General features: G+C 34.4%; 2 protein-coding genes across 4 annotated transcripts; both read left to right on the top strand.

The window, feature by feature from the left end:
• The first annotated feature begins 2,567 nt into the window (after nt 1–2,567).
• LOC127833345 (uncharacterized) lies at nt 2,568–8,155 on the top strand. Its single transcript, XM_052358536.1, has 4 exons — nt 2,568–3,910; nt 4,487–4,517; nt 5,721–5,780; nt 6,080–8,155. Exons 1-4 carry the CDS (start codon nt 3,902–3,904, stop codon nt 6,460–6,462), a joined length of 483 nt encoding a protein of 160 aa, XP_052214496.1. The 5' UTR covers nt 2,568–3,901; the 3' UTR covers nt 6,463–8,155.
• Nucleotides 8,156–36,368: 28,213 nt separating this feature from the next.
• Nucleotides 36,369–103,580, top strand: LOC127833343 (uncharacterized). 3 transcript variants are annotated; one of them, XM_052358528.1, is made up of 5 exons: nt 36,369–36,510; nt 45,439–46,795; nt 97,881–97,911; nt 98,473–98,532; nt 98,833–103,580. In XM_052358528.1, the coding sequence occupies exons 2-5, from the start codon at nt 45,554–45,556 to the stop codon at nt 99,207–99,209; spliced, it is 1,710 nt and encodes a 569-aa protein (XP_052214488.1). In that variant the 5' UTR covers nt 36,369–36,510; nt 45,439–45,553; the 3' UTR covers nt 99,210–103,580. The 3 variants fall into 3 exon arrangements, with proteins under 3 accessions (XP_052214488.1, XP_052214489.1, XP_052214487.1); XM_052358529.1 differs by lacking the exons at nt 97,881–97,911; nt 98,473–98,532; nt 98,833–103,580 and adding exons at nt 47,377–47,407; nt 47,927–47,986; nt 48,284–51,083; XM_052358527.1 differs by lacking the exons at nt 36,369–36,510; nt 45,439–46,795 and adding exons at nt 93,471–93,639; nt 95,950–97,303.
• Nucleotides 103,581–103,962: the final 382 nt, after the last annotated feature.

Here is a 103,962-nt window from a genome sequence, read left to right as displayed (position 1 = left end):
AAGTTTAAACCTTCTCATTTAAACTCGATTGCATAGAAAGCCTAAGACTTATTTGAAACGTTTTCGAGTCTGTTTCCTGGGAGTATAACCAGTAATTGGTGTCTATGGGGGTAACATCAAGAACGTTCCCACAATGTGGATCGAATATGTGACCTCCCGATCTCTAGCGGACACCATATCCGCTACAACACTACAACGTAATGCATGTTAGTAAAGTGTCGTCCCAGTTTAACTTGTGCAGTACGCCTAAACAGAAACTGTAACTAAGATGCGACTTTCTTAAAACGAAAAATACAATAACACTGTGCGGACTTCATAAATAGCCTGGTGTTGATAGAGCGATGCTCATATGTTTTATCAAATTGGCATTTACTTTAAACCTGTTTATTGCTCGATTGCATAGAAAACCTAATGCTTATTTGAAACGCTCTCGAGTCCATTTCCTATGACTATAACCAGTACTTGGTTTCTATGGGGGAGATCTTAAGAACGCTTCCACATTGAGGATCGAATCCGTGACCTCCCGATCGCTAGGCGGACACCATACACAATGCACCACTGCGACCTCAATGCGACCTTAATTGGCATTTAAAATCGCAGTTTATAACATTTGGCATTTAAAATTGATTGCTATATTTTCTTTGTTTTCGGACATGGAGTTTTTATTTTGCACAATAAGCCTTGCATTTTTTTAATGGAAATCTGTGTGTTTCGTGTCTGGGGTCTGGTAACGGTCCTGCTTGACAGCCCATAGGTCGATGATTTGAGCACTCTCTTTACAACGCACAGGTCACGGGTTTAAGTCTACACTTTTCATCAGAGCTTCAAAATCGCTAATAACTTAAAACCAACGGCGGTGCACTAGGTTTACATCATGCTGTAGCAGTCATAGCGTCGCCTCTGAAAACGCATCTTATGTAATGTCTTAAACTACCCCACTTATTTGTGCACGCTTTTCATTGAATACATATTCTTTGACATATGGCCTTATAACATAAGATTCAGTTGCGCCATTTTGCAAGTTTTACAATTATATTTTTTGGAATTTGCTTAAGGAAAGTATGAAAAAGCTGAACGAGCGAGCTTTATGTAATCGACTTCAGTTATGTGTTAAGCATATTAGCATCATTCCGAACGAATGACCATTTTTGTCCATCCCCAAATGGCAAATAATAATGTGCCCTTCGTATTCTGAACAAACATTCGCTCACTAATGTAATACTAGGCTATAAGTATATCGATGATTATTTTAGACTTCCTAGTTCGTTTTACAATACCACGCTTTCGGTTTCAAAAGAAGAGAGTTTCATCCAATAACTTTACCCCCATTCTGAATCACGTATACGGTATATAGCCGTATGAAATGTTAAAAACAAGGTCGTATGTTTTCTGAGCACGGCTGCTTTATTTTCTTACGAGTAAATCATTCGTTCTTATCGGACGAACTATTTTTTCTCAACGAACAATTAGCCTTTTCCCCCATATTGGACACTGTTATCAGAAAAGTGACTCGTCGTTATATCAATTGATTCGTAGAATAAATATTCGTACACATTAATTTGCAGACATGCTATAAAGATAAACCGCAGCTTCCTAGTTGATATGACTCACTATATTTGTTGTGTTAATTTGTGTTGTCTTAACGAAGTCTAAGTCACATAGTATATGCATTATAAATTTAAAAAAAAGAGATGTGTTTGTCAGAAACACAATGCACCCTATTGCGCCGCTTTGAAGCCATATATTTGATCTTTGACCTTGAAGGATGACATTGACCTTGACCATTCACCACCCAAAATGTGCAGCTCCATGAGATACACATGCATGCCAAATTGAAGTTGCTATCTTCAATAATGAAAAAGTTATTGCAAAACTTTAACCATGGTTAAAGTTTTGGGACACACACAATCAATGAATGAATGACAGACAGACAGACGGACAGGCCAAAAACAATATGCCCCCGATCTTTCGATCCGGGGGCATAAAAACGCGAGCGCTCTGAGGGATAAACGCACACGCAAACAAATAAGTCTGTCTAAAACTGTCTACTATGATGACACGCTTGTTTGTTTGAGTTTAAATCTATGCTGACACATATAGAAACTCTATTTTAGGATAAAAATCTTCATATAAACCTTAATCACTTCAATTCCAGAAAGCTTCGTGGACTCAATCTGGATTTAACATTATGACAAAATAAACTTTAAAAACAAGTTTATTACAGATACCAGAAGCAAACATCCAATTAAAATAATTCCGTCGGCACTAGAAATTTATTTGTTACTGTGTCTGGTGTTATTTCAGGTTCGCCTGAGTGAAGCTTGTGGCCGCAATTCTGAATTGTAATTGAAGACAAACCTATATGGGCTGAGGAATTCAAACAAAAGCAATAGCTACTAATTGTATTAACCATTCAACCAGTATTAACCAGCACCATTCAACGTGAGTGTGTGTGTTGCATCCTGAAAGGTGTTTCCAAAATACAACTATGATGGATTCAACGTACTACCATCTCTCAGCGACGCGTTGTTCATCACATACAGCGTGGCGATAACATAATTTATTTGATCTCCTTCAATGGCAAAAACCGTTGTCCCTAGCAGATATTTTAATAACCAATATTCAGGGAGACCTAAAATGAGTTGCAAAGATATCAACGGTACCAAACGACGCCGATATGAAAGCAGTACATCAGAGGCTTCTCGCATGTCTACTAATACACAAATGACAGATCTCTCCTTAGGATCTTCTCAAGACGACAATAACGTCTTAATGACAGACGCGAAAGTGTCATCTCCGACACAAACAACGCTAAATTGTTTGAGTTACCAATAGTGGATAGGCAAAGTAATATGAACAATGACGCACGAGCAAAAAGGATTGCTATGCGGAAAACATATGGACAGCAGGGTAGTTTTTTCTAATGATGAAACTGATGGGCCAAGTGAAGAAACTCGAGACCATGATTATCCGTTTGAGAACGGACATCGTGAATTCATAACTAAACCCAAACCCCTATATCCAAGACAGAGGTATGCTAGTTATACCGAAGGGAGCATCAACACAGACCATCACCCGGATGAGGAACCGCTATTGCACCATAGTGTGACGGTCCCGTATCAGATGCAACCACACGAGTGCACATGTTGCGAGAGACAGCAACAATTAGCTCAACAACAATATGTGCGACAATACGACCAACAGCAAACATACACAAAGTCTCCAAGTGTGAGATCCCTACCAGACAGTTACATTCACAATGTTCGAATGAACAATCAAATGAATCCCCAAAGAAGGAATTCCGGTGTCCCGATAGACACGGTTGTCACTTTGAAAGAGACGGGTGATGGAACATATCTTCACCCGGTGTGTCGAATGCCAAACGTCCGCTCTCCAAGGAGTCATTCTTTTGATATATTGGACACTATCCCTAGCGGTGACAGTGCTGGTTCAACTTTAGAAAATAGACCATTGCCTCTAAGGCCTGTTGTTGACCCCTCTGATCAGCGTCTTAGGTGTCGCTTACTACGAACCTGTAAAAGAAAATACCCAAGCGCTTGTATTGCCTTCAGTCTCTAGCAAGGGGTCATCTGACTCCAGCAGGTCTAGGAAATGTTTGAGCTGTAACAAGTTCCTTCTCCTGGTAATTCTGAACGCTTTGTTGATCCTGGTGATCATATCTGCAGTGCCTTTCTATTTATTTGTGGTGGTTGGCGGTCAACCGATACAAGAAGGGCCACAACAAACGTCTTTACAATTCCAACAACAGCATAGGAGCCAGAATTGTATCCAATGCAGCGTCCTCACAAGGTTTTATAACATCGAAGACATTAAAACGGAATGGGCAACCGAAAACGGAACTTTGTGTTGTCTGAAGGCAGAGATCAGCATTGTGGAATTCATGTTTAAGGTAGGTTTTAGTCAAATAACAGATAGAGCCACTCGAATGAGTGATGGAGGTGTAGTGATACGTGCAATGTTTGTACTATAATCACCTGCGTATTTTGGAACATTTAGAGAACCAGCTATTGGTAAAGTCAGTTATGAACTAATGTGCACTTTGCAAGAAGACTTTCCTTTTTCTATAAATCTGGTATCAAATAAGATTACACTAAGTATGCATCATCTTCACTAAACGAATGTCACAATTTTTTTAAAAGGAAGCAAATTTTACATTATGTTGAAATCTAGTAATACATTATTGTTTCTATGAACAACGGCTTCGGTAAGATCCCAATATGATATTTCACAGAAAATGTGCTATAAGAATAATTGAACATGGTAAACGCACCTAAATCTCATCGTAGTTCAATCACTTACTTCTTTAAGATAGACGATGATTAGTTTATTTTACACGTTTATTTACAAATTGAATCACTTTGTCAATATCAAAGCATTCACATTGTATGCCTTTTAATTTACCTAAAGCTTAATATTTAAATGCCTGTTTTGTGTTATAGACATGGTTTTGCTTTTTCTGTTTTAGACGAGAATGCTGCAGACATCTGACGTTACAGGTATGTATGCATGTTACTTCTGTGCGTTTTTAACCTTAACTGTTGAAGTTTGTAATACAACAGCGTTATCCAAATTTACAATATTTATCGATAACCTACATAGCACATTTTGCCAACAATTTAAAGTTGATTATTTGTTATTGACAAATCGACACTATTTGACATAATTGTAGATCTTTTCGAATCGTCGGGTTATTTTTGTAATGAGTATGCTATTAACCGTTCTGTTTACAACAGTTAAATAAAAAAAATGCGGCATCGTTTATCTTTTGTACTTCTATATAGTCAACTTCTAGTTAATTAATTGTGAGTCTTCATTGTCAAAAAGGGTTTCCATCCTTTGTTAAATCGTGTTCGTCCAGGGAACATTCGGCACTGTTCTGTTGCTTATTCACTTCATATTAACCCATTTATGCCCAGTGAACTCTCCCATCCTTCTAAATTGGATCAATTTATTTCTAAAATTAGGGGTGTCAAGTATATTTATTTCTATATTTAGAATATTCCATAAAGAAATTCATTTAAGCAAACAGCGCAGACCCAGATGAGACGCCGCATTATGCGGCGTCTCATCTGGGTCTACGCTGTTTGCAATGTCCTATTTTCAGGACGCTAGGCATAAATGGGTTAAAGTTCCATTTCACGTACATTGTCTTAATTGCATCTGGGTTTTTTAATTGACCGTTAAAGAAGTCAAACAACTATTTTCTAAGTTGGTAAAACATTACAGAATTTTCCATATTTAAAAAAGTACAATCCATTGATTTAGCTGTTGTTAACTCTTTTCAATGACGAAATTAGGATTTCTTCACATAATTAGTTTCTTATATTATTATGATCTGCACGGCCATTTTTGTTTTATTTCAATTACACATATTATGAACAGTTAAACAATAGATATATTTGAGTTTCGCTCTGTGAAAAGGGGGTTTAATCCATGTGCTCAAAGTGTCATCCCAAATCAGCCTGTGCAGTCCGCATGGGATAATCAGAGACGACACTTTCCGCTTGTATGATATTTTTGGTTTAAAGAAAGTCTCTTCTTAGCAAAAATCTAGTTTAGACAGAAAGTGTCGTCCCTGATTAGCATGTGCGGACTGCACATGCTAATCTGGGACGACACTTTCCGCATATGCATTTAATCCCATTCTCACATAGCAATACATATTTGTAAGTGTTTTTATTTCTTTTCTGTCTTGACAGTTCCGGATGACGAGAATAATCACGGTCGTCCAATTATTCAACTCCAGTCAAGGGACTTAGGTAAAGCGAAATAGAAGTGTCACTTTTGTAGCTCCCCATACACGCTCTGTATTCTTCATGGCATAATGTTGTTTTTTTTCTTTTAAATATCTCATATATTGAAGAGTAAGTTAGTGTTGCATTTTCAAATATCTCATAAATAAAATACTAGGTAGGTGTTGAATGCAATTAAGTATAATAAACCAATCACAGTTTTGTTAATAAAGCTGTGGTTTTCGTCATCTTGTTCTCAGTTCGTACACTATTATTTAGTATAAATCAAGCAGCAAACTTCTTAATAGTATCCATTGTTCTAATAGAGGGCAGGTTTGTACGCTGGCATGCTGAGAATGGAGATCAGACCTTCAGGCGACCAGGCTTAAGATTACTCGACGATCGTAAGATAAAGTTTGAGAAAGATGGATACTTTTTCGTCTCGACCAAACTCGCGTTCAACGCCAGCGATCAGGGTATTATCCGGGCGCAATTTACTGTCATGGTCAAAGAAGAAACAGACAAATACTTTAAGCCATTTTGTGAACAAAACGAAACGCTGTCCAACCAATATGGGGGAAGGTACGTTAGCGATTGCAACTTTGTACACCATTTTACCAGCGGTAGTCTTATATACGTACAACTTGATCATGTTGAAGGGATGCAGAAAAATGACGGAAAAATCATGATATTCTATCTAGGCTTATAGTCCTCGCCGGTGGGATTAATAGTGACATAACTTGAAGCTGTCAACATGCGTATTTAAGGGTGTGTTTTTTTTACAGCCACGTTCAATGTTTAATGCACTGTATACGAACACAAGGCCTGTAGGACCTGCAATAAGGTGTTGATGTATGCAATACAAATATTGTCCCGTTGGATTGGTCTCGGAAAATAACACTTTAAATATCTACATAGTAAAGACCACACAATTGTAGGTGTACGTTAGCCTTACCGAAAAGAAGAATTAATTTCAAAAGGCAATTTTGATAGCTATTGTTGTGCCATTTCTCAGGATATGCATCTATGACGCTGTTGCGCATAAAGTTCATAAAGGGAGTCAAACATTGTGTGTGAGGTAAGAGCAGGCAAAGCACTAGCCAGTGTACATGTTCCACACAGTGACTGTTTGGTTTCTTAAGTGGTAACAGGTGTTACCATGTTGCCATGGCCACTGCCCTATTCGGCATTTAGATAATGGCGCATCCGTTGTTTAAATAAAATGGCAAAATTAAAGTGGAAACTTTGCACATACATGGATTTACTTGGATTTAAAATTGTCGGTATTTTTAAACATATGTTGTTGTCCATTCTAACGTGAACAATGTCAAATTTGTCTCAAAGACGTGATTGTGTGTAAATATGTAATATATATTATGATAAAATGCATAAGCGAACAAGTTTCAATGGAAAAGTGTGTATATGTTATGTTATATTTATATAAATTTATTATATTTTTCAATTGAAATATTGTTATATTCATGTATATTTCGGATGAAATGATGGTTAAGTATTAATTTAAGTAATTGCTCCAATATCCTATAGTTGTTTGCCCAAATATTGCAGTAAAAGGATGACAAATTATAAATTGAAGAAAAACATAATAAAGCATTTTTTTAATTGTGTTAATGCAAACAGTGATGGGTCAATATTGCTGCTTAATATTTGTCAGATTATGCTCTTAAATGCAGTTGCTCAAAACAAACACATACTTTTTGTACTCATCATTTTTTTTAATCAAGTCAGCTGTAAATTTGCTCAAATGTAGATGTTCACGTATACAACTTTACCTTTCAACACTCGCTCACCAGTCAGTTTGTGTTATATGTTAAGAAAAAACGTCCAGATATCGTCATTTAGTGCATGTTAAAATGTTTTGTACTGCTTATCTGACAGTTAATTTAGACAATTAGTGCTAAAAATGATTTAATGTATATCTGTATATGTAAATGTTAACCCATTTATGCCTAGCGTCTAGAAAAAAAGGCCTTGGCAAACAGCGTAGACCCAGATGAGACGCCGCATGATGCGGCGTCTCATCAGGGTCTGCGCTGTTTGCTTAAATGAATTTATGTAAGAAATATTCTAAATATTGAAATAAATATACTAGACATCCCTAATTTTGGAAATAAATTGATCCAGACTAGAAGGATTGGAGAGTCCACTAGGCATGAATGGGTTAATGTATATCTGTATATGTAAATGTTCACAATGAAACCCAACAAGTGGGTTAAATATTGTAGTGATCTCATGTACTGTTTACGGCAGTGACGTTTATTTGCATAATCTGCAAGGTGTGATGTTATGCAACATAATACGATTTCGCCTTTAAGAAAGATTGGTTGTGTCTGTATTGTATACGCATATACATTATTAGACATATATCATAAATGTGTAGAGTTTGAAGGACTTATTTATTATTGACCAAGCTTTATTTTTTTTGGTCATAAAGTGAAGCGCATATGCTGTTCACGTACTACTATATATATTGCGAAAATACATGTTAGCTAAAAGGATAATAGTAAATGAAATTACTTTTATTAAACATTAATGATATGTATTAACATTATATTTATTATATAATTATGTTTAATACCATATATATAATTATATTTATATTCAATATAAACAATTGCCCGCTGCATTTATCTTAAATCACTAAAAAGTGTAAGTAAAGAGTATATGAGCTGTGCTCTGTGAAAAGGGGGTTGAACGCGTGTGCGTAAAGTGTCGTCCCAGATAAGCCTGTGCAGTCTGCACGAGCTAACCAGGGACGAAACTTTCTGCTTAAACTGGATATTTGCTAAGAAGAGACTATCTGTAAACAAAAAATATCATAAAAGCAATGGATACTGTAAACACAACTACATCATTGGTTATAACGTGAATATCCTCGAAAGTTACACTCGACTAACACCTCATTGGCCTCGCTCTGGAAAAACGGGGTTTAATGCATATGCGTCAAGTGACGTCCCAGATTAGCATGTGCTGTCCATAGAGGCTATTAGTTACGCCACTTTCCGCTTTAATTCTATCGTTAGTTTAAATGATTTATCTTCGTTATAATTAATCAAGTTTTGGCGGAAAGTTACGCACATGCATTAAGCCCAGTTTTTCCAGAGCGATGCCCTAATGTGAGGATGAAAACATTCATGCTATTGGCTGGTATTTAAAACTTACTTTAAAACCACAAGTTGATTTACATAAACTAACAACTCACCATGAAGTGTACATTCGTATGCCGTTGAAACGAGCTCCTCACATATGAATGCCATAAACATAAAATTCTATTGTATTTCGTGTCATTTTCTTTTACAATTTTGTATTTATATAATCATAAATGTATTTATATAATCATAAACTGTTTGCATAAAAACGACATAACGATCAAATAGATACATTTTAAGCAAGATTAATGCTTATATAATTCGGTTGTGTATTTCCTTTTAAGATTGCGTAAGTTATAACTTACATTTTTTATTATTATATTCATGCGTTTTGCTATTGTGCTATTGTTTGTTGTTATCATGTGTCACATAATTGTATATGTACAAACTATTCATTATTGTTTGAAAACACACACTCGTTACCTGTTAAAAAGTTGTTGCATATGTTACGATTAAAACAATACACATAAAATCGTGTTTGTTCTAACTTCAACAAAAGCGTCGCTGTCTAGAGTCATATGTTAACAAAATGACAAACATGCTTTGTCATAGCTCTTTCGGCAGTACATAAACAGTAAGTCTTAAATCTATCAGAACAATATAGTAATCTTTAAGTTTTTACTTTATGACTTCTCAATACGAAATGGCATAATGACAAACGCAATCAAATGTAAACATACATAGCATTTGTATTTACAAATGACTTTACGAGCCGCGTTATGTGAAAATGGTTCTTTCGCCGTATGCTTCAATCATAGCTCCAGACTGGCTTTTGCATTAGCAAGCCACGCAGACTTTCGTGGACATGGCTACGCTGACATAAGACACACTTTCGCATGACGCGGCTCATAATGTTGTAATACCATGTCGTGTGAGTGGCAGAAGATACACTTTCGCATGACACGGCTCATAATGTTGTAAGACCATGTCGTGTTAGTTGCATAAGACACACTTTCGCATGACGCGGCTTATAATGTTTTAAGACCATGTCGTGTTAATGGCAAAAGACACACTTTCGTATGACGCGGCTCATTATGTTGTAAAACCATGTCGTGTTAATGACATAAGACACACTTTCGTATGACGCGGCTCATAATGTTGTAAGACCATGTCGTGTTAATGACATAAGACACACTTTCGTATGACGCGGCTCATAATGTTTCAAGACCATGTCGTGTTAGTTGCATAAGACACACTTTCGCATGACGCGGCTCATAATGTTTTAAGACCATGTCGTGTTAGTTGCATAAGACACACTTTCGCATGACGCGGCTCATAATGTTTTAAGACCATGTCGTGTTAGTGGCATAAGACACACTTTCGTATGACGCGGCTCATAATGTTGTAAAACCATGTCGTGTTAATGACATAAGACACACTAGCGTATGACGCGGCTCATAATGTTGTGAGACCATGTCGTGTTAATGACATAAGACACACTTTCGTATGACGCGGCTCATAGATTGCAAGACCATGTCCTGTTCATGACATACGAATAGTCTATCGCTGTTACAAATGAACTAGGGTGTACATTTTACGCGATGGGTCAACATGGCAACAAACTAACCGTAAGAACGAAAACTTAGTACGTGTCAATCAGAAAAGGAATATCTATTTCATAATTAATGTTTTCAATGATGACCAATCTCAGTGTATCATTAGGGAAAATATGTTTTCCACTTGATTTGCAAACAATTCTAATTAAACTATTAAATACAAAATTATCGCGTGCCAGCAGTCCATTTAATGTAATTTTCGAATATTATGTTACGAAAATGTTACATACGACCATCTAATAGTTGACTATCCTTCGCAATTACGTCAAATGTTGTCCGAATTTGAGCTACGTTCTTGGGAAACTTGCCTTAACCCACGTGCATAAGGTGTCGTCCAACAATATCATGTGCAGTCCGCGCAAGCTCATAAAGGGCAAACTTTCTGATTTTATGGGGTTTTAAAAAAGGAAGTCTCTTCTAAACGAAAATCCAGTTTAGGCGGGAAGTTTCGTCCCTGATTAGCTTGTGCGAACTGCGTGCGAGATGGGGTAACATACAATAATAGCATTTGCAACGATAGACATCAGTTTGACGTAATTTGCACGAGCCATGTGTTGAAGTCGTTCAAACTTCTAACAAGTATATAGTTAAAGGCATTTGCAGACTTTTTAGTGATTTTTCTGAGCTTATTTTAAATGATTAACATACACAACCTTGCCCTGAGAACGCTATTCATACTCATCTCCGCGCCTCTTCGAAATTCAATGTAAAAATATTATGAAACTAAATGATGATTCATATATGAGTTACTTGACACCGTAAGTGTAACATAAATTGACAGTATTAATGTGTTATCCGCTTTAATACTATGCGATTAACGGTCCTATCATGTCCTTCGACATTGCAGTCAAATAGCGATAAATCAAACGTGTTTACTTGGCTTAGCTTATGTCACCGCGCATTTAGGCAGTACAAGGGTATTCACCTTCCTGGATAGTGTGCAGCAGTGGCAGGGGTTTAACCCATTTATGCCTAGTGGACTGTCCTAAATGGGATCAATTTATTTCCAAAATTAGGGAGGTCTAGTATATTTATTTCTATATTTAGAATATTTCTTACAGAAATTCATTTAAGCAAACAGCGCAGACCCTGATGAGACGCCGCATCATGCGGCGTCTCATCTGGGTCTGCGCTGTTTGCCAAGGCATTTTTTTCTAGACGCTAGGCATAAATGGATTAACCAGGGACCATAATAATAATTCCATCAACCATAACATTTACGTGCATTAGTGATAGTGTGCTTTGTTGTTGTTAGTTAAGTTTAAAATTAATTATATAAGCTCGATTGCATTATAAGTACTTATAAGTACTTACTACTTATTTGAAACGCTCTCTGGTCTATTTTCTGAGCCTAAAACAGTAATTGGTGTCTTTATGGGAGATCTAAAGAACGCTCCCACAGTGGGGATCGAATCCGTGACCTCCCGGTCGCTAGGCGGACACCATTTGTGTTGCTGTTGTAGTTATATCATGTTGGCGCTATAGTGCATTAGTTTATGGGGCATTTGATTATAACTTCACGCAGGTAAAATTTACTTTTACTTTAAGAGAAATGTCACGAATGTCAACCTTAAGCCTCCAGCCGCGCTTAAACCAGGTGAAGGGATTGATATGGTGAGGCAGTGAGACGAACACCTGCAAACAGGATATGAGCCGGGCTCTGTGAAAAAGTGGTTGAATGCATGTGCGTAAAGTGTCGTCCCAGATGAGCCTGTACAGTCTGCACAGGCTTATCAGGCATGGCACTTAACGCCTAAATTTGATTTTTGCTAAGAAGAGACTTTCGTGAAACGAAACATATCATAAAAGCGGAAAGTGTCGTCCCTGATTTGCCTGCGCGGACCTCACAGACTAATCTGGGACGACACTTTACGCACATAAATTCAACCCCTTTTTCACAGAGCACGGCCCATATGTATTAACCCGCTACATTTTTGCGAAAAACCGACGTACAAACCAGCAGAGGTTCGTTCTTTGGCTTTGGTTTCCATTTCTCTGTCATATTCGACGATATGTTGATACCGAGTGCACGAGTGCTATTCATTTTTTCGATGGATTACACAGTTCACTTTCGCTCTCAAATAATTTTGAAGTCATTTTATTATACTGAAAATAAAAAAATCACACATAGTTGCTTTGTTCAAAGAAAATATGCTGTATTTAATTATTATGATATCATATTGGATATTAATTTTTGTTAAAGCTTAAATTGATGGCGTCTTTGTTTCACTTAGTTGCTATCTACAAGTGTATTTTACCATTTTGTATCACAAGGTAAGATACGTTTACAATCAAAATAAACTCTAGTAAAATTATGTAACGAAACGGCAAATTGCCTTATAGATATTTGAAATGCAGTGGGGTTACTATGAATATCGTCCGGATATGTTCACTAATATCAGAGGAGGTAATCACGTGATATTCAAGACAGCGACGTGATGGCGAGACGAGTATTTTTTGCCCTTTTTTACCCTTTATTACATGTATTAAGTAATAAAGGGTATAAAACGGCGAAATATACATGTTCTGGCATATTGCGTGATTAACCCCTCTGTATATACACTTTAAGATATGATTATCATCCGGGTAGTTTGATATTTATAATCTTCTTCGCTAGAAATGAATACTAAATTGACCAGTCAACAGCATTTGTAAACATGTTGGTGGGTATTTATATGTTTTGCTAATAACTCCGCTCAATAAACAACACATTTTTTACGTGCAGTTATTGAATGTAACACGACAGTATCAATGACTTTACAGATATGTGATTCAACTAAATATTATTTAGGCAACCTATAACATTATGACAGTTTCTTAGCAAGACTTATTTGAAAAAGGTGAAGTATGTGTATTTATTTTTCACTTTGCATTATTTTTGTAGAATAAGTTATCAAAAAACTTCGAAATTAATGGTTGATTTTATTGAGCTAGCAAAACAAAACTGGTGTGTTTTTATTGTACATGATCTTGTCTGGTCAACTATGATCGTCGATCATTGTTACAATATTTGAAAATTCAAATCTTTATTTCGCATTATAACACAGTGAATTTGCATGTTTTATTGACTTTGGAACAGTTCCTGAATGTCAAAACACAGTTCAAAGAGTATATAATATTTACTTCTCAACAAACGGAATAGTGCACCAATCCAATCCTATTCTTCGTGTTTGATGACAAAACAACATCATACTTAAATCGTGGTGTTCTTATCAATGAATGTGTTAATATCAAGATAATATATTTTGTGTATAATGACGTAATGCCCTCACTTGCGAAAGTACAAATAGTTCATAATTTCTAAATCAGACACGCTATTTGGTATTCCTCATATTTCCTGAAACCTGGCCTGTACCAGAAACAAGGTCGTACACGCTCAGAAGCCAATGTGAAATCTGTGAAGCTGGCAGTTTCAAATGCAAGCAGCGACATTCGGGGAATGTTCAAGTTATTTCGGGCATCACCATCTAGACTTGTACTTTATGTTTTTAACAAAATAAAACATGATTTATCAAGCAACATTTAATCAACGACGCGCTTACCTAAATTGCATTTTTAAACTATACAAACGCAACAAAATGCACTTCTAGTCTCGTATCTTCGTTCAATTCATCGTAATTTCATGAAGTAACATAAACACTCAAAATCAACGAAAATTTCGAACACTATTTCGAAAAAATTAATTAATACATACAAAAGCAATGCTCCTTATAGCAATCTTCAACATTTCAACGCTGGATGTGGTCTAATAATATAGATTTAACGAGAAACAAAATGCTCGTTTTTATTTATTTTTTTGTGTGGCACAATATTCTCCATTTTAATTTCCAGCAACGATATCTTTTCATACGACACACGAACACTAACATGTTACATGAACATGTGTTGAATATATTGTCCCATAAAAAAAGCTATTTGTATCTTGTTAAATCTATGTTACAAGAACACATCTATCGTTGAAAGTTTGGCTATTGCTATAAGGAACATTTATTTTGCATGTGTTTATTTCCTTTTTCCTTTTTTGAAATATGGTACGAACTTTTCGTTTATATTGTGTGCTTTTAAAGGGGCCTTTTCACAGATTTTGGCATTTTTTAACTTATTCATTAAATGCTTTATATTGATAAATGTAAACATTGGATCGTAAAAGCTCCAGTAAAAAATCAAGAATAAAATTAAAAAAAGGAAAAGAACATTGCCCGGAGCAGGTTTCGAACCAGTGACCCCTGGAGTCCTGCCAGAGTCCTGAAGTAAAAACGCTCTAGCCTACTGAGCTATTCCGCCGAGTACACATGCTTAACGTATTTTATACCTTATATAAACAATCTTCGTAGTTTCACAAAATTTAACGACAAAAACAGAACTCTCCAAATTATTCAATCGTTTCGCGTTGCAACGCTTTATAATTTTTAGGTTTTAAAATCGTCAAAAGATGCATATGATGGCTATATTAGACCATGGTAAATGTTCAGTATTACTGTTTCCTCACAAATATCATAACTAAAACGAAAATGTGCGAATCTGAAACAACTTTTTTCAATTTTGTCAATTTACCAAAGCGTGAAAAGATCCCTTTAAAACCACCAGACACAAATGGGTCATATCGCATGTTAATCATTCTGCCAAAAATACGATTTATGAAATTGACATTCTGGTCAGAGAGTTTCATTGTTTTCCTATTGATGTTTCAAATTATGCAAGACAAGCAAATTATCCGAAATATGAATAAGATTCATCGATGCTTATATATTTAATGTCATTTTTTCTGTCAAAACTAACAATTCAGGATTTGTATCGAAAGAATTCAGATAGTCAAGCTGAAACTGGATTTTTTTTAAATAACTACAACAATAATAGCCGTGAAACCACCAACCCGATATCATTTCCTGTTACTTGTATTAGACATTGGTCTGATTTGATTTTTGGTCGAGTTGACTTATTTGATAAAAGTGTGCTTTACTGTTTGGTTTTAGGGGCAATGTATGATACATTTTACTGCTTCGATAAAGTGGCCGGGGTCCTTGTATAAAGACATTTGTCTGCTTTGATATATGGTCCTGGAACCTTGTATGAAGCATCTATCTGGTTTATACAGTCTTGGGACATTTTATGCGATGTTTGTCTGCCTTAGTGTAGGGTCCAGGAACCTTTTATGAGATATGTTCGTGTTTGTATATGAACCTTGTATGAGGGATATCTCTGATATGGTGGTTGATCCAGTGACATTGCATGTTACATGTATATCTGATTTGATCGTGCTGTGGACTTGTATTGAACATTTGTCTGCAATTAATAAGAACTATTTCTGCTTTTATATGTTGTATTTGGGACCTGAATTAGACATTAGCTTTCTTCAATAGTCGGTCCTGAAGTTTGTATTTGTAAATAAACAGCATTTTTGAGTTGTAATGCACAGAAATGAAACCACCAGGTCTTCAACAAATACTGCGTATCTTTGCAATCAAACGTGGTATCTTTGTCTATAGAAAGCATACGTAAGAATAGTTAATCAGCAACGTTTATTCGTGTAAAAAAAAGCTACATTCTTGCGTACTGTTTCAAATCCAAAAGGCGTTATGCGATATAAACAGCTTGATAAAGATTCTTTCTGAACTAATGCAGACCGGGATATCAAGGATTAAACGTAAGTACTTTTTAGGTAGGGCAGTATATTCACACGCATCAGATGAGCGTGAGATGAACATAATCCCCAACAAAAAATACCGTTAAGCGTATGTGTATTATTTAATTAATATCACACGTGTAGGTTATAATGGACTTTACTGAAATATTTTGTATAAAAACACTTTGTTAAATTACAACTTCTTTGCTTGATTTTGTTTCAAAGACACATGCAAACATTTGTAAGCATTGAAGGAATTGAACAACTATCAATACAATGCAACGAATATAACGCTGCGTTGACAGTCGTGACGGTTTATATTATACATATCTTAGAGTCAAGAAGTATTTTAGAAAACATGCGCGTTTGTTTGTAAACAATGCCCTAAACACCAGAGGGGATAAGCTAAGCGTTATGTTCTGAAATCATGAAAACAATTTGCTACTTAGTGACCTTATCAGGCTTTTTAAATCTCGTTTTCGTTAGAATTATTTGTCTGTGCTTTATGTATACTAATATAATATTATACAGTCAAAATAAACAAGCAACTCTCAAGCACAATAGCCAAAAGCACGAAAGAATATCCATTAGTTGATCTTCCATGTATCGATATTTCTCGACCATTTTCGATACCAAGAATTAAGAAACGCGTGTTTTTTTAATTCAGATTAGAGAACAGAACATCAAAATACGTTTTAACGTGTATCTTTATGTCAATTATCATCAGTATGCTATAAGGTCCTGTTATGAAAGGAACAATATATATTTTTCTATACGATACATTTATGTGTTCTAATTGTATGGTAGGATTTCAGGTATTCGTGAATCTATTATGTACATTTACTGTTATTATCCCCACGCTTTTCGGAGAACAAGTGGGAATTATGTGGTCCGCCGTTCGTCCTTCCTGGCCACTATCTCCTACTTCACTATTAGCTCTACAACCTTGAAACTTGCACACATGGTAGCTATGAGCATATGTGCGATGGTGCACTTTTTGAAATTTTCATCCAACCCCTGGGTCAAAAGTTATGGGGGTTGAGGTGGGGCCCGGTCAGAGATTTTCCTGCGACCGCGATTCGCAAAAGGCTCATAACTACTGTGCCCCTTCAGATATCGCTTTCATATTTGGTATGCAGGTGTAAACACATTTAAATGCGCATACAACTTTTCACCCCTGTGATCTTGACCTTGAACTTTAGGTTAGCGTTCAGGTTTCCAAATCCGCGACCTCTATTCGAAAAAGACAAATAACTACTGTGTCCCTTCAGATATTGCTTTCATATTTGGTATCCATGTGTATCTAGACAACACCTATCCATGCGCATAAAATTGTTGACTCCTGTGACCTTGACCTTGAACTTGAGGCCAGCGTTCAGGTTTCGATATCTGCGACCGCGATTCGAAAAAGGCTCATACCTACTGTGTCTCTTTAAATATTGCTTTCATATTTGGTATGCAAGTGTATCTGGACATCACATTTGCATGAGCATAATTTTTTTTTACCACTGTGACCTTGACCTTGAACTTCAGATCAGCTTTCAGTTTTCAAAATTTGCGACCGCGATTTCAAAAAGGCTCATACATACTGTGTCCCTTCAGATATAGCGTTCATTTAGTACACATGTGTATTCGGACAACACCTTTTCATGCGCATTAAATTTTTGAACTTGGGGTCCGTGTTCAGGTTTCGAAATCTGCGAATTGGATTTAAAAAAAAGCTCATAACGTCTGTGTACCTTCAGATATTGCTTTCATTTTTGTTACGCATGTGTATCTGGACAGGACCTTTCCATGCGCATAAAATTTTTGACACCTGTGACCTTGACCTTGAACTTAGGGTCCGCGTTTAGATTTTGAAATCTATTTTCTGGTTATCTCAGCCGTCTGTACGTCCGTCCTGGCCACTATCTCCTCCTACACAATTAGCACTAGAACCTTGAAACTTGCACACATGGGAGCTATGAGCATATGTGCGACAGTACACTTTTTGGAATTTTGATCTGACCCCTGGATCAAAAGTTATGGGGGTTGGAATGGGGCCGGGTCAGAGATTTTCACTCATTGTTTTAGGTTATTTTACATTAACTTCTTAATTTCTACACGGATTTACTACAAATTGATACTGAACATCTCTTATGACAATACGGTTAATCTCAACTATGCATGGTCCCTTTACCAACCCTGGGGCGCCCCTGCGTCAAACATGCGGCGTTGGGATACGCGTCGGCCTCTGTCGCGCCATTTCTAGTTTGTCTATGTTTTGACATAATAAAAGTAAACATATTACCAAATCGCATGAACTAATTGATAGTATTATCTTTCCGCATTAGTGAATGTTTTCGCAAAATGTGAGTTAACATGGGTTTAGTATTAGTTCGTCCAATATAGTTATATAATGTATCATTGACTGTCGTCGCTAACTGAAATTTATTGAATTGTTCAGTTCGAAAGCTATTCTTATCATGTTCCATGAACTACAGGACGATTTAATAAGCTTACTTTCGGAAGACATTAGGGTTCATCCACGCGAAAACGCTTGCAGCTGCTACCGCAAATATTACCGACGTGAATGCAAATGTTGTATGAAGTATTGTCCGTTAGACTTATATCAGAACAATTTCTGCAAAAATTCGGGTATTTGTAGTTTGGGAGTCAAAACAGTATGGGATTAAAGAGACCTTTTTACGTTTTGGTAAATTTACTCACAAAAATGTTTTAATTCGCAAATATTTGTTGTAGTTATGAAATTTGTTAGAAAACAGTAATACTGAACATTTACCATGCTCTAAAATATTTATTATAGGCATCTTTTGACGATTTAAAAAACCTGGAAATTATAAAGCTTTGCAACGCGAAACGACTGAATAATTTGGAGAGTTCTGTTGTTGTCGTTTTATTTTGTGACACTACGAGGATTGCTTATAGAAAGTAAAAAAACATCATTTATTGTATGAGCACGGATGGCCGAATGGTAAAAGCGTTAGACTTTTACTCCAGTGGTCAGTGGTACGAGCCCAGTTCAGAGTTACTAGTTTTATTTCTTTAGTTGTATTTTTTTTCACTGGAGCTTTTTAGATCCGATGTTTACATTTATTAATGTAAAGCATTTAACGACAAACTGAAATATCTGCGAAAATCTGTGAAAAAGTCACTTTAAGCACGAATTTCGAATAGATGAGTGGTGACTTCATGTCGTATGCTGTTTGAAACTCTGCAGTAAAAAATGTTGCATTTACAGCATTTTTTCATAATAAAAGGTATATTTTGTTGACTGTACAACTAAGCATATGCATGCACTATTCCTTTGTTGTAAGTCCATTCTTAACTATTGTCAGAAAATCATTATTTACTATTGTCAGCAAATTGATTGGAGTTTGCGGCGCAACGTTGTATCTAAGCGTGCATTGGCTTATACATCTGAAGCAATCTCATGCTGTTATATGCAAAAACATAATTTGTTTACAGTGGTTATCTATAGCAACTTGCATGTGTGCCCTACGTTACTGTATAGATATATTTTATTCTTAAAATGTGATACCTGTTTTTTTAAGTTTTTCGAGTTTTTCTTTGAAAGACAAAAGTGTATGCTCCCTTTTAGTTCGCTGACAGACGCAAGGGTTTCACTCAATAAATCAGCAAGTAATATAGTTCAAATACAATATCTATATGAATCATCGAGCATTGTACGCATTTAGAACGCTCGTTGATATTCTTATTCCAGAATAATAAAAAACTACACATGGATCATTTTGATATTAGAGCAATTAACATGGGACGCATGTTTACACCTTATAATCTCTGCATGCCCATTCTTATTTATGAGCCGTGCTCTGTCAAAAGGGGTTTAATGCATGTGCGTAAAGTGTCGTCCAATATCTAATGCTAATCAGGGAAGATACTTTCTGCCTAAACTTGATTTTTGATAAGAAGAGACTTTCTTGAAACAAAAAAATATCTTAAAAGCGGAAAAGGTTCTTCCCTGATTAGCCTGTGCGGACTGCACATGCTAATCCGGGACGACGCTTTACGCACATGCATTAAACCCCTTTTCACAGAGCACGGCCCATTTGTAAACGCTTTTCATGACCAATCATTTATAAGGTTACAAGCTTTAAACATATTGCAATGGCTAAGTTTAACAACGAACTCGTGAGATCTTTTCTGTGTTCGTTTATTTCTTGTAACAGATATAGGATTTTGTATTAAAAGCCAACATTATAGTTTCAATTTACAAATTAATACTACGAAGCGATGTATGGTATTCCAGTGAAAAATGACATTTTCGGGGTGAAAATATAAATGCAAAAAATAACGTCAACCATATAAACGTAAGTAACGATAAAATGACATGTTAATTGTTGGCGCCAAAGCGAATACAAGTTGACTTAATAAAGGGAAACCCAATAAATAAAGCAATCCATTTTCACAGAGTGTATTTATGTTTTGAAAGAAGGTTTAATATCGTTGACGTTGTGAATGCCAATGTCGCATAATGTGGCATATTGAATAACATATCCATGTTCATCATATTGGATTACATATCCATGTTCACCATATGGGATTACATATCCATGTTCACCATATTAGATTACATATCCATGTTCACCATATTGGATTACATATCCATGTTCATCATATTGGATTACATATCGATGTTCACCATATTTGATTACATATCCATGTTCACCATATTGGATTACATATCCATGTTCACCATCTTAGATTACATATCCATTTTCACCATATTGGATTACATATCCATGTTCACCATATTGGATTACATATCCATGTTCATCATATTGGATTACATATCGATGTTCACCATATTTGATTACATATCCATGTTCACCATATTGGATTACATATCCATGTTCACCATATTAGATTACATATCCATGGTCACCATATTTGATTACATATCCATGTTCACCATATTGGATTACATATCCATGTTCACCATATTAGATTACATATCCATGTTCACCATATTGGATTACATATCCATGTTCATCATATTGGATAACATATCGATGTTCACCATATTGGATTACATATCCATGTTCACCATATTGGATTACATATCCATGTTCACCATATTAGATTACATATCCATGTTCACCATATTGGATTACATATCCATGCTCATCATATTGGATTACATATCCATGTTCATCATATTGGATTACATATCGATGTTCACCATATTGGATTACATATCCATGTTCACCATATTGGATTACATATCCATGTTCATCATATTGGATTACATATCCATGTTCACCATATTGGATTACATATCCATGGTCACCATATTGGATTACATATCCATGTTCACCATATTGGATTACATATCGATGTTCACCATATTGGATTACATATCCATGTTCATCATATTGGATTACATATCGATGTTCACCATATTGGATTACATATCCATGTCCACCATATTGGATTACATATCCATGTTCACAGGCGCTAAATTTGAAGTTTATTTTTAATTTGTATGGTTTAAGTTCCTTATATAGAAAATATGTAATATATCAGGCGAGGCTTAGAATAATATAACGGCGAGGCTTGCCGAGCCGTTATTTTATTCGTGCCGAGCCTGATATATTACAAAACGATAGGGCAGTAACCTGTTTTTCTGTTTATCATACCACACTTTCCTAAAAATCTGCAAAACAGTCCATTTTTGATATTTAAAATGTACGCTGATTTTGCTGATCCGGCTTTTACACGTTGACATACATGTAGCAACGGCGTTCTAAAAGACGACACGAATAATCGCTTAGTTTAAACATCGCAGTGTTTTCACTACGAATGGGAAGAGTACACCCGCTTTAATTATAAACGTCTTGAATTGGATATCAGGAATGGATAGCAACGACAAATTTAATCGAAGAACACACATCACCGAATAGTTTGGAGACGCCATTTTGGAGATGTGTATTGAAATTGACATTTTATGATAGTGTCAACATTGACATAAGCGCGTTAAATCGTTTGTTTAAATAGTTGAATATTAGCATTCAGTTACCATTTGTCTTGACTTTATGTGCAACACTAACACTTGCGAGTGCAACGACTATATCGATATTTAAGACTAATTGTCCCATTGATGACGTCATTTAACTTTTGTAGTGCGGGCTGTGGTGATTTTTAAAAAATAAACGTTTTTGTGATTCATGACTTTAAACTAGAATAAAATATGTACGTTCTTGGTATCAAATTGTTTGTTTTGTTGAACCTGATTCATGTTGATAGAAATAGTTGACTTTATTGCAAATCCCACGTTACTCCAAACTTTGACTGATATAAAAACTTCCTGTTGACCATGATATATAAAATATATCAGGCAACGTTATATCAGGCAGATATCAATGCGTAGGTTTGATAAATAGATCAGATCAGGTGCGCATTAAATTAAATATCTTCTTTATAGGGATGCTACCTTGCATCTTCATAAGCGTTTTCATGAGATACTCAATATGCCAAAACGGTCCATCATTAAATTACAGCTAATTAACATACCGTTCGCTTAATATGGTGGATATGTGTTGTATAAAATGTCAACATAATATATTCCATTGTTTTTGTTTTAATTAGTCAAATGTTCATGTAAATTTGGGTCTCGTTAATTCGCATTTAGTTTCTTCTCGTTTGTTAAGAATGTTTTATCAAGTAGACACTTGCGGTAAGTTTTGCAAAATATGTTTGTATATATATATATATATCTAGATTTATGTTTGGGAATCAATGTCAGCTTTTATATGTCAGGATAAGAATAAACGTTGAATAGTTTCTGCTCATTTTAAAAATGAACGTAACATATTTTTATTAAGATATCGTATATATTTTGCCGCTTTTTGGCGTAAAATGAGTACCCATTTTTACGCTTTATGTATCTTTAATCTGTGTTCTGTTTTAACTCACGGACTTCATAACACAGAAGACGGCCCGACATATATTTTTAACGCTTATACAACAGCATGTCGCCCTAATACTTAAATATACAACGTATTTTCTGTCACGGGAATAGGTATACCAACGTCACATTATATAACATATAATAGTCAATTAGGAATACAAAAATTCTTTTTAAACAAACTCGATAGCAAACACGCGTAAGATAATCGAGGAAGTAACGAAATGAATCCAACAGAAAAATTCAGGATTGTATTTCTTATAACTATAGCTTCTTTGATATATTATTTTACTTGAAATTACATTTTTTCACATGAAACTATTAACTTCTGAAATGTCCTTATACATATCGAAACTACAACGTCATCGTCGCACAAGGATGCAGTGTACTAGGTACACAGTTGGCGTAATCAGACAATGTGGCGCCGGGAGACAAACTCGTCTTTTATATCGTGAACTATCCCACGGATTTCAATCAATACGTCTTAGTTGACATTTTCAGAAAAAAAAATCCTGGTGCATAAGCATTAAATAGTTGTGCATGTGTGTATATTGCAGCGATGAGAGTTCTACGGCAACCTTTAATATGTGATTTAAGCTCATCTTCCCACAGTAACCATTTTTTCCAGCAGCAAATACTACATACATAATAATTGTTTGAACTTTGAAATATTGACAGACAAATTGATTATTATTCACCATAACACGTCATTACTAGGAAAACAAATTTACCAAACTCAGTTCATTAACTGTGTTTATCATACACACGTTATTTCTCAGTATGTAAGTTCCCACTTTGTTGACCATACACTTGTTATTTTTAACTGTGTTTACTGTGGACACGGTATTTCCCACGATGTTTACCATACAAGCGTCAATTTCATTTGTGTTTATCGTACAAACGTTATTAGCCATTGCGTTTACCATACAAACGTTATTTTCCATTGTGCGTACAATACAAACGTTATTTTCCATTATGTTTACCGTACAACGTAACTTTTCATTGTGTTTACTATACACACGTTAATTTCTATTATGTTTACCATACACACGTTATTTTCAATTGCATTTACCATACAAACGTTATTTCCTATTAGGTTTACCATACATAAGCCTTTTTCCATTTTAATAAGGATGCTCAATGACGTACTGAAACAGTGTATATATCTATACAGCATCATTATTATACAAAGAAAAATTAAATACCGAATGCAAGCTTATTTCGCAAAATGAAAACTTATCATGGAATGCAAAACAAAGTTAATGGTCAGCATTGAAAATTAGGGTACGTCGGGCAGGTTTGTGCAAGCAAACAACTTGATGACCTGTGTGCGTTGCACTCGCAACATCATACGCGGTCATCCACGCGTCATTGATTTTTAAAACAAGCTTTAAATTAGTAAAGATCAACACACATACTATCAAACTAATCATTAAAATAAGCCATGCTGTGTGAAATGGAGTTTGATGCATGTGCGTGAAGTTTCGTCCCAGATTAGCCTGCGCAGTCCACACAGGCTAATCAGGGACGACACTTTCCGCCTAAACTTCATTTTGCTAAGAAAAAATTGTCTTTAAACAGAAATTACCATGAAAGCGGAAAGTGTCGTCTCTGATTAGCATATGCAGACTGCACATGCAAATAATCTTTGACGACTTTTTACGCAAATGCATTAAACCCCATTTTCACAGAGCGCGGCTCATACATTTTCCAACAAATTAATGTCATTTTCTCATACAACTAACGCACTAGCCAAAACAGACAATTTTTAGTTTCCGTACATTCTTTGATAATGCAAGACTAAGCCCAATAAGGAATTTCAATCACCCGAGGTCAAAGGATCAGGCTTTCAGTATCATATGTGCGAAACTTTGGAATAGTTATCCGACCAGTGTGCCTGATATTGGCAAACTTCAGTTTTCAAGGCTGCAATCAAGATAAAATTAACTAAAAGCAAAACGCTTAGCACTTCTATAGTTCATTTAAGTACTGTTTGGCTTAAACCAAGATTGACACTCAAACACCTTTGCGGTTCTACAATGTCCACACTTCTTCGAAATTCAATCCAAACTTAATATAAAACACGATAATGATTCATATCTGGCAAACATCGTACATTTGACATAATTTGACAGTATAAATATTCTTTGCGGTTTTATACTTTGGCAGCTTTCCAATATCGTTAAAACAATCTTGGTTTATTCGGCTTTTCATGTTTCATCCCGTGAGATATTTATAAACATAAACGGGGTATTCTCCTTCTTGGGTTAAAACTTGTTCCTGGTTGCAGCACTGGCATGGTTCAAGCAGGGACATTGGTAATACATATATGTATTGTTTTTAATATGTTTTGACATAACGGTATTGAACGTTGCTGTTGTTGTAGGTATCAATACCATAGCCACCACTAAAACGTATTTGAATCCGACATTTGTGAGTTCGTATTGGTTAAAGTGTAGATCCACAAATATATAAAAACACGAAATAAAAAAATGGCCAATAAAATCCCTATGTATATAACACATCCATACAAGATACTTTTCAACTTATTATTATCGATGTTTTGTCGTTTCTTATTTAATAGGAATTATTTCCTTTTTCCATTCGAATACATGTACTGTTCATTTTAATATCAAGTGCAAACGTATACACACCGATTTTTCTCTGAAGTAAATTCACCCAGTCGATGCATTTGCATGAACATAGTCGGATCCCAATAGCAGTGCATTCCCACATTAACTGAAGAATGCATCCACAATTACGCAAACAGTATATTTCTCTCAAATAAATCATACACAATGTAACTAACTTAAAGGTTATTAGGTACATTACTTTTTAGGGATTAAGGGGTATGGCGCTGTTATCAAACTTCAACATCAAAATGCAGATGACACATGTGGTCGGATTTGGCAAGGAAATGACTAAGACAAGATTCTGAAAGAATGATATGCGTTGACTGCACTGTCGCGTTTTTTCTGAAAACAAATTAAGCAGAATTTACTTCAGTTGCCTTCAATCTGTTCTATTGATGTTAGTTAATACAGAATAATGGCTAAAATCACTGGGTAACAAAACGCTATGTTTGATATTGGTTGTTTGTTTTTGTTGATTTAAACGTTTTTTGAATAGGAATTTTATTTTCAAAAGTTCGAACCATAAATTTCCCCTAATTATAGGTGCAGCATTAGTTCGTTGGAAAAAATATAGGGAAAAAACAATCCGCATTTATTATCAGAACCAATATGTTCGAACCAATAACAATCTTACATTATATGTAAACAAATCCTTTAAACTTAAAAACGTGTTTAATCTTTATTGTGATTATACTTAGACAATCAGAACACATTCGTTTTATACTTAGACAATTAGAACACATTCGTACATAACCATTTTATGTAGATTTTTCATGATAACAAGGATAGACCTCTCGCTTATATTTTGTTTGTTAATAAAAATGTACTATACTTTTATACAACTTACTAGTTACTTGACCACTCGTTTGTTATATACATTACATTTATGTGCATGGACAATTGTAAATTGTATAAACAATAAACTGTTATAAAACTGTTTATCAGAAAAGAAAATTATGTTGCCCTCCGTCAGTAGTTTGTTGAAGGCGACTGACCGTTTACCTATACAATACGGGACTGTTCATTTTACACGACATTAAAAATAAACAATCATGCAGCAGTCGGGCCAACGCATCGGAACAACCAATGCAAGGCGTGAGGTTTAAACCTTTACCGCTTTGATATGTATTTTGACGGGTGTGTAGTCCCTTAGAAAATTAAATTTAATAAAAGACCTTTCTTACTAGATTCAAATTTTAAAGGCTTCAAGTCCTACCCTTAGATACTGATCAGCAGCAATCAGCATAAAACCTGAATAGACTGTGAGTTACTCGCAGGATGTACTGGTTTTATGCTGTTTGCACATAGCCATTTTCACTTTGCCTCTGAGTGTGAAAGGGTTAAACCAGTTGATAGACAAACAACATCTTGTTTGGTACTGACAATAAGAGGAATAAGCGATTTCACAAAATGTCAAAAAAGTAATAATACGAAATTATTCAAACCTTGCGTGTTTTAACACTTTATAATTGTACAATATTGCATATGATTATAACTTCTTACCAGAATATATGTTCAGCTTTTTCCTACGTCATTGGTATTTTTGCGACCTGATGTGAAGTGTTTTTAATTGTGTGACGATGAGAACTACTTCCGACGCTGCCCGAAGATAACCTCGCGTTCGCCCGTAAATGTTCGGATATCGTCGCGGTAAATTCACATAAAATATGTTGTAAGACACAAAAATAAAAATCGTTAAATCTATGTAACCAGACCAAATCTTGCGTTCAAATTTCGGCTATTCCTATAGGGAACTCTGATGTTTTATATGATAACTTTATTTTTTGAAATATTTTACGAAATATTCATTGATTATGAGTATTTATGGGACTTTATATCGAATTAATATTATAATTTGTTTCATCGCATCTTAAGGGATTTAAAAATAGAAGCCAAGAACATATACAATTAAGGAATTAGAACAATACGTAAAAATCAACTGTGTCATTGCTATTGAATGCAGAAAATAATTTATATTAAGAATTCTGCAAATATGCAATCAATCCAAACATCAGAGTTTAAATCAAGAAGCTTTCAAGTAATGCGAACAGTAGTTTGCAAGTCTGTGCAAAATTGCACAACATACGCGCGCTTCGACATGGTTCGGCAACGCGTTACCATCTTGAAATATTTATTTTCAGTTTTCTTTGTTGTTGTTTACCCATTTGTGCCTAGCGTCTCGCAAAAGGCCTTGGCAAACAGCGTAGCTCCAGATGAGACGCCGCATGATGCGGCTTCTCATCCGGGTCTGCGCTGTTTGCTTAAAGGAATTTCTGTAAGAAATATTATAAATATAGAAATAAATATGAAAGACATCTTTAATTTTGGAAATAATTTGATCCAATTTAGATGGATGGGTGAGTTCACTCGGGATAAATGGGTTAATTAAACGACCTGTTTGGGGTTTCACTGTGTGTCTCTCGAGCGGAAAATAAATTGCATATTGTTACTTGTCACGCATATAACTGTAATGATATGGCTGTACTTAAACAAGGTGTGTAGCGTTTCGGGTACAGGATAGATAAATATGTGTCTTGCTCTTATAAAACTGGGCATAATGCATGTTCGTAAAGTGTCGTCCCAGATTAGTCTGTGCAGTCCGCACATGCTAATCGGGGACGACACTTTCCGCTTTAATCGTATTTTTCGTTTAAAGGAAGTCCCTTTTTACCGAAAATCTAGTACAAACGGAAAGTGTCGGCCTTGATTAGCCTGTGCGAACTGCACAGGCTAATCTGGGACGACACTTTACCAACATGCATTATGCCCAGTTATATCAGAAAAAGACACAAACAAAAATATTATGATAATGATGATAATAACTGTTCGGATGATGATTATGATGCAAGCGATGATGATTATGATGCAAGCGATGATGATTATGATGCAAGCGATGATGATTATGATGCAAGCGATGATGATTATGATGCAAGCGATGATGATTATGATGCAAGCGATGATGATTATGATGAGGAGGAACATAATGATCATCATATGTACTAATTGTAAAAGATTCAGATAACAAAACAAACATCACAATTACACCATGATGATGAGGAGGAGGACACTACGACAGTGATGATACTAAATAATGTTGATAATGGCCATGGCCTTGATTATCATATTTTTGGTAATAACAATTGACTGATAATTATCCCATTTATGCCTAGCGTTTAGAAAAAGGCCTTTGCAAACAGCGTAGACCCAGATAAGACGCCGCGGCTCTTTTAGGATCTTTTGTGACTTTTATGATTGTTTTGGAGAAAATATGTACCCTTTGAAATCTGCTAGCAGTTTTCATTCACAAAAAAGATGTTCTAAGCTGTAAGGAGGACAGTGTATGCACCAAGATGTCTTTCTGTCAGCACTTTAATTGAGTGGTCAAAACACATAAGAAGCTTCGTACTGTTATTGTGAAATGGAATAGAGTTAACCCATTTATGCCTTATGGACTCTCCCATCTTTCTAAATTGGATCAATTTATTTCCAAAATTAGGGATTTCTAGTATATTTATTTCTATATTTGGAATATTTCTTATAGAAATTCCTTTTAGCAAACAGCGCAGACCCTGATGAGACGCCGCATCATGCAGCGTCTCATCTGGGTCTACGCTGTTTGTCAAGACCTTTATTTCTAGACGCTAGGCATAAATGGGTTAATAAACTTATACAATGCGCTCAGAATATTGGAGAAATATTTAAGCACCGATGATTGTAATTGATACTGATTCAGCACTCATGCATATACTGTATTTCTCCTCATTATTGAATACCAAAACTGTTCTTACTTATCTATATATTTATGTTATACAACTTACCAAAAAGTTCATCGCCATAATAGGAAATAGACGTTCACATTTTTTTTCAACTTATGTTTTATTAAACATTGTTATTACATCGATTGCAATGTCTTCTGTTTTGTATTTTGATGTTTAGGGAGTTTTGTTTAGTTTACTAGTAATTGCTTTGGATATATTTGTGTTTTCGTGCTTTCAAAAGTATATCTCGATCACAGCTATATAAATACTATCTCGATCACAGCTATATAAATACTATCTCGATCACAGCTGTATAAATACTATCTCGATCATAGCTATATAAATACTATCTCGATCACATCTATATAAATACTATCTCGATCACAGCTATATAAATACTAACCACGGCTCAGGCGAATCCTTTAAGAGACGTATTCTTATTAATTGTTGTTATTTTCGTATAAAAATGTGAGAATACTTTTTGAGGCAACTGAATATAATAATTAAAAAAGATATAAAAAAATATTACAAAATCCAAAATATCAAACAATAGTGTGACTGTTGTGACAAGGGAATACATGATATATAAAATAAATAAACAGAAATATTACAAAATCAAACATATCAAACAATAGTGTTGATGTTGTATATTTCCAAATTGAAGTAGTTATTTATATCTATCAGGCCTAAAACCCACTTTAGTCTTGTAATTTTAAAGCGGAAAGTGTCGTCCCTGATTAGCCTGTGCGGACTGCACAAGCTAATCTGGGGCGACACTTAAACCACATGCATTAAAGCACTATTTCACTAAGCGCTGCTCAAATGTAGCGATTAAACGAAGATTAATTCGTCTTCACATGTACAGAAACACACAACTACAACCCATTTGCAAACGTGAGGACCTTTATGAGTTGTGTCATGGTGGAGGTTTTGATAGCGAAAATTTATGTTTTTTTAGTTGGCACCAGTGATTATCGGCCACAACTATAGTTTGACGTAATCCACTCAATTGCTGGATGCATTTGGACGGTTTACAATAGGGCGGTTAAATAGTTTATTACATAATATGTATCATCTGACAGTTACTTCATCATTTCAATACAGTGCGTTGGATACATGTCCTATGAAACAAAAAGTATGAAAACACACCTCTGACTCCAGATAACTCAGAATACAATCTTAACAACTTTGGCTCCCCACTGCTGAGATAGAGATTAATAGGTTGGTGACGTGGATGGAGAATGGTTATCTGGCAAGTCGGAGGAATTTATTGGCTCACCCGATAAGATCCTCCGACGAGCAAGATTACCATTCTCCATCTACGTCACCAACCTATTATTCTATTTATCCTGTAACATTTACAACATTCGTTGAACTGTTTCTAAAATATATAGTTTCCAAGTATTTTGTGTTTAAATATGTAATATGGTAAACATCACGCGCGAAAAAAACATTGTGACGTCACGTCAGGCAAAGCGCTTAGGCTAGCTTCCATCTTGTTAAAACACACAGAAATCGAGTTACTCGTAATTAATTCAATACACAAAGACGAAATTATGCTGTTTAAATAATAATGTTTTTACATGTATTTGGTATTTTATTAATAGAAAAAAAGTATATTTTATTAATAGAAAATAGTAAATGCATGCGCATGCGCGGATAGCAACTGACGGATATTCGAGGTCACGTGGTCATCTAGCCTAATATTTTTTGGGATATTAGGTTACCTGGTTATCGGGCTGATTTAAAGGCATGTGACAGGATAAAGAGCAATATTTGTTTAGGACAATTATATACTTTTTTATTTTGCCATTGGTATAACAAACATGGTTTGTAGGGCGTTCCGTACAAAAACACAGGTATAACTAGTAATGTTTACTTTAAAGTGTTTCACATTTCATGAAACGTTTATATATCTGTTTATAAATGAATTTACGTAAAACGGCAATTTTTTCATGTACAGCAAAAGCCGAGTGCCAATCGGATGACCGCGCACTATTTATTTTCATGCGTATTAATTCAATTCGGCGAGCACGTAGAATAATTAAGCCGACGTAAAATTCATTTATCCCTTAACCACTGTGAGCTTCGTTATTGTAACCCTTTACAACTTAGATACGTATTTCAACTCTTTACCACTTAGATACGAATTCGTAACCTTGTACCACTTAGATTATGTATTTTAACCCTTTACCACTTAGATACGTATCTTTAACCCCTTACCACCTAGATGCGTATTTTCACGCATCTGTTGTCCATTATAGAGTAACAATTAATTAAAGACCTTTCTTACTAAATTCAAGTTTTAAAGGCATCATTTCCATCCCTTGGATACGGATGAGCAGCAAACAGCATACAAGCTGAACAGACTGCGAGTTGCTCGCAGGCTGTTCGGGTTTTATGCTGTTTGCACATAGCCATTTTCATTTTGCTTCTAAGTGGGAAAGTGTTAAAAATGTATTGGAACATCTGTGGCAGCAACAGAAAATATCACGCTTTTATCATATGTCGTTTCTGAGAAAACGAATATTTAAAAATGTCTTGTTATAAGTGCTTCTTAATGGTAATATTTATTATAGACTTCTGATTGTTAAACTTACTTTCGTAGAAGCATTAACTTAAAGTTATAACTTACTTCCTGGTTTTAGATCGATACTAAATCAAATGCAATGAAGGATGAGCGTATAAATTGCAATGTCATGACTGATTGATATCTTTCTTTGTTCACATATTTGTCGTCCGTCACTTTAGGTAGGGAGCTTCTAATCTTAATTGCGCATTGGAATATGTAAATATCTTTTAAGATGGGCATATAACGATTGAAATTTATTAATTAGTTCCTATTTAAATAAGTTCAAAGAGTACATAATTGATCATTTTATTACTTAACCCAAAACTATGCACCTACAGTTTGATATGACAAGAGGGTTTGTATACTAACATTCCCAAACCTATCAAGGTCGTGTTCTGAGAATCTGGCAATATTAAGTTAATGTTTTTTTATTTTTGTTAGATGCCAAAGCATTCGAAAGTACGAAATGTCTATGATTTATAAAACAGCTTTGCTTTTTTTAATTTTAAGTGTACTGATAACAACGTCTTTGTTTTACCAGAAACAAGGTCATTGATAAACACCGTGATGCAAATCTGAAGTATGATCTGCTTTCAATTTTAACCCATTTATGCCTAGTGGACTCTCCCATCCTTCTAAATTGGATCAATTTATTTTCAAAATAAGGGATGTCTAGTATATTTATTTCTATATTTAGAATATTTCTTTAGAAATTCCTCTAAGCAAACAGCGCAGACCCTGATGAGACGACGCATCATGCGGCGTCTCATCTGAATCTACGCTGTTTGCCAAGGCCTTTTTTTCTAGACGCTAGGCATAAATTGGTTAAAAGCGTACAGTTTTTTTATTCTGAGAAAAATAGTCACATTTCAGTCTGCAATATAATTACATAGAATTACAAACAATCTTTTTCGCAAACGAAGCAAAAGGATTTTAATAAAAATAAAAGTTTGGCTAATGATTATTCAACACGCAATTTCGACATAGTTATGGAGAATGAATCGCCTTTGCTGAAAGAAAGATAGTTGTTGCGACAAATTATAAATGTGAAATTTGAAATGAAAACATTTATTTGTTCGGCGTCCGTTAAAAACCCAAACATATATTACTCACTATGTGTATTTAAAAGTATGTTATATGCAGATTAACGTGTGAATATATGTATAGTAATGTAAGATACTTCCATGAGAGCATTTGTGACAAATCGAGTGTAAATTGTGCGACCTGGCGTTGGTATTTTGACTTTTCGCTTTGGTTGGGTTATTGAGTTTTAACAATAAGTAAAATAAGGTTTAGTTATTCTTTCCATACTTACTGATTTATGTGCATGTGTTTTTATCAAATTTGACACCCAAGAGAGCTTGAAAGTATGCCTTACCCTGGCGATGTTCAGCTTATTGGTGAATATGAGCCGCGTTCTACGAAAACTGGGCTTAATGCGTGTGCAGAAAGTGTCGTCCCAGATTAGCCTGTGCAGTCCGCACAGGCTAATCTGGGACCACACTTTCCGCTTTTAAGGTAGTTTTAGTTTCAAGGAAGTCCCTCCTTACCGAAAATCAAGTTTAGGCGGAATGTGTCGTCCCTGATTAGCATATGCGGACTGCACAGGCTAATCTGGGACGACACTTTCTGCACACGCATTAAGAGCAGTCGTCCCAGAACAAGGCTCATAAATTGCAACATCCTCAGAGGCAGTTACAGAAATGCGAACGCTTTTCCGATCAAAACAAATTAAATGAATTGCCCAGTGCATTCAAGTGTACGTATTCACTATTAACTATAGCGTATACAGGTATTTTTGTTGTAGCATTAAGTTTGAAGCATTTAACTTCTTCCTATTAAAAGATCGATACTGTGAACAATACAGTGGAGGTTGATATGTACGGTCGTACTTTGTTCGCAGTCCCCTGGGCCTTGACCATTTTTGACGTTGCAAATATGTATTGTTCACTCTAATATGTCACAAACAAATTGCAATTTTTCATTTCTCTTTGGATTTTTTGGCGATTTTCAATACCATTTCCTCATAGTTTATAGAGTACATAATCATTACTAACCGGCGACAAAAACATAATATTTTGGCTACCTAATAAATATATATATATATATATATATATATATATATATATATATATATATATATATATATATATATATATATATATATATATATATATATATATATATATATATATATATATATATATATATATTAAAATGAAGACCCAACACTTTTTTGCGATTCCTATAACAAGACCATTACAAATTAAGTTGCGATCAATAATTGTGTTAATTATTGTCAAGGTATTTTTTTTACTGGGGCCCAATGCCAAAACTTGCGAAAGTACTAAAAGTTCAAATTTTGTGAAATATGCGTGCTTTCTTAGGTCTGGCACTTACCAGAAACAAGGTCATTGATACACACCCTATTGACTATCTAAGGTATGTACAGCTGGCAGTTTCAAAAGCGAAAAAGGTACACTCTGGGTCAAGACATTACAGTTGAGTCTGGGCTGGTATCATTAAAAACAGTGATCCCATCCGATCCAGAAACATCCGATCAGACCAGCCACTGGCATACGATGAATTATATTTAAAAAAATAACATGGTGTTTGCGGAATGAAAAATTTAAGTTAAAACAATTTCGATAAATTCTTTTATTATAAGATATTGCACCAAAATCTGTTGAAGTGTAATAGAAGTGTAATAGAAAATTGTTTAAAAATTTGTGTAGATATAATGTCATACAATGTTAAGAGCTATTTCGCGAGACAAAAAACTTCACGTATTCTTTGTTTTCTTTGATTTACGGTACTCGAACCGTGTAAAAGACGTTGAACTGCTTTGCTTTAAGGCCCTGACCGTGCCTAATATAAGTTCGCGTAGAACTATGTCTCGTTATTTTGTATAAAACATGTGTCTGCTTAGAGATATGTAGTTCTTGATTATTTTTTCTTTTGGCGAGACATTTATTTGGTTTGATATAGCGTCTTGCGACCTTGTATGAACCATTTTACTGTCTGCATGCATGGTCATGGGGCCTTATAGGTAATATGTGTCTGCTTTGATCTAAAGCCTTTCACAGTGTTATTTGATATTTGCCGCATAGCATTGGGGCATTCTATTTGGTATTTGACTGATCTCAAAATAAAATATGTTTTTAGTTAGGAAGACGCCAAGTAAATGTATCAGAGCGCATTTAACTTTATTCTTATTTCAAATATGTGATCAAAATGGGTATTTATATATCATTTTAAATTTAAGAATTATTATTTAATGCAGATAGTATTCAAAATCTAACATTGTTCTCGGCGTAGTTCTATTACGGATGCCCGCCACTACGAAACAAATAACATAATTCTTTTGACCCGAATTGTCTATCGCGTCATAATCTATCATTCATAACTAACAAGTGTTTTAAGTTTTACAAAAATCATTGCGAATTTTTTTTTATAAAAAAAAATCCAATAACAAGCTGCGAATCATTTGCAAAAAAATGTGTCCGAAACTTATGAAAATGAAAAAATGTTGTCTGATAAAAACGATTTTTATAATATGATAGAATCTGATTGGTGCTTATAATCTATGAACGACCCTGACCCCGTAGTGCACATATGACCTGACTACATTTGCAGCTGTTTAGCAAAAAAATCGCGGCGTTCTTTGATGTACTTTTCCGCTATAATTTACCTTCATTAAGTTTCTCTTTTTTTAAAACATTCAAGAAAAAAAGATATCTCCAGCCATAGACACGGAATTTCCGCCCGAAGCGACTTTAAATATACGAAGATCGGACAACATCCGACGGAAGCAGGTACAGACGGGCGGCTGCAACTGCAAATGTGCCTCACAACTAATAGCGTTCGTCGAAGCTTCATAAAAGCGATAAAAGGAAGCCTTGAATGGGCGATATAATTCGGGTTCAAGTTATTTTGAAAGCACCCGAGCTAGAAACCGTCTTGAATAGGGCTTTTGCCATACGAGTGTCTCCTTCAAAACCCTAACACAATTTTGATGGAAATGGTGTGGTTACCTTCCTTGCAATGCCAGACGTCCGGATAGCATTGACCTCAGTTCAGTTACCGTAAGTTATTAACAAAAAGGGTCGTGAGCTCCGTGTGCTGTTTCCGCAAGTGTTTTCAAACATATATTTTCTAAATGTGACGAAACCTTATATGCACCACTCCTATCTTACCTGGATAACCATGCCAAAATTGTCAGGTCGCTCCGTTCGCCAGCTTATTTTCCCTGAACTATGACATAGAGTGTTAACATAAAACGGTATGTTAAGTTAAAACATTTACGTGAAAATATATAGGGAATTCCCCCTTCTTGTACCAATTTACTACCCATTTAAACGCTTTATTAAAAAACTATACATATTTAAGCGCGCTGTAGGTAAAACATGTCGAGTTTAAATTCGCTGAATATATTTCATAACGTGCAGTTAAACTGCTGTGTGCAATAATTATCAGGATATATTCTTGTTCTCACCAGCTTTGGGGCTGTCGATTTTCATGTATGTATATTTACTATTATTTAGCCAATCGAAATCTTTGTTTTCCCATAATTTTTCATTTTTGACATGTTCTTTTTTATTAGCATTACTATGATTAAAGATACAGAAAATAAAACATACTAGCTTGATTTGCATTCATTTGCAAACTACTGCATTTTGGGTAATTATTGCAACCGCTTGCGCTGAAATAATAAGGTGTTATATCGCTTTGAACGTTTATTTTGGAATGTAATATTTATCAAAGTTGAGGTTTATCTTTGAAATGTGCTTATGGTTTTATTGCAAACTTAAATATTATCTATTTATTTAATACAATGACATTTAATGCGTTTTACCATAAAGATACTCATATGTGTATTTAACTGTGATGTGACACATTTAAGAAACCATCTTATAAACAAGTTCTGAGTTGGTGAATATATATTGTAAATTTGTCCGTTAATATAATCTCAAAAAGTGAACTTAAAGTTGATAGAAAGATTTGTGCAAACACAATACACGTTATGATTTCTGTAGAAGTGATCAATATATACATGTATTGTTTTTCTCTTTTTTACTTATGCGACTACATATTATTTAAGACTGTATTATTGAGCAAATAAAGTATTGGTTAACTTATGTTCTGATTGCATGTATTATGCAAAAATAGTAAACTTTCGAACTTCGTCGATCAAATTATTAGTGCACTTTTACGTATGTGTACATTTGAAAGTAAACATAGACACGCTTTTTCTATTGAAATTAGATCTGAATGACACTATTTTTTTCATTTGTTGATAGACATATCGACGATACTCATCGTTCATGTTTAAATGTAAAAAATGTGTTTCAAATAATAATTATATATCCTGATTACTCAAAATTTTTAATTTCCAAATGCATTCTGTACGCTTTACACTTGTTTAAAAAAACAGTCTACTTCAATAAATGCATTATATTTTAATTTAAGTGTTTAATCTAGCGAATCGATATTACTTCATCTCTATTAACTGCCAACTAAGGTGATTTAATTAACCCTTTGCATGCTGGGAAATTTGTCGTCTGCTAAAATGTCGTCTGCTGAATTTCTAAAATTTGCATTTTCTTCGATTTTTTTCAAAGAATACTATCAGCATAGCGAACAGTTTGGATCCTGATGAGACGCCACGTTCTGTGGCGTCTCATCTGGATCCAAACTGTTTGCAAAGGCCTTCAAAATTAGGTTCTTGAAAGATTAAGTTCAACTTCCGTGAACATGTATGTGTCCCAGTGTTGCGCAATAAGTCTTCAGCGGAAATGTTAAGTTACTAGTTAATGTAATTCTATACTAAACTGTGAGGGCCGGCCTTCTCTATTTCATGAAGACTTTCACATACAGCATGTTCGTAGACTGATTATTGGAAATTCGTCAATTGACAGATCGTTGCAAAAGTAAAAATGAAACTGTTAATTACTAAAACAAAAACACATAATTGCGGTCGAAACATTATTTAACGCAAAAGAAGTTAACAATTTAGTTTTATGTGAAATAATCATTTCTTCAAGACACATTTGTTTTGTATTTGTAAATAATGTTGAGTTTGGATGTGGGGAGTTTTATAATAAGTTTTATTATAACAATGAGGATCAAAATAAGATAAACAATAACCGAAAATATGATTATTCAAATTTAACATAACAACATCTTGTGCATATTCTTTGCAAAAGTTAGGGTGGAATTAAGTATTTCTCTGTTCACTAACAAGTAAGTTGTTTTTTTTTCTTTCTTTTGCGAGAAATCTTGGTGAACTATGCCATAATTATAATATAATTTTCGATGTATGCTCAATAATAGATTCGCACCGTAGTTTCGATGCGTATGACTTGAATCACGAGACTTAAAACCGCGATGCATAAAGCCTCTGACGGATCAGGTCAACAGAATTGCTTATTGACCGAGTAATATCGATGTTTCGAAAGTAATTACGAATCTAACACATAAAAAACGAAAACGATATTTTACCATCCTGTGTTCAGTTTGGCACTTCTTTAATTCAGCGCTCGAGTATGTTTACGACGCTGTTTGAGTTCGTTGTCTTTTAGAAGTTCTCCGTGTAAATTGGGTAATAAATAACTTTACAGCATTTATATAGAACTATCACTGTGCGGAAAAGTCAGCTTTCTTATTACGTGAAAATTTATAAGCACTCGCAGTTAACAGATACACGACGGTTGTTTTATAGAAGACATGACCCAGATACTAAATAGACGTACTAGTTTTGTGAGAATTTTTAAATTCTATTTTAAAGACCCGCGCAAAATTAATGACTTTCGTAAGCACAAGTTTTTTCAAGCACTATGGAGGTTTATATTAAACTTCAGTGTGACTCATAAAATTCGCACTATGTTTATAAACATGGCCCAAATCAAGTTCGGCCTTGAGATAAACCTACGCCGTGCTCTTAAAGGGACTTGTCAGCAATATTTTCTACCGATATATACATATGGATTTAACCATGCATACTAGTATCATCCCTTCTTTTACGCATATATTTATCTAGGTACAATGTTAAATGTATTCAATGGTTATAAAGAACTGCAATGCTTTGGTTACCAGGACGAATTAAAATATTTATAAAGTAATACATGTACATATGAATTCGTCCATAAAACTTTGTCTAAGCAACAAGTGTATGAATCTCGTTGTGCGAAAACTCAGCTTAATGCATGTGCGTGAAGTGTCGTCCCAGATTATACATCTGTGTAGTCCGCAGCTCTGTCCAATCTGGTATACGGACCTTACGCACATTTCTGAAACCCCGCTTATCTATTTTTTGTGAGCATTACATATAAACGTACATACATTTCATACGCAGTGTTCAATATGGCTGGAATGGCACTGTAGGCGACGTAGAAAGTGAAGTATGTAACGAAAATAACAACACTGCATAATTTTATTTATCAGCAGTAACCGAAAACATCGAGCATGTGGTATCGTAATATATAAGAGCCGTGCTCTGTGAAAAGGGGGTAATCAGTCCACACAGGCTAATCAGGGACGGCACTTTCCGCTTTTATGTTTTTCGTTTAAAGAAAGTCTCTTCCAAGCAAAAAATAAGTTTAGGCGGAAAGTGTCGTCCCTGATTAGCCTGTGCGCACTCTTTGCGCACATGCATTAAACCCCCTTTTCACAGAGCACGGCTTATATGTTTGTAAACATAGATTCGCGATTGCATGATATACATTTTTGCAACTCTAGGTCATTACTCAAACAATCTTAATATTCAAGATAAAAAAGTCCCAAAACAATTGAAAGATAACCTTATGCACACCATGTATTCTCTACATTGTGAACACGCTATCGGGCTTATTACATAGAAATATTATATATCTATTGTAATCATTGATTGACCCCGTTTTATTTACTTCGAATAGAGGCAGTCAGTGAAATCTATCACGAGTTTAAAACTTCTTGAAGTGTGGCTTTAAAATATATATAACAATAATAGAAGTTAACTTAAGACTCATTTTTTAAAACTAATAATTTTGTCATATATGAAAGGGATTCTCAGGCGTTATTGAGTAAAACATAATTATTTCCGTGGTTGCAAAACACAAACATACGCTCACGCAAGCACACGTACGCACTGAGACACATGAACAAACACACGAATAAGCAATTATTAATAGAAACTCCATGCATCTATATTTCACGCAATTTATCGACACCAAGAACACTTTGACACGTTTATTATTCGGTTTTATTTACCGTTGCGTTTTCAAAATATGTCAGGTTTTGAAAACAAGAAACGATATAGACATGGCTTGTGCAAACGTTGTTGAAATGCTTTGATTTCATGTATCCACGCATCATATTGTACAATTACTTACATTTGCATATCTTGCAACACTTTAAATTATTACATATTACGAACGCTTGTTAATATCTTACTCCTTAAATGAACAAACCAAATGAGCATTTAAATCCATTGTGCATTTACAACTATGACCTTAATTCCGTTATGTATGTAACAAGTTTTCGATAATATGTCTACGCGACTTATTGGAAGTTATTTTTTATGTAAGCGGCAATAGCATGATATAAGTGAATGCATCACAATAAAGCAAACACTAGTATGCGACAAACTTCTGAGGGTAAAAATGGTCATGATTTGCCCGTGTTTAGCTCAAAATATACTCGAGGGTTCATACAAGAAAAGAAGTTTAGAAAATCGTTAAAATGTTTTCATTTATATATTGTAACACATGTCAATATTTCCGTTTAAGAACCTACATGTTAAGTTTAAATTGCCACAGCGGATTTAACCGTGACAGAAATAGGATATACGTATATAATGTAGAAACTTTTCATGTAGAAAATGTAAAGTGCAATTAAAACCGTAAACCGTGAAGTTTAAATATCACTTTAAGTGTTGCCGCCAAAACGAAGACAAGTTGACGAAAGAAAAGAATCCCAACAGAGTCATACTATTAAAGCAGCGGTTTCATTGTGTCATACAGGAGATATACGACGGTGATATTGTTGACAATTTGAATGTCATTGAAACATGGTATATAGCATAAAATATTATTAAACCTGAACAAACATTTATTTAACTTATTTTTAGTTTCGAGGTTCTGGTTGAGTATGTGGCTTGAATAATATGAACATTAAATGATAGACATTAAAGGGGCACTACCCTACATCAAAACAAAATAAAAATCAAAAAAATCGTGGTTTTATCAGGAAACATTTTTTCCAATCAGTCAATGATTAAGGTACAACAAACATTCATTTCGTTCGCTTTTTATTATTTATAAAATGTATACTCTCGAAATTTTTCAGCCAATCAGATGTCAATGTAAATCTGGCACTTGTTTAGAGACTTGCGTGCCTTTTATTGTGAAAACAACATCCAACATCAATAAATAATTCAGGTCACGCTTGCGGAGTGTGGTATTCACTCCAAATACGCATCGAGACCCGTTGTTTAAAACCTGTATCTCAACATATATAGGTCAGGGTAGGAAAGACTTTGTTCTGACGAATGTTTGCATATTTCTTCTTCATTTAACATGCTTTCATTAAGAGCCCCCGTAGCTTTTTAAGTATTTCGAATGCGCAGTTGGCTCCTATAGTCCTGAATGCGTTTGACACTATGGCGTTTGTATGTTTTGCCCTGTATTGTATAGTCGATTCGTCACTAGTCTAAAATAAAAGACTGAGGGGATTAACGAAATAAAATGCTCCTGACGATGCTTCCGAGGTTTCATTATTAATACGCATTCTTTAATTTTCATAAAAACCCCTTGCAGTGTTTAAGTGAGTTGCGCCGTGACTCCCATATTCATACACCTTTCGGTTCAGAGTTCTAGGGGAAGCAAACAAGCTTCACAACCTCAAAGTTTACAATTTAAATGTTCGAGCCTTCATGACGACAGGGTCTGCTAAATCTGCATTTACGTGATATGTGGAATCGATGTGCAGTGAAGTAGGTACTTACAGTGCACTTGCGGATATAGTGTCGCCACGTGTAAAGGTCGTCTCAAATATCTTACGAAATTGTCCACGTTTTTCAATCAACAAGTTTCCCTTGACTCATTGACTGATGACAGATAATTATTTCTCAACTACACTCAACTGTTTGTTTTTTAAAAACGATAAGCTTTTTGGAGCAATTGTACGATAAGGAAAATTATTTAAATTCAACGACCAATAGTGTTTATAAGCCAAAATAACCTTGTTATATACCAATTAAGTTACCATTTCCTGATGGACTAAAAAGGCACACGTTACACGTCAGGAAACAGCGCTATGTACATCACGCTCGTAACATAATGCTTACGCCTGCGTGCGTCACTTAATACATTTTCAGGCATGCTAAAGAAATTTTGACGTGGTAAATCAACAAAAATACTTAACAAATTGTGATTGATCCGCGTTCAGTATCAGACTGTAAATACACAGATTACTATAACCGAATATCTATTAATATCTTTTTGCTAAAAAATAGAATTGCCAACGCTAAAATGAAATGTTTAGTTTCCGGTAAGATTTGGTTTTGGACAAGACTTTTCAAAACAATTATCGCATCGACCATCTATTAACAAAAAGTCGAATATTATACAATTAATAAACAATTCAAAGACTGGATAATTTATTCCGAGTATTATGTACATGGTTTATTTAATCTTTACATTTGCACTTTGGGAAATTTGGCTAACCGGAAATGTCGTATGGTAAAACAAACTATGTTCCTGTTTTATATTATAAAGGGTTTAACCGATGGATTCACCCCTTTGTGAACCATCTAAATATCGACAAGACCGAGGTTCGATTACGGTATTTAACATTTCCTATTTCCTTGTAAAGCCGAATGTAACAGGCTTATTGTAATTCTCGTTAAGGAAGAAGGTTATACATGCATACCCTACTGTTAAAACGAACTCAAAGAATAAACTGTCAAATCGGATAAATACGGAGTTAAGAAGTGTATTTGATTTTGGTTTTACTATTTATAGATATTATCAAATATACGTATATGGAAATATTCTACTTTTCGCTATCAACTTTCTTTAAGTATTCAGTCATTTTATTAATGTTTTAAGTAAATTGTTCAAGAACAACGTAAATGTAACTATGTGAATATTTATTGTTTAAATGATAAAATTTTCACGAATCTCATTTTCGTAAATCGAAACTGATTCTGTTGACAAAAATACCATTTTAATCATTGCGACCAGTATGTATAAAGTATTGCAGCGCTGCACACTCCAACAATAGTGGAAGGCTCAATATTAATTTTAATAAGTTTCATTGTATTCAGATATCGCAAATGACCCATGTCTTTAAAGTCTGGAGAAAAAATAAGATTCAAAAAGTAACTATGAAATGTAGGACATAATACCCTTTACATCATTTTATTTATGAATCATTAAAGAATGACATCCACACATTAAGTTAAGTTATCTATAAAACTGTTGAAAGATATGAACTTCTCTTGACGATACTTTTGATAAATTTGAAATAGATATGGGCCAAGCTCTATGAAAAGGATGTTTCATGCATGTGCGTAAAGTGTCGTCCCAAATTAGCCTGTGCAGTCCGCACAGGCTAATCAGGGACGACACATTCCGCTTTTATGAGATTTTTGTTTCAAGAAAGTATCTTCTTAGCAAAAGTACAGTTTATGCGGAAAGTAGACTGCACAGGCTACTCTGGGACGACAAGTTACGCACATGTATTAGACCCCCTTTTCACTGAGCACGTCTAATATATAGATACATGGCTTTAAAAAACGTGACTCATTACGGCATGTAAACAAATTTAAATCCATATTTATTTTAGCCGTGCTATGTGAAAAGGGGGTTTAATGCATGTATGTAAAATGTCGCCCATTCTCAGGGACGACACTTTCCGCCTAAACTGGATTTTTGCCAAGAAGAGACTTTCTTTTAACATAATATATTATAAAAGCGGAAAGTGTCGTCCCTGATTAGCCTGTGCGGACTGCACAGGCTAATCTGGGACGACACTTTACGCACATGCATAAGACCTCTTTTTCACAGAGCACGGCCAATTTATTTTGTGACACAAAGGAAGTCGCCTGCCCATGAAAGGCACAAGATTCAACTGCCTGTTATCTAAAATAGTGACTCATCTTTGTATCACTTGTTTAATAGAAACTACATGCGCTATCAGAACATATTGCTCTACACTTGAGATACCCCTATCTTGTCAACCTAACTCCCCGGTCTCTTTTTTACTATTTATTTTGCTCATGAAATGTGCATAACTTTCTTTTTCATTAAATTATCCGATCGACATACACTATCACAACGGTTGAAGGACTTAATCCGTATTAAGCATTCGCTAACGATGCTAAAAGAAAATATTCTAAGATATACAACAGAAACATGCCTCTTAGATCACCATGCAGGTTTTAGATGTCGGAAAGGTCTCTTATTATATTCGATTGTATTTCAGGTAGGTTTGAGGTTCACTAAATTACCGTCAGTCATTTATGGTGATCTGTCAAGGCTACAATTTGCCAAAATCAGCGTCAGTTCAGACATGTGTACAACCATCTCTTATGTGTTTCCGATATGAGCTTAATAACAATTGCTTTATTTATTTCGCCGATGAAGATTACTTGAATTTTCTGAACTCCTGGCTGAATTCCAAAACACCCATTTTAGCAAGATATATATACTAAAATAGATAGGCATCCGATAAGCAAGGGTTCACGCCCGGCAACTTTATCTAGAGCTAAGTACATGCTACACATATTATTCGAGGCAAATCATTTAATTATATCATACTGGTAGCGAAATCTCGGCCGTCTATACGTACAAAATCCGTCCCGTATGGCTACGAAATCTCGGCCGTCTATACGTACAAAATCCGTCCCGTATAGCTACGAAATCTCGGCCGTCTATACGTACAAAATCCGTCCCGTATGGCTACGAAATCTCGGCCGTCTATACGTACAAAATCCGTCCCGTATGACTAATTGAACAAGAGTCATCATAATTGCTGTCTGTCAGTTAAAAAATCGTCAACAGGAAAATAAACAAAAATGAGTTAAATACGCCGGTCCTGATGAAATACAAATCAGAGCATCAGAGATTGACCATTTAACCCTTTCCCACACACAAGCAAAGTGAAAATGTGCAAACAGCATGAAACCCGAACAGCCTGCTAGTAACTCGCAGTCTGTTCAGGTTTTATTGTTGTTTGCTGCTCATCAGTAACTTAGGGTTGGAAATGACGGCTTAAAATTTGAATCTTATTGGAAAAATCTTTAATTAAATTTAACTTTCTGAGGGACTACACATGCTCAAAATACGATATCTAACTGGTAAAGGTTAATATAGGTAAAAGGAGCATAGTAAAAACTAAAGGTAAATTCATTTGATAGCTATAAACCACATTCTATATCTTGTATATTTTGTTCTTGTTTATTGCAGACTTTGCCAAAGTTTAAGTTGTAAGAACACGTCAATTCAATATAACACTTAATGTCCACCAATGACACAGACCGTTTCTACTATTACGTAATTCAATAATTACTATCATGGAGGAATGAAAGCGATGACTACCAACGCGACCAAACGACGTCGACTTGAAAGCAAAGTCTCAGAGGCCTCTGGCTTCTCGACACAAACACAGCTGACAGACCTGTCTGGATCGTCATCGGACGACAATAACGGCTCCATTCTGAGACGCAATAGTGACAAATCCGACAGTTGCAGTACCGAAAAAATATATTCGGCCATGCCAGAAATGTCAAGTTATTGTAAATATGACGCTCTTAATAGAGAGAGAATGTTTGCTACAAGAAAAGAAACCGGTCAACAAGTAGCGTTCAGTCTTGGTGACGGTAATTTAGACAATGCAGAAAATAACGGACCTCTCGAACAGTTTAGCAACAGTGGTAGAAAATGTGATTATCAGCACACAAGACCGATTTCGAGACCAAGGCATTTATCTGACAACAATGCGAATAAAGTAAATTATACCGGCTACAATCCGCCAATGCATCATGGTGTGAGTATGCCATACACACCTAATGCAACCGAATGCAAGTGTTCATCATGCTTTGATAGGACACAGAATATTGCGAGAGAGCTTTTGCAAAGTAAGGATCCAGAACTCACGTACCGAAAGTCTATGAGCGTAAGATCATTACCGGATATACACTTTAACGGAATCCCCTTTCAATACCCTGTGTCAAACCACAGGCAAGTGTCGAAAACTCCTCTAGACACTGTCGTTAATTTTAATGAGACGCGGGCTGGGAAATATCTTCATACAATGTGTAAAAATCAAATTCAGCATACACCAAGGAGTCTTAATTTTGGAACTCTAGAGACAATTTACGGCGGCGACACTCCGTCTTCAACATTAGAAAATAGACCGTTTCACAAAATGCCTGGTGTTGACCAGTCTGTCGAAAGCAACAAGGACCCAAAGTACGAAATGGTGGAAGGTAATAGTTCCCAACCGCGTTTGGATTCTCCAGTCTCTAGCAAGCAGTCATCTGAATCTAGCAGGTCTGAGAAATGTTTTAACTGTAACAAGTTTACTGTCCTAGTAAGTCTGAACGTTGTGTTGATGTTAGTGATCGTGTCAGCGGTGGCGGTCTACGTTAGTGTAATAGTAGGAAGTAAACTCGTATCAGAGCCGGGACAAATGAACAAAACTTGCGTCAGCTGTAGCGTTCTAGACAGCTTTGATATTCACGAGGGGCTTGGATTGGAAAAAAGACCCGGTGACCTTTGTTGTCTGAAGGCAGATACCAACCTAGTTGACTTCATTATTAAGGTAACTTTTGTTAAAATGACAGAGTCATATATGTATATGGATGATGTAAGAACAGAATTAAGAGAAACGTTTCTTCACGTAACATCTGCCCGTTCTCGAAGATTTTTTCGGTTCTATGTTGTTTAACATTAATTATAATTCACTTATGTTCATGTGTATGTTAAATATTTTAAGTATTTCGTTCACGTATTTACACGGTATTACATCATATACTCATTCTTCACGTCTTTACTAAAATGATATTGGGTTATATCTAAATTTACTATTTGTAAACAAAAGATGAAACTTTTTATGTTATTTTATGTCGTTGTGGCATTTGCATTTGGTTATATTATAATATATACACGAAACATGCACTAAAGGTTTTGGCGAGAAAAATGTCAAGGTCGACCATAATTCTTCTCATATTACAATGATCTTATTGATACATGATGATATTTTTCATTTAAAACGAACATATTCAATTACGCATGTTTTCAAATAGCAATGCATAGACGACGTTATCTATACATACACAAATATTGTAATAATAAAATAAATAGTATGTGAAATGAAGAAATATTTTTTTCCATCTATTTTAGACGAGAAGTGTCACGCATACTTCAATTAAAGGTATTATTGCATTTATTGTATTATTAAGCTGCTAGTCCAAGAAATTCGAAACTACCCATAAAGTTTGTGAATATTGTAATGATCGATAGTGTTGAAATATAGCACTTTCGTAGGATAGATGCAAAAGAAAGAACTTTCTTTGGTTAAGTTCTTTTGTTTTAAAAAGATAAAATAAATTAAAAGTAGCATCTTTTGTCTGTGATTTTGTTTGATATACACATGCATGCATGGTTTTTGCTTTTTTGCCCAAATCATTTTATAAGAGCTTTTCATAATCGTCTATAAAGGAGGCAGGTATGTGTTGTGTGTTAAATACTTTATCTTACACTTCATCGCACTTTTCTGACTAATGATTGTCCTTAAACAACTTCAACTTACATGTTTTTAAACAATCAAACAACTAATATGTTTAGACGTGGACACAAATTCAAACGTTAAAATACATTTAACTGTGTATAATAGAACAGCAAAAACATAGATGTATGTGTGAACACCGTTACAGTTGTGTTTTATTTGCAGCTGAAGATGAGGAGATATATCACGGTCGTCCAATTCTTGAACTCAAGTCAATGGGCTTAGGTATAAACGTGCTTATTTATGAACACCTACTTTAAGACATTCAACTAAATTTATTTATTTATTTAAGATCATGATCATACACTAGCGTTTATACATGTATATGTACTTTAGGTTGCAAATATAAACACTGTGTTTGACTTAAAACGACGTTTTGGAATTGTTTGTTTCATTTATAAAACAAAGTTATGGAAATCTATAAATTCTTAGTCATAGTATCAATAATAATAAGAAATCTCGTTCGTATTATTAAGGATTATTACCAGAAGAATTTAAATAAAATTTATTTTCTTGAACCAGATGACAGGAAAGTACTCTGGAATCCTCGTGGCCTAATTCGAGGCGGCTTGACGTTGAAAGACAGCCACAAAATCGAGTTTAACAAACCTGGATACTATTTCGTTTCAACTGAACTCGCTTTTAAGCCCAATAGTCAAGGGATTCTTCAGGCAGAGTTTACTGCCTATGGCAATCCAGATAACTCGAAGGTTAAGCCGTTGCGGTCCAAGAACGAGACGCTGATAACTCAACCCAATGACAGCAGATACGTCAGCGAATGCAGCTTCGTGGACTTTTTCTTTGCCGGGAGCCACCTTTATGTCAAACTTGATCACGTAGAAGGACTGCAAAAAGAAGACGGACGAATATTGATTTTCTTTCTGGGAAACTAGTCCGCTCTTGTCGTTCTTGGTTTCTATTGATTACGTTGCACAGGTGTCCATGGTGGTGTTAAAAAATGAAAAAGCGTCACAAGTAGTTGTGTCATGGGTTTAGCCGGAAAAGTACATGTTGCTGACATAGTTGATGACGAAGTTATCTGTGTCAGTTCATGATATGATTCTTACCTTCTATCCGTTACCAAAAATGGTTCGAGCTACATAAATATAGATATATCTATATCGTATGTTGATCTCACTTTAAAATACGAAACGAGTATCTGTACATTTTGGTTTTGACAGCGTTATGTTCCATGAACGTTGTGAACTAAAAATCAAACTTATTTTACATTGAGTATGGTGGTGAAATCAACAATAAACACATTGTCTTGTTGATATTGACTTAAACATCTAGCGGAATCCAACACAGCTTCGGAATACATGTGTCTAAACATGTTTGAATCTCTGAAATATGGTCCTCGTCATCGAACTGTATGTGAAACGTGAGATCGCACATACAAAACACGTTTCGGAATAGGGAACAGCTCTGTGTTTTAATGGCGGCAGGTTTTATCACGTGTCCTATGTTTTGCTTTCGACAGCCCGGTACCAGATTTAGATTATGTTGTTCTTATTAAGTCTAAGGTGAACTATATTACATGTTTGCACTGATAAACATGTATAAATATATAAAGATATACATTTCTTTAATAACGAATAAGCAGTGTTCTCGCCCGATTTACCATTTCGGTATTGGTAATAAAAATAGTCCCTACTAAATACAATCTCATATATGTTGAAAAGGCATGACGATGTACAATTACATGTATGCAACTTGTATATGTCGATAGCATATATGCGAAGATGTATTGATTAAAATCTGTATACATCTATGTACATTAGGCTTTATGCATACATATTTATTATATTTTTCCTTGTATTCTTTACATTTATACGTATTGTTTGCAAGGTTTCAGTTGAATTGATGGTTAAATAATGTTAATGTAAAAAGGATTTAAACATGTTATATTTCATTTATTTAATGCAAACTGCGATGTGCCAACATTGCAACGGAATGTTAGTCAGAATTTTCATTTTACAGTTGCTCAAAACAAATGAATACGTTTTACTCTTCAAATTATTCACATTTAGTTTCAGATCTATTTGCTCAAATGAAAATACAAGCTTTTTCAATTTTAGCGTTGAAACACTCGCTCATCAGTCCGTTGCAATGATTGTAAACAAAATCCGATCTCGATATCAGTTATATATTTTTTGGTTGTAAGAAATTCAGTCAAAACATAAGTGCCATAAATGGTTCATATGGCGTATTTATACACATCTGAAATTCGTCGCTATTATAAATGTATGAATAGTTGGTATATGTTTAAATAAACAACACTCTGGTTTCTGTAAAATATATGTTTTGTTATTTTTGCTATGTTATTTTGTTTTTGATTTTATTTTTAGTGTGAACAATTTAACAATGCAAGAGATAGCACATTGCAGTGATTTCATGTATTTTATTCGGCAGGACAATTTCTTTTCAAAATGATGTCAAACATTTAATTTATGATGGTATACAAAGTAATACAATTGCTTCTGTGACTCGCACAAGTGTTAAATGATTAACACGTATATATATCAACAATCTTTCTTTTTGCTTATCTTTCGAAGTTTGTTATTAAGTTTGATCAGCATGATCTCTTTTGAGCATTTGAAAATAAACACAGGCGCAAAAATACAATACGTTGGAACATCAGTTTTGCAAGACTTTATTGCATGTCTACTTAATGGTTTTAAATAACCCTTTAAAGTGAAACAAATAAGAATTAGCATTATTGTTTACATATAGCTATTAGGACATACAATTGGTTATACCAAATGAGTTGTTCAACAATGCATTAATGTTATTTATTTAATGCTTTCCGGTGGTTTATAGAGAAATATCAGTGAATTAAAACTGATAATTTCACTGTTTCAAACAGAGAAAATTATCAGTGAAAATTATCGATAATTTTTATTGTTTAATTGAAATGACGTCATTTTTTTGACGAAATGACGTCATTATCCCAGCAAAATTCTTTAGTCAAACTCTTGAACAATGTGTATAAACTGTGAAAAATACATTAAATAAAAAGAAAACTTGTTTGATTCGGTGGATTATCGATTTTAATTGACCAGTCGCCAAATTATCGATCGCTCCGCCCACATAGTCACGTGGTCTAGTGATTAGAAAACTCCGACAAGCAGATCGCAATTATAGCGCATTACGTGAGTGAAATACTATACTTGTAACGATGTATCATGCTCTTTTTATTAAAGCCGCACACTAAACTAAACTGCTTTGTACAACTTTAATACAATCATAAATGCTTTAGAGAGAAATGGCGTAATCAAAATAAATGAGTTAACTATCAGAAACGTTTCTTATACATATTATAGGAAGTCAGTGGTAAAAATGGAGCATTTATTTCATATTGATTTTGAACTTGTAATATGACCGTCTGGCAGTGAATCCGGTTGCTATTCATATATTATTTTGAAAATATTTTTATTAAATGCAAATGACACATCCATATCATGATGGGTTTTTTGTTTATTAAAAATGTTTTGATCTTTGTTTTATTGTGTTATTTTTAAAAAGACACCGATTTTTTAAATTTAGATATAAATTAAATTTTGATTGTAACCATAATATAATACAGGCCTAATTTCGTGGTTTCATTAACAGATCTAATATGCATTTTATTTCATTTATGTTTAATGGGAACCTGCTTCATTTCACTATCGAAAAATGAAATTTTGGTATTACGGTGCTGTTCACGAACATTCGAATTGAATACATTAAGCATATTATGCAATTGTTTATTTATAGCAAGATGGCCCTTATATGTTAATTGCAATTTTCACATTTCTCCCCGTATCAATATACGTTGTATTAGAAATGTTGTTGTTGTTGTTGTATTATAAGCCTTACATTTTACACTTGAAGTTGCTTTAAGCTAGCTAAGCCGCGTTGAAATCACCTTTTTGTTGTTTTAACTTTAGTTAAAACAATATTTAAGTTAACAATTTATAATGATTTCCATTGTTTATGATCCACAGAAAATAAATATATAATTGGAAATCATTTAAGTAATTAAATGTTTCTTTTCTTGTGTACAGTACCTAACAATGCCTTAATGTTCATTCATTCTGAGATCCACGCAACATACTGTTATTTATTAATCATCGACAATTACGCTGAGATTAATAAGCACGTGTGGCAATTTTTAGTATGCCCAAAATGCTAAATAATATTGTACATCAAACGGTATAACACGTTTTATAGAACACACAACTGGTGTGGTTACACTATTTAGTGTGTTTGTTTTCTCATTACTCGTTCAAATGTTCAAGAAATAAAGATAAAATAATAACCTTTTATAAAGTATTATAGCACCTACAATTTTGAATAATGATCGAACAGTAATGATCATGCATTTGATATAAAATCTGTGTAAACTCTTAAAAATTACGTCCATTCCATATGTACGATACGCTTTGTTTGTCGGACAAAATGGCGGCCAGATAAGCGTTGCTGAGGGGTGTGTGAAAAATCAATATCTGATTGGCTGATCGAAGAATGTGGGCGGAGTGATCGATACTTTGGCGACTGGTCAATTCACTCGTGATCATATAAAATACATATTTTCTCTATGATCACTCGTGAATTAAAAGCGATAATCCACCGGATCCAACAAATATCCTCTATCACTTCTCTGTGAATCATAATTATCCGATTTGTGTAACAGTCATGAGGCTGTACAATTATGCAAATTGTAAATATCGAAAGCATAATATTCGAAGATGTATTGTATACATAAACTTACATGTAGGTGTTTGCATACATTTTCGTTCAATTATGCATTTGGTTCATTACATTCAATATTTTCATTTCAAAGGAAGGTTAAGTAATGGTGGCGTAATACATAATACAAACAATTTATTTTGCATTGTGTTAATGTAAACTGCGATACAAAAACAAATTTAATAATAATAATAGCTCGAGTATGTGCAGGATGCATGAAATATCGTTAACACGTAATTTCATCATACAGTCGGGTTGTGATCAAAAGCGCGTAATAGTTGGTAAATGTCGACAATTATAGAAACAATACTCTTGATTAATTTCTGCATTATTGCATTGAGTATTCGTTGTCATTCAATTTTATCGAGTAAAGGATGATTCATCACATATATGTTGTGATTACGTATTTGAACAGTTTTTAAACAAATCTGTTGGGTCATGCTCTGTGGAAATGGGGTTTAATGCATGTGCGTAATGTGTCGTCCCAGATTAGCATGTGCAGTCCACGCAGGCTAATCAGGGACGACAGTTTCCGCTTGTATGATATTATCTTTTTAAAGAAAGTCTCTTCTTAGCAAAAATTCAGTTTCGGCGGAAAGTGTCGTCCCTGATTAGCCTGTGCGGACACTTTACGCACATTCATTAAACCCCCTTTTTCTATGTTATATTATATTATATTTTATTTTCAAAGTGAACAATTAAACCATGCAATATGGATGGTATAATTCAAATATCTCATGTATTAGATAAGGCAATAGATTTTCAGATTCAGAATAGATTTCTACATGCGCAGAAATACTACTCGTTGGAACATAAATATTGCATCCGTGTAAGTCATGCCTAGTAAATGGGTTAACATAAAATTAAAAAAAAAAACATTCTTGTTTTAATATTAACCTATGCAAACATAAAAATACATTTTAATCGAGAGACCTATCGCGTCAATAGTTCTATAAGTTATGATCAACCTTTTTTTGTTTTCTTGTACAACGTATTTTTTTGCTAATTTTACGTTATTTGACATTGTATACAAAATTTACCACTTTATTTATAAACAGGAGTGTAAATAATAAATATGCGTGTTTCAATACTGATGGTAATGTATGCAGAACATATTATGTGAGGTATATCATGTAAACAGGATAACATATGTCAAATAGCCGTATAAGAATGTTGGTCATGCGTATTTCTAGTAGTTTACTTCTTTTGATAGTTAGATATAAAGATTTATTTTGAAATTATGTTTGTCTTTTTATAAATGTGCAACTATTAAAACCATTGTCTAAAACCGTATTAATAAATCATAAACATTTTTATGCAATATAATTTGGTTGTGTATTTCTGTTTGTTAGACATGGGTATTGCTTTTGTTTTTGCTTTTATTTGTGTTATTGATACATACCACTATTTGTGAGTCCATATGTTCAAATCATTATTTATAATTTGCTACACACAATTGTAACTTGTGAACAGAAGTGGTGTATATGTAACGTTAAAAAAAAACAATAAATAATGAATAATGCGTGCATTTATTGTTTAACTGCATGAACTTAGTTAAATGGCTTACGTTTGTGCTATTGTGGGATAACTGATTAAAAGCATTTTACCTTTGCTTTAGTTAACACATAAAAACATGTATATTTGGTAAATCGGAAAATTATATATTTGTTCATTTCTTAAAATGGTTTACTCAAATATTTTAACAGTTTTGAAAATACGTAATGCAATTAAATGTATCAAGAGACACAGCTGTCTTCAATGTAGCACTAAATGAATCTTAACGACTTTGCAGGAGATCTAAGTGGTTTTGTATTCAAATAAAGACACCACTGTGCCTTTGTTTTGTGTCATGTCGTATTTATTGTGTTTTCCACGTGAGGCATTGGTTGTAACTGGATATAGTGTCACTGTAGGTTAAAGAGGTCTTTCAGTATGCTTAATACTTATTTTGTACTTTCACGTCTCTTGCGTGTAAAAAACTTAGATCCTTCAATCGAGAAAGTATTCAAATTACTTTGATATTACAAACCCCCTCCAAATTTTTTTTAAACATCACTATAAACTTTATATGAGACAAGATTGTGAATAATCATTTCGGACTTACTAAAACATTTGGCATAATTTTACAGTATGAATATGGTCTGTTAAATATGTTGCTGTTAACTTTACCATGCCCTTATGTAGGTTCTCAATAGCGGTAATTAAAATTTTATTTAGCTTTGAGTGTGAAATCGCGTGAGTCATTTATGGCAGTCAAGGGGGTATTCTCCCTCCTGGGTAGAAGCACTGTCAATAGTCCACAACTGGCTCGAGTCCAAGCAGGGACCTTGATTACTAAAAACCGTGACTTCATCCATTTTAAGTGCATTCTTTCGGTGAGTTTTGACCTGCACGTGTTTATATGTGGCGTTGATGTTGTTGCTCTTAATTCCATACCCTCTTCGGGAGTTGTAAAGCGGGCCAAAATAAAAAGAAACTGTAAATGTTAAAATCGTATTTAAATGGGGTTTATCGCTGGATGCATGTAACTGAACGCATAAGGGTGTAACTAAAATAAACCTTGATAAATGAAGATTAAAATAATTGTTAAGATAAATGGTTTAAAGCATCTGGCTAACATTATTGCACGGATTAATTCTTATCTACTAACAATGTTCATCGAAATCATGCAGCAGAAGGCAAAACTAATGTTTGATATTCAAATGCTAATAAATAATGTTCTGTTTCATATTATAACAGCAAGATATCATTCTTTTGTTGCAATTTTTAAACGTTTCAACTCGTTCCGGTAACCCAAATCCAGGTTTATTTTAAGATTTTCGGAAAATGGTACACTCATATGTATTGAGGTTACTACGCGTGTATTTCGCGCGGGAAATAGTATGCTTGTGGATTCGTTTCACGGGCTTTACCGTATTATGATACTGCTTGTAGTATAAAAAGTCACGGAGTTGTAGGTAAGTTACAATTGAAACACGCACAACTTAACCCTTCAAGCGTGTGTCATCGGGTTGCTTTGATTGTCACAACCGCAAGTGTCAAATTATAATAACTTAAGTACCGGTAGCTCGATGATTGACTTTCCCTTGATCATAAAAGTTATCAAATGTCTTTTAAAGGGGTCTTTTCACAGATTTTGGCATGTTTTGAAGCGTGTCATTAAATGATTTATATTGATAAATTTAAACATTAAAATTTTAAAAGCTCCAGTAGAAAATCAAAAATAAATTTAAAAAAAGGAAAAAAAAAGTAGCCCGCAGCAGGGCTTGAACCAGTGACCCCCGGAATCCTGGAGTAAAAACGCATTAGCCAACTGAGCTATCCAGCCAAGCATTCATAAAATGCGTATTTTATACCTTGTATAAGCAATCTTCGTAGTTTCACAAATTTAAACGACAACAACAGAACTCTCCAAATTATTCAATCGTTTCGCGTTGCAACGCTTTATAATTTTTAGGTTTTTAAATCGTCAAAAGATGCATAATGGCTATATTAGACCATGACAAATGTTCAGTAATACTGTTTTCTCACAAATATCATAACTAAACCGAAAGTTTGCGAATTACTTTTCTCAATTTTGTCAATTTACCAAACCGTGAAAAGATCCCTTTAATACACGATAATTAGAGGTAAGACGATACGCTTGTTACAGGAAAACATAAGATTATTAAGTAATGAGAGTGTTACCCGGGCTTTTTAATTGCGATTTTTCAGAACGAGAAAGTGTTGGTTATTGACTCAAACTTCACGATCACGGGGACGAACGTTGTTGAGCCGGTCTTTGGTAAAGCGTGCATTATCCATGTGCGTTTAGTATCGTTCCAGATTAGCCTGCGCAGTGTGAAATCGTTATTGAACTCGAGATCTGACTGTGTCAGATCGTGGCAACTATAATTGCTAAATCGTGTACAGAATTCAAATGAGCGAAAAGCAGCGCATCATATATTACGGACTCGAATCGCATCATTGTATTAAAGCCTTGTTAGTATAAGGTTCAACCGAACATAGAATAAGATCACAAAATGTGCAGATGTTTATTACCTTTGAATTATATAGCGTCACTTATACTTATGCTTGATTAGGCCCAGCTATTTTAGTTGATAGCGAACAAAACTAAAAAACCAAATACATGTACTTTATATGATGATTGGTCATGCAAATACACCTATAGCCACAATTCCTCAACCTCTGGACTAAGAACGACAGTTATTAGTTACTTGAATACACATTTGCTCAAAGCACTGTTTAACCACTTAGCTAAATTAAGCTAGAGCAAGAAAAGTGTGATAAGGTTAACCAACTGACGTGAAATGACTGAAATACTATGGAAAGTTATATAAGTGTAAGTAGTTTAAATAACCGACGTGAAATGACTGAAATACTATGGAACGTTGTAAAGTGTAAGTAGTTTAAATAATTGACTTGAAATGACTGAAATACTATGGAACGTTGTAAAGTGTAAATAGTTTTAATAACCGACATGAAATTACTGAAATACTATGGAACGTTGTAAAGTGTAAGTAGTTTAAATAACCGACGTAAAATGACTGAAATACTATGGAACGTTGTAAAGTGTAAGTAGTTTAAATAACCGACGTAAAATGACTGAAATATTATGGAACGTTGTAAAGTGTAAGTAGTTTAAATACCGACGTGAAATGACTGAAATACTATGGAACGTTGTAAGTGTAAATAGTTTAAATAACCGACGTGAAATGACTGAACTACTATGGAACGTTGTAAAGTGTAAGTAGTTTAAATAACCGACGTTAAATGACTGAAATACTATGAAACGTTGTAAAGTGTAAATAGATTTAATAACCGACATGAAACGACTGAAATACTATGGAACGTTGTAAAGTGAAAGTAGTTTATATAACCGACGTGAAATGACTGAAATACTATGGAACGTTGTAAAGTGTAAGTAGTTTACATAACCGACGTGAAATGACTGAAATACTATGGGACGTTGTAAAGTGTATGTAGTTTAAATAACTGACGTGAAATGACTGAAATACTATGGAACGTTGTTTAGTGTAAGTAGTTTCAATAACTGACGCGAAATGACTGAAATACTATGGAACGTTGTAAAGTGTAAGTAGTTTAAATAATTGACTTGAAATGACTGAAATACTATGGAACATTGTGAAGTGTAAGTAGTTTAAATAACTGACGTGAAATGACTGAAATACTATGGAACGTTGTAAAGTGTAAGTAGTTTAAATAACTGACGTGAAATGACTGAAATACTATGGAACGTTGTAAAGTGGAAGTAGTTTAAATAACTGACGTGAAATGACTGAAATACTATGGAACGTTGGGAAAGCGTAAGAAGGTCTTCGGACTGACCTTAAATGACTAGTACAATGTGCAAAAAGAACGTGATATTAGTGATATACTGTTGAAAAAAATTATGTTAATAAACAGACAAACGTATGTTTAACAAGTGTGACATCCACTTTTCAAACACATCGACATATGGTATATTTTTGTTAACGTTCGCATATTAACTGACAGAAGTTCGCGGGTTTTATGTCAGATCATATAGTTTAACTTGTCACAAAATAGTTAAACAACACTGTCTACCAGACAACCGATTATCACAATAGTTGCATATCATTTGAAAAAAAAATAAAAAATTATATACTATAATGATGGAAAACAATTACGTGGCATTGCGGCACATAAAGCGATGATTTTTATATTCTTGGAAAAAAAACTGTGTTCTATCTTAAGGCCGATTATATGACATATACCAATAAGGAATGGTTGTTTACATCAATTTTGTACACACTCTTTGTTCACAGATTCCTCGATCATTTCCTGTTTTGACGTTGCAGATAATAATCGTGCACTCTAAGATGTCACGATAAATTTGCAGAACTGCAAATCTCTTTAAAACTGTACTGATTTTTTAAATTCCAATATAGCATAGTTCATTTAGTTAATTGAAATTAATATGCAAAAATAAAAATAGACTGGCTATTCAATCAAGAACATATACTTTTAAAGATTTAAACTAAACGCTATTGTTCGAGTCGTTTTGCACGAACGCTTATGTCTCTTTCTGGGAAAACGGGGTTAATCCTTTCAGTGCCGGAACCGAATTTTGAAGGCCTTTGCAAACAGTTTGGATCCAGATGAGACGCCACAGAACGTGGCGTCTCATCAGGATCCAAACTGTTTGCTATTCTGATAATATTCTTTGAAAAAAATCGAAGAAAATGCTTATTTTAGAAATTAAGCAGTCGACATTTTAGCAGACGACAAATTTCCCAGCATGCAAAAGGTTTATATCGGCACAGGCTAATCATTGATGATAATTTCCACCTGTATTAAATTGTTGCGATTGATTAGTTCTTTTCAGAAAAATATGCTTCCAAATTATCATCTTTGTTTGTTCCATTTGGGACTATACAATTGTTAATATCTCACACTCAATTGTGATGCCTTTACACAGTATATTGTTGTGCACTTTTGTACTGCAAGCTGCATATACTTCAGAATGAAAGTATGGTGTTTTCCAATAACCTTAGTTCCGATAAATGGCAGACATTAATTATCGAGCAAGCATTAAAATCATTATACACTCTCCGTACTTTCGCAAGTTTTGGCAATAATCCACAATAATAAATAATAAGATTACTTTGGCCAAAATTAACTATGTCACTGATTCGAAAATAAGTATAAATGTGCCGCCTCGTTCTAAGATGGCATACACAATTATATGTGCGTACAGTGTCGTCACAGATTAGCATGTGAATTTCACACAGGCTCATCAGAGACGACACTTTCCACTTTGACTATATTTTCATGAAAGATGTTTACTCTAAATAAAAGATTATATAAAAGCTGAAAGTGTCGTCCCTTAAAAGTCTTTGCCAACTGCACTGGCTTATCTGGAACGACACTAAACGCACATGCATTAAGCCCGGTTTTCCCGTAGCGAGGCTCATACATAACTTTTCAAAAACACTCGAACAGTATGTGAGATCAAATACCCGTATCTTTGAAGAACATATGTTATTTGCCAGAATAACGTCAAGTGATTGTATAGGAAAACGTATTACGGTTTTTTTAATTTAAAATCTGCGATCAAAATGGGGCATACATTTTTTATACGTCGTAGAATGATGATTTAATGCAGAAAGTATTCGATTTTTTTCTTACGTAGAACGTTTTAATGGATGCCCGCCTCTTCAAAACAAATTACATAATTATTCCGACCCGAATTGTTAATTAGACCGTAAGCAATCAATCATAATGTAATATTTGGCAAGAGACATATATAGATGTAAACTCTTTTGCGACAAATCTATTATCTAAGTATTAAATTTGCATCCATGATGTCATGCGAAAAATGTCATCGACACGTATTAACATAAAATAACAGGTTATACAATCAAAACGTTGTAAATAACATATTTGAATCTGATTGGTGGTCATAAACTACAAGCGACCATGACCCAGTTTTGCGCTTACGACTGATTACAATAGGCTGTTGGTAAACAAACAGAGCATGACATTATTTGATCTTAATCTTTTTCCACGATAATTAAGCTTCATTATGTAACGGACAGCTTTAGCAATTATCATGTGGATTATCATAAATCTAATTATAGTGCTGAGTCGACAAAATAATAATAGTGAAATAAATCCCCTTTGACAAACATTTTCGTTTCTAGTTATTACCTCTCAATAAAGTCAGATGGTAATTTGTAAAAAAAAAAACTCCAGCCAAAAATACGGAATTTCCGCCCGAAGCGTCTCTTATATACAAAATCGGACAATGCCCGAGGAAGTAGAAATAAACGGGCGGCTGTAGCTGCAAATATGACCAACAACAAATGTCGTTGGTCGAAGTGTCACAACCGCGATAGAAGTAAACTCAAAATGTGTGATTTAATTCGGATTCATGTTGTTTTGAAAACACCTAAGCTTAACACCGTCACTTTTGACGAAACAAGAGTTGCCACCTTCATTGCGTTACAAGCCATTACAGACTGCACATCACTGCTAGTGCCAACATTTTTTTGTCGTTTTTTTACAATGGACAGCATGCGGATTTGCATTGATGGTTTGGCTTTAAAATGTTTAATGTAAAACTGTTTGAGTTTGCCCTTATCTACAGTGTTTACAGTTTTGCAAGTCTTGAGTTCGCAGTATTAATTTCATTAAACTTATATATTTAAACAGTTTATACGTTATAAACAACTTTCTATGAAACCGAAAGGGGGTCATAAATTAGGCGCTTTGTCCATCTAACTCACTTCTAATTAAAGGTTTTGTTGATTTGTCAGCGTTCACAAATGGATTACACCGATAGTTGTGTCTTACGTCCGTTCTTCCTTCCGTATGATCATTGGTTTGTTTTTGCGCGTAATTTCAAACATTTATCATCAAATGTTATTAAACCTTATATGCCCATATTGCCAGGTCGATCCGTTCGAATGCTTTTATTTCATTTTCGATTTCCCCGAACAATGAAATTAATAAGTTATCACATGTATGTCAAAATATATGAAGAATTCCCCTACTTATACCAATTTCCTACCCGGCTGAACTGTTGTGTGCAAATTTTCATACGGATATATATATACATATATTGACTTCCGGAATCGATGTATGTATATTTAGACAGTTGAAATCTTTGTTATCCAATTATTTTCACTTTTTACACGTGCGTTTTGATTAGCAAACTTACAATACAATGTTAATTACCGGTGATATTATACGACGTCGATTTGCAAACTACAGATGTGTGTGTAATAATTGCGAACATTTGTGCTGATATAAGTAAAGGTGTTGTTTCCTTGTGAGCGTTAATGCTGGAATGGTTCAACTTTTAAATGGCTATCATAATTGTATTTATTTAACCTGACTGATCACAGTATTTTGGAGCAGTTTTTGCGTATGCATGTTGAACTCTTATGCTTTAATAGCAAATCAAGAAACGCTTTTGCAAGTAGTTAGACACGCTGGAGTGTTATCGGTGATTTTTTTTTTCTTTGTCAATTGAACATTCAGCGATGGCGATGTTAGGATTTTTAATAAAATTAATAAGTTAAAACCCTGTTTCAATGAATAAAAATAAATGCTGATGACAAAAATACAGTGTATAATTGACTATTCACATGGGTGTATTAAACCGTCAAGGATCTACAAAAGAATGTATTTCATTTTTATTTGAGTGCTTGGCGAATCGATATCTATTTATTTCCATTCGCCCTTATCTTAGATTATAAAAGTGCAATTTCCGTTTTTGTGTCAAATTTCGGCGCAATTTCGTTTCGTTTTTATTATAAATACTCAGAAGACGTTGTATTTTTTCAAACGGTTAAATGGGCCTTTTCACAGATTTTGGCATGTATTGAAGTTTGTCATTTAATGCTTTATATTGATAAATCTAAACATTGGACCTAAAAATCCTCAATAAAAAAAACAACAAGAATACAACTTTAAAAAATAAGTAAACCGCAACAGGGCTCGAACCCCTGACCCCTGGAGTCCTGAAGTAAAAAGTCTTCCGCTTCAACCACTCGGCCATCCGTGCTCATTCTATGTATAATTAACTCTGTATAAGCAATCCTCGTAGTTTCACAAAATATAACGACAACAACAGAACTTTCCAAATTATTCAATCGTTTCGCGTTTCAACGCTTTATAAGGGTTTTCAGGTTTTCAAATCGTCAAAAGATACATATAATGGATATTTTGGAGCATAGTAAATGTTCAGATTAAATAATTCCGTCGGCACTAGAAATTTATTTGTCACCTGTGTCTAGTGTTGTTTCAGGTTTGCCTGAGTGAAGCTTGTTACCGCCATTCAGTATTTGTAATTCAAGAAAAACCTATATAGAGTGATGTTTTCAAACAAAAGCAGTAGCTACAATTTGCCTTCACCGGCAATACCATTAAACGTGAGTGCGCTTGTTGCATCCTGAAAGATGTTTCCAAAATACAACTTTGATGGATTCAACGTACTACCATCTCTCAGCGACGCGTTGTTCATCACATACGGCGTGGCGAAAGCATATTTTATCTCCTTCAATGGCGCAAACCGTTGCCCCTAGCAGATATTTAATGACCAATATTCAGGGAGACCTAAAATGAGTTGCAAAGAAACCAACGGTACCAAACGACGCCGATATGAAAGTAGTACATCAGAGGCTTCTCGCATGTCTACAAATACACAAATGACAGATCTCTCCTTAGGGTCCTCTCAAGACGACAACAACGTCTTCAATGACAGACGCGAAAGTGTCATCTCCGATACCAACAACGCTAAATTGTTTGATTTACCAATAGTGGATAGGCAAAGTAATATGAACAATGGCACACGAGCAAAAAGGATTGCAATGCGGAAAACACATGGACCGCAGGTAGTTTTTTCTAATGATGAAACTGATGGGCCAAGTGAACAAACTCGATACCAACATTATCCTTTTCATAACGGACATCGTGAATTCATCATTAAACCCACACCCCGATTTCCAAGACAGAGGTATGCTAGTAATACCGAAGGGAGCACCAACACAGACCTTCACCCGAATGAGGAACCGCTTCTCCACCATAGCAGGACGGTCCCATATCAGATGCAACCACAAGAGTGTACATGTTGCGAGAGACAGCAACAATTAGCTCATCAACAACATGTGCGACAATACGACCATCAGCAAACATACACAAAGTCTCCAAGTGTGAGATCCCTACCAGACAGTTACATTCATAATGTTCGAATGAACAATCAAGTATATCCGCAAAGAAGGAATTCCGGTGTCCCGATAGAAACGGTTTTCACTTTGAAAGAGACGGTTGATGGAACATACCTACACCCAGTGTGTCGAATGACAAACGTCCGCTCTCCCAGGAGTCATTCTTTTGATATATTGGACACTATCCCTAGCGGTGACAGTGCTGGTTCAACTTTAGAAAAAAGACCATTGCCTTTGAGGCCTGTTGTTGACCCCTCTGATCAGCGTTTTAGTGTCGCTTACTACGAACCGGTAAAAGAATATATTCAAGCGCTTGTATTGCCTTCAGTCTCTAGCAAGGGGTCATCTGAATCCAGCAGGTCTAGGAAATGTTTTAGCTGTAACAAGTTCCTTGTCCTGGTAATTCTGAACGCTTTGTTGATCCTGGTGATCATATCCGCAGTGCCTTTCTATTTATTTGTGGTCGTTGGAGGTCAACCGATACAAGAAGGGCCACAACAAACGTCCGTGCAATCCCAACAACAGCATCGGAACCGGCATTGTGTTCACTGCAGCGTACTTAAAGGGTTTGAAAATCTCGATGAAATTGGAGTTGAAAGGAAAAGCGAAGACGCAAATTTGTGTTGTCTGAAGGCAGAGACCAGCATTGTGGAATTTATATTAAAGGTAGTTTTAGTCAAATAACATGAACAGACACACGAATGATTGATGGAAGTATTGTGATGAGAAATGTGTGTATTCTAATCACTTGTGTATTTTGGAAGCTTTTGAATAATGCTTTTAGTAAAGTAAGTTATGAAATATTGTGCATATTACAAGAAGACTTTCGTTTTGTTTAAATCTGGTATCAAAACAGATTACACTAAGAATGCATCTTCTTCACTTAATTGAATGTCACTCATTTTTTTAAAGGACGCAAATTTTACATTATAATGAAAGCTAATTATGCGTTATTGTTTCTATGAACAACGGATTTGGTAAGATGGAAAAATGATATTCACAGAAAATGTGCTATAAATGTTTACATAACAATAGATGAAATTATCAACGCACATAAATCTCATCGTTGTTCTATCACTTCCTTCCAAAAGATAGACGATTCCAGGTTTATTTTACAAGTTCATTTTCAAATAGTATCACTTTGCCAATATCAAAGATTCACGTTGTATGTCTTGGAATTTACTATATGTTTAATAATAAAAAGCCTGTTTTGTGTTATAGACATGGTTTTGCTATTCTGTTTTAGACGCGAATGCTGCGGCCATCGAACGTTACAGGTATGTAGGCATGTTTTTCCCCGGTGTTCTTAACCTTAAAACTGTTGAAGGTCTTAACACAACAGCGTTTTTTAAATTTACAATATTTACCGATGTCTTTCTTTCCCGATTTTTGCCAACTTTTAAAGTTGTGATTATGTGTTATTGACAAAATCGACACTAGTTGACATAAAGATTTTTCCGAATCGTCGGGTTATTTTTGTAATGAGTATGTTATTAGCCTTTCTGTTTATAACAGTTAACAATAAATGTAACATCATTTATCTTTGTACTTCTAAATATTCAATTTCTAATGCATGATTGTGAGTCTTAATTGCCACAAAGAGTTTCAATATTTAAATAAATCGGGTTCGTCCAGGGAACATTCAGCACGTTTTGTTGCTTGTTCACTTCATCGTAAAACTCCATTTAACGAACATTTTCTAAATTGCACCTGGTTAAAGAAGTCAAACAACTATGTTCTAAGTAGGTAAAACATTTCACAATTTTCCCCATTTAAAAAGAGTACAATCCATTGATTTAGCTGTTGTTAACTATTTTCCATGACGAAATTAGGATTTCTTTATAGTATGATTTTGTTATATTATTATTATCTGCACGACCATTTTTAGACTTCAATTATACGTATGATGAACAGTAAAACAAGACATATTTGAGTTTCGCTATGTGAAAATGGGGTTGAATGCATGTGCTTAAAGTGTCGTCCCAAATCAGCCTGTGCAGTCCGCACTGGATAATCAGAGACGACACTTTCCGCTTGTATGATATTTTTGGTTTAAAGAAAGTCTCTTCTTAGCAAAAATATAGTTTAGACAGAAAGTGTCGTCCCTGATTATCCTGTGCGGACTACACAGGCTAATCTGGGACGACACTTTCCGCATATGCATTTAATCACATTCTCACATAGCAATATATATTTGTTAGTGTTTTTATTTCTTTTTGTCTTGACAGCTCCGGATGACGAGAATAATCACGGTCGTCCAATTATTCAACTCCAGTCAAAGGACTTAGGTAAAGCGAAATAGAAGTGTTACTTTTGAAGCACCCCATATACGCTCTGTATTCTTCATGGCATAATGTTTTTTCTTTTGAATATCTCATATATTGAATAGTAAGTTAGTGTTGCATTTTCAAATATCTCATAAAGAAAATACTAAAATACTAGGTAGGTGTTGAATGCAGTTAAGTATAATAAACCAATCACAGTTTTGTCAATAAAGCTGTGGTTTTCGTCATCTTGTTCTCAGTTCTTACACGTACTGTCGCCATTATTAAGTATAAATCAAGCAGCAAACTTCTTTATAGCATCAATTGTTCTAATTAGAGGGCAGGATTGTACGCTGGCATGTCGAGAATGGAGAGCAGACCTTCAGGCGACCAGGCTTAAGATTACTCGACGATCGTAAGGTAAAGTTTGAGAGAGATGGATACTTTTTCGTCTCGACCAAACTCGCGTTCACCGCCAGCGATCATGAAATTATCCGGGCGCAGTTTACTGTCATGGTCAAAGAAGAAACAGACAAATACTTTAAGCCATTTTGTGAACAAAACGAAACGCTGTCCAACCAATATGGGGGTAGGTACGTTAGCGATTGCAACTTTGTACACCATTTTACCAACGGAAGTCTTATATACGTACAACTTGATCATGTTGAAGGAATGCAGAAAAATGACGGAAAAATCATGATATTCTATCTAAGCTTATAGTCCTCGCCGGTGAGATTAAAAGTGGCATAACTTGAAGTGTCAACATGCGTATTTAAGGGTGTGTTTTTTTTTCAGCCACGTTCAACGTTTAATGCACTGTATACGAACACAAGGCCTGTAGGACCTGCAATAAGGTGTTGATGTATGTAATACAAATATTGTCCTGTGGATTGGTCTCCGAAAATGACACTTGAAATATCTACATAGTATCGAGAAAATCATTGTAAGTATACGTACGCCTTACTGAAAAGAATAGTTACAGAAATAGTTATAGCGAGACTGTACGTGTCAAAAGCGAGACTGTGCGTGTCAATAGCGAGACTGTACGTGTCAATAGCGAGACTGTACGTGTCATGTCTCAGTAGATGCATCTATAACGCTGTTGATATAAAGTTGAGGGCTGTGGAGTCAAACATTGTGTGTGAGGTAAGAGCAGGCAAAACACTATACAGTTGAGGGCTGGGATGTCAAACATTGTGTGTGAGGTAAGAGCATGCAAAACACTATACAGTTGAGGGCTGGGATGTCAAACATTGTGTGTGAGGTAAGAGCAGGCAAAACACTATAACGTTGAGGGCTGGGGAGTCAAACATTGTGTGTGAGGTAAGAGAAGGCAAAACACTATAAAGTTGAGGGCTGGGGAGTCAAACATTGTGTGTGAGGTAAGAGCAGGCAAAACACTAGCCAGTGTACATGTAAGCGGTTACATAATTCACCATTTTGCCATGGCCACTGCCCGGTTCGGCATCGAGATAATGGCACATTGGTTGTTAACTAAATTGGCAAAATTAAAGTGGAAACTTTGCAAATACTTGGATTTACTTGGAATTAAAATTGTTGGTATTTTTATACATATGTTTAAGTACATTTTTGACGTAAACAATCTCATATGTGTATCAAAGACGTGCTTGTGTGTAAATATGTAACATATACTATGATAGTATGCTTAGTCGGAGATGAATTAATGGAAAATTGTATATATGTCCAGTTTCATTTATATAAATATATTATTTTATTGAAATAAATTATTATTATATTCTTATATATTTCGGATGAAATGATGAGTTAGTAGTAATATCCTTTTGCAAATGTCAAAGTTTGTTATATTTGTTTGCCCCATTATTTCAGTGGAAATAATGATAAATTATAAATTGAAGAAAACCATAATAAAGCATTTTATTTTTAGTTTTCATTTTGTTAATGCAAACAGTGATGGGTCAATATTGCTGCTTGATATTTGTCAGATTATGCTCTTAAATGCAGTTGCTCAAAACAAGCACATACTATTTGTACTCATCTTTTTTTCAATCAAGTCAGTTGTAAATTTGCTCAAATGTAGATGTACACGTATACAACTTTACCTTTCAACACTCGCTCACCAGTCAGTTTGTGTTAAATATTAAGGCTAAACGTCCAGATCTCGTCATTCAGTGCATGTTAAATGTTTTGTACTGTTTATCTGACAGTTAATTTAGACAATTAGTGCTTAAAATGATGTAATGTATATCTGTTAATGGAAATGTTAACAATGAAACCAAGCAAGTGGGTTAAATATTGTAATGATCTCATGTACTGTTTACGGCAGTGAATTTTGTTTGCATAATCTTCAATGTGTCATGTTATACAACATAATACTATTTCGCCTTTAACCCATTATGCCTAGCGTCTAGAAAAAAGGCCTTGGCAAACAGCGTAGATCCAGATGACACGCCGCGTTACGCGGCGTCTCATCAAGGTCTGCGCTGTTTGCTTAAAAGAATTTCTGTAAGAAATATTCTAATATTTTAGAAATAAATACAGTAGACATCCCTAATTTTTGAAATATTTTGATCCAATTTAGAAGGATGGGAGAGTCCACTAGGCATAAATGGGTTAAGAAAGAGTGTTTGTGTCTGCATTGTATACGCATATACATTATTAGACATGCATCATGAATATGGAGATTTTGAAGAACTTATTTAGTATTGACCAAGCTTTATTTTGTTGGTCATAAAATCAAGCGCATATGCTATTCACGTATATATATATATTGCGGAAATACATGTGGACTAAATGGATAATAGCATACGAAATTACTTTTATTAAACATTTATGATACGTATTAACATTATATTTATTATATAATTATGTATACTACCCTATATATAATTATATTTATATTCAATATAAAGAAGTGCTCGCTGTATGTATCTTAAATCACTAAAAAGTAGAAATAAAGAGTATATGCGCCATGCTCTGTGAAAAGGGTGTTGAACGCATGTGCGTAAAGTGTCTTCCCAGATAAGCCTGTGCTGTCCGCACAGGCTAACCAGGGACGAAACTTTCTGCTTAAACTGGATATTTGCTAAGAAGAGACTATAGTTAAACAAAAAATACCATAAAAGCGGAATGCGTCGTCCCGGATTAGCCTGTGCGTACTGCATATGCTAATTAACTGCGACATTTTATGCACATGCATTTAACCCCTTTTTGAGAGAGAACTGCTAATATATAGTATTATTATAATTGGGTTATGGTTATCCAATATATTATCTTTACAAAATGATCAAAACGTTTCCACTGGGTTCTTAAATATATCATAATTTGTAAAACATTATGAGAAAAAATAGCATTATTAAAATCAAAGACATTTCGTGTCAGCGTTTGTGTTAATTGTAGTGGCAATGTTTTTATTAACGAACGCTTGTTCACACGTATGATTTGCTTCTTTGTATCATGTCATTGGATATTGTAAACAATGATATCATTGATCATTGATTATAACGTGAATATATTCGATATATATACACTCGACTGACACTCATAAACTTCGCTGAAGGAAAATGGGGTTTAATTCATATTCGTCAAGTGACGTCCCAGATTAGCATGTTCTGTCCGCAGAGGATAGTCAGGTACGCCACTTTTTGATTTAACCCTTTCAGCGCTGGAACCAAGTTTTGAAGGCCTTTGCAAACAGTTTGGATCCAGATGAGACGCCACAGAACGTGGCGTCTCATCAGGATCCAAACTGTTTGCTTTTTTGATAGAGGTTTTTGAAAAAAGTGAAGAAAATGCTGATTTAGAAATTCAGCAGACGACATTTTAACAGACGACAAATTTCCCAGCATGCAAAGGGTTAATTTTATTGTTAGTTAAAGGAATTATCTTCGTTAACAAAATCCAGTTCGGGTGGAAAGTGTCGTCTCAGATTTGCCTGTGCAGACTGCACGTCGTAATTTAGGACGACACATCACGCACATGAATTAAGCCCAGTTTTCCCAGAACGATGCCCTATTGTGAAGATGATTACATGTATTAGCTGGAATATAAAACGTATTTAGACCCAAGTTGATATACATCAACTAACAACTTAGCATTATATGAACAAATCCCATTAAGTTTACATTCGTATGTTGTTGAAACGAGCTCCTCACATATGAATGCCATAAACTTAAAATTCTAATGTATTTCTTGTCACGTTCTTTAACAAATATGTATTGATACAATCTTAATCTGTATGCATAAAAACGACATAACGATCAAATAGATACATTTTAAACAAGGTAAATGCTTATATTATTACGTTGTGCATTTCCTTTTTAAGATTGCGTACGTTATAACTTGCATTTATATATTCATGCGTTTGCTATTGTTTTTTTTTTATTATGTACCACACAACTGTATCCATATGTAAAATGTATTCACTAGTTTGAAAACACACACTCGTTACTTGTTAAAAAGTTGTTGTATATGTTACGATTAAAAATATAATAATAAGCATAAATCGTGCTTGCTCTAACTTCAATAAAAGCGTTGCTGTCTAGAGTTACATGTTGACGAAATGACAAAATGTTTTTCGTACCTCTTTCGACAGTATATAAAACGTAAGTTTTAAATCTATCAGAACAATATAGAAATCTTTATGCGTTTACTGTACTTCTAAATACGAAATGACATTATGACAACGCAAACATACATATAGCATCAGTATTAACTAATGCATTAACACAACTTCTTTTTAGTTAATATTTCATATAATGTTTACCAAACTTTCCGAAAACTGCTTTAAAATTATATAAGTTTTTGTTTTTAATGCATGCAATTGCAACTCGGCTTTAACTGGACGTTGATGGAAATAGTTCAGTGCGTTCTTCAGAACATCGCTCCGTGCAAGCGAAGGACTGTATGAGTCCAGTCATGTTGAAGTGGGTCTCTCGCCATATGCTTAAATCATAGCTCCAGTGTTGCTTGCGCACTTGCAAGTCAAACAGACTATCGTGTAAAGGGCAACGCTTACATAAGACACACTTTCGCATGACGCGGCTCATAACGTCGTGATACATTGTCGTGTTAATGGCCTGAAAGACACTTCCGCATGACGCGGCTCATAACGTTGTGAGACCATGTCGTGTTTATGGCATAAGACACACTTTCGCATGACGCGGCTCGTAACGATGTGAGATCATATTGTGTTATTGGCATAAGACACAACTTCGCATGACGCGGCTCTTAACGATGTAAGACAATGTCTTCTTAATGGCATAAGACACACTTTCGCATGGCGCGGCTCATAACGTTGTGAGACCAAGTCTTCTTAATGACATAAGACACACTTTCGCATGACGCGGCTCATAACGTTGTGAGACCACGTCTTCTTAATGGCATAAGACACACTTTCGCATGACGCGGCTCATAACGTTGTGAGACCACGTCTTCTTAATGGCATAAGACACACTTTCGCATGACGCGGCTCATAACGTTTCGAGATCATGTCGTGTTAATGGCATAAGACATACTTTCGCATGACGTGGCTCATAACGTTTCGAGATCATGTCGTGTTAATGGCATAAGACACACTTTCGCATGACGTGGCTCATAACGTTTCGAGATCATATCGTGTTAATGGCATAAGACATACTTTCGCATGACGTAGCTCATAACGTTTCGAGATCATGTCGTGTTAATGGCATAAGACACTTTCGCATGACGTGGCTCATAACGTTTCGAGATCATGTCTTCTTCATGGCATAAGACATACTTTCGCATGACGTGGCTCATAACGTTTCGAGACCACGTCTTCTTAATGGCATAAGACATACTTTCGCATGACGCGGCTCATAACGTTTCGAGACCACGTCTTCTTAATGGCATAAGACATACTTTCGCATGACGCGGCTCATAATGTCGTGAGACATTGTAGTGTTAATGGCATAAGACATACTTTCGCATGACGCGGCTCTTTACGTTGTGAGCCCATGTCGTGTTAATGGCATAAGAAACACTTTCGCAGGACGCGGCTCATAATGTTGTGAGACCATGTCGTGTTAATGGCAGAAGATACACTTTCGCAGGACGCGGCCCATAACGTTGGAAGACCCTGTCGTGTGAATGTCATACGACTTGTCTATCGTTGTTAAATGAACTAGGGTGTACATTTTACGGGATAAGTCAAAATGGTGCAAACAAACCTTCAGAACGAAAAGTAAGTACATGTCAATCACAAAAAGAATAGCTAATTCTTAATTTATGTTTTCAATAATGACATATCTCAGTATCATAGGGAAAATATGTTTGACACTTGATATGCAAACAATTCTAATTAAACTATTAAATATAAAAAAATGTCGCGTGCCAGCAGACCATTTAATGTCATTTTCGAATATTAAGTTACGAAAATGTTACATACGACCACCAGATAGTTGACTATCCTTCGCAATTACGCCAAATGTTGTCCGTATTTCAGCGGCGTTCTGGGAAAACTGGGCTTAACCCTTTGCATGCTGGGAAATTTGTCATCTGCTAAAATGTCGTCTGCAAATTTTCTAAAATTAGCATTTTCTTCGATTTTTTTTTTCAAATAATACCATCAGAATAGCAAACAGTTTGGATCCTGATGAGACGCCACGTTCTGTGGCGTCTCATCTGGATCCAAACTGTTTGCACAGGCCTTCAAAATTCGGTTCCCGCACTGAAAGGGTTAAGCGATCTTCATAAAGTGTTGTCCAACAAATGACTAAGCAACTCGCACTATCAGGAACGAACTTTTCTCTTTTAATGGATTTAAAAAAAAAGAAAGAAAGAACGCCTCTTCTAAACGGGAATCCAGTTTCGGCGGGAAGTTTCGTCCCTGATTACAGTTTACAAACAGCGGGGAGGAGGGGGGGGGGTGATAAAATATCAGCATGTGTACAGATATTTATATACCAATATATAAAAATAAATGTTGCGTTAGCAAAAGCCATGTGCTGATGTCGTTCAAACTTCTTAAAATTATATAGTTGAAGGCATTTGCAGACTGTTCAGTAATTGTTTTGAACTTTTTATTAATTTGACATAAACAACCTTGGCCTGATAACGTTTTTAATACTCATCCCCGCACCTCTTCAAAATCCAATGTTAAAATAATATGAAACTAGATCATGTATCATATAAGAGTTACTTGACACCGTAAGTAATACATAAATTGACAGTATCAATATGTTATCCGGTTTAATACTATGCGATTAACACTATCATGTCCTTAGGCAGTTGTCCAATAAAAATAAATCAACCGTGTTTACTTGGCTTTGATAATGTCATCGCGCGTTATGGCAGTACACGGGTATTCACCTTCATGGATAGTGTGCAGCACTGGCAGGGATCCAACCAATGACCTTGATAATAAAAACCACCAACTATAACATTAATGTGCATAAGTGATATTGTTATTTGTTGCTATTAGTTTAGTTTAAAATTATTTATTTTCGTTCGATTGCATTAAAAGTACTTAGAAGTACTTACCACTTATTTGAAACGCTCTCTGTCTATTTTCTGGGCCTAGAACCAGTAATTGGTGTCTTTAGTGGAGATCTAAAGAACGCTCCCACAGTGGAGATCGAATCCTTGACATCCCGGTCGCTAGGCGGACACCATTTGTGTTGCTGTTGTAGATATAACATATTGACGCTATATTGCATTAGTTACTGGTGCATTGTCATATAAGTTCATGCGGGTAAAATTTACTTTTACTTTTAGACAAATGTCATGAATGTGAAAATTAAGCCCCCAACCGCGCTTGACCCGGGTGGGAGGATTGATATGGTAAGGTAGTGAGACGAACACCTGCAAACAGGATATGAGCCGGGCTCTGTGAAAAAGTGGTTGAATGCATGTGCGAAAAGTGTCGTCCCAGATGAGCCTGTGCAGTTCGCACAGGCTCATCAGAAACGACAATTTCCGCCTAAACTTTATTTTTGGAATGAAGAGACTTGCGAGAAACGAAAAATATCATAAAAGCCGAAAGTGACGTCCCTGATACGCCTGTGTGCACTACACAGGCTAATCTGGGACGACACTTTACGAGCACGCATTAAACTCCTTTTTCACAGAGCACGGTCCATAAGTATGTATTAACCCACAGAGTTTCGCTCGTTGGTTTCGGTTTCCGTTTCTATGTCATACTTGATGATAATATAGTGATAACCCGTCCAATAGATAATATGGTGATAACCCGTCCAACAGTGCTTTTTATAATTGTCGATGGTTTGCAAAGTCATTTCATAATACTGAAAATAAGAATTCACACACAAGTGTATTTTCAATTTTATATCGCCAGGAAACATAATCGAGTTTACAATCGACCTAAACGTTAGTAAAATTATGAAACGATAAGGCACAGTACCTTGTAGATATTCAATTAACAACAAAGTTTTTTTACGTGCAGTTTTTGAATGTATCATGAGAGACCACTTTGAAATAAAGACATATAACAGACTTAACAAGTATGTGATTCAATATAGACATATAACAGACTTAACAAGTACGTGATTCAATATAGACATATAACAGACTTAACAAGTATGTGATTCAATATAGACATATAACAGACTTAACAAGTATGTGATTCAATATAGACATATAACAGACTTAACAAGTATGTGATTCAATATAGACATATAACAGACTTAACAAGTATGTGATTCAATATAGACATATAACAGACTTAACAAGTATGTGATTCAATATAGACATATAACAGACTTAACAAGTACGTGATTCAATATAGACATATAACAGACTTAACAAACGCATTCCAATCGTTGTGCGTTTGTTGATGGTCCCAGCGTCATCGTTTCTCTCGGGACATTAAGATCTTCTATTGGCCATAATGCTCACGAGGTATTAACTATAGCAGTGTTCTCCTTGATGTCTTAGGCCTCGGAAGTATCATTCCAAATGCGTTATCTACGCACGTCAAACAGTTGAACGGCTGCATCTACTCTATAGTGTTTAACGTCACAAGTATTGTGTCCAGTGTTGCGTCACTTGTTGTCCTTCGAAATCTTCTGGCGTTGGTCTTCTTTTAGCGATAGAACCAGGTATTCACTTTGAGAGTAAACGCCGTGATGTTCCATTCGAATTATGTTGTTTGTTTCTTCTATTCGTTGTGGAAGGCGTTGTCTCGCGAAGTCGCTCTTCTTCGGCGTTGTCTTCAAATCTCGATATTTTTATCTGCGTCGTGGTGATACAAGTATCAGTTGTTCAAAAACATTTATAAATATCCCCTTAGTTATTGTTAAATATCGTCATGACAACTTACTGTGATATCTTATTCAAAAAAAAATAAATTCTTTACAACGAAAAAATATTAGTCAATTCCTCAAAACATACTTCGGATAAGTACATGACAGTTTGACCTCTAACAAGTATGTGATTCAAACAAATATAAATTATGCAACCTATTATATTATGCAAAGTTTCTTAGATACATTTATTTGAAAAAGGTGCAGTATGTGTATTTATTTTGTACTTTCGATTGCGAAAATTATTTTCGTAGAAGAAGTTATCAAACAAAACAAATTATTAAAGGTCGATTAAATTGCACTTACATGACTTTGTCTTGTCAAATTTGATCGAAAATCATTGTTACAATGTTTTAAGATTTAAATCTTTATTTTTATTTTGCATTTAAGAACAATGCAATTGCATGTGTAAATGTCTTTGGAACTGTGCTGAAAGTTTTAACTTAGTTCACAGAGTACGCAATTTTTAATTCTCAACAAACGGAATAATGTTCCAATCCAACCCTCTTCTTCGTGTTTTATGATCAAACGAATCATACTTAAATTGTGTTGTTTTTACCAACGAATTTCTTAATAGCAATGTAGTTTATTTTTGTATTATGACGTAGTGCCCAAACTTGCGAAAATACAAATAGTTCATAATTTCTAAATCAGACACGCTACGGTATTCCTCATGTTTCCTGAAATCGTGTCTGTACCAGAAACAAGGTCATACACGCCCAGAAGCCAATGTGAAATCTGTGAGGCTGGCAGTTTCAAATGCAAGCACCGACATTCGGGGAATTTTCAAGTTATTTCGGGCATCACCATCTAGACTTGTACTTTACGTCTTTTACAAAGAAAAGTATGATTCATCCAGCAACATTTAATCAACGACGCGCTAACTTAAATTTCATTTTTAAACTATAAAAACGCAACAAAATGCACTTCTAGTTTCTCATCTTCGTTCAATTCATCGTAATTTCATTAAAGTAACATAAACACTCAAAATCAACGAAAATTTCGAACAATATTTCGAAAAAAATAAATTAATACATAAACTAGAAATGAGGCGGATGAGGCCGACGCGTATCCCCACGCCGCATGTTTGACACAGGGGCACCCCAGGGTCTAATAATTTTAATTTCTAGTTAAATCTATGTTACCAGAACACATTTAGCGTTGAAAGTTTGGCTATTGCTAAAAGGAACATTGATTTTGTATGTGTTTTTTGTGTTTTTAATATGGTACGAACTTTTTGTTGATCTTGTGTGCTTTTAAAACCACCAGACAAAATAGATTATATCGCATGTTAATCATTCTTCCAAAAATACGATTTATGAAATCGACATTTTGGTCAGAGAGTTTCATTTTATTCCTATTTATGTTTCAAATTTTGCAAGACAAGCAAATATTAATCCGAAATATGAATTAGATTCGTCGATGCTTATATATTTAATGATATGTTTTCTGTCAAAACAAACACTTCAGGATTTGTATCGAAAGAATTCGAAAAGTCAAGCTGAACCTGGATTTTTTAAATAACTACAACAATAATAAGCCTGTATCTGTGAAACCATCCATCCGATATCATTTTCTGTTACTTGGTATTAGACATTGGTCTGATTTGATTTTGGTCAAGTTGACTTATTTGATAAATGTGTTTGCTTTACTGTATGGTCTCGGGGGCAATGTATGAGGCATTTTACTGCTTCGATAAAGTGGCCGGGGTTCTTGTATGAAGACATTTGTCTGCTATGTTATGCGGCCCTGGAATCTTTAATGAAGCATCTATCTGGTTTATACAGTCTTAGGACATTTATGCGATGTTTGTCCGCCTTAATGTAGGGTCCATGAACCTTTAATGAGATATGTTCGTGCTTGAATGTGTTATCTATGAACATTGAATGACGCGTTTCGCTGCTTTGATGGTTGGTTCAGCGACATTGCATGTTTCATCTATGTCTGATTTGATCTCGCTGAGGACTTGTATTAGACATTTGTCTGCTGCGATGTTTTGTCATCGAACATATATTAGGCATTTGTCTACTTTGATGTATGGTCCAGGGACAATTTATAAGAACTATGACTGCTTTGATGTGTTGCATTTGGGACATGAATTAGACATAAGCCTTCTTCAATAATTGGTCCTGAAGTTTTTATTTGTAAATAAACAGCGTTTTTGAGTTGTAATGCACAGAAATTAAACCACGTGGTCTGTAGCAAAGACAACGTATCTTTTCAATCAAACGTGTTATCTTTGTCTATTATATAATATATAGAAAGCATACGTGCGTATTATATAAGAATATTTTATCAACAACGTTTATTGGTGTAAAAACGCTGCATTCTTGCGTACTGATTCAAATGCAAAAGTGTTATCTGATAAAAATCGTATGATATTGATTCATTCTGAACTAAAACAATTGCAGGCCGGGATATAAAGGATAAAACGTCCTTTTTAGAAGGTCAGTCAGATGAACGCGAGATAATCTACAAACGTTAAACATGCCGTTGAGCGTGTGTGTAGTAATTAATTAATATCAAACGTTTAATTTATACTGGACTTTATTGAATATTAAGTATAGACGCACTTTTTGTAATTACAATTTCTTTTGTTTTGCAAAACAACGCAAACATTCGTAAGCATTGAAAAAATTGAACAACTATCAACAAAATGCCACGAAGATAACGCTGCGTTGACATTCTTGACGGTTTATCTTATACTAAGGTTAGGGTTAGGGTGAGGGTAAGGGGTTAGTGTTAAAGACAAGAAGAATTTTAGAAAACGTGCGCGTTTGTTTGAAAACATGCCCTTAACATCACGGGGGATAAGCTAAGCGTTATGTTCTGAAATCATGGAAACAATTTGCTACTTAGTGGCCTTATAATAAATCAGGCTTTTTGAATCTCGTTTTCGTTAGAATTATATGTATGTGCTTTATGTATAATAACATATTATTATACAGTCAAAACAAACAAGCACTCTCTAAAGGACAATTGATCAAACGAACGGCCAAATACCTATTAATTCATCATCCATGAATCGATATGTCCCGACCATTTTCGATACCAAGAATTAAGAAGCAAGTGCGTTTTTTTATTCAGGTTATGGCACCGAAAATCAAAATAAGTTGCACATGTTACTTGATGTCAATTATTATCGGTATGTAATAAGATCGGGTTATGAAAGCAACAAAATATATATGAGCCGTGCTCTGTGAAAAGGGGGTTTAATGCGTGTGCGTAAAGTGTCGTCCCATATTAGCCAGTGCAGTTCGCATCGGATAATCAGGCACGATACTTCCAGCCTAAACTGGATTTTTGCTAAGAAGAGACTTCCTTTAAACAGACAATATCATAAAAGCGGAAAGTGTCGTCCCTAATTAGGCTGTGCAATCTACACAGGCTAAACTGGGACGACACTTTACGCATATGCATTTAAACCACTTTCCACAGGGCACCGCTCATGTGTTTGTAGAGGATACATTTATGTGTTATAATAGCGTGGTAGGTTTGCAGGTATTCATGAATCACTTATGTACATTTACTGTGTATTTGTGTATGTTTTGACATTATGAAGTTTTAAATTATTGCCGAATTACATGAACTGATTTAAATAATTATCTTTCCGCATTGGTGAATGTGTATTTTTGTCATTAAGACTTATATAAGAACCATTTTTGCAAAGTTTCGGGTATTTGTAGTTTGTGACTCAAAACAGTGTGGGATAAAGCACCAATTTAGAATAGCAAAGTGTGTGTCTTCATAGTGCATGCTGTTTACAACTCTTTGCAGAAAAACAAACAAAATTGCTGCATTCACAGCCATTATTTATAATAATAGCTATATTTGTTGACTGACCAACTCATAATGTGCATGCACTATTCCTTTGGTGTAATTCCATTCTTAACTATGGTCAACAAAACATTCTTTATAATTGTGAGCAAATTGATTGGAGTTTGCGGCCCAGCGTTTGTTTCTAAGCTTGAAGTGGTTTATACATCTTCAGCCCTGTTATAAAGTTATATATATATATAAAATAATTAGTTTAAAGCATATACTACTTACAATGGCAGTCCGAAACCAAATGACATGTATGCCCTATTTTCACTGTATCTTATATTCTTAAAATGTGATACACGTTTTTTTTTAAAGTTTTTTTCAAGTATTTTATTGAAAGACAAAAGTATATGCGCGCCTTCAGTATTCTGACAGACGCTAGGGTTTCACTGAATAAATCAGCAAGTTATATAGTTAAAATAAAATATCTAAATGAATCATCGATCACTTGTACGCATTTAGAACGCTCATTGATATTCTTATACCATAATAATCAAATACTACACATGTATCCTTTTGATATAAGAGTAATTAACATGGGACGCATGTTAACACCTTCAAATCCCTGTTTATCCATATATTTGAGCCGTGCTCTGTGAAAAGAGGGTTTAATGCATGTGCGTAAAGTGTCGTCCCATATTAGCCAGTGCAGTCCGCGCAGGCTAATCAGGGACGACACTTTCCGCCTAAACTTGATTTTTGCTCAGAAGAGACTTTCTTGAAACGAAAAATATCATAAAAGCGGAAAGTGTCTTCCCTGATTAGCCTGTGCGGACTGCACAGGCTAATCCAGGACGACACTTTGCGCACATGCATTAAACCCACTTTTCACAGAGCCCTGCCATTTGTATACGCTTTTCCTGACCAACCAGTGATAAAAGTTAAAAGCTTTAAAACATATTACAATGGCTGATTTAAACAACAAACTCGTCAGATCTTTTCAGTTTTCGTTTATTTTTTGTAACAGATATAGAATTTTGTATTAGAAGCCAACTTGATAGTTTTAATTTACAAATTAATACTACTATGCGATTTATGGTTTTCCAGTGAAAAATGACGTTTTCGGGGTGAAAGTATAAGTGCAAAAAAATAACGTCAACCAAATAATCGTAAGTAACGATAAAATTACATGTTAATTGGTGGCGCCAAAGCGAATACAAGTTGACTAAATAATGGGAATCCCAATAAATAAAGCTATTCATTTTCATAGCGTATGTTTATGCTTTGAAAGAAGGTTTAATAGCGTTTACGTTGTGAATGCCAATGTCGCATAATGTGACATATTGGATTACATATCCATGTTCAACCGCGCTAAATTTAAATTTTATTTTTAATTTGTATGGTTTAAGTTTCTTATATAGATCAGATCAGGTGCGCATTGAATGAAATATCTACTTTAAAGGGATACTAACCTGCATCTTAATAAGCGTTTTCATGAGATACGCAATATTCCAAAACGGTCCACCAATTAAGTACAACATTGCAACATATCGTCAACGTAATATGGTGGATATATGTTGTATGAAATTTTAACATAATATATTCCCTTGTTTTTGTTTTAATTAAAAATACAATAAAAGCGGAAAGTGTCGTACATGATAAACCTGTGCGGACTTTACAGGCTAATCTGGGACGACACTTAACGCACATGAATTATGCCCAGTTTTCGCAGAACGCGGCTAAATTATATTTCATTGTTTTTGTTTTAATTAGTCAAATGTCCATGTAAATTTGGGTCTCGTTAATGCGCATTTAGTTAAAAAAAATCATTCTCGTTTGATAAGAATATTTTATCAAGCAGACACTTGCGAGGCACAGAATATACCGCGGTAAGTTTCGGAAAATGTTTTTTATATATATCTAGATTTATGTTTTGGAATCAATGTCAGGATAGGAGAAAACGTTGAATAGTCTCTGCTTATTTTACATACTTTTAACATATGTTCATTAAGATATCGTATATGTTTTGCCGATTTTTGGCGTAACATGTGCACCCATTTTAATACCCTATGTATCTTTCATCTATGTTTTGTTCAAACACACGGGCTTCATAACACAGAAGACAGACCGACATATATGTTTTAACACTTATACAGCAGCATATCGTCCTAATACTTAAATATACAACACATTTTCTCTCACGGAAATAGGTATATAAACTCAACATTACATATCATAAAGTAGTCAATTTAGAATACAATTTCTTTTAAAACAAAATGGACGGCAAACACGCGTAAAATAATCGAGGAAGTAACGAACAGTAAAATTTATGATTGTGTTTCTTATATCTATAGCTTCTTTGATATTGCCTTATTTACCACTGATCCTGGCAGTCTACAAAACCAATTCAATTCTCTATATCAATATTCATGTAAATGGGGTTTAAAGATTAATTCAAACAAAACAAAAATATGCATCTTCGAAAAAAGGAAAAGCATTTGCAATTTTCTTTGGACTATTTACACTGAGGTTCTTAAAGTGGTCTATAACTTTTGCTATCTAGGCATTAATTTCTCGTCAAACGGTAAATTTAATCATACAGTAAAAATGTTGAATAATCTGGCCTTGAAGGCGTACAACCACTTGCTGTCGATTTTTAGTGGAGTTTCCTTAGATATTAAAACAAAACTTTTTTGATGCACTTGTAGTCCCTGTTTTGTTATATGGAGCTGAAGTTTGGGGAATATACACATTTCCTGATTTAGACAAACTGCATATCAAATTCTGTAAATATGTTCTAGGCGTAAAACAACAAACCTGAAATGCTGCTGTCCTTGGTGAGCTTGGTAGATTTCCGTTAACAACCATTTGTAAAGAAAAAGCAATTAAATACTGGCTAAAGATTATAAATGCATAAACTCTTTAATGCATGAAACTTTGCTAAAACAAATTAATATTGCTCAAGAGAATCGTATTAGTGATTTGAATAATGTGTGATTTTCTTCCCTATCAACTTTGCTTTACAAGCTTGGTTTTGGTCATCTTCGTATAGATTTTACTATCAGCGATTATTCACGTCCTGTTTTCCCAGAGACCAAAAGACCAATACATTCAGTCATGGCACGAAACACTATTAGTACAACCTAAAATGGAATACTATTGTAAATTTAAAGAAGATTTCGAGTTTGAAAATTATCTAGTTAATATAAAAATTTAAAAACATCGTAAGAAACTAACCCGTTTCAGACTTTCGTCGCATTCCCTTGAGATTGAAACTGGTAGATATAACAATATAGAAAGGTTAAACAGAATATGTAATCGTTATATTCAAACTGTTGTTGAATCGGAATACCACTTTTTATTATGTTGTACTGCCTATTCAGATCTTAGAAAAGATTATAACATTTCATCTAACTGGCCAAATATTACAAAATTCAAATGCATTATGTCTGAAAAGAGAGAAAGTAAAGTACGAAATACAGCAAAATTCATATACAATGCTTTGAAACTTATAAAACACAAGTTAGAATCCTAGCTGTATTTTGTCCTCACCTTATTAACCTATTGAATGTATGGAACTGTGAATGATCAGTTGTACATTGTATACGTTCCTTTTTTTGTTTTTTTCTCTTTTGTACTTTATTTTTATTTTTTTATTTTGTTTCTTTAAAACAGAACTGTTAGCTACGAATAATTTGTCAACGTAGATGCTATAGATGTCTAGAAACACTGTCCTCGTTGCTCGCCAGAAGTTATATCTATGCTGTATTCACTGCTCCCCCGTTATATGTCCCTCTCCCCTCTAACACACATGTACATAGTTCATCCTTTGACATACCGCAACTGGAAACAGAAATTAAATCATAAATGTAAATTATCCATAACCCAAATCAGAGGAATTATATATACATTTCAAAGCAAAAGAAATGCTTCCACTTATTGCACTAAACAAGCCGACAATATGGCAGACAGAAATTCATATAATCTTACAAAATCCACGCAGATGAAAACGCTACACACTTACCCGGTAAGATCCAGTTAATCCTCTTAACGTCCATCCGAACAGCAAACACCACTTGCTAATTTAAGAGCTGATTGATTGATTGTATTATTTTATGTCTAAACCGGTAAAGACTTAAAGGCTACACTTTACTAAATGATAGCTGAAGAAAACTGTAATAATGACTCTCCGAAGATCCCTTAGCAAAATTACAATTTCAGTATATCTTAACGACCTCCATGTTAGTCGAATTGCAAATGATGTTTCGTTTTGTATATGTTGATGCCACCTGTAATTTTATATGTATATGTATTATACAATCAAGAAAGAATATTTAGTAAGAAATTATATCATATGTAATGTAATATTTCTTTGTATTGCATTATTACTCGCCTCGTGTTTACATCTACGTACTTTATTGCTCATATTGAAAATGATTATCCGTTCTACATGTACCTGCTATATGTGTTGACGCTACTCGAAAGGTTCATTTGTTAAGTTCTTTGTTAATTGAAAACGTTCCATTTTATTTTTTTCTTAAATTAACTTACTTATTATATTTATTTTTTCACCTCTATTTTTTCTCGTTAAGTTTTGCTTCTATTGTCCTTTGTTAGCTCCCAATTATCGTTTTCGCATTAGGCGCTAATTCCAGAGGAAACATAACTCATTAGATAATATTGTATGCATTGACTTCTAGGATGTTCTTTGTACATTTTATACGTTCCATTTTATTTAATTTTATCATTTTTTTCTTTAATTAATTAATTTATTTTTATTTTATTTTTTCTTCTCTATTTTCCCAGTTAAGTTTTGCTTCTATTGTCCTTTGTTAGCTGCTAATTTTCGTTTTCGCATAAGGCGCTAATTCCAGAGGAAACATAACTCATTAGGTAATATTATATGCATTGGCTTCTAAGAAGTTCCTATTCTTTCGATTTTGTATGAAGGCGCTTTCAAAGGAGGCACACCCATTAAAATAACTTAACACGCAACACTATTTATAGTAAATGATAATGTTTTAAAAGCTTGAATCATAGACTTTCGGCAATGAACACTTTAATTATATTCTACAATATAAAACTTGTTGCGATGAGTATTTAAGTGATACACAAATGTGGTCACATTGTGTAGAGGGTATTTTCCCGTCGACTGAGTAAAACACCTCGTAGAGTAAAGTGGATGTAAAGCTGCTTCGTATTACAATAACTCTGTTTTTCCCTTTTATCTGTCAAATATGCTCTTCAACTGATTACACTTGCTCTGTATTAACCCAATGCTTTGATTGTGATTATTGTGTTGTATTGAACGGTTGATTGTTGAATTGTTGTATGTCTTGGCCATAATTAAATTCAAATAGATTGTGAATGGCCAAAGGCAAATACGCCGATTCGCCAATAAATGATGATTATATACCATTTGAATTGAAAAAACACCTTTTTTACATAAAACTATTAACTAGTGAAATAGCCTCATACATATCGAAACTACTTCGTCATTGTCGCATTAGGGTGCAGTGTACCAGGCACACAGTTGGCGTTATAAGACAATGCGGCGCCGGGGGACGAACTCGTCTTTTATATCGTGAACTATCCCACGTATTTCAATCAATACGTCTTAGTTGACATTTTCAGAATACAGATCCTGGTGCACACACATTCAATAGTTGTGCATGTTTGTATATTGCAACGATGAGAGGTCTACATTTACGTTTACTATGTGATTAATGTTCAACTTCTCACAGAAATCAGTTCCCGTCCAGCCGAAAATAATGCATGCATAACACTAGTTTGCACTTTGAATTACTGACAGAAAATTCTATTTTTATTCATTATTGACAATAACACTTAATTACTAAGAAAAGACATTAACTAAACTTTCCAAAAACATAGGGGTTGTAGGTCGGTCAAACTTAGTTCAGTAACTGTGTTTACAAGTGTGCAAGATATTGACAAACTTCGATATTTCAAGGCTGCAATCAAGAACAAATTTACTAAGAACAAAACACTTAGCATTACCAATAAAAAACGCTTCGCTCGTCTATAGTTCATTCAAGTACTGTTTTGCTTCAACCAAGATTCGTATTCAAACAACTTTGCGGTTCTACAATGCCCACAGCTCTTCGAAATTCAATCAAAACTTAATATAAAACACGATCATCATTCATCTCAGTGCAAACACCTTACGTTTGACACAATTTCACAGTATAAATATTCTTTGCGGTTTTATACTTTGGCAGCTTTCCAATATCGTTAAATCAATCTTGGTTTATTCGGCTATTCATGTGTCATCCCGTTAGATATTTATGTACAACAACGGGGTATTATCTTTCCTGCTTTAAAACTCGTTCCTGGTTGCAGCACTGGCATGGTTCAAGCAGGTACTTCCATTTGTTATATATCTAGATGTATTGCTTTAAATATGTTTTGACATAACGGTATTGAACTTTGCAGTTGTTGTAGGTATCAATACCATAGCCACCACTTTAACGTATTTGAATCCGACATTTGTGAGTTCGTATTAGTAAAAGGTGTAGATCCACAAATATATAAAAACACGAAATAAAAAATGGCCCATAAAATCCCTATGTATATAACATATCCATACAAAATACTTTTCAACTTATTCTTATCGATGTTTTGTCGTTTTTAATTGTATAGGATTTATTTCCTATTTCAATCGGAATAGATGTACTGTTCATTTAAATATTAAGTGCAAACATATACACACCGATTGCCCTCTGAAGTAAATTCCCCCGGTCGATGCATTTGCATGAACATTTTCGGATCCCAATTGCAATGTATTCCCTGAGGAATGAATTCACAATTACGCAAAAAAGTATATTTCTAACAAATGAATCATAAAACTAACTTAAAGGTTATTAGGTACATTGGTTTTTAGGGATTAAGGGATATGGCGCTGTTATCAAACTTAAACATCAAAATGCAGATGACACATGTGGTCGGATTCGGCAAGGACATGACTAAGACAAGATTCTGAAATAAGGATATGCGTTGACCCACTGCACTGCCGCGTATTTTCTGAAAACCAATAAAGCAACATTTTGGCGAATTTGCTTCGATTTCCTTCATTCTTTTAATTGATGTTAGTAAATACGGAATAATGGCTAAAATTACCGGGTAAAAAACGCTATATTTGATATTGGTTGATTGTGTTGGTTGATTTAAACGTTTATCAATAGGAATTTTATTTTCAAAAGTTCAAATTATATATTTCGCCTCATTATAGGTGCAGAATAAGTCCGTGGAGAAAAATATAGGGAAAATAACACTCCGCAGACATTATCAGAACCAATTTGTTCGAACCAATAACAATCTTACATTATATGTTTACAAATCCTTTAAACTTAAAAAACTTGTTTAATCTCTATTATGAGTATACTTAGACAATTAGAACACATTCGTACATAACAATTATATGTAGATTTATCATGATAACATGGATAGACCTCTCGCTTATACATTGTATATTGTTTGTACATGAAAATATACTATATTTTTTTATATAACTTACTAGTTACTTGACCACTCGTTTGTTACCTATACCATACGGGACTGTTCATATTACAAGACAATAAAAATAAACAATCTTGCACCTGGGGCCAACGTACCGGAACCACCAATGCAAAGCATTGAGGTTTAAACCTTTACCGCTTGAATACGTATTTTGACGAGTGTGTAGTCACTTAGAAAATTAAATTTAATAAAATACCTTTCTTACTATATTCAAATTCGTAAAGGCCTCATGTCCAACCCTTAGATGCTGATTAGCAGCAAACAGCATAAAACCTGAACAGCCTGTGAGTTACTCGAAGGCTGTTCTGGTTTTATGCTGTTTGCACATTGCTTCTCAGTGGAAAGGTTTAAGCCAGTTGATAGACAAATAACATCTTGTTTGGTACTGACAATGAGAGGTAAATGCGATTTCACAAAATAAAAAAGTTTTAATACAAAATTATTCAAACCTTGCATGTTTTAACACTTTATTATTTATTCAGCTTTTTCCTTCGTCATTGGTGTTTGTTCGCGGCCTGATGTGAAGTATGTTTTATGGTGTGATGATGAGAACTACGTCGTGTTTCCGATGCTGCCCGAAGATAACCTCACGTTCGTTCGTAAATGTTCGGATATCGTCGCGGGAAATTCACATGAAATATATTGTCACACAAGCAAATAAAAAATAGCACTTCGTTTCTCGTTAAATCTATGTAACCAGAACAAATCTAGCGTTAAAATTTCGGCTATTGCTATAGGGAGCTCTGATGTTTTATATTATAACTTTTTTTTTTTTTAATATTTTACGAAATATTCGTTTATTATAAGTATTTATGGGACTTTGCATCGAATTAAGATTATAATGTGTTTCATCGCAACATTAGGGATTTTACAAAATAGAAGACTAGAACATTTTCAATTTAAGGAATTACAACAATACATATAAATCAACTGTATTATCGCTATAGAATGCAGCAAACAATTAATATTAAGAATTCTGCCAATATGCCATCAATACAAACATCAGATTTTAAAAGAAGAAGCTCTTAAGTACTGCGAAATGTAGTTTGCAAGTCTGTGCAAAATTGCGCAACATATGCTCGCTTTGAAACGGCTCGACAACCCGTAATCATCTTGAAATATTTATTTTCAATCTTTTTGTAAAACCATTTATGCCGAGCGTCTAGAAAAAGGCCTCGGCAAACATCGTAGATCATCAGAGTCTGAGCTGTTTGCTTAAAGGAATTTCTGTAAGAAATATTCTCAATATAGAGATAAATATACTAAATATCCCTAATTTTTTTAATAAATTGATCCAATTTAGAAGGATGGGATAGTCCACTAAGCATAAATGGGTTAATTAAACGACCTGTTTTGGGGATTCTTCGTGTGCCTCTCCAGCGGATAAAGTTTGCAAATGGTTACTTGTCACGCACATAACTGTACTGATATGGCTGTACGGGGTATGTAGTGCATCTGGTACATGATAGATAAATATGATAATGATGATAATAACTGTTCGGATGATGATATTGATGCAAGCGATGATGATTTTGATGAGGAACATAATGATAATCATATTTATTTACTGTAAAAGATTCAGATAACAAACCAAACATCACAATTACACCATTATGATGAGGTGGAGTACGCTACGACAGTGATGATACTAAATAATGTTGATAATGGCTATGGCCTTGATTATCATATTTATGGTAATAACAATTGACTGATAATTTACTCTGTTCCATTTTACAATAACAGTAAAAACAAAATACTTGAAGGCACTGGGCAAATTATTTATTTGTTTTGATCAAAAAAGCGTACACATTTCTGTAGCTGACTCTGAGGATGTTGAAATATATGCACCAATAAACTGAACATCGCCAGGGTAAGGCAGACTTTCAAGCTCTCTTGGGTATCAAATTTAATAAATACACGTGCACATAAATCGATAAGCATGTACACAATTAATAAACCTTACTTAATGCTAAAATTAAATAATCAAACCAAACAATCGTTAAATCAAAAAAACAACGGAATATAACCCACTTTCAAATACACATAACTAGTTGTACATTTTGTGTTTTGTTTTCATACTAATATGCACATTAATTTATGTTCGCGACAACTATGGAGATTCATTCATTTAGCAGTGGCGATTCATTCTCTTTAACTGTGTCAAAAATAACGTGCTTAGTCATCATCAGCCAAACTGCTATTTTTGGAAAATTGGAATTTGTGAAGTTTCTCTTTTTTTAAACAATTAAAAAACAACAGATATCTCCAGGCATAGACACATTTTTTTATATTCACATATCGGACAACACCCGACGGAAGCAGATAAAATCTGGAGGCTGCACCTGCAAATGTGCCCAACAACTAATAGCGTTCGTAGAAGTTTCACAAAAGCGATAACAGTAAGCCTAGGGTGTGCGATATAATTTGGGTTCATCTTATTTTGAAAACATCTAAGCTAGACACCGCCTTCAATAGGGCGTTCGCCCTACGAGTGTTTTCTTCAAAACCTTAATACAATTTCGACGGAAAGGGTATGGTAACCTTCCTTGGATAGACATGCCAAAATTGTCAGGTCGCTCCGTTCGCCAGCTTATTTTCCCTGAACTGTGAAATAGATTTTTCGCCGAAAACGGTATATTAAAGGGACCTTTTCACGGTTTGGTAAATTGACAAAATTGAAAAAAGTTGTTTCAGATTCGCAAATTTTCGTTAAAGTTATGATATTTGTGAGGAAACAGTAATACTGACCATTAACCATAGTCCAATATAGCCATTATATGTATCTTTTGACGATTTGAAAACCTAAAAATTATAAAGCGTTGCAACGCGAAACGATTGAATAATTTGGAGAGTTCTGTTGTTGTCGTGTAAATTTACGAAACTACGAAGATTGCTTATATAAGGTATAAAATACTTAAGTGTGTAAACCTGGCGGAATAGCTGAGAGGGCTAATGCGTTTTTACTTCAGACTTACTCCAGGACTCCGGCGGTCACTGGTTCGAGCCTTGGTACCGGTTTTTTTTTTCTTTTTTAAATTTTATTCTTGATTTTTTACTGGAGCTTTTAAGATCCAATGTTTACATTTATCTATATAAAGCATTTAATGACAAACTTCAAAATATGCCAAAATCTGTGAAAAGGCCCCTTTAAGTTAAAACATTTAAAAGAAAATATATAGGGAATTCCCATTCTTGTACCCATTTACTACCCATATAACCGCTTTATCAAACAACTTTACATATTCAAGCGCACTGTTGATAGAACCTGTCGAGTTTAAATTCGTTGTATATTTCATAACGTGCAGTTAAACTGCTGTGTGCAAATTTCATAAGGATATATTTTTGTTCGCACCAGCTATTGGGCTGCCAATTTTGATGTAAGTATATTTAACAAATTGAAATCTTTGTTTTCCAATAATTTTTCATTTTTGACATGTGCTTTATCATAAACATTGCTACAATTTAAGACACAGGACATATAACATACGAGCTTGATTTGCATTGATTTGCATATTGTATACTTGCAAACGCAAGTCCTGAACTAATGAGGTGTTATATAGCTTTGAACGTTTATGTTGGAATGTAATATTAATCAATAGCTGCGGTTTATCGTTTAAATGGGCTTTTCCTGATTGCATATCATTATGAAAAAATGTAAACTTTTAAACTACGTCGATCAAATTATTATTGCACTTTTAAGTATGGGTTCATTTAAAGTAAACATAGCCACGCTTTTTCTATTGTAATTAGATCTGAACGATAATGTTTGTTTCCTTTGCGGATTAACATATCATCGATACTCATTTCATGATTTATGTTTACAGTACATGTTATCTACGAATAGAACGCGTGTTTAAAATAATAATTATTTATTCTGATTACTCGAAACTTCTTAGTTTGCAAATGCATTATATACGTTGTAAACGTGTGTATCAAACAGTCAAGGTTCTACTTCAAGAAATGTTTTATATTTTGATTTAGGTGTTTAATCGATATCACTTTATCTCTATGCACCGCCAACTTAGGTGATTAATTACAACTTCTGTGTATTTGTCCAAGTGTTGCGCAGTTAGTCTTCAGCGGAAATGTTGAGTTGACGCTGAACATCTTCAAATATTTTAAATTAACCCATCCCATGCACCATAAAACTGTTGTTTAAGGTTTAAATATCCATATTGTCTTTTTATTACTAGTAATATGTAATTCTATACTGAATTGTGCGGGCTAGCTTCTTCAATTACATGAAGACTTTCACATACCATGTATGTTCGTAAGCGGATTTTTTGGAAATTCGTCATTTAACCGAGGGGATATCGTTTTAATAGTTGATATATAACTGTACATTACTAAAAGAAAAACACATTATTACGTTCGAAACATTATTTTACGCAAAAGAAGGTAAACTTTTTGTTGTATATGAAATAATCATATCTTTAAGAAACATGTGCTTTCTATTTGTAAATAATGTTGAGCTTGGATGTGGAGAGTATTGAAATAACAATGAGGATCACAATAAAATAAACAATAACGAAAACAGGATTATTCAAATTGAACATAACAAAATCTTGTGCATATTCTTTGCAAAAGTAAGGGTGGCAAGTTTTCTCTGTTGACTAATAAGTAAGTTGTTTTTTCTTTCTTTTGCGAGAAATCTTGGTGTACTATGCCATAATTATAATATAATTTTCGATTTGTACTCAATAAAAGATTCGCACCGTAGTTTCGATGCGTATGACTTGAATCACGAGGAATTAAGACCGCGATGCATAAAGCCTCTGACGGACTAGGGCAGCAGAATTGCTTATTGACAAAGTAATATCGATGTTGCGAAGGTCCTTACGATTCTAACACTTCAAAAACGAAAACTATATTTTGGTCACTTCTTTCCGTCAGTGCACGAGTAGAGTTACAACGTTTGTTGAGTTCGTTGTCTATATGAACTTCTCCGTGTAAAATTGGGTAATAAATTACTGTTAAGCATTTATGTCGTATAAATAACTATCATTGCGCGGAAAAGTCTGCTTTCTTATTACGTGAAAATTAATACGCGCTCTCGGTTAACCGATACACTACGGTTGATTTATAGATGACGACCCAAATGCTAACTAAATAGACTTAATGTTTTTGGGAGAACTTTTGACATTCCATTTTACAAGACCCACGCAAGATTAATAACTTTCGTATGAACACGTTTTTTTCAAGCGCTATAGTGGTTTATCTTAAACTTCAGTTTGACACATAAAACTCGCTCTATGTTTGTAAACATGACTCAAAATCATGTTCGGCCTTGAGATTAACTGCACGCCGTGTTTTTAAAGGGACTTGTCAGCGATATTTTCTACCGATATATACATATGAATTGAACAATCCATATCCCCTCTTTTACGCATATATTTATCTAGGTACACTATTTAAGTTATTTAATGGTTATTACATAAAAAGGTACATAAAAAAGGTTTTGGTTACCAGGACAACTTTAAATATTGATAAAGTAATACATGTACATATTTTGAATTCATCCATAAAATTGTGTTTAGGCAACAAGCGTATGATTATCGTTATGGAAAAACTGGGCTTAATGCATGTGCGTGATGTGTCGTCCCAGATTATATTTATGTGTAGTCTGCAGAACAGTCTAATCTGATAGGGACGTTACGCACATTTATGAAACCCCGCTCATTTATTGGTTTTGTGGACATTACTGCATTGTGTACACACCGGTCTTACTGACCTGTGCACTAACGCGAAAGGAATTATGGGTAGCACTTCTTTTACGAGTGAAAAGTGAAAGCGAAAGTAGGTCAGGTAATCGTGCTTCTGATAATCGCTATCAGTCTTAATAGAGATTCAAATCACATTTAAACATAATTAAATAACATTTCTTAAAACTACATTCCGTTTAAAACACACAATAAAAAACGATTTTTCTTTCATTATTAACATGTTCATTCCTACGCAAAACTACTTTGGCGGAAGCATAATTTCCCAAACCAGGGGAATGTGATGCGTCTTAGTATACATGTATATAGGTGACACTTACTTAGTGACGTCACCATCTATGTATAGAATGAACATTAATGTGTACCATATAAATGTACACACAGTTCATACACGGTGTTCAATATGGCTGGAATGGCACTGTAGGCGTCGTAAGAAATGAAATATGTAACGAAAAAACAACACTGCATAATTGTATTGATCATCAGTAACTGGAAACATCGAAAAGATGGTATTGTAATATATATGAACCGTGCTCTGTGAAAAATGGGTTCAAATTAATGTGCGTAAAGTTTCGTCCCATATTAGCCTATGCAGCCCACACAGGCTAATCAGGGACGACACTTTCTTCTTTTATTATATTTTTCGTTTCAAGAAAGTCTCTTCTTAGCTAAAATCAAGTTAAGGCGGAAAGTGTCGTCCCTGATTAGCCTTTGCGGACTGCACATTCTCATCTGAAAAGGCTCTTTACGCACATGCATTAAACCCCTGTTTCACAGAGCACGGCCCATAAATTTGTAAACAAAGATGTGCGAATGTATTATAGACGTTTTTGCAACTCTAGGTCATTACTCAAACGATGTTAATATCAAGACAAAAGAAGTCCCAAAACAATTGAAAGATAACGTTATGCACACCATGTATTATCTCGATTATTAGCAGGAAATCTATGCAATGGAATCTCAGTCGTGATTTACTTAAACGTAACTGTTTTCGCGGTTGCAAAACACAAACACGCGCTCACGCACGATCACGCACGCATTCAAATTCAATAAAATAAATAAATAAAATAAATTCAACAACCAATATTGTATATAATCCAAAATAACTGTGCTATATACTGATAAAGTATCCCTTGTTGGTAAGCTAAACATTTACGCATCAGAAAACAGCGCTATGTTCATCACGCTCGTAAAATAATGCTTATTTTCAGACATGGAAGGAACGTTTGACGTGGTAAATCAACGAAAAATACTTTTCAAATTTGTATTTAACCGCTTTCAGTATACGAATGTAAATACACAGCTTACTATAAACAAATATCTATTGATAGATCTATGCCATAATTAAATTCCCAACGTTAAAATAAAATGTTTATTTTCCGGTACGATTTTTTTAACAAGACAAAGACAAAATTATCGCATCGACCGTCTATAAATAAAAAGTCGAAGGTTATACAATTAATAAACAAATCAAAGACTAAAAAATTTATTCTGAGTATGTTTTACATGGTTTATTTAATTTCAGAATTTAATTTCATTTAAGTTTAATTTTAAGATATGGGGAATTTGGCTAACCGAAAATGACGTATGATTAAACAAAAAAATAAATATGTTCCTGTTTTATATTATAGAGGGTTAATCCGATGGATTCCTCCCTTTGTAAAACATCTTAATATCGAAACAACCAAGGTTCGATTACGGTATTTAACATTTTCTATTTCCTTGTAAAGCCGAATGTAACAGGCTTACTGTAATTCTCGTTAAGGAAGAAGGTTGTGCACGCATTAAACTGTTAAAACAAGCTCAAAGAGTAAATTATCAACTCGGATAAATACGGAGTATAGGAAGTGTATTGGAATTTGATTGTACCATTTATAGGTTCTATCAAACGTATGTCTCTGGTAACATTTAGATTATTCAGTAATTAATACGATTTTATTGTTTTATGTTTTTATCCAATTGTACAAGAGCAACTTAATGTTACAATGTGAATGTCGTATTGTATCAAATGATAAAATTCTCACGACTCTCATTTTCGTAAATCGACACTGATTTTGTTGACAAAAATAGCATTGTAAATCATTACAACCATTGTGTATAAAGTATTGCTATGGTGCACACTCCAACAATAGTGGAAGGCTCAATATTAATTTTGATAAATTTCATTGTATTCAGATATCTCAAATGACCCATGTCTTTCGAGTTTGAAAAAACAGTTACAAATGTAACTATGAAATATAGGACGTAAAAAACTTTTCATCATTTTATTTAAAAATCATTATAGAAAAATCTCCACACATTAAGTAAAGTTATATACCTTAGATTTCAATTTGATAAAAAATCATATGTAAAACACTCGAAAGCTGTAGCTGTAGGCCACGTTACAACTTTAGGTTATTGCAGGGGCACTTCGCTTTCACAAAATGTCTCGTGAGCTTAACGCATATACTTCTCTTACGCTTACTACACTTTTATGATAACTATGAAGTTTCAAAAGTAGTTGATATGTACATTTCATAAAAATATTTTCCGTAAAAGAATAAAGTAGTTTAAACATAACAAATACTGTATCTTTTCAAGTCTACCTAACCCACGAGTTTTAAAGAAACCGTGTAAAAGATCTGAACTTCTTTTTACGATACTCTTGTTAAATTTGAAAAAGATATATTACTACATTACTTATAAAAAGCTCGACGTATTGCCTGTAAAACAATTTGTGTCCTTATTTATGTGAGCCGTGCTCTGAAAAAAGGGTGTCTAATGCATGTGCGAAAAGTGTCGTCCCAGATTGGGTTGTGCAGTCAACACGGGCTAATCAGGGACGAGAAATTTCCGCTTTTATGATTTTTCTGTTTAAAGAAAGTCTCTTCTTGGCAAAAATCCAGTTTGGGCATAAAGTGTCGTCCCAGATTAGCCTGTGCTGTCCGCTTACGCATATGCATGAAACCCATTTTTCACCGAACACGGTCAGTTTATTTTGTGACACAAAAGCCGCCAACATATAGGTAAGGGTACACAATTCAACTCCCTGTTATCTGAAATAGTGGCTAATCTTTGTATCACTTCTTTAATGGAAACGACATTCCCAACAATATCGCTCTGCAAACGAGATAACCCTATCTTATCAACCTAACTTCCCGGTCTCTTTTTGACTATTATATTTGCTCATGAAATGTGCATAACTGTTATTTTCTTAAATTATCTGATCGACACTTAACTATCACAACGATATTAGGTTTTAATCCGTACTAAGCATTCGGTAACAAAAAAAAATCTTAGATATAACAAACACAAAATGCCTCTTAGACCTCGACATTTAAAAAAAAGTCACCATGCAGATTTTAAAAAGTAGATGTTCGAAAAGGTCTCTAATTATAATCAATTGTATTTCAGGTAGAAATTAGGTTGGCTTAAATATGTCAAGGCTACAATTCGCCACATACAGCGTCAGTTCAGACATGTATAAACCCATCTCTTATAAGTTTCCGATTTGAGCTTAACAACAATTGCTTTATTTAATTCGCCTATGTATATTTCTTGAATTTTCTTCTCTCTGGACTCTTGACTGAATTCCAATACACCCATTGTAGGTGGCTATATATACTGAAATAGATAGGTAAGCGCGGGTTCACGCCCGTCAACTTTATTTAGAGCTAAGTACGAGCTACACATGTTATTCAAGACAAGTCATTCAATTGTACATTGCTGGTATCAAAAACTCGGCCGTTTATACGTACAGTATCCGTCGTATATGGCCAATTGAACAAGAGTCATCATAATTCTTATATGTCAGTTTAAAAATCGTCAACAGGAAAATAAACAAAAATGAGTTAAATCCGCCGGTCCTGAAATACAAATCAGAGCACCAGAGATTGACCATTTAACCCCTAACCCACGCAGAAGCAAAGTGAAAATGGCAATGTGCACAAACAGCATATAACCGGACCAGCCTGCTAGTAACTCGTAGCCTACTTATCAGTATCTAAGGGTTGGAAATGACGCCTTAAAAATTTGAATCTAATTGAAAATATCTTAAATTGAATTTAACTTTCTGAGGACTACCCATGTGTCTTAATACGATATCTAAGTGGTAAGCTTTTTATTTAGGTAGAAGGACCATATTAAAAAAATCAGGTTAATTTATTTGATAGATATAATCCACAATCTATATCTTATATTTTTTGTTCTTGCTTATTGCAGACTTTGCCAACGTTTAAGTAGTAAGACCACGTCACATCAATGTTACACCTAATGTCCACCAATGACACAGACCGTTTCTATTAGCACGCAGTTCAATAATTACTATCATGGAGGAATGAAAGCGATGACTACCAACGCGACTAAACGACGTCGACTTGAAAGCAACGGCTCTGAGGCCTCTGGCGTCTCGACACAAACACAGCTGACAGACTTGTCTGGATCGTCACCAGACGACAATAGCGGCTCCAATCTGAGACGAAATAGTGACAAATCCGACAGTAACAGTACCGGCAAAAATTATTCGACCATGCCAGAAATGTCAAGTAATTGCAAATGTGACGCTGTTGTTAGAGAGAGAATGTTTGCTTCGAGAAAAGAATCCGGTCATCGAGTATCATTTAGTCTCGGTGACAGTAATTTAGACAATGAAGAAAATAACGGACCTTTCGAACAGTTTGGCAACAGCGGCAGAAAATGTAATAATCAGCACACAATACCGATTTCAAGACCGAGGCAGTACTCTGAGAACAATGAAGATACAGTAAATAAAACCTGCTGCAAATCACCACTTAACCATTATGTGAGTATGCCATACACACCTAATGCCACCGAATGCGAGTGTTCATCATGCTTTGATAGAACACAGAATATCGCGAGAGAGCATTTGCAAAGTACGGATCCAGAACTCACGTTCCGGAAGTCCCTGAGCGTGAGATCATTACCGGATATACAATTTAACGGAATACCCTTTCAATACCCTGTGTCAAACCAAAGGCAAGTGTCGAAAACTCCTCTAGACACTGTCGTAAATTTTAATGAGACGCGGGCTGGGAAATATCTACATACAGTGTTTAAAAATCAAAGTCAGCATAAACCAAGGAGTCTGAAATCTGGAGCTCTAGAGACAATATACAGCGGCGACACTCCGTCTTCAACATTCGATAATAGACCGTTTCACACAATGCCTGGTGTTGACCAGTCTTTCGGCAACAGTGAACCAAGGTACGAAATGGTGGAAGGTAATAGTTCCCAACCGCGTTTGGATTCTCCAGTCTCTAGCAAGCAGTCATCTGAATCTAGCAGGTCTGAGAAATGTTTAAGTTGTAACAAGTTTACTGTTCTAGTAATTCTTAACGTTGTGTTGATGTTATTGATCGTGCCAGCGGTGACGGTCTACGTAAGTGTAATAGTAGGAAATAAACTCGTATCAGAACCGGGACAAATGAACAAAACTTGCGTCAGCTGTAGCGTTCTAGACATCTTTGATAGTCACGAGGAGCTTGGATTGGAAAAAAGACCCGGTGACCTTTGTTGTCTGAAGGCAGATACCAACCTAGTTGACTTCATTATTAAGGTAACTTTTGTTAAAATGACATACACATATATGTATATGGATGATGTAAGAAGAGAATTAAGAGAAACTTTTCTTCACGTAACATCTGCCCGTTCTCGGAGATTTTTTCGGTTCTGTGTTGTTTTACATTAATTATAATTCAGTTATGTATATGTTTATCTTAAATATTTTAAGTATTTCGACCACGTTTTTACATGGTATAACATCATACTCATTCTTCACGTCTTTACTAAAATGATATTGGGTTATAACTGAACTTTCTATTTGTAAACAAAAGATGAAATTTTTATGTTATTTTATGTCGATGTGGCATTTGCATTTGGTTATATTATAATGTATACATTAAACATGCACGAAAGGTTTTGGCGAGCACAATGTCAAGGTCGACCATAGTTCGGCTCATATTACAATAATATTATTGCTACACGATGCTATTATTCGTTTAAAACGAACATATTCAAAATCGCATGTTTTCAAATAGCAATACCTAAAAGACTTTACCTATACATACACAAATATTGTAATTATAAAATAAATAGTATGTGAAATGAAGAAGTATTGTTTTCATCTATTTTAGACGAGAAGAGTCACGCCAACTTCTATTAAAGGTATTATTGCATTTATTGTATTATTAAGCTTCTAGTCAAAGTACGTTGAAAGTTATCAATGCTATCCATTATTCAACCTGTAAATATTCGCAAAAGATATTCGAAACAAACTACCGATGAAGTTTGTGAATATTTTACAGATCGATACTTCTGAGGTATAGACATTTCCTACGCTTGATGCAAAGTTTGTTAAAGAACATCCTTTGGTTTTAAAATGAGAAATTTATTGAAAGCAGCATATGTTATCAGTGTTTCTGTTTGATATACACCTGCATGCATTGTTTTGCTTTTCTGCTCAAATCATTTTATAAGAGCTTTTCATTTCGTCTGTCCAGGAGTCAGTCTGTATGTGTTGTCGGTTGAATACTTTATCTAACACTTTTCCAACTTCTGATCTTCTTTAAACAACTTCAACTTACACGTTTTAAAACAATCAAACAACTAATATGTTTAGATGTGGAAACAATTCAAGCGTTTAAAATTCAATTAACTGTGTTTAATAGAACAGAAAAAAACATAGATGTATGTGTGAACACCGTTACAGTTGTTTTTTATTTGCAGCTGAAGATGAGGAGATATATCACGGTCGTCCAATTCTTGAACTCAAGTCAGTTGACTTAGGTATGAACGTGCTCCTTTATGAACACCTACTTTAAGACATCAAACTAAATTTATTTATTTATTTACGATCATGATCATACACTAGCGTTTATACATGTATATGTACTTTAAGTTGCAAATATAAACAATGTGTTTGACTTAAAACAACGTTTTGGAATAATTTGTTTCATTTATAAAACAAAGTTATGGAAATCTTTAAATTCTTGGTCATAGTATCAATAATAATTTAAAAAATCTCGTTCGTATTATTAAGAATTATTACCAGAAGACTTTTAAATTAAATTCATTGTCTCGAATCAGATGACAGGAAAGTACGCTGGAATCCTCGTGGCCTGATGCGAGGCGGCTTGGCGTTGAACGACAGCCACAAAATCGAGTTTAACAAACCTGGATACTATTTCGTTTCAACTGAACTCGCTTTTAAGCCCAATAGTCAAGAGATTCTTCAGGCAGAGTTTACTTTCTTTGGCAATGAAAATAAAGATAACTCTAAAGATAAGCCGTTGCGTTCAAAAAGCGAGACGCTGAGGAATCAACCCAATGACAGCAGATACAACAGCCAATGCAGCTTCGTGGACTTTTTCTCGGCCGGGAGCCACCTTTATGTTAAACTTGATCACGTGGAAGGACTGCTGGAGAAGGACGCAAAAATATTGATTTTCTTTCTGGGTAACTAGTCCGTTTATATAGTTCTTGGTTTCTATTCTGATTACGTTGCACCTGTGTCCATGGTGGTGTTAACAAATGAAAAAGCGTCACATGTCGGTGTGTCATAAGTTGAGCCGAAAAAGTACATGTTGATGACGTTGTTGATGACGTAGTTATCAGTGTCAGTTCAGTCTTTGATGCTTACCGTCCATCCGTTACCAAAAATAGTTCCAGTTACATAAATATAGATATATCTAGATCGTATGTTGACATCACTTTAAAATACGAGAAGTGTATCTGTACATTTTGGTTTTGACAGCGTTATGTTCCATGGACGTTGTGAACTAAATAACAAACTTATTTTACTGTGGTGAAATCAACAATAACACATTGTATTGTTGATATTGGCGTCAGGACATATTGACTGAAAATATAGCGGAATCCAACACAGCTTCGGAATACATGTCTCTAAACATGTTTGAATCTGTGAAACATGGTCTTCGTAAGGAAATGACAATAGGTGACAAGTAGCTGTTCACTCTCTGATTCATATGAAGTATGCCGGATAATGCTTTACCCCTTAGATGCGTATTCTGACGCATGTGTAGTCCCTTAATAGTTAAATTTAATGGAAGACCTTTCTTACTAAATTCAAGTTTTAAATGCTTCATTTCCAACTCTAAGATATTGATGAGCAGCAAGCAGCATAAAACCTGAACAGACTGCGAGTTACTCGCAAGCTGTTCTTGTTAAATGCTGTTTGCAGATAGCAATTTTCACTATGCTTTTGAGTGGGAAATGGTTAACCATTGCGTGTCATCGAACTGTGTGTGAAACGTTGAGATCGCACATACAAAACACGTTTCGGAATCGGGAACAGCTCTGTGTTTTAATGGCGGCAGGTATTATCACGTGGCCCATGGTTTGATTTCGACAGCACGGTACCAGATTTAGATTATGGTGTTCTTATAAATTCTAAGGTGAACTATATTATATGCTTGCACTGATAAACATGTATAAATATACACATTAAAAAAAATGAATTACGAATAAGCAGGGTTCTCGCCTGATTTACCATTTCGGTATTGGTAATAAATATAGTCCCTACTGAAATGTATAATATCATATATGTTGAAAAGGCATGACGATGAACAATTATGCAACTTGAATATGTCGAAAGCATATATTCGAAGATGTATTGATTAAAATTGGAATACATCTATGTACATTTAGTTATATGCATACATATTTATTATATTTTTCCTTGTATTCATTACATTTTTATCTATTGTTTGCAAGGTTTAAGTTGAACTGATGGTTAAGTAATGTCAATGTAAAAATGATTAAAACATTTTATGTTTCATTTACTTAATGCAAACTGCGATGTGCCAACATTGGAACGAAATGTTAGTCAGAATGTTCATTTTACAGTTGCTCAAAACAAATGAATATTATTTACCCTTCAAATTATTTACATTTAGTTTCAGATCTATTTGCTCAAATGTAAATGCAAGCTTTTTCAATTTTAGCGTTGAAACACTCGCTCATCAGTCCGTTGCAATGCTTGTAAACAAAATCCGATCTCGTTATCAGATGTATATTTTTTGGTTGTAAGAAATTCAGTCAAAACATTAGTGCCATAAATGGTTCATATTGCGTATTTATACACATCTGATATTCGTCGCTATTATAAATGTATGTTTATCAGACTGGTTGTGATTAAAAGCACAGAATAGTTGGTAAATGTTTAACAAGCATATCAACAACAGTCTGGTTTCTGTAAAATATATGTTTTGTAATTTTTGCTATGTTATTTTGTTTTTGATTTTATTTTTAGTGTGGACAATTTAACCATGCAAAAGAGATTGCACATTGCAATGATTTCATTTGTTTTATTCGGCAGTACATTTTCTTGTCAAAATGGTGTCAAACATTTAATTTATGATGGTATACAAAATAATACAATTGCTTCTGTGACTCGCACAAGTGTTTTATGATTTCCACGTATATTTATCAACACTCTTTCTTTTTGCTTAGCTTTCGAAGTTTGTTATAATGTTTGATCAGCATGATCTCTTTTAAACATTTGAGAATAAACACAGGCGCAAAATACAATACGTTGGAACATCAGTTTTGCAAGACTTCATTGCATGTCTACTAAATGGTTTAAAATAGCCCTTTAAAGTAAAACAACTAAGAATTTGCATTATTGTTACATATAGCTTTTAGGACATACAATTGGTTATATCAAATGAGTTGTTTAAAAATACATAAATATAATCACTTCTCATTGAACCAAAATCATTAGATTTGTATTAAAGTCATGCCGCTGTACAATTATGCAAATTGTAAATATCGAAAGTTTATATTCAAAGATGTATTGTATAAATATACTGACATGTAGAGATATGCATACATATTGGTTCAATTTGTCCTTGTGTTTATTATATTCCAATATTTCATTAGAAAGGGAGGTTTAGTTATGTTGATGTAATAAATGATTAAAACATTTTTTTTTCATTTTGTAAATGAAAACTGCAGTGTGCCAACATTGTAGCAAAATATCGGAATTTCCTTGTTCACCGTTGCTCAAAACAAAAATATAATACGTATTTGTCATTTTTTCACATTTTCACAGATTTAGTTTAGTTCTTTTTGCTTTAATGGACATGCAAACATTTAAAACTAAGATATTGAAACACTCGCTCATCAGTCCGTTGCAATGTTTGTAAAACGGTCCAATATCTTCATTGGATATATTTTTGTCAGAATGTATGTCCTAAAATAAGTACCATAAAAAGATTTTTGTGCGCCATATTTGAACACATCTAAAATGCATCGCTATTATAAATGTATGCATATCTTGTTTGCTGAAAGAGTACAGACCTTCATTTTAAATGTGAAGATGGTCTCTCTTCGTAATCATTTTACAGTTGGTCCCGCATATTTACGCTGTTTAAATCTGGAATGAATATATATATATATAGCGTATCGAAGCATCTACGCCGAATATGTAAAGGATGTATAAAATATCGTTAAATCGTATTTGCATCATACAAACTGGTTATGATCAAAAGCGCGTAATGGTTCGTTAATGTCGACAATTATAGAAACAACCCCCTCGATTAATGTCTGCATTATTCTATTGAGTATTCGTTGTCATTCAATATTTTCGAGTGAGGTATGATCGGCACATATGATGTAGTTATGTACAGTTTTTAAACAAATCAGTGTTTTTTGTTAAAATGTTATATTAAATTATATTTTATTTTTAATGTGAACAAATAAACCACGCAATAGGGCTTGCATATTTCAAAGATCTCATATTTTAGATAAGCCAATATATTTTTTTGTTAAAATTTTAATTTAATATGCTTTACAAAGTAATATGAATAAGTTTTAAACTCGTTAATGTGTTTTATTCTTTTGATTCGTTCACAAATATAAATGTTCTGTTTTCATGTTTATCTTTCGAGGTTTGTAATCATGTTGGATCAACCCGTATATTTTAATCGAAAACGCATGCGCAGAAATACTACTCGTAGGAACATAAATATTGCATCCGTGTAAGTCAGGCCTCCTAAATGGGTTAACATAAAATTTTAAAACAAATCAACATGTTTGTTTGAATATAAACCTATTCAAACAAAAAACTTTTTAAACGAGAGACCTATCGTGTCAATGTGTGTAGTTGCATAAGTTATGATCAACCTATTTATGTTCTCTCACGTGTATAACGTATTTTTTGCTAATTTAACGTTATTTTAAATTGTATAAAAAACTTACCACTTTATAAATAAAAGGAATATAAATAATAAAAATTGCATGTGTTTCAATATTGATTGAAATGTATGCAGAACATATTAATAATTTGATTTATATATCATGTAAACAGGATAACAAATATCGTAATAGCCGTCGAAGAATGTTGGTAATGCGTATTTCTATTAGTTAACTTCTTTTTATAGTTGGATATAAAGGTTTATTTGGAAATATGGAAATAGTCTTTGTTTTATATTAAGTGCAACTTTTGAAACTTTACTGAATCCGTATTAATAAATCATCAACATTTTTATGCAATATAATTTGGTTGTGTATTTCTGTTTGTTTTACATGGGTATTGCTTTTGTTGTTGCTTTTATTTGTATTATTGATACTTACCACTATTTGTGAGTCCATATGTACAAATCATTCTTTATATTTTGCTTACACACAATTGTTACGTGTGAACAGAAGTGGTGTATGTATAACGTTTAAAAAATAAAATAAACATACAATAATGTGTGCATTTATTTTTTAACTGCATGCACTTAGTTAAATGGTTGACGTTTGTGGTATTGTAAGATAACTGATTAAAAGCATTTTACTTATGCTTAAGTTAACGATTTAAAACGTGTATTTTTGTAAATCGGTAAATTATTTGTTTTTCTTTTTTTATAAATATGGTTTACTCAAATTGTATAACCGTTTTGAAATAAATAACAAAATATATATTGAAATTAAATGTATCAAAAGACCAAGGTGTCTTTAATGTTACACAAGATGATTATCAAAGACTTCGCAGGAGATCTAAGTGGTTTTCTTATTAAAATAAAGACCACGCTGTGCCTTTCTTTTGTGTCATGTCATATTTATTTTGTTGTCCACGTGAGGCATTGGTTCAAACTGAAAATAGTTTCACTGATGGTTTAAGAGATCTTCCAGATTGTTTATTACTTATTTTGTACTTTCAAGTCTCTTGCGTGAAAAAACTTAAATCGAATGTCCTTCAATCGAGACAGT

Source organism: Dreissena polymorpha, chromosome 6 (genome assembly GCF_020536995.1).
Source record: "Dreissena polymorpha isolate Duluth1 chromosome 6, UMN_Dpol_1.0, whole genome shotgun sequence".
Taxonomy (NCBI): domain Eukaryota; kingdom Metazoa; phylum Mollusca; class Bivalvia; order Myida; family Dreissenidae; genus Dreissena; species Dreissena polymorpha.
This window is presented reverse-complemented; position numbering and strand designations above follow the sequence as displayed.

Excerpts from the sequence above, each read along its gene's own strand:
- LOC127833345 (XM_052358536.1), top strand. Across the intron at positions 4,518-5,720 it reads GCAGACATCTGACGTTACAG|TTCCGGATGACGAGAATAAT; the intron begins GTATGTATGCAT and ends CTGTCTTGACAG. Across the intron at positions 5,781-6,079 it reads ACTCCAGTCAAGGGACTTAG|AGGGCAGGTTTGTACGCTGG; the intron begins GTAAAGCGAAAT and ends TTGTTCTAATAG.
- LOC127833343 (XM_052358527.1), top strand. The coding sequence starts at position 96,011 with ATGACACAGACCGTTTCTATTAGCACGCAGTTCAATAATTACTATCAT. Across the intron at positions 97,304-97,880 it reads TAGTTGACTTCATTATTAAG|ACGAGAAGAGTCACGCCAAC; the intron begins GTAACTTTTGTT and ends CATCTATTTTAG. Across the intron at positions 98,533-98,832 it reads ACTCAAGTCAGTTGACTTAG|ATGACAGGAAAGTACGCTGG; the intron begins GTATGAACGTGC and ends GTCTCGAATCAG.